This window comes from Meles meles, chromosome 4 (assembly GCF_922984935.1).
Source record: "Meles meles chromosome 4, mMelMel3.1 paternal haplotype, whole genome shotgun sequence".
NCBI lineage: Eukaryota > Metazoa > Chordata > Mammalia > Carnivora > Mustelidae > Meles > Meles meles.
In genome coordinates this window covers 52,974,051-53,117,346 of record NC_060069.1, presented here as the reverse complement: position 1 = coordinate 53,117,346, position 143,296 = coordinate 52,974,051, and the positions used below count along the sequence as shown (strand labels likewise).

At 44.9% G+C, this 143,296-nt stretch overlaps 4 protein-coding genes across 5 annotated transcripts; 2 read left to right on the top strand and 2 right to left on the bottom strand.

The window, feature by feature from the left end:
• Positions 1-67,261: 67,261 nt before the first annotated feature.
• CRYGS (crystallin gamma S) lies at positions 67,262-71,463 on the bottom strand. Its single transcript, XM_046001787.1, has 2 exons — positions 68,071-71,463; positions 67,262-67,623 (listed from the first exon to the last, which is right to left on the bottom strand). The coding sequence occupies exons 1-2, from the start codon at positions 68,389-68,391 to the stop codon at positions 67,351-67,353; spliced, it is 594 nt and encodes a 197-aa protein (XP_045857743.1). The 5' UTR covers positions 68,392-71,463; the 3' UTR covers positions 67,262-67,350.
• A 3,163-nt stretch (positions 71,464-74,626) lies between these two features.
• TBCCD1 (TBCC domain containing 1) lies at positions 74,627-95,262 on the bottom strand. 2 transcript variants are annotated; one of them, XM_046001784.1, is made up of 8 exons: positions 94,905-95,262; positions 89,440-89,818; positions 85,840-85,995; positions 82,065-82,431; positions 80,089-80,275; positions 79,450-79,947; positions 78,262-78,412; positions 74,627-76,024 (listed from the first exon to the last, which is right to left on the bottom strand). In XM_046001784.1, exons 2-7 carry the CDS (start codon positions 89,773-89,775, stop codon positions 78,283-78,285), a joined length of 1,674 nt encoding a protein of 557 aa, XP_045857740.1. In that variant the 5' UTR covers positions 89,776-89,818; positions 94,905-95,262; the 3' UTR covers positions 74,627-76,024; positions 78,262-78,282. The 2 variants fall into 2 exon arrangements, with proteins under 2 accessions (XP_045857740.1, XP_045857741.1); XM_046001785.1 differs by lacking the exon at positions 94,905-95,262 and adding an exon at positions 92,688-92,960.
• A 237-nt stretch (positions 95,263-95,499) lies between these two features.
• DNAJB11 (DnaJ heat shock protein family (Hsp40) member B11) lies at positions 95,500-114,361 on the top strand. The gene is made up of 10 exons (XM_046001786.1): positions 95,500-95,777; positions 98,408-98,564; positions 103,352-103,449; positions 105,167-105,299; positions 109,285-109,427; positions 110,207-110,289; positions 110,949-111,006; positions 112,167-112,278; positions 112,968-113,127; positions 113,899-114,361. Exons 1-10 carry the CDS (start codon positions 95,710-95,712, stop codon positions 113,961-113,963), a joined length of 1,077 nt encoding a protein of 358 aa, XP_045857742.1. The 5' UTR covers positions 95,500-95,709; the 3' UTR covers positions 113,964-114,361.
• A 17,024-nt stretch (positions 114,362-131,385) lies between these two features.
• Positions 131,386-139,259, top strand: AHSG (alpha 2-HS glycoprotein). Its single transcript, XM_046003400.1, has 7 exons — positions 131,386-131,695; positions 134,058-134,168; positions 134,550-134,634; positions 135,207-135,370; positions 136,642-136,743; positions 137,897-137,980; positions 138,563-139,259. Exons 1-7 carry the CDS (start codon positions 131,483-131,485, stop codon positions 138,875-138,877), a joined length of 1,074 nt encoding a protein of 357 aa, XP_045859356.1. The 5' UTR covers positions 131,386-131,482; the 3' UTR covers positions 138,878-139,259.
• The last annotated feature ends 4,037 nt before the right edge of the window (positions 139,260-143,296 follow it).

The following is a 143,296-nucleotide window of genomic DNA, read 5'->3' as shown; positions in this document are numbered from 1 at the left end:
CATTGACTACTTTCAAATGCCCTTGCTCCTAAATTGAGATTCTTGCAGTAAATCCCCTCTGCCCATGAGTGGGTCCCTGATTACCATGGCCCGCTTCTCGTTCGTTCAGGTTCCCTGTACTTTCCTGCACTCCCCGTCACTACTGTTTCCAAGTGAGATGCAAAGGCAGCCAGACACATGTAAATGTGGGCCTCAGGGTACATGGCTTTGTTCCAGCTGTGGTTCTCCATGTGTTCGCAGACACATGCTCTAGTTTATCATAAAAACCAATATACAAAATGTACAAATCCTCGGTAGTGTTCCAGGAAACCCCAAAATGTCCTCAGCTGAGCGGTTCTCAAAGTATGGTCCGCCGATCCCTTGGGTTCCTGGAGACCTGTCACTGGAGTCCACATGTTGAAGCCATGTTTATAATAATTTCTACTATGGGCACTATTTTTTTATGGGCACTATTAATAGAAACCACATACACAAAAGCTCTGGCCAGGCAAGCATTAAAGTCAACACTTGTGGTCAGAGTCAGATACTTAAAATCAGCTCAGTCCTGCTATGTAGTCATTAATGCCCAGTTCCACGTGTCTCCTTCCTGAAATCTAGTGTGGGCTCTCGCTCTCTCTCTCTCCATGCCTGCAGTGAATTCGGAATTAATTTTTCTCTTCCATGGTTGAGTTACACAGCATAGAGGATGAATTTGAACTTACTTTATAGTCACAGGTTACACCTCTTGGGGCAGAGTGTTACGTCCAGTGGAAATGGGAGTGACGGTGACAAGCTGTCTGGAGAAGTAACTCCAGCTATGTTGGGAATAATTTAACTCTTTGGTCACCCGAGATTTCGCAGGTATCACTGTAGTTTTCACAATTCCTGTGTTTGCCACTAAGGACCATTGCACTGACAGACACTTGGTCTAGGAATTCAGCTTCTCAAGTTCGGAATCGAATAAGTTTCTGATCGCATTCTCTTGCAGTTGTCTACAAGAAGATGGATCGCAGGGAAAGACTACTTCGCGAATGGGGTCAGCTTCTTTATTCACCTGGAGCAGTGCGGGGCCAGGCGAGTCAATTCCTCTCCCGAGGTTTCTCCGAGCCATTAGAAACAACCTACCTGTCTTTGCCTAAAACTTCTCCCTAGTCTCTGACGTGCCATCTCTCAGTGCCTCAGAGCCTCAACCTGGATGGGCACCTCCCTTGGATCCCGAGACCAAAATATGAGAGTGTAATTAACTGCGTCACTGCTCTCAACCACACACCTGCTAGCCTTCGTCTGCAGAACATGGATATTCTGACTTTCTCCAGCCGGTGGCGTTTTACTCTAGTCCGCGCCTCCACTGAGCCATCTTGGAACTCCACGCTCTGTCTGTCCCAGTGTCTGTATGCGGCAGGTTTTCACATGACGGCAAAGATTCCCACTGGTATGGGGACTGGTGGAGCGACGAGGGGAGCCATGTCCTGGGCAGCCCCGGCATCGGGGTCCAGGTGCTGCTGGGAGTCAGAAGTGCGACCACCCTAATACATAAGCAGAGCAAAAGCCCAGGGTGGTTTGGGTTACAGCCTTAGCCGCCCTGGCATTTGTACTTCCAAAAATAGAGAATTTGACTGAGTTAGGTGACTAACCTCCAAATGAAGGGCCTCTGAGGAGAAGTGATTCACACCAACCCTCTCCACAGCCTTTAGCCTTCCTTCTGTTCAGTCCACCCGTGGACGCATCGTGTGGGGTGAGGTCCTCAGGATGGTGCCCCTCGATTCACTTGGCAAGGATCACAGCAATGATGCCGACAGGAGCCTGTGCAAGTCCTTCTTGCCAAAGGGAACCAGTCAGCCAGCCGGGCGTGAAGGCCTTGGCAAATGAATCCCCTCCCCGGGTCCAGTGTAATTATTCTCAGGGAACATTTTTTATAAACCTTTGTGGCTAAAGTCATGGTGGGGCTAACTTTCCAAATAATGACTCCAGCTTTGAGGCAGTTTGTGGCTCGGGGAACTGATTTTCAGGATCTGTGACTGAGTGCTCTTTTGAGAGAAAACATAGACATTGGCTCTCAGTTTCATGATGCTTTTTGTAAGTGACTTGTCAACAGCATCCCCAATGCCATTTTAACTTTTCAAGGTGCCACACAGAATGATTACTAATTGTCCATAAACACGAGCTAATATTTTCCAAACCATGCCCTGTAGAAACTGCTTCTGGGAAATGTTCATCGATACGCAGCAAAAATAAGTAAATAAATCAAAACATTTAAATCCATGGTCAGAAAACTCGAGGAAGAATTTATGTTCCACAACGGCCTCCTCTTGGACACACAGTCTCCCAGCAGAATATATAAAGTCCCGGAAGCACCATCTTAAAGAAATTTATTTTAGTTAGCTAGGCTTTTCCCAGATTTATCTGAACACGTAATCATTTTTGATTTTTGCCTCCTGCTTCCCCAGATCCGAATTTTAGGATGTATTATTTTCTGTAAACTTTAGGGCCAGTGTATATTTTGGAAAAATGTGTAGGACTGAAATGCATTTGTGAGTGAGTATAGTGTATAGGCCTTGGTTCCAGTCAGCTCCTCAGGAAGCAAATTCTGACACAAGGACTTGGGTGTGGGAAGTATCCAGGGTGGGGTCCTCGGGATCAACACCCGTGGGGAGTTAAGACATAGTCATGGGCAGAGGGAGAGTTTGAACAGGGTCTGAGCCACCACAGAGACCTCAGGTTACCATGGAGGGAATCACTGAAGCTGGGACGGCCCCACCAAGTGGCCTCACCCTGAGGTGACCAGGCTGCCTCCATGGCAGGAGTGTGACCCTGGGTGGGGCAGTTCTCTTCAGCTGAGGGCAGTTCTTGGGGAAGGATGCAGCTGGAGTCTCCAGTTCTCAGGCCATCACCAGCAGGGAGGTGGAGTGCTTCAGTCCTAAAGAGGCATCTGGGGGAGGGCCACAGGTTCCACGACAGCCCATTCTGCACCACTTGCTTTGTGCCGTAAGTTCTGGAAACAGCTCCTCCAGAATTCTGGTTGGTCCCTTTATTTGGGGAGACATACAGGAGAAAGGAAATAGGAACAACAGCCCAATTGCAACTGATACTCATTGTCTCCTTTGACGACCATCCCAGAGTCCTCTCATCCATACCCAATAACTCTGTTGGTCTAGGTGGTTTGCATGATTTGGCAACTAAACCCCAGGAGGGGCTCACAGTCATGACTGGAGCACTCCTATTTATGACCAAAATTGGATGCTGAATATTTTCTTCCTGTCCCCAACGAGTAACAGTAAGCCTTGTAAGCCTCCTCATAATTACCCACCAGGATGGTGACGCCTTTCCTTCTCTCCAGCTCTCTCAGAATCACACAAGGAATCAACACTGGCCCCCTGACAGCTATAGCTAAAAGTGTAATGGGAACCTTGCTGGGTTCCCTGGTGGAACCATTTTCTCTCTAAACCTATAATGCTCAGAGTTATGGGGATGGGAAACACAAATTCCACAGGTGGTTTGCTAGGCATGATAGTGAGCAGAGCAATTCCTAATTCTGTCTTTTAGTTTCTGGAACGGTGTATCCTACCTACCGAGGAGACAGCACCATATTGTGGAAGTTATTTCACGCCTTTTGAATTTTGGGTCTCAGGACCCCCTTACACTCTTAGAAATTATTGAGGACCCCCAGAGAACTTTTGTTTATTTGGGTGATCACTATCAATATGGTTTTAGAAACTAAAACTGAGAACATTTTGAAATACTTCTCATTTGAAGATAATGGTGAGGAACACATTGCACATTGAGAAAATAACAGAAATATTTTTAAAAAAAGACTATTTCAGGATATCTTTTACACCAAAATGTATTTTGAGATTTCTCAGAGGATCCTTGGAAAAACAAAAAGATTTATTCCTTCACCTTATAAAAAGAAAGATGCTAGAAATAATTAGGGTTTTTTTAATATGTTGTTATTGTAGTTTCATGAGAAAAGTTATCAAATCAAAAGAGATAGTTGGATTTCAATTTGGATAGGTAAAACATTATTAATATAAAGACCTCAGAAATTATATGTCATGGAAGTTTCTAGATTGTCTCCTTACTTTTGGTAATAGGTCTTAACTTCAGAAGAAACATTGCTTAGACTCTGTCTGGTTTTCTTACATTTGTCAGAATCCTAGTGTTTCCTCAACCAATGTTGGACAACAACAATATGATGTTAGCGTTCATTTCCACTATTACTTAAAATGTTAACTCTGAAAAAAAAAAAGAAAAGAAAATGTTAACTCTGTCACAGTCTTCTTTAATTTGGATCGAGTATCTTTTATTGCACTAGTTTTCAATTTGGGAATGCACATGAGACTTACCTATATAGTTTTATAAAGATACAGATGTCTGGGACCTATGCCAGATTTATTGAATCTCTTTATATTCTTGATATATTCCTGTATATGTTTGGTATAGTCTTGGTATATTATGTCTCAAGAGTATTATGTTATTATGTCTCCAGGTTCTTCCTCTATAAAATTATGTTTACCCATTTATATAAATCAGATATTCTCTGAATTCTCTGAAACTAGGTTTTATTGTTATTCTTAGAGACAAGTTGTCTAGAATTTGCTTTGGAATGGCTTTATCATCTTGTTTTGCATGCTAAAGAAGCAGTCAAATTTCCTTATCAGTTATATTATTATTATTATAAACTCTCATTAGACCTTTACATTTGAAAGTTATCTGTAATGAATTAACCACAGCCATTTTCCCTGTGATCTAAGATACTTTTTATTTTTGCTGACATTTGCCTGAAGTCTCTGTTATCAGCTACAGGCCTGAGTGTGTATCTTCAACAAAGAAAGACGATTGCAGAGCTCCATGGAAAAGGACTATACCAGGTAATATAAAGTATTAACCCTTCAAAGAATAGACTCTTGGGTACAGGCCTCTGATGCATCACTTGGACAATTTTCAGGCCATACCAGTGGGTTGGGGCAGAATTTCCAGAATTCTTTCCTTTAAGAAGCATGCAGGCTCTAAACCCGATACCTAACTCAAGACCCAGTAAAATAGGAATTAATTACATAGGACTGAATGAACCTATGAGAAAAATGTGATGTGTTTATTTGTTTAGAATACTGTTGATCTTTTAATGTTCTATTTTTCAGATAGAAAAGCAACTATTTGTTTCCTTGCTAAATTTTCCGTAACTCATGAACAATGTAGTGCTTTTAAGTACTGAAATAAAACATTTTTTAAAATTATATCTGATTCTGATTAATGCCCCATGAAATCAGAAACTCTTACTAAGTCTCCATACCTTACATGGAAATATAGTTATTTGCACAGGTTTAGTAAAAATCTTTTTATTTCTTTAACCAAAATATAATTGGTCCTCAATTATGCAACTAAAGCCTTGCCTGGAATGTCATAGTTTAGAATAATGCTCATTTAATGGAACTTAGGAAGCCAATATTTATATAAACTTCCCAGAAAGATCAGTTTACTACTTAGTTCACAGGATCCCAACCTTACAGGAATGGAAGCTTGACTGAGGCCACAGGATCACCACAAGATGGTTGAATCATATGTGTTGGCATCTTCTACCTGACTATTGGCCAGAGACCATACTACTCAGGCCTCTCTCTCTCAGAAGCAGCCTGAGTCTCCTCATGATAGCTGATTTGCCTAGATCCAGTCATCAGAGAGAGAGAGAGAGAGAGATGCAGAGAGACAGAGAGAGAGAGAGAGACAGAATTGGAGGAGGGAGGAAGTTCCAAGGCCTTTAATACCCAGTCTCAAAGTCAAACTGTTAACTCTGCCCAATTCTATTTGTTAGAAATGAGTCACTAAGGCCAGCCCACATTCAAAGAGAGAAAAATGAAGCTCTGCTTCTTTTCTTTTATTTAAAGATTCATTTGTATATTTGAGAGAGAGAGAGAGAGCATGAGCATGACTGGGGGAGGGACAGCAGGTGAGGGAGAGAGAGAATCTTCAAGCAGATTTCCCACAAAGCATGGAGCCTAATGCCGGGCTCTATCCCAGGACCCTGAGATCATGACCTGAGCCAAAGTCAAGAGTTGACCACTTAACTGACTGAGCCACCCAGGTGCCCTGAAACTCTACCTCTTGAAGGAAAGAGTATCAAAGAACTTGTGGACACATGATTAAATCCACCCCAAGGGCAAACCAAGGTTTGGTGACTCACAAAGACCTGGCCTGTCCATCATTCATGGCCTATCCTCACCTCACCCTTGGGTAACTGTACAATTTAATGGTAAAATCATCTTGGAATGAATACTGATAAAACAAAGCAGGCCATATTTGTGTGCTATGATAGAAGTCGAGAAAGCTCCATGGAAGGGGTGATCTGGGATTTCATGAAGGAAATGACATTGGACATGCGTCTTGAAGAATGAGAGGACTTCCGTAGTCTCAGATTAGAAGCCAGGAGGAGGAACTGGTCAGGAAAGGCAGGAGCTAGTACCTGTTGGGTCCTGGGGAGCTGGAACAATACAATGTCACTAAAACCAATCAAAATAAAAGAATGAATGTTTAAAGAAGAGAATGGTGTGGGATTATGCATCAAGGTCATTGGGACTAGACACCAGGAAGACTTGTATATCAGGGTCAGGACATTAGAAATCCAGGAAGTTTCTGATGAGAGATCTCTTTCCAGCTTGCTCCAGTGGACCAACGTGCATTAGCAACATCAGCCTGGTGAAGACCCAGCCTGGGAAGACTTGTTCAGAGTGGGAAAGGGTAGTCATGGGAGGGCCATATGAGAGGCTGGTGAGATGATCAAGTGCCCTACCCTCCCCCCCCCCCCCCCCCAGTGCACATCAGAGTCACCACCTTAAAACTCACTGGTGCCCAGCCCTCCCTCCCCTCCCGGGGTTCTGATTTAATTGTTCTGAAGTGGGTTTAGATACCCTGGGTTTAGGCATTCTAAGGTGCAGCTGGGTTGAGAAGAATACTGTGATAGAGCAAAGGAAGTCTTCTCAGCTCCAGAAGGAATTTTGGCTACTTCCCCCTCTTGCCTCATTTCCTGAATTCCTCTTCTACCTCCTTGGGTCCTTGTCCCTCGGTCCTTTGTGTTTTTATTATTTTTTAAGTTCCCCCTGGAAGTACCTCTATTTTGCCAGACTATTCTATTCCCCAGTGTCTCAAGTTCTCAAACAGCCTATCTTTTCCCATGACCCTGCAAACTTCCGTTTCCTCAGAGCAGCTGCTGTCAAGTAGACTTTAGGAGGAAAGCAATTCTATTGGATGAATTCACACTAAGATGTGAATGATTGATGACCCCATTACCCACCTACAGGTATTTGATTTTTAAACACTTTCTAATCTTTTTTGTAATCTATTAAATGCTTTTTTATATTTTAAAAGTTTATTCATTTGAGAGAGAGAGAGTGCACACATATGAGCAGGGGGGAGGAGCAAAGGGAGAGGGAGAAGCAGTGACACAGGGCTCTATCCCAGGACCCCGAGATCCCAACTTGAGCTGAAACCTAGTGTCAGACACTTAACCAACTGAGCCACCACCCAGGTTTTTTTTATCTAATCTTTTTTTAAAAAATGATTTTATACTTACAGAAAAGTTACAAGAAAAAAATAAAAGACTCCTCTATACTCTTTTTTTGAAATACATTTGTTTTATTCTCTCTCTCTCTCTCCCTCCACACACAAGCATACACATACAAACACAAACACACATGTTTGTTTTTGTAAACCATTCAGCAGTAAGTTGTAAGCTTATCCCCAAATCTTCAGTGGATGCTTCCTAGGAATAAGGACATTCATCTACAGCCAAAACATGCCAAAATTAACCCATTTATATCGATACAATTGACCATCTAATGTACAGACTCAACTGAACTTTTGCCAATTATCCCAATAATCACTTGTATAGAAAGACAACAACATCAACAGCAGCATCTTTCTTTTTGGCTTTTTCTGCCTGGTCCAGATATGACACTTGATTCCCCACTGCGTTTAACTGTTTGACCTCCTTGAGCTTCATCAGTTGGGACCATCTGCCCAGTCTTCACTTGGCACTGCACGGTCTTCACATTTTTAAAGAGCACAGGCCATGGTTTTGCAGAAAGTTCTTCCATTGGGGCTTGTCTGATGCTTTCTCACAGTTAGATTCAGGTTACAGATGTCTGGCAGGAACACCACTGAGGGGACGCTATGTCCTTGGGGCATCCCATGAGGTGCTGTGCCATGTCCATGTGTCCCATGAATGGTGCCATTAACGTCTACCACTGTTGCTCTGATGGTTTCTCTGTTTCTACCACTGTTTCTCAGAGGTGGTTTCTCTGTAAAGTTAAAAAGCATTTTGTTAGAAACTAGTAAACATTTGGGGGGAAGATACTATGAGGCCATATAAATAGCCCGTTTCTCAATAAACTTGCTTCTATTTCTTTTAGCATCCATGGATGACCCTCGTCTGAATCTGATTACTCTGATGGTTGCCAAGAGAGGATTTTCTAATTTTGTCATTTCTTTATACCTATGAGTTGGCCTTCTGCTGTAAAGGAGAGCTCTTCTTTCTCCCCTGTTTATCTATTTATTTATTTCTATAAACGTGGACTCATAAATTCCTATTATATGCAATAGGTTGTAATATATTGATATCATTATTTATTTTGATGCCCCAATTGGCTCAGATTTGACCAACAAGAACCCTGTCAAGCTGGTTGGATTATTTTATTTTTAAAAGAGGTAGAATTTCCATTCAAATATGTCTCCAAATAGTACACATAAGGCAGGCATTAAGAGCAAATGAAGTGAAAAGTTTAGGCGGTGTGCCAAAGCGTGATGGTGGGCAGAGTATCCTTTACCAGATCAGTGCTCCCCAAACTGTTCCGGCTTCTCACGCCTTCTTCCTTCTTCTCTGTCCTAAAATGGAATTAAATGCTAGAACTTGGAGGGACTCAAAAGTTCTGTGGTTCCCAAACACTGACTTGTGCCAAGGGCACTGGGATCACTGGGGAGCTGGTTTACCAGAGTGCTCCCCCGTGAAGATTCTGATTCAAAGGGAAGACCCAGATGGGTGGGCACTTGGTGTGTTCACAAGCTCCCCAGGTGACTCCTGTACTCAGCCAATAACCCCTCCCACTATACACACACCCTCCTTTTATAGGTGAGGAACCAATGACCAGAGAGGGACATCAGCGGTCTTGAGGTCACGCTGTTAGTGCACCTAGTGTAGGAGGGAAATCAAGGTCAATGCCTGCTGTGGGCCTGCACAGAGCTGCCACCTTTGCACTCTTTGAAAACTCCCAAGTTTTTGTCCCATTACAACCCTCACAGCGGTAAGAAGGCTGTCCAGGTGGGCAGAGTGTGAGTTAGATGCTTGTAAACAGGGAGCTGCTTCTGTTCTATTGACTTAATAACTACCTGCAATGTAGTTTGTTTCTTTTAAGCTGATCCCCAGAGTTTGACTGTTGTTATTCAGAAATGATAATACATGATTCGTACAGTTGTTATGAGCATTCATTGTAAAGACGATCTATGGGAAAACCTGGCACTTTTGCTAGGGAATGAATTAACCAATTCCCCTGCCCCCAAACATGCATGCACGCATGCAGGCACACACACACACATCACTAATGTCATGGAAGGAAACCCCTTCTGTTACTACTTCTCTCTCCTTTAGCTCCCGTCCCTCCTGAGGGTAACAGCCACACGCCCTTGCCCCAAACAATGACTGAAAACTGTAAGGTAAACGGGTACCCCCACATTGCACACACGATGACCACTGGGACTGTTCTGAGCCATGGGCCACAAGAATTTGAGTATTCAACAAAATCAACCTTGAGACATACCTTGAAACCTGATAACCCAGAATTTCCACCTGACAACTCAGCCACCCACCTTCCCAATCTAGAAATCACCCAATGTTTTCAAGGCTTGTGACGCTACCATGAAGGAGCGGCCCATGTCTATGTTTCTGAATACGGATAACCGTCACCTAGTCTCCATGTGCTCAAGATCTCAAGCCCTCTGCGGTGTACTCTCTCATTAGCTAGGTCATTTCTTAAGCTTCAGCGCCCTTCCTCTACCCTACATCGGCTCTCCTCCTTCCTTCAGGAAATCTGTAGGGCAAGAGGGTACCGGGGGCCAGGGCCCCTGCCACAGCCAGCACAATTCCGTCCCCCTCCTTCCGCTGTTACCTGGCTGGCCATGGCCTTGGCCTCCAGGAGAGAAGAAGCTGGGAAGTGGTTTGGGCTGGGCTGCCTGGCTGTAGAGACACTGATTGGTGAGGCCGTATTGTCCCGGACTAGAAAGAGCTTCTGGAGCTCCCCACTGGGGATGGAAAAGGTGAGTCCTGTGTTTCTGAGTAACTGCAGCAAACTTTGTTAGCATCATCACTAATTAACCTTTGACCTCGTAATCCGTAAAGCAATCAGGGACTCAGCATGGAAGGGGCCTGTGGTTTTAAACTAAGTCCACAAGTCCTTTAAATCGCCTCCCTCCAAAGCAGCCTAATTCCTCTCTTGAGTGTGGCTTATACACTTTTAATCAAAGGGATGGAGCCGAAATGTCAGAATATGACCTCCCAGAGTGGGTCATAAAAGTCATTACTACACTTCTGTTTTGCTCTCTCCTTTGCATCATGTGTTCTGCAGGAAGCCAGCTGCCACGTCACGAGACCACCAAGCAGCCCTGTGGAGAAGCCCATCTAGCGAGGAACTGAGGCCTCCCCCACAGCTGTGTGAGCGCATCAGCTGGGAAGCAGATCCTTCCGTCTCCCGGCAAGACAAGATGGCCGCAGCTCCTGCCGCCCTCTGTGGTGAGGCCAGACCCTGAGCCAGAGCAGCCTAGCTCAACTGCCTCTGAATGCTTAACCTACCACCATGGCAAGATGGTAAAAATCTGGTGTTTAAGTCCCCAGGTTGTGTGATATTTTGTTACATCACGATAGATAACCAATGTAGGGGTCTTCATCTTTCCCAGAGCAACCGTGACGAAGGGTAATCCAGGCTCAGCTGCGACAGAACTGGCTTCCTCCAGCATAACCCAGGGCACAGCTTGACCACTCTGAGTGTTATTAGGAGCTGGTTTTGACTTCCTGTAAGTTCCTCCCCGTCAAGGCACACCCTTGGAAGCCAACGTGCATCCTCTCCTCTTCCGTGTGACTGCCTTTCAGACACCTGAAGCCAGTGACAATGCCCCGGGTCCTCATCTACTGGCTACAGGAATAAGAGGAGGGGCCCAGGAAAAGAGACACAGTCTGGAATTGGGTCATAGTTTTTCATGTACCGACCCAAGAGGGATTGGATACTGAGAGGCCTTGGGAAATAAGGGACACCAGTCCTGAACCACTAGGTAATATGGTAAGAGCAGTAGCACTAATAATAATGCTTAGCACTAACATAGCACTGAGGGTGCACCTGGTTTGTTCCATGTGTTTTATGTGTTTTAAGTCGTTTAAACCTCACAACTCCTCACTCTCGCTCCTTTCCACAGATGGGGGATCTGTGGTGGCTAGAGGATGCCCGAGGCCCCCCAGCTAGTAGAGGACCCCCGGAGGCTGCTCTCAGTGGCATTCTCCCAATCAGCTCAGGACCACCTTTCTTGCTGCCTCGGAGCTGCCTTGAAAGCTTGTATAGAAACAAAAATCACCATGTATTCAGCATCTGCTGTGTGTCAGCACCTGGGCTGAGGATTCTGCACACACTAGAGACATTAATGCTCACAGTCACAGAAAGATGCAAGTGGACGAGGGTATTTTTGTCTAATCCCAAGCCCACCATGTGATTTTTATAAGGACCCATGGTCCGAGGCTGCTGTTCATTTGTGATGGCAGCAAATCCACTCCAGGCTGTAAAAGCTGAGGTCCTAGGAGGCCTTCATCAGCAGAAAAGGAAAGCTGTCAGATCCTCAGAACCCTCAGGACACTCATTTATCATGGTGAGAAATATTGATATTAATAAACCCTTCCACCTGGTACAATTTCCTGTCATCGCCCCCCACCACCACTTTCTATTTGTAGAATAAAACTCTCAGCAAAAAGAACTTCACACTTCCTGCAGACCCGTTGGAGAAACACACATAAACACTCACGGGCAACCATTTCACACCTAACGAATGGGGGTTGAAGGTGTGTGATGCACGCAGGCAGGAGATTGGAGAGCTGCTTTCCCTTGGATTCCCTCTCCCGGGAGCCTGGCAGCAATGGGCAAGACGCAGCCCTCCCCCCACCTCCTGCTCCCAAGGTGTCTGTATGCACTGGGGCGAGGTCAGGTCTCTGGTCTCCCCACCCATCCGTCGTGGGGGAAAAGTCCCCTCCAAGGGGTGAGGCTTGCTTGGAGAAATCTGCCCTTTCTCAGATCTCAGGGAAGAGGCAAATCCAGATTTTGTGAGGCCTGAAGCCTGTACAATTGGAAGTCCTTCTTTAAGAAAAAGACCACATTATGATACAACGTGAGATTTGAAAATCACCATTTATGTAAAACAAGAAAAGAAATCACAACGAATCTCAAATCTTAAAAATGCTGACCAATACCATAAACATCACAAAGTCCACACAAATGATATACAATTTTAGTAATAGCCTAACCTATGACTAAAATATTTTTTCCCTAACTTTTTGGGGGGCCACATATCCTTTAGATCATTTCTATGAATTTAAAGAGAATTCTGCTACAGGAAGACAAGTCAGTCTTGTATCTAGTATGCTTGATTAAGATTTTTTTTTTCCTTACTGATTGTTTCAAAAAGATTCCTTCAGCATCACAACTCATTCCTGGAAATGCCACATAAACGTTTAGAATTGTTGTCAATTTGGGGAAACTTCCAACAAAATTTCTTTTCTATATGATTGCATGACTTCAGAGCATACCAAGTATTCCTTAGCAGTGACTAATCTTAAAAACTCTTTAAATTGGAAATCAATTAAATTGAAAATCAACGAGGACATGGATGACCTCATTGGAGAAGGGTGTCATGAGTTGTGTGCTATCCTCTTGGGTGTCAGTTTATCAGCAAGAGATGTAAATCTTTCTCCAATGTATTCATAGGATTCACTCCTCATCATTAACTGGATTATTAAACAATATAAGAGTCGATTCATTATTATTCTATTTGAAAATTATCTCTCCTACTGAATTACTGCTTTTGATATGATTAATTACAGTTCGTCCTTGAATCAGATAATTTCTATTTATTTAATTGCTTTTCTTCTTCTATTAACTTTTTTCCTAAAATACTTTGCTAAGGGCAAAAGACAATCTTAGCCTGAACCCCCTAGAATCTTGTTAAGTCTACTTTAACATACAAACATTCCTTTGGAAAATTCCTTTGTCTCTACACCCCAAGATACGTGTTGGCAATCATTCCCCAAGCATATAACCAAACAACATACATCTGAAGGGACTTATGACCAAGGTTTTATTAGACAGTAATAATGATGTTCTCCCAACAATAGCTAGCCTGGAAACCTTGCTTCCAAATTTCTTAGAGAGTGAGGCTATCCCTACCACTTCCCAACTTGAAAGTATATAACTGGCCACTCCTCATGACCCCAGCGTAGATTTTCTGCCCATGGGTCCTGTCCCCGTGCTTTGAATAAAGCCACCTTGTTGACCAAAGACGTCTCAAGAATTCTTTCTTGGCCATTGGCTTTGAACCCTAACGTCATTCCTACATCGTATACTGCCTTCTTTCTTTTAGTGAAATGTCCCAAAAAACGTCTTTCTAAAGTGAATTAAAATGGCATATTAAGCCTTAGGAACTTTTAAGTAAACACCTTGCTTCTTATTGTATTCAAGTTTCTCTTCTGTCTTCAAAAATAGTTTTTAGAGTCTCTTTTCAAGGTTGTTGTATCCGTGTTGCAAGGCTGAACAGATTTATAATAGCAGGTCAACCATTATCTACATAATTCCAAAGCTGGGTACTGTAGGCCGCATTCATACTAAAATGAACCCTCTGGTCCTGTACCGATATTCTTGGAAGCCATTCCGACACCAGATACCCAACAATACCTCAACTAACTACATGGAAGTGACAGGGATTTCAAACAACATAATTATATCCCAATAGATGAAATAACTAAATTAAATATGCCCACAACTCAACTTCCCTTGCCCATATACGCAAAACGTCCATGGGCGCCACATTACCTGGGATAAGGGGGAGTATGAGGGAGAAGAAAGTGCAGCAGAAAGAGATAATGAACTTAACCAACTACAATAAAAAAAATGTTTATTTTGAGGAAATGTTTAACCTGAAAGAAGTCTCAATGGCCAAATCTAGGATAACTAGAGCAATGAAATAAATAATGATAGCAATGGATTTAACCTGCAGAAGAAGTTACTGTCTATCAGTTCGTCATGATATAAATAAAATAACTGATGAAATAAAGAAATGGGGGAGAAGGTACAGCTTTGCCTCACAGAAGATGTCCAATTAATAATGGTATGAAAGAGAAGATGGAAATGGAAAATCACCATTTGGCAAATACCACAGTAATAACTGTTGCATGCAAGAATCGTCAATGGATGATAAATTAGTGGTGAAAGTATGATGATGAATAGAATATTTGCATAGTATCAAAATATCTCCTCATCACGTGCTTACTAATTACTAGGAGGTATGGGGGGAATCCAATTCTACAGAGGAGAAGCCTCACAGCCACCCTAACCCAATGGTCAAAGTTGACATCACCGGAAACAAAACACATCGATATCATGTAGCACCTGGTATCATGCCCAAGAGAACACGATATCAATATCAAGTCAGTGGACGCTTAAGGGATCCAATGGTTTGGGGCAACAGGGGATGTCTCTTGGAAATAAAGGACAAATTATTGTATCTCCCATCTCTCACCACCAAGAAAGAAGCCCTACCATGCTTGGTAGCCCTATTTGGGATCTGAAGTCCGTTTAGTGATATTGCTCTGGCCCATTTACCAGGTAACATGCAAAGGTGTCAGCTTTGAGTCACACAAGTCCCAGATGCAGTGCAAAAGAGGACCAATATTGCTTAGACTGAATGGCTGAACAGACCCTATTGCTATTAGAGTTATCCGTGGTGGGCAGAAACACCATGGGGAGCTATGGCATGTCCCAGCAGGAGATTCACGATGTAGGCTCCTAGGATCCTGGAGCAAGGCCATGCCATCTGCAGAGGACAGCTATATACCATTTGAAACATAGCTCCTGGCATGCTAGAGATCCTGATAGACATGGAGCATCTGACTACAAGTCACCACAAGTGACTCTGTGGCCAAAGCTTCCCAACACGAGCCGGCACCCAACCTAGCAAGCCATTGGTTCGACAGACCCAGCAGCAATCTGCGTGTAACAGAAATTGTTCATCTGGGATTGGGCATGAGCAAGGCCAGAGGGCAATGCAGGCTGCCCTGGTAGATGGCCCAGATGCCCCTGTCATCACGACTGCTGTACTGAGTTCACTCCCTTAGATAAAATGTATGGCCCCGAGGGGGATGCCTTCCAATAGCCAAGCTGAGGAAGCCTTGAAAAAAAGGCTGAGATTGGTTCAAGGATGTATTGGATTGGTTTGGAGATGCTAGCCAAAAGTGAACTGCTGTGGGGCGCCTGGGTGGCTCAGTGGGTTAAAGCCTCGGCCTTCGGCTCAGGTCGTGATCCCAGGGTCCTGGAATCGAGACCCGCATCAGGCTCTCTGCTCAGCAGGGAGCCTGCTTCCTCCTTTCTCTGCCTGCCTCCCTGCCTGCATGTGATCTCTGTCAAATAAATAAATAAAATCTTAAAAAAAAAAAAAAGTTGACCGCTGTGGGCCTACAGTCCCACTCTGGGCAGTCCTGAAAGACAAAGTTAAGTCCTGAAAGACAAGGGCAGAACACATGTCATTCACTTTGGGTGAAACAGGAATAAATAGGAATAAATACACAACTCAGGGCTGTGGGAAATGACTGGGCTGGTTGGCCAAGGGGCCTGAATAGAGAAAGATGACAAGACTGGGGCCTAGGAAGACCATGAGGGGGACCCGGGGTGAAGATCTTTGTCCTACGTGTTAATGCCCAGCAGAGAGCATCTACCCTGTTGGGACATTAAACCCCGTGAAGATCCAGTGCTATCCTCTAGGATGCCCTTAGCGCCCCCAAAGACCATTATAGGACATCTTCTACCCCCCAGCAACCAAGGGGTAGAAGTGAGAAAGGTCCTGCACACCTTCATTTTCTGTGTCCCACCTGGGCAATTAATGTCTCCTATTGCTGCCGCCTTAGCTCTGTAAGTCTAGAGTCCTGATTCCCAGAGGGAAACCTGTGTACCCAGGGACATAGGAAATGCCCCATTAAACTTCAAGCCTCAGTTGCTGCCTCATCACTGTGAGCTTCTTGTGCCAAAAGAAGGAGGTGAGAAAAGGAGTCTGCATACTAGCAGGGTAACTGACCTTGATCATCACGGCAAGGTAGGGCTGCTGGAACAGTCTGATTCCAGGTGCATAGCGGGGCTTTTCCTGGTTCTCTCCTGCCTCTTCTGGTGCTAACTTGCCAAGTGCAGCAGGCATGGCCAGAGAACAGCATACTGTCCAGAAACTCACACGTGATGGTGTGGGTCCTCCTAGCAAAGTCAGCAGCGAGGATATGAAATGGGTAATCATGACATTGAGACCGAACAGCACCCATACAGGTTACACACCATCCCTCTAATCTTCTTCTGGTAAGTGGCAAAGGGGACCAACCAGAATCCCAGCAGAGCTGCTCTCAGAGAGACTGAATGTCCCATTGAAGTCCAAGCAGTCACTAAGGTAGGTTCTCTGGTGCCTGACCCGGAAGCTTCCATTTGGGGTGAAGGTTCCCATTGCCTCAGTTGCATGAGTGTTGGCTGCTGACTGCTCAACCGAGCCCCACAGTAAAGGATGTGGTCTGGGGAGCAAGGTGGGGCTCCCCTGCCTCAGTCTCAGTCAATCCAGAAGGACTATACACGTAGAATTGGCTGTGGCCGCTGTTGGAACTGTGCCACACTTGAACCTGGCCTGTGCTCATCTCTGCTTCCTCTCTCCCTTGCAGGTGTCACTCGAGAGACGGTTCCCCTGCACACAGATGTCTGCCGCAGTCTGTCTCTCAGGGAACCTGACTCAAGACTCCTGGCTTTTCTACATTCTCATGACACGAGTAGGAGTGTCGGCCCGTACACCGAACAGTCCAAACTCCTCCAGATGAGCGGGGCTGGTGTGAAGCTTCACATGGATGTAGAGGGTGAGCAAGAAGTAAAATGTACGGTTTGCGGTCCCTGGGATGTGACGGCCGCTTGTTACCGCAAGAGAACTGAACCCATTCAGACGGATACAGAATCAACAGAGTAATTCTGCATTTAAAACTTTACAGGTTTTTGGACCCAGTTTAAGGGTGGCCCAGGCCAAACCTCAATTTATAAAGCAAATGTAGGTCTGAGCTTATAGGTGACAAACTAGAATCAAGCAAGAGAGAGAGGCATGGAGGCAAGGAGGCTGAGTGCCCACTCAGTGGAATTTTCTGGAGTCTCGCCTGGAGCTGCAGGACGGAATCCACTTAGACTTGCTTGCAGTGGTTGTTGGGTGAGTCTGGAACATGAGGCCGAATTGCTAGTCAGCAGGACATGGTCCGAGCTGGTTAGCCAGCTGTCCATGTGGTTTCAGGTCACTGCCAAGAGCTTTTTGTGGGGAGTCCAGAGACATCTGGACAAGTGGAAAGTGAGTCGATGCCCAGATCTGTGGGCGAAATAAAGACGAATACTTCATTGTTACGTTCCATGTCTTCGTCCAGTGGGAGGCAGGGATCTAACACAAAGGTCCGGACACTCGGCAGTACACTCATAGAAAAGAGAACTTGATAAAGTCCTTTCCAAAGAGGCATCAGCAATGATTCTCCTGATGAAACTTGACTAGTCACGTTTAGTGCCTCTTTCCCGGTAGGGGGTAGAGTTTCTTGAGCCTGTGAATGTGTCCTTGCCACCTTTGTTAATGCCCTGCAATAGAACACAGTGGCATCTGGCTGGAGAATGTTCTGATGCGGTAGTCACTGAGGGAGAAGCCGGAGTCTCACTCGTTAATATTTCATGAAGTCAGACCTTGGGAAGTTGTGTGTTGCGGATCTAATCAACCTACCAGCCAGCGGCAGTGCATCTGGCCTCTTGCATCCAGTTTCTGTGCAAATCTTGGCCACTTTATCGTTTTTAATCCCATTTTGATATTCCATTCCCTCTGGTGACTGCAGACAATGTGGGCATTGACAGCCTGAAGAATGCTGTAGGCTTTGTAATTTTAGAACCTGACCTGTCAAACATACGTCCCTATGGTTGGACAGGCTTCCAAATCTGGGGACGAAGTTTTATACAGTCTTTGGCTGATCACCACTGCCTCAGCCTTAGCGCACAGATATGCTGCTCCCCATTCCGAAGAGACCATAAATTACGAAAACATGCCCATATGGAGAGCATTCTTCCTATCTGGGTAACTCGAGCTTGAATTTTAATTACAGATAGCCCCCAGAGGAGGGAATAAAGTGCTTTCTCTTTTTTGACAGTCACCCTGTGCTCCCTCTTTGGTTGTGAGCCTTACTAATATGGAAGCTCCTGGTGTACTGTTTGGCTGAATAGGAACCCTGTGGACAAGCTGGTCAAGCCTCCTGCTTCCTAACATCCCTTCCTCGTTGCCACGGGCGGGGGGGGGTGGCGTGGGGTGGGGTGGGGTGGGTGTCATGGGTGACGTGAAGGAGGGGCGGGGGCACTGCTGTTTGTGCCAAGCAAAACGGGTACGAAGACCGTCTGCCCATCTCCAAAGATTGTGATCTGCATCGGACTCACCGTGCCACGGTGCTCCCTGAGGAGAGTGCCAGGCTCGTGACATTGGAAAGAAGCCGCAGTCTGAAAGTAGCCGGAGGCCAAGGCTGCTTGGCGATGAGCCAAAGCAAACACCATTTTATATCACATCAGGACACCAGAAATTTTAATTTTTCCATTGTCATAAACGGCCCAAAGGCACAGTGGGCATCTGGCTTTGAAGAACTAAGTGTTCCCAGCTCAGGTGAGGGCATCCAGCGTGCCCCACAGGAGGCCAGGAGCGGCAGCAACCCCCTGGGGAGGACAGAGTGCCTCTCTGGAGATTAATCCTCTTCCTTTTGCGTTCTGAAACCAATGACTGCTTGAAAAGACACTGCTAAGCCCTTCAGAACACAATACGCCTGCAAGATTAGCTTATCTCCATTTCACAGATGGAAGAAACTGGAGTCCAAGAGACGGGTGGATGGCACTGGCCAAGCCTGGTCTTGAGCCCAGATCCTTTTGCTCTAAAACCCTCGCACATCACCTCTGCTGTAGCCCTTCCCTTGTCTGCAAAACAGCCCCCCCCTCTTCTGTAGTACAAGCCCAAGCTAGAGACTCTTGCTGATCAACCTAAGCATGTAGGGAACATAGCAATGGAAAAGAGACCTACTTGATTCACGTGTGTATCCTCCATTCTCTCCCTCACTCTCCGTTCATTTGCTTAACGAATATTTGTGCTCGCTGGGGCAGCACATACACTTTAACAAATACTTACTGAACTGTTACTCTGACCTGGATACCCCACTAAGTGCTGAACAGGGGTTCCACTGAGGAAATCAGACACTTAACCAAGTAAATCCACCAATAAATACATAATTACAAGCTGCACGCAGGGCCTTTTTTTTCTTCGCAAAGTCCGTTCCCATCGGCAGCAGCAATGCTGGAGAAGGAATTTCAGACAGGTGGTTTGTGAACTGGAACGGAGAGACGCTCCAGCCCGGCACTGCTCACAAGAAATACATATGTATCATGCAAACCACAGACGCGGGCGCGGTTTCCAGTAGCTGTGTTAGGGCAGGTGAAAACAAATGCGTGAAACTGATAGTAATATATTTGACTCAGCCTGCTATGTCCAAAAGACCATTTCGGCAACATCTCGTTATTGACGAGATATTTTACATTTTTTTTGCAGACGTCATCAACATCCGAGTGTATTTAAGGCTTACAAGGAGATGTGGACTCAAACTAGTCTCATTGCAAATGCTCAGCACTGCGTGTTGGTTGTGGTTGTCGTGTTGCAAGTCAGTGTGGACACGGACAGAGCAATCTTATGTGTACACTGGTGGCTTCCAACCTTGGCTCTCATGGGAATCACTGAAGGATCATAATTCTCATTTGCTCAGCATGGGGATGGGTTAGGGTTCGGGAGAGGGATTGCCTGGCTGTTAGTATATTTGAAAGCTCCCTAGGTGATTTTGATGTGTAACACACTGTAACCAATAACACCTTGCACCCAAAGCCTTCAGATCATTCAAGGTGATAGGCCTGAAGCCCCTCACCCCCACTTGTTAACCCCTGCCCTCTCTCCTCTGCAAGCCAGCCCTGGCCCCAAGCTCTGGACCAGGCACCTGGGTCTGGAAAGCTGGGCTGGGGAGCCCCAGAAAAGTTATCATCACACCTGGCATGCGCGTCCTGGTTGTTGGTCTCTCTCTGACCTTCCGGCCCTGACTCTACCCTCACTGTTATTATCTCCTGTGCCTAAGGCTTCCTTAGTCCAGCAATCTGCCCCGTGTCTCTAGTCTTGGGCCTGCTTTGGTCTCTTTCCTGTCTCCCAACTCTCCTATTCCACTGCCTCCTCTGAGAGTACCTATTGGAGCTTCTACCCTTTCTCCTACTTGCTGGGACACATGCCGCCTCTTTGCCAGGTGGTGGGCCCGCCAGCCTGGTTGCTCTCCCGTCACTCCCCCAAACCTCTCCCAAGCAGCTGGGCCACCTTTCTTGCCTTCGCAGCTAACCCTTCCCTGCCCAATCCTTATTGGAGCATCTTAACTCAAGATCCTTTAACTTCCATCATCATGGCTCACTAATCTTTCTATCTAGGCACTTCAGCCTACCCAGGAAACAAGAACCTCTGCTTCTTTCTATTTTTATCCCTCTTGACTTACCTTTGTTTTTTTATCTTTTAATTTTTTTTTAGTCTTTAGTTGCTTTTCCTGCTCTAGGCCTGCCATCCCCAGAGGAGACCACAGAAAGTCCAATAAATAGTGGAAGAAGTATGTCGCCCACAGCCACAAGAGGTGTCTGCTCTGAGATGACTCACTGCCCATGACTGATCAGGGAGCCCAGAGAGAGCTTCAAAGCCAGAGGAGAAAAGTTCCCTGGGAGATTTCGGTTTCCAGCTCAGTGTTCTCTTGGAGCCTCTTGTGTAGGCCTTGCATGAGTTTTTTTGCCCCAAAGTCCTGAGGACAACATTGTTACAGCCAACTCTGCAGTCCTGTTATGAGGGTAGCACAACACTTGGCTGGAAAGTTAATGATTTTTTGCTATTTTGCATAGACTTACAGCTGGTGTCTCCAGAGTCAACCTTGTTAGATAAATAAAATTAAGGCTGTGAGGCTGTTATTGAAAGCCTACCACATTTCTCTTCCCACTAGGGATTTAGGCAAAGATGAAGAGAAGACAAGAATTTTTTAAATCCACGCACCACACATCCAGAAGCCAAGACTTGGGTGGTTTTTCTAAGTGTGAGGGAACAGGAATGACTTTCCCTACCTCTGGCAAATTCCTACTGCCCCAGGCCAACAGGTGGAATTTCTGGGGGAGGTAGCTACTCTAACCCTCTCCTTAAACTTGAACTCTCCTTGAATTGACTTGACCATGGCGGAAATGTCAAGTTTATCTTTGGATCATTTAGTCCTGTCCATAAACCTAAAACACTAGGATTGAACAGCATTAATTGGTGGGGTGAGCACTGCACAACAGTAACACAGGACTTGTGGGGTCCTACGTGGTTGGGTTGGTGGATGAATGGATGGATGGATGGATAGATGAAAACCTACTCTGTCAACCATGAAAATAATTTATTCTTCTGTCTTATGTGCAGTGAGATATAATATTTCGAAACCTTAACTGATACGCTGTTGTTCCTGATAATATATTTTTATTTCTTGGCTTTTCCACCATTAAAAAAAGTAAAGATCATAATTGTATCTTCTTCACCAGATTGTTATGAGAATTAAAGGAGAGCACTGGAGAAAGTTTAGCCAGGTATTAACTTACAGGTATTAGCGAGAGATCAATACACGCAGCTATTGTTACTGTTCTTCCCATTTTACAGTAGCAACTAGTTCAATATCGCACGGCTAGTAAGTATAAAACCTGGATATGCCCCGCCCTGTTGGGAAGCAGCTGCTGGCTTAGATTTCTCCAGAACCTCACTCATCCCCCTCAGAGGGAGAACATCACCACTGAGGCTTCTTGATACCTGTGTAGACCAGTCCTCTCCTCCTTCAAATGGTCATGCTCCTGCACTGCAAGGAAAAAAAGAGGTGTGTGTGTGTGTGTGTGTGTGTGTGTGTGTGTGTGTGTGCACATGTGCGTATGTTGAGGGGAGGGCTAGAGAAGAGGTCTGCTATCCCATTTGGAAAATTATAATATATGGGAGGACTCAGGTGTGTCTTCTCGAAAACTCTTCTAGGAATGGACACTCTCAGCTTTTATTTTGGAAGCCCAAGCCTCGTGATTCTGATGGTCCCTCAGATGGGAGGAAAATCAGAAGCAGGAAGGTGCCAAAGAGGAGCTAGCTGTTCAACCCTCCCTCTGCTCCTTCCCTGGGGCTCTTTATTTTATTTTATTTTTTTAAAAGATTTCATTTACTTATTTGACAGATAGAGATCACAAGTAGGCAGAGAGGCAGGCAGAGAGAGAGGAGGAAGCAGGCTCCTTGCTGAGCAGAGAGCCTGATGCAGGGCTCCATCCCAGGAACCTGAGATCATGGCCTGAGCCAAAGGCAGAGGCTTTAACCCACTGAGCCACCCAGGCACCCCACCCTGGGACTCTTTAAAATAAATATACCTGTGTGCTTGTTCTGTGCAAAAGGGGGGGGCTCCCTGGCTCCCTTCACCTTCATGCTGTCTCTAAAGGTCCTTGCTTGCCCTGAATGTCAAGGATGGTCCGAGGATCCTCTGAGTTGAAGGATAAGGACAGGAAAGAGCCTCTGAGAGGTGGTGGGATTTGAGTAGGATAAAAAATTGCCAAGTAAATCAGGCTTTGGGGCCAGAGGCACAGTCTGCCACTCCCTGTTGGTTTCTAAGCTTCACCCTAGGGCTCCCTCGAGGACCCAGAAGAGGTCAAGATGGAGAGCAGACATCTTGACCAGAGCCAGGCCCCCTCTGCCGGTGCTCAGTCTGCCTGCAGCTAGAGCTAGCAAAACTGAGCAGAGAGGTGACTTACAGAACAGGCGGCCTCCGTGCCTGCTCAGGATTCAAGACTGTTTTTCCAAGAGCACACAGTACCAACCCCGAGGGGACGTTGTTGAAAACAGAGCAGCCACTGCATTTTCTCTATGTTCCTGTAAGAACCTTCAACTTTTTCTCTCTCTTTTTTTTTTTTAAGATTTTTATTTATTTGAGAGAGAGTGGGAGAGAGAGCACAGAGGGAGAGGGCGAAGCAGGCTCCCTGTTGAACAAGGAGACAGACGTAGGGCTCGATCACCGGAGCCTGGAATCATGACCTGAACTGAAGGCAGCCGCTTAACCCACGCGTCCCAGGACCTTCAACCTTTAAACATAGCAACCAAAGCACTGGTTTTCCTTACATATCTCAGTGGCAGAGCAGCCAATGGAACAGACAGGTGGCAGAGAACCCACATGGCACTTAAAGGACATCAGTACATGGAAATTCAGCTTTGGAGAACAATTAAATAACTGTGGATAAGTTTCTGATTTCATGAGATGTTTCCCAGGACCCCTTTTGATAAAGAGTGATTCTGGATCACTTACCATATAAGTCTGATTTATAAAAAGCCTGTCTGTTCACAATGCAGAATGTGAAAGTGAAGTGGTTTGATTTGGTTAGCAAAGAAAGCATAATCTCTTGCTCACGGGAGGATGTCAAGAGTAATGTCCAGGTGACACAGGAGAGCACCTTTCTTGGAATTCTTAGCAGAGTCCATTTTCTAAGAGACTGTCCCAGTAACTCACGACTCTGACCAGTGCAGCCGGGGAGCTTGTGTGGCTTGTATGTAACACAATGAGGAAGGAACCACTGCGATTTTGTCACATCAGCACGGAAGATGAAGGAAGATGCCAGAAGCTGACCAGGACAATGGGGACAGTTTTGTGCTGAGACGCAGATGAGGCTTACACCTGGGAAGCAGTCATGATCTAGGAATCAGACAGGTGGCTAAGAACCAGGGGATCCAGAGAAGCCAAATGATAAAGCGAAGCTGTGGGGCTGAGGTCAGTGAACTAGGGGGTTCATGGGTTCTGAGGTTAGGCCAGGCACAGATCAGAAACTGGAGTTAAAGGAAAGCATACAGATTGGAAAGGTCATCAGCTCTACTCAAGGAACCCCAGAACTGGTAGGTGTGGGAAAGGTAAACCTGAACTCAGAGGTAAGAGACTGCTTGTCTGGAAGGTGGAGCCAGAAGTTGAGTTGGAAGCAGGGACTCACATGGAATGGTTTCTATCTGGAAGAAGTAGTGGCAAAACATCCAAAGGAGCAGGAAATTAAATCTTAACTCTCTCCTGCCTCCCTGTCTATTTATTTATTTTTTTTAAAAGATTTTATTTATTTGACAGAGAGAGAGATCACAAGTAGGCAGAGAGACTGGCAGAGAGAGAGAGAGAGAGAAGCAGGCTCCCTGCTGAGCAGAAAGCCCGATGTGGGACTCGATCCCAGGACCCCGAGATCATGACCTGTGCCGAAGGCAGCGACTTAACCCACTGAACCATCTAGGCGCCCCTTTCCCTGTTTATTTATAGCCCCAGCTCTTACTGAGTAAGGAACAGGCAAGTCTAGGTAGGGGGAGATAGAAAGGGGGTTACTCACCAGGCTCATAGAAATCTCAGATGTGGAGAAGTGTTATGGACAAGATATTAACCAGAGAACAGGGAGCATAACAAACCCACCTTGTTTGTTCTGAATATGGAGGGGATATTTCCATGATATTTACAAATCTACTTTATTTGTCTTAAATGTTACTGACAACATATTTACTAAGTTCCCTGGCCAGTTTTTTATAAGAAACTGATTACAAAAGCCTTCAATGACAACCCATTGGGGACTCCTCTCACTCTAGAGGGCTTTTTTCCCTTTCCTTTCACTTAACTCCTTTCACTTCACCCTTTCTGTCGGGGAGATTCGTCTCAGTGACACAAGAACCCTGCAACCCTGTGTCATTACTTTTCTGTAATCCTTGTAACCTGAGTGAGATATATAGCCAGCTTGTCAGGGATCCAATACAAGGGACCACATTGTCTTCCCAAAGCCAGGTCTTCTGCTTAACATTATTGGATTGAAGGAAGCTCTCCCAGGAGGGAAGGGGATCTCAGCATCTGACTTGCTTTTTTCCTTCCTGCGCTTGCAGATTTGGTAAGAGGTATCCCAGCTTGGAGAAGACCCAAGGTGCCTCCCAACAATGAGGAACAGCAAAGAGCGGTGGCCTCTTGTCGGTCCTGTGACTTTGGAGTTTTGAAAACAAGGGAAGCAGGAAGAGAGACAGGTCTGCATATTTAGGCATTTTAAACCCTGAGCTATTTCTCAGGACAGGCATCCTGAGTGGAATGCCTAATAGAGGGAAGATAATGAAAGAGGTCCCTTCAAAGAGGTACTAAGCATATTCGCTTCATGGAAATGGGTGAGACAGGGAGAGAAGGGAGCAGAGAGGCAAAGGCGGGAGCCAAGTGAAATCATCACAAATACTGTGTTCTCTGGTATACCGTAGCACCCTCCAGCAAGTCCATTTTCATCAGCAGCCAAAATAAAAACAGCAGGTATATAGATCAAATCTGAGACACCTTGGAACTTTAAGGAAAAGCCAAGGCATCAGAGAGCAGAATTTGGGTCGAAATTCATCTCAACAAACTAGGAAAAAATTGGAATTTAATCAAATAAATGGAAAGGCTGATGCTAGGTCCAAAACCACAGTCACACTTAATAAGAACAGATGAGGCATGGCTCAGTGGGTGCAAATTAGAAGTATGCATCTTTCCTACATGGCAGGAACACCACCGGGGCCGGCAAGCAGGTCTTTAGGAAGGACTTCCACAAAAGAAGCGGTAGCAGGATTCAACCCCGGAGCCATAAAGGAACACCAGAGGAGCTGGCCATACGGCCTGCAGGGAAGAGCTGTGGGCAGGGTGATGTGTGGAATTTGTAGTGTCCTCTGCGTGATGAAAATATAACACCACTTGTTCAAAGAGCAGGAAAGAAAAAAAAAAGTGGTTAAAGGTACTGCAATATAAAGCTTTTTCCTTTAAGATTACTTTTACGTATCAAACATAAAGCATAATTAGGGTGATAAATAACAGTATGTGAGTCACACCATAAGTTTATAATTTGCAAAAATAACATTTTGATGTCATTTTATATAATACAATAAACAATACTTCATTACTGCGATATATTGACAGATCAGGAGGTTCTTCTGCAAATGTATTTATACTCCCAGCGATTTCGTTTTCATTCAATGTCATTAAAGGCAATGAGATACTCTTTGCAAATGCAAGACTACAAGCTGACAACTGATCTTTTTAATTTTGAGAATAATCTTTCTGATGATGCAGCTGTTGCTGAGCTATTAAGAGAATTTTACAGGCTGTGGGAACATTGGGATACATTTCTGATGAATTATTTTGAAATCTACATGTTAGTACACCTAGAACTGATGATTCCCACGAAATGCTCTTTCTAAAGAAATTTAACTCTTCCTACAAACCAGTTTCCTGTAGTCTGAATTTAATTTTGAAGTCCTTTTATGCAGCGACATTTTAAGGTTTCCTCTGACATTTCCTGTAACTCGTGCAAGTCATACAAGAAGCTGAAAGTGGCCTCATGATTTTCTGTAATTCAGAACGTCTGTTTATGCATTCTCTCACTGTATCTGCCATTATAAGGAAACTTAATTTTATAACTCTTCCTTGTTGAAAATTGGTCCATCTAAAGCTTTATATGAAATTGGTGTTCTTTTCCATCCAAGGTGTCATCTTCAGATTGAATTTCTAACTCTAAAGCTGTGCCTATTTCCTTTGCAATGTTGTAGCAGTTCTCAAAACTGGAGTTGTCAAGCTCTTTGGAGAGTCCTAGTAACTCTGTGTATCAGAAAGTGTATCCAGAAAGTGTATCACTTTCTTGCGATGTGTGTGCTTTTATTTTGTAATAATTTACTGACAGTTTACTGTCTGAGTTTGGCAGCTCTAATCTGGGAGTTCAGGCCAGAGATGGAATATTTGTGCAGATGTTTTGGGGCCCGGTTCCGGGGCCAGACAGGCAAGTTGGCCTCCCACCAGCAGCGAGGCTGCTGCCCTTGCGCTGCGCCTAGTCTCCCCTCCCTCCCTGGCCCTGGCAGCTGCTGCCGCCTCTGCTTCTTCTGCTACTACTGGTACTGCCATCGCCACCAGTCTTGGCGCAGGTCTCTCCCCAGGCTGTCCAGCACGCACGCTGCCCACTGCCTCTGGGGGCAGCTGACCTGGGACCATGAACACCCCATTGCCCTCGTCCCGGGGTGTCTTCTCTGCTCATGCGCTCTGCTCTGCTCTCCCATCAGACTTCATTTGCAGAGTATGAGTTCCGAGAGAAAATGATTCAGAATTCACAGCAGTGACGGCAGGGCATTAAACTTAACACAGAACCCCTTGCGAGGTGGGTCCTGTGTAACTGCATGGGTCACAGGTCTGGCTTGCGGGAGAGGGTCTGGTAGGCGATGTGGATCCCAGGCTGGACTTTGGCAAGTCTGCGTACGCATATCCGATCGGTAGGGTGGTCCCCATACATCAGTTTGCTTGGGTTTTTCTCTGCTGATGCACAAAGAAGCTAGCGCCTCAGAAGGAGAGGGCAGGGGAGAAGGAGATGGATCCTTTCCTGGATCTGGCTCAGCCCCAGGGACAGGCACTTGACCCAGCCCCTGGCAAAGGAATGTTGCAGATAGAAGCCTAAGGAGCTGTTCTTCTCAGGGACCCTGAAATGTAGAGAACCCCACTGAGCTGTATGGGGCTCAGGCAACTGCATGGCAAAGGGCCGCCCCCTCCTCACCACTGTTCTGAATGGAAATGAGCCAGTTGCTAGACCACAAGCTCTCCAGGAAGACCCAGTCCTAACCCCTTGGCACTGCAGGTCTGGGGCACGGTACTGCAGATCCAGCAGTAGGTGGTATGGGGGGGCGGGTATCCTGACCTCAAGGGACTTCCCGCTTTGCACTGCTGGGGTCAGGCAGGAAGGCAAGGACACCTGCAGGAGCCTATGGAAATGGAGGATGATTTGGGATCTGGTGGGGAACGTGCCCTGCAAAGGAGCAAGAACCAGCACAACAGTGTTAGAATCACTCCTGGGATTCCATACCCATAGGCGGCTGAGACCTGGGGGGGATGCGTCACAGTTAGGCTTTGAGTTAGGCTTTGAGTATTTGAAGACCCATCCGATAAGAAAAGAAAGACCAGCTCTTGAAGAACAGCTTGCGGAAGTAGTGGGACGGTGTGGGTGTGAGCGAGAACCATTCCAAGGGTCACAGCAGTCCAGCATAGGTATGGGCTGCCTCGAAGCAGTTCCAGCAGAGACAGGTATGACTGTAGGTCAAAACCCTTTTGTGGATGATGCAAGAAGGGGATGGGGTTAGGGGAGGGAGGGGAGTGTTTTGCAAAGTGTGGCTGGAGGACCTGCTTGCATCAGATGCACTCTGCAGAGAGGGCGTGGAAATGCAGATTCGTGGTCCCCCCAGAATTTCTAATTCAGCAGGTCTGCATCTGCCTCTTTAAGACACGTTCCTCCCGCCCCTGCCCCCGCTCCACCAATCTTAATAGGCACTCAAGGTCAAGAACCGCTGCAGTAAAGACTTTGCAGCCCTGAACCCTGATGCCTACAGCCCAGCATTGTTCCCCCGCCCTTGCAAAAAGAACCAACCATGATTGCGCGGAGAATCCCCAAGGCTGCAGCCCACTCAGGTCCCATGTGCTTGAACATTACAGAGGAGGAAAATGAGCAGGAGAAGGAATGAGTCTCCTACTAATTCTTTTAGCATGAATTAAACCCGATTTTCACAAAAACACTTTCAAGATGTTTTTAAATCTCTCTTGGCAATCCAAACCATCCCAAGCACTAAAGGTAGGAACAGCTTTCCCCAGACCATTCAAAAACACTGCAAGGGAGATGCTCCATGCACCGGGGTTGGCCTGGGTCCGAGCTATGGCTGTCTTTTTAGCAAGGAATTGTGGAACAGCTGCATTGAACCACCAGACGCTGCCCCCACTCCACTTCAATAGGTATGTCCAGTCTGCATCAGCGCCCCCGCCATAGGTGGTATCATCCACAATTTGCCTAAGAGCACACTGAGGCTCAGACAGAGAATTGCTTAAAATCCCAGAGTCAGTAGTAAAACCAGGATTCAAGCCAAGGGGGACGGGTTCAAACCCAGGGCTGTTCCCAGCACACCATGCACGGAATGCCCCCACTTTCTCTCTGGCCCTGCAGAGCTTTGTGAAATGGTAGCCATTAGTCATACCTGCTCCCTCCCTCCCTGTCTCACAGATAGGAAGAGGGAAATCGCAGACCTTCCTGTGCCTTGTCAGTGAGAAGCTGTTAGCTGTGAGCACAAATGTAAATGTCTGTAAGGGTCAGGAGGACGATGTAAATAATAAATTAAGCAAGATTTTAAAAATTCACTGAAATCCAGTTGGCATATTCAACATGCAAAAATAGTTCTTATTCCATAGAGAACTATGTTCAAAGATTTTTCCCATGCCAAGGAAGAAAGCACTTTATCTCTAACTGTCGGCGTGTCTGTCTCTTGCCCCTGCAATTTTAAAGCCTTTGAAGGTAGGATGCATGTAGGATATTAATCTTATTGCACCCCCTCTCCCGGCCTCCTCCAGTGCCTGGCATCTGGAGGGTTACAGGAATGGTGACGAGATAGTCTTAACAAAAGAATCAACGTGAGACAGAATGATTTAGGCCAACTCTGAGGGAACACAGATATTAATGGAGGAAGAATGCTCCCATTTACCAAGGGGGATACCTCAGGCAAGTCCTTGGATCGGCTCCCCGTGTTCTATTAGCTCCGAGGCTATTAGGTCTAAGATCCTATTAATCTAACACACACAGAATTGGTTTACTTTTAAACCCTGGGTCGGTTTATCCAAAATGCCATGTGTTTTCTTCTTCAGATCTTAAAAGAAAGAAAATTTCTCCCCTGCGTGGGATGGTTTAAATGTGGTTTTATCTAAGGACAGGATGAGTTCTTAGTTTTTAATTAATTATCCTGCCTCCAATGACTTGGATAAATCCGTCTTTTTGCACTGCTCCTCCTTGGTAGAGACCCACTCGTTATTTTATTTCACCTTTACAGTAACCCTACAGGATGTTATTATTCCTATTTTACAGATACTGAAATTGAAGCTCAAAGAAGCTAAGTGCCCTTCCTTCCGATGCTCCCTCCTTCTTTAAATTGCATTAATTTTTGACAAGGTATAAAAGGTAGAAAAGAGTAAGGATAAGAATTTGTTATCTAAGCCCCTTATGTCAAACCATGACTGAAAATGTGTGCTGTGATTCTTGGCTTTGTCTCCCACCAAAGTTGAGCCCTCTGCATGTAGCCCACGGGGCAGTATGTCTTACATAGGAAGCCTTTCAGGACCCCCGTCAGTTTCCTTTTAGGTGCATTCTTGTAGACTCTCATAGCACTCTCATCTAGATAATACAACTATTTAACCAAAGTCTCTGTGGCCTGATAGATTTTAAGTCTCCTGAGAATGGGAGCCTTGTCTCTTTTGCTCATTGTATGTACCATGCCTTCAATATCTGTTAATTAGATGTCCTAGTGTCCCTGAATTTATATTCCTCAAGCTAAGGTGCATCTAGTGGTACAAATGCCAGATCCAAAGTATGTACATTTTCAATTTTAATAGATACTGGTAAAAATTGTTCTCTAAAAAACCTATGTAAATTTATATCCCTACCAACAATGTATGGGGAATGTTTGTCTATCCATACCTTACCAAAACATTTGGTCTTTGCCAACCTAATAGAAGATGGAATCTCCAAATATTTCATTTATATTTTTCTTACTTTAAATAAAATTGAGCATCTTTCAAATGTCCTTTAGGTTTTCTTTTATGAAAACTATCTGTACAGGACCTTTGCCCATTTTTCTATTGGATTCTAAGTCTTACCATTGTAGCGACTCTTTCTATAGTATGGAAGTTAACCTTGTTATGCATGTTGCAAACAGTTTTCCCAGTTAGGCTGTTCTCTTTATTTATGACATTTTTTTCAGTGCAGTTAAAAAAAAGTGTATAGGTGGACCATCAGAATTAAGTTTTCTAGATGTTAATTTCACGGTTAGAAGAACATTCTCCACTCTAATGTACAAAATTCTCACAGGGTTTCTCCTGTGCTTTTATGACACTTTCTCTCTTTTTAAGTCGTCTTTGACCCATCAGGAATTTATGTTGGAATAAGATATGGCAATACCTTATTTTATTTTATTCAGCAAAGTTCTTCATGTTTGGCTCTACCGGTTAGGGCTGAACTCCATCTATAGACAACCTTCTGATTGGAAGACTTTTTTGGGGCACTCCATTAGATGACTTCTTCCAGAATTCATTCATTTACTCATTCATTCATTTATTCAGTATTGTGCCCGTTATGTTCAAGGCACTTTATTAGGTGATAGAGACTCAAAGACCAAGATGCAGTTTTTTCCTTTGAGAACCCCATGGACTAGGAAGCACACAGTAAGCAAATAACCATTTAAACACATGCATACATGCACACACACACACACACATGTGCACAAGTTGGACATAGAGGCAGTGGTTGTTTTGAGAGCCTAGTTGGGAGAACACAGCTCAGAGATAGATGACCTGAGGGTAGTGAGCAATGTCTTAGCATCTTAGCTCTGTTCCTTCCAGTGCGTTCCAACATCTTGTTTCCTCCCCATCTCCTCCGCCCCAGCCCCTCCATTTGTCAATATAACAGGATATGTCTTTGAGTTGCTAAAAATCTTCCCACTCATAGCTTTTGGTCTGGGGAAATTATCTCCTTGAGGAGTAAATAGACAAGTTTTTGCAAGTGGCAAGGAGCTTTTTGGGAGAAAAGAATCAAAACTCAATTTCTTTTTTGAGGTTCAATGTTTTTAGAACTCATGTGATGAATTTCAGTTTTAAAAAGCTGATGGGCCACAGGTGTTCTTTTCTTTACCCTACCAAAATGTTGCCGAAATGATAGTAAAGGAATAAAAATGGATATAAGGACATACAGGGTAGAAGAGCAACAGCAGACATGACATTTAAATGAATTATTGGAGGATGGGTAGCAGATCACTGACTTAGCAGAAAGGAGTAAATTATAACTTAGGAGTCTGTCATAGAAAATTCTAGAACCCACAGTCTCCTGAAAGGTTCAGGATTTGGAAGCTCTGCTAAGGAGGAGGGTGGGACTCTGGTCTGAAAGCAAGAGTGATTCTTTGAAAGTCTGCAAAATCTGGCTCGTTGTTTGAAAATCCTAAAAAAAAGTGAATCAGTTGACAGGCTCTATCCATTTACTGTGGATCTTCATAGGGGCTTTTTAGTGCTTTGCTCTTGAAAGGAATAGATAGCTCAGGGTATGACATGTGAGGAATGCTTCTAACATGAGGGAGACGAAATGTTCAGAAAACAAAAGGAAACTGGAGGAAACAGACAATATAGGGCACAGAAGAAATGATATTACATCTCAAAATAAGAACACAAGAACTTTAGAAGTAAGAACTTTGACTGGAATAATTCAGGATGGTGGAACATTTGATGGTGAAAGTAGATTGTAGTAAAATAGGCCAATGCCAAACAAATTAATTATAAAGTCTAAGAAAAACCGAAGGCTATACAAGAATAAAAACTTCATCTAACTCGCTACCTGGCTCAACAATGAAAAATATTTGCATAGCCCAAATAATGAAATACAGAGTATCAGTTTTGCATTACAGTACAATTGTATAATACAATACAATACAAATATCCAGATTTGATTTGAGAGCTGGGCACTGGGGCTCAGCTGCGGTCAAAAGAAATCCTGAATTTGGGGGAAAATAATAAAAGTAATTTCTCCCCTATTCCCCCCTACAGGGGAGGAACCCAGCAGTTACCACCTTAGCCAAGTGATCAAGGCTGCTATCCCCAACATATCATGTGACTGGCTCCTCTAGGTTTAAAATTATTTCAAATTAAAAAGTGTTTTAAAAAGCATAGAGAAGAAAAGACAAAATCTGTGAAAAGACAACGGACAGAAATGCAAAGTGGTCAATAAATCTATGAACATATGCCTAGCATCCCCAAAAATCAGAGAAATGCAACATTTAAAATTATATCACTTTAGCCCCACCAGAATGGTAGAAAGTAGAAGAGAAGGAAAACAGCTACTACTTATGAGAAGGTCAGGGGTAAGTCCCCAATGCTGTCTTTCATTGTAAGTAGAGATGTGATAGTCATTCTTTCAGAGATCAACTTTGCTCTGTCGTCTAAAATAAGAAATCCATATTCTCTTACCCCCAACAGTCCCTCCCCTTGGAGTCTCTCTGATAGAAATAGAAGAATCCGTGGGGATATAACACTATATATTTGATGATAGTTTATCAAGGGGCCAACAAAACCACAGTTAAAATTCAAACAAAAGGGAAATAAAGAAAAATAACAATTTACCATGAACTCAGTTAACAAAAGAAGGAGTTAGATCTATGTGAGAAAACTTCGGGGAATTTTCTAGGGTACGTTTTTTCATATCTCCCCCCTCCTCAGTCTGTATCCTAGGGCCTGGTACACAAGCTGGCTGTCAAGGGTTCCCTGGAATGGGAAGGAGGGTTGATGCCAGAGAAGAGGCATGCAGAAGGGAGGAGGGGGGTGAGGGGGTGGTCAGCTAGCAAAAGACTGCGTTAAAAGAAAAAAATCTCCAGAATAAAAACATCACGCATGAAACAGTCTCATTTATGTTAGATGGCACATGTTTATGTGTATGCAAAATATCATCAACAAATGGTTCATGGGATTGTCTCAGAATGGTGGGATTTTAAGTAATTTTTAAAATTTTTTCTTACACTTTGGTATGTTGTTAGAATTATTTCAAAGAGCATGTGTTAAAAAAACAGCAATAAAACAGTAGTCAGGGGTTCCTGGGTGGCTCAGTGGGTTAAGCCTCTGTCTTCAGCTCAGGTCATGATCCCAGGGTCCTGGGATCGAGCCCCGCAACTGGCTCTCTGCTCAGCGGGGAGCCTGCTTCCTCCTCTCTCTCTGCCTGCCTCTCTGCCTACTTGTGATCTCTCTCTGTCAAATAAATAAATAAATAAATAAATAAATAAATAAATAAATAAAATCTTTAAAAAAAAATCTTGCCAAGGATCCATCATCCATGAAGCTACCTGATGATTTCTTTAAAACAGAATCAGCCATGTCCTGGAGCAATGTGGTCCTTTATTTTACTATGTGATGAAGGAGGCGGTTCTTCTTTTATATATTCTAACACTCCCTCATTCTTGTTCTGAGGAGGGTTCCTCAGCATTCTGAGAATTGTTAAGTAAGCACACGCGGGCCATTTCCGACCCTGAGATCATTCCATAGATCTGGTTACTATCTGCTCCATCAACTGGGAGTTCCCCAGTGTGGAAAGGAAGCCAGAGCTGAGGGGACGAAAGCCCCATCCTAAAACCACATGGATGGAGAGCACTCTCAGACCGCCACCCCCAGGAGCTGGACATAACTGGAATGGCCACCTTGTTACAGCCTTAGCGTCCAAGCAAACCCGGCCTCTCCCTTTGCCCTTCTAGGGAGGGCAGTGGCAAGGTCAGGGGCAGCGCCAGACTCCTCCGCGGAGGCTCCCTGGGTAGAGAGAGAACCACAATTGCTCTCCTCCTCTTAGTCCACAGCAGAGAAATGCACACCAGCCTGGCAGGCGGGCAAGCTTTCCGGAGGGTCGGAGCTGGCTGCTTTCAGGCCCCAGTGACCGTCACTGAAACCGGCAAATCTCCCACAACAGAAACCACCTGGAGGAGAGCCAGACAGAGGCCTTGCCATCAGTGTTCCAGGAGGCAGGAAAGTTAGAGAGAGCAGCCCAGCAGCAGGCCCGGGACTGGTGGTTCCCACGGGGTCCCCAGCTGTCCCCTAGCCCTCGGGCTCATTGTGCCACTCACTTAAAACAACAGGTGAGGGCGCCTGGGTGGCTCAGTGGTTTGGGCCGCTGCCTTCGGCTCGGGTCATGGTCTCGGGGTCCTGGGATCGAGTCCCGCATCGGGCTCTCTGCTCAGCGGGGAGCCTGCTTCCTCCTCTCTCTCTGCCTGCCTCTCTGCCTACTTGTGATCTCTCTCTGTCAAATAAATAGATAAAATCAAAAAAAAAAAAAAAAAAACAACAGGTGATCCAAGCAGGGAGCATCTTCGAATACAGAACCAACGAACCTTATACCGTTAAACCCTTCACGTGGGTGACAGGTATTTCTCCTGAGGAAGCTGAGTGCGGTGACCACATGGTCACAGTCCCTGGTGAGTGTGGGGGCTGGCCCAAGGCAGCAAACATGAGCAGCATTTCTGTGGCTGTCACTTCTGACACAGCACATGAGGGCAAAAAAACCCATCCCTTCTCTTTGGTCGCTACCGGAGCTCCTGCTCCATAGAAGTCTCTGGAACCCCTGCACTCTCCCCTAAAGCTTCATCCTTCCTGAGGAGGACAAGGAGGCTGTGGAAACTCTTTAAAACACCTTCCCCAGCTCTTCCGAGGATCTAGTCTTACAGACCGTTCCCAAGAAAAACAAGAGAGAATGGGAAATTCTTTACCTCTCTCTACTTCGGACTACGGATTATTTTTGTCGACATTTTTCCACCCTCCCCCCCCTCCTTTTTTTTTTGGCTCTTATATCTAAAAACAAACAAATAAAACCAGGCTGTTCTGTGAATTATATAGAATCTGAGCTAATTTGGTCCTCTCCTTCCTCCCATCCACCACAGGCTCTGGCCACAGCCCGTGAGCATTCGAAAATGACTTGTCACCCTCTCAGCTCCCATCTCGTTCTTAAAGGAAAATATTTATATTATGCCACAGAAAGGGTTTCCATGGCAGTGATGACTGCAACACTGTTGCCTTGGCAACCGCTTGAGTCCATCTTGAATGATCTGAAATCCCCTTTAGAGACAAATAAGGAAAATCTGTCAGGAAGGCTGTTCTGCCTGGGGAGCCCCCAGAAAGGGCTTTCTCAACCCCCCTCCCCAGTTCTCCCTCTGACGACTCCTCAGTCTCCACTGGCTCACCTCCTTTTAGACACTCTCTTAAGAACTTTCCATAGTTCCCGCTCTTCCAAAGGCCCCCTGCCCTTTCCCTAATCCAGCGTGGAGACACTGCCCCGAGCTCTGCAAAGGGTTAAGGACTGGCATGCAAAGCCATGCCAAAGATAACAGGAGGCAGAATAAACACACAGATCAGCCTTTTTATAGAGCTTGCTGCTTGCCCCTGGAGACAGGGTGCACGTTCTCCTCGGTCCGCCCAGAGCAGGTCTGACAGGAGAGTTGTACGGGAAAGAAAGACCAGTCTATCCTGAGGTGCAGCTCCCATCAGGACAGGTTGGCAAGTCACCTCTCTGGCCCTCAGCTTCCTCATCTGGGGGGAAAAAAAATAAAAGAGTTGAGTGGAGGGTCCTTCTGGTTCCTACATTCTAGACATTTTTATGAATCAAGAATGCACCATCTCCCAGCTACCAGAGACACCAGAGATTTCTCTTGGCATGGCTGCTAGGAACTGAGGACCCTGGGAAGAGAGAAATCCAGCAGTGAAATGGAGCATGCCTCCACTGCACGAGTCTGTGCATTTTAAAGCCACGAACGCAATGTGCACGTGGGCAAGTGTCATCAGTCCCATTATTAGCACAGCACGGCCTCCACCGTAGACCTCAACTTCAGGGCCACCCTAACTCCAAACTCAAAAAAAAAAAATGGAGAATGTACTCCAGCGAGCTGATTAAATGAGTAACTGAGCCCACCCTCTGGGAAGCCCAGGCTTTTTGCAGGGAGGAAATATCCTGAGGACAATTCATGCCCACCTCTGGGGTTTTCTTTGCCTCTTGTTATTGAAAAGCTAGAAATGCTGATCTGTTTTCTCTCATCCTTCCTCCTGCTTCAGATGGAGAAACAGGTTTTGGAGGAGAGGAAGACAGCAGTTTAAATCTTCTTTATCATATTTCTAGTGGACAAGGAAACCACTTTGCCAGTTGGGTATGGAGAGTAGGAGACAATGTGAGGAGTCATGGGGAAAAAAGAAAAAAAAGGGAGAAGCAAATGTTACCTCAGAAGGAAGCTGAAATGCCTCTTCGTCAAAGTTCTTCTCAGAACATAGAAAGTTCTAGCCAACTCCGATTCATTCAGATTTCTGACCTGAGAGGCAGAGAGAGGGTACAGGAGTTAAGGGGTCAGCTTTGGAGACAGAGAGCCAAGCACAAACTTGGCTCTGACACATACCACTCTTTTGACCATGGGCATGTTCCTTGAACTAAGCCTCAGTTTTCCCATCTGTTAAATGGGAGAAGCAATATCTACCTTATGGGGCTGTGTGACGTTTAGCTTGTCGTGTCAACTTGGCTGGCCTGTGGTATCCGTGTGTGTCATCGAACATGAATACAGGTGTTGCTGGGCAGGTAATCTGTAGATGTGGTTGACATCTAGGATCCGTTGCCTTTAAGGGAAGGAGGTTACTTGTCTAATCAGTTGAAGGCCTTAAGGGCAAAAACCAAGGTTTCCTGAAGAAGAAGAAAGTTTACCCTAAGACAGCAGTGAAAACTTCTGCCTGAGTTTCCAGCCTGCTTGTCCACCCTCTTTTGAACCTGCTAGCCCCCACCATTGCATGGGCCAATTCCTTAAAACAAATCTGCCTCTGTGTGTGTGTGTGTGTGTGTGTGTTCTGTTTCTCTGGAGAATCCTGACAAATGCGAGCTATTTGGGGACTGAGACAACACACACATCCCCGACATGTTTGCTAGCCCCCGGCCCCCAGATGCAGCTGGTATAAAGGGGAAACTGGTCTATACCCAATAACCCTCCTGACTGAGAGACCACATTTTGTCCCCGGATCCCCTCTTGCTGGCTGGTTAAGGCTGGTTGGACAAGGCAGGAATAGGCACTTGACCTACAGGCAACCAGTCATGGCCTGGCCTGATCTGATCCAAAAGGCTGAGCCAGGCCAATTAGCTTTCTTGTCTTAGGAGGCTCAATGGCAATTAAATAAAGAACTCAACAGCTGGGAGAGGAGGCGTCCAGTCCAAGGTGGAACAATGAAAAAGCTGCATAACGGGCAGTCATGAAATAGGCTGTCACGGTATATGACCGCATAATGACCCACGGTTCTGTGACTCTGTCCCCAGTCCTCACAACTGGGAAGATTTCACGCAAACACACAGTCCAAAGCTACACCCTAGGGAGCTGGGGTATAGCGGCCTGTTTCCAGGGGCCCTGTGTCCCCCAACCTACCAGCCTCCACCAGGCCCTACTATGCGCCATCTGGCCAGCCTCACGTGTATGCTCCCTGCCTGGCAAGAGTAGGGCTCGGTGCTTGCGACCTCTGAGCTGGAGGGAAGGTTCTTGGAGGACGGCTTCTCAGAAACCAGCGTTGCCTTGAATACAGAGCCACCTAGAGCTTGCAAATGACGGAGGCAAAACCTTAATATGATTCCTGGGCCTACATTCCCTTGAGGTTTCCGTGAATCTTCCACATAAATCCTCTGTATTTGAGATAGTGTCAATGGTTCTTCTTTTCACTAGCAACATCCCACGTACACCCCGGGGAATAATGGAAGCCCTCTGTCCGGCTCTCCCAGAGCCCGAGACTCTCAGAGGCTGCGTGCTAGGCCAGGGGCTGCCATTTAAGGGGGCTCCAGAGAACACTGGCTGGTGATGTCCTGTCACAGCCTCAGGGAGTAGCTGGGTTGGGTCCATGTCTGCCTGGAAAGATACAGGGGTGAGGGCTGTGGCAGGCTGGCACATGGGGCCCACAGTTTGGTGAATAGCACAGTCATTCCCGCCAGGAGGCACCTAGGGTTTCCTGGGGTCAGGGATAAGCCAAGCATGGACTGGTCTTCTGGATACCCGGGGAAGCCAAGATGGTGTCCTGCAGGACTGTGAGGAAGCTGATCCAGGCCAGCAACGAGAAGGGACCTGTGCCCTAGCACAGGAAAGGGGGTGTGCAGGACCCCAACCACACTGAGGACACCAACCACACTGAGTCTCCTCATCAACCAGTACGGCAGTATACAGTGTGCTCACTTCGGGTACGGCTGACTGTGACTATAACTTTGACTCACTAAATAGTCATGGATATCGGGACCTTGTTCCTAACTTGCCAACAGTGCAACATTGGTACTTCGTGGGTCCGTGCAGCCTTCAGAATCTCCCTTTGCCATGCTCATGTGTTCCTGGCAGCTCCGCTTTGGCAAGGGTTTTGCCCCACAAGTGTTTTGCCCCACTAGTGCTCCAGGGGATTGCAATTTGCTATCTCCCACTTCCAGGTGTGCTGGTTGGGAGCCACCAAATGCAGCGCCCCTGAGGTCTTTACCTCGCCTTCTAGATAGAGACACATGCAGGCCTGACCCACGGGCTGGGCCGAGGGGTGAGAGCGGATCTCTCATCCTGAACCCAAGGCAAATTTTGAAAGTAGGGAGCTCCTCAGTGTCAAGTTTTCAAGCAGGAGCTGGAGGAAGGAGCGTGGCAGTCTGAGAAGGGAGGGGCAAGGTTGTTTTCCTGGCCTTTTCCACGACTGGGTGGATATTAAGCCACCTGTTTTTAACCTGAATGTGTCTCTATCATTTGAAAACAAGCTGGGTTTTGGGGGAGCTTTTTTGTTTGTTTATTTTGAAAACAAGTTTTTATTATTTTTTTTTAAGATTTTATTTATTATTTGACAGAGAGAGAAGGGGATCACAAGTAGGCAGAGAGGCAGGCAGAGAGAGGGGGGAAGCAGGCTCCCCGCTGAGCAGAGAACCTGATGCGGGGCTCGATCCCAGGACCTTGAGATCATGACCTGAGCCGAAGGCAGAGGCTTTAACCCACTGAGCCACCCAGGTGCCCCTGAAAACAAGTTTTTAAAAATACGGATTATTTTCTGACTCTAAAGTAACTTTACTTTCAAGTTCCAGAATTTGGAGAAGACAGAAGGAAATAAAGACTGAGGTCCCTGCATAGTTCAAAGCATGTTGTAGGGTTGAGCTGTTGAGTGATTCCCCTCAGGTGGGTCCCAGAGCTGGAGAGGCAGAGCTGGGGGCTGGTAAGGGCTTAGATGAAACCTGCCCAGAGTTCCTTCACCTGGGCAGCCGGCAACAGACTCCGTGGTCTTCAACTAGCCCATGAGATCCCAGTAGCATCCTGCACGCACCAGTGTCTGCTCTGAGATCTGGAATAATGGTCGCTGTTCCTGAAGGCAGCACTGACCTGTTTTCTCTGGGAAAACTGCAGCACTGACCTGGCAGTCAGATTTGTCTCTGGATCCCTTCTAGCCCCGCCTTAAATCAAGCCCACACTTCCACGAAGCCATCTCCACCCTCGCCACAAGCAACTGTAGTAAGTTCCGTTCATGTATCTCAGGCAAGATGTCCCTAAAGTTTGTGGCTTGTTTTAAATCAGGACAGATGGTTGGGGTGCCTGGATGGCTCAGTTGTTAAGCATCTGCCTTCAGCTCAGGTCATGATCCCAGGGTCCTGGGATCGAGCCCTGCACCAGGCTCCCTGCTCTGCAGGGGGCCTGCTTTTCCCTCTCCCACTCCCTCTGCTGTGTTCCTTCTCTAGCTGTGTCTCTCTCTGTCAAATAAGTAAATAAAAATAATTTTTAAAGAATCAGGATAGCTGAGACACCCTTGGGTGGCTCAGTGGGTTAAGGGTCTGCCTTCGGCTCCGGTTGTGGTCCCTGGGTTCTGGGGTCAAGTCCTGTGTGGGGCTCTCTGCTCAGTGGAAGTCTGCTTCTCCCTCTGCCCTCCCCCTGCTTGAGCTCTCTCTCTCTTTCCTCCCCATAAATAAATAAAATTTAAAAATGAATACATAAATCAAGATAGCCCCAGTCTGTGTCTCTGAAGCCGGCCCCTCACACCCAAGTGTGTATCTGGAAGGTCAACTGCCTCTCTCCCAGTTCACACTTCCACCTGGTGTCTGTCCCCCACACTCAATGGGGAGGCCTTGCTGTCTCTCCCTACCAGCTCCGACAGCTCATTTCAAGCCCACGCTTGCACAGGGCTGTGTGTCTGTGATAAAACAAGGTTCTGAGACACTGCTTTTCAATAAGCTGCTCATGTAACACGTCCCCCCGGAGAACATCTTCCCTGCATGCCTGTGGCCCCTGAGTCAGTTTCCAACCACAGCGAACTCCCACAAGTCCTGCTTAAACCTCCAAATTAATTTCTTCTGATAATAAAGCTCTGCTAAGCATCTTTCGTGTAGCAGGTCCTACCAGGTGCAGTGGAGGACGGCAGCCGGTTAAGAAGGTCTACCACTGATGAGCCTCAGGCTTCTGGACTGTGAGAGCAAGAGATGGCAGGAGGCAGTCAGAGCAAGCTCTCATTTCACCCGGGAAAATGAGGCCTGTGCAGGCCTGTGCAGGCCTATGTCCTAGTTCTTCCGGCTTCCACAACAAGCATCAGAGCCTGAACCAGAGCCCCGTTCTTCTTTGGGCTCTTTGGCCAGGTCCTTGACATTGTATTCCAAGGGGCAAACTTCAGGTTTCCAGGCAGGTGACCTAAAGGAGTGACATGGCGGAGCAGGGACTGTGTTGGGGGGGGGGAGCGCAGCTGTGGGACTTCGGCTCCCCCGTGCTGTTATATAATAATCCCATGGACCCTCCAGTTCTGACATCCCAGGGTGGTTCATTCTGTGAGTCCCACACACTCGGACCCCCTGGCTTGGCTGAGCAGACAGACCTGCCGTGACTTGGGGGTGCGGATCCCGCTTAAATCCACCTGCCCAGGGCTCCCTGGACAGTATTCCCTCCTGCGGATGAACCTAGAGATGTGTGCCTGGGCCAGTCAGAGCACCCCATGCCCACTGACAGCGTCCCAGGGGTCCTCAGGGCAGAGCCTGGCCGACAGGCCTATCTGGGGTGTGCGGCCTCCAGACTCTAACATCTTGTTGCCTCTTCTTTCCCACTGACACGCCTTCCTCTGAGGAGACTCCCTCATACACTCCGCCTGGGAGGGGATGAGCCCATAGACGCAAAACATGTAATCCTCCAAGGGATGAGAAAAGGAGGGATCCTCGGGGAGTCAGCTCTGGGCCAGAGAGCTGGAGTGGTCCTGCCTCTCCCCTTTGAGTCCAGAGGTGAGAGAGGCTTTGGGGTCAAACCCGAGTTCCAGTCTTGACTCTGCCACTTAAAGGTGACTCAACTCCCTGAGGCTCCGTGCTTCTCATCAGAAAAATGAAAGGAGGAAAAATCCAGTTCACCAGCAGCGCGTTCGGAGAATAGAATCTGCTTACACCCTGGGAGCTCCTGGCATTTAAAGGGGGCTCGGGAACCCCTGCCCTTCCCCTCCCTCTGGCAGCTCACTCTGGCTCACCTTCTCCTGGGGCAAGGAGTGGCCGCCTAGGCCCTGCAGCTCAGGAATCATCAGGGTGGAGCAGGGTCCGGGGAGGCTGCCTTCCCTCCTTCGTGTTCTCAAAAAATTTGCAAAAGCAACATTTATACCAAAAGCGACTCTGGGAAAACAAAGGGAAAGGAACAAAGCAAATATAAATCCATGAAATGAAATGCAGATAGCAGCTCCTACCAGAGCCACTGATAACTCCCACTCCCCACCCCATGGTTTCCAGGGACTCGGAACAATGGGGTCTCCAGTTGAAAACTGAAGCCTGTGCCCCCCTCCTCCTAAGGGCCTCCTCTGCCCTGGGCTATTTTCTCAGAGGGGAGGGTGGGAGGTGCCAGATTTGCAGACCCAGAGAGCCCTTGACTTAGTCCTGTCAGCTTTGCAGTTCCTCTGTGGCTCTGGGCCCAACCCACAGCACACTGGCCTGCCTCCCCCACCCTGCCCCCAGGGGCCCAGAAACCGACAAAATCCACAGCCCACCATGGAGGGGTTGCACAAAGCCTGTCCCAACTTGGGACTGGTGGGGGGACTCCCACTCGAGTGGGTGCTGGAGCACAGCAGGGCCAGTAGGCTGACCCTGCTGCTTTTCTGCATCTGGGCCCTGGGGGGACACCGACTCCTTGCTGTGAACCACTGTGCTGCTCTCAGCCCAAAGGACACCCTGTATCGAGCACCCAGGACAGCCAGAAGCCCAGAAAGGGCAAGGCCACCAACGGTAGTCTAGAAGCCCTTGTGCTCAGGACCCACCAAGGAGCATTGACAGCAGAGGAGGGAGGGAACTCGGAACCGGTGCAAGATTAGATTCGGATGGTGAAAACAGCCAAGTGGGCAGCTCGTTAAAGCATCGTTGTGTCTGAGGGGGCGGAATTTTTCTGCATTGGAGGACAAAACTAATACTGTGGCCAGAACTTCCAGGGCAGCAGACTTTGATCAGAATTAGGAAAGCCTCTTAAGCAGAGCAACGCAGCAGCATGGTGGGCTGCCTGTGGAAGGCTCTCGGCAACGTGGACAAGAGTGTGCCTCTTAGAGGGCAGCCGCTGGGTCAGGTCCCATCAAGCAATAGCTGTGTGACCTTCGCAAGTTTCTGAACCTCTCTGTTTTCATTGGAAAATGAAGGCAGTAACGGTACCTACCTCCTGGGGCTATTGTTGGGGCTCGTGTCAGTTTGTCAAGGGCACAGAGCCTCTACCGTGTGCCTACACGGACGGAAGTGCTAGGTATTCACGAGGATTATGGTGGGAGCTGTCGAGACCTCATTGCTGGGAGCCGTTGAACCTGGGCTAGAAGACGAGCTCTGGTCCGTGGAGATGGAAACAGACCATGTTACAGAAAAGAGAGCCTGGGCTCAGGGGGCAGGTTTCATATCACATGGTGACCCCTGTGCCTTCAGGTAAACCACAAAATCTGCAGGTCTCAGTTTTCACATCTGTAAATGAGGCTAACATCTCTCCCTCCACACATGGTCACGAGGATTGAATCGTCACATGGACAGACCTCTTATGGTTTGTACTCTTTCTTGTATTTTTCAAGTCTCAAAAAATAAGAATGAGAGCTATTTAAAGGACTATCACCGATATACAGTCCTTGCTACAAAATGGGGGCAGAGGACGCAGGACCGAGACCCCCTTCCTCCCTGAAAGCCCCCTGACTCCCCAGACACCAGAGCCTTCAGCAGCCTTCTGGCTGGTCTTTTTGTCCTTTTACAATGAGTACCCTCTCTTTTCAGGCTGCCTTGTGTGACTCACCCGTCTTTGCAATTAACTGTGATGTTCTGCTGGAGGCTTCCGTTACAAATGACAAGAACAGCCGAGTTGGCCTCCGCAGGGTCTGGCGGGTGGGTTCGTCTCCCCTCATGATTTACTGCCACAGAGACAGAAGATGGGCCCCTGGGCATGTTGCCGCTGGCCTGCCTCTCCCCACTGCTTAGCTTTGTTCCTTGACCTGGGTCCCCTGGCACACTCTGTTCCAAGGGCCAGCCTGCCCAGTCACACATGCTCTCAGGCACCTGGCAGGCTGGTAGGAGGGAGGCTGGCAAAGAGAGAAATGCTATTTCTTCTCTTGGAGTTTGTCTCCCATTTAATTCAGAATGCTTTAATTGAACACCTACTCAGTGCCAGGCACTCTAGGGGATCAGATGTTAATTTGAAGCAGTTTTCTCTGCCTAGAAGCTTCTAATTCGCCAGGAGGTGAATAGCCCTGACCCTCTGATGACACGCAACAACCCCTATGGAAGGATAGAGAAGAAAGAGACTTTCCAGTTGCAGGTGCCCTACAGAGGCTAATATCAGTTGCCATTTGTTGAGCACCTACTGTGTGCAGGTACTTCCTTTACCTCATTTAATCTACATGAGTCTGCGAGGAATGGGATTATTATCATTTTACAGATGGAGAAAATGAGGTTCCGAAAGGTGCAATGACTTACCCAAGTCAAATAGCCAGTGAGAGGTAGAATCAGAGCTACTGTCTAAGTTCCTGACACATGTTTTTTCCTGAAGGCCAGGCTGCCTACTTCTTTAAAAAGGCTGGATTTGACCTGGGCCTGAAAGAAGGCTGATATTTCCTTCCTGGGGGGTCGGGCATTCCTTCTAGATGAGTACAGACTGCCTGCTTTGAGTCACAGCTCATGTCCTCCCTCCTCTTCCCACAAGAGGCTGGGGAAGCCTCATGGTAGGCTTGGCGAAGGGCCCTTCCTGTTCTTGTCTCCAGCCTCCACCTGCGATTCCACCCTGAATAAGTAACCCTACTGTCAATCCAAGTAGTCCTGTCTGTCCCCGGGAATCACCAAGCCAGACTGACATAACACCTGCTGGGAGCTCTTACTCGGTGACGCACTATTAATAACCCCTTCCACCTGTAACTAGCGGAGCACAAGTACATCCTTTATGTTCCTTTCAGGCACGTCTGTTCTTGCCCCTGTTATAGAGTTTTGGACAATCAGTGCTAGAAAGTAGGAACCAAGTTCAAGTACTCTTCCTACAGATCCTCTACTGAGGTTCAGAGACAGGTCGAGCTGGCCTAGGGGCTTCGAGAAAGGACAGCTGAGGGGTGCCTGGGTGGCTCAGTCGGTTAAGGGTCTGCCTTGGGTTCAGGTCATGATCCTGGGTTACTGGGATGGAGCCCTGGCCTGGGCTCCCTGCTCAGTGGGGAGTCTGGTTCTCTCTCTCCCTCTGCTGCTCCCCCTGCTTGTGCTGTTTTTTTCCTCTCTCAAATAAATCAATTTTAGAAAAATTTTTTAAAAATCTAAAGAAAAAAAAGATAAAAGAAAGGACAGCTGAAGAGCCACTGTCTTCATGATCCTCAACTACTGGGAGGGGCAGAATGAAGATGCACTGAGCATATCTCCAGCTGGGTTTTGTCCTGGATATTGTACCGTCACGTTTCATCCCGAATCACAGCCCTGATTAGGGGTCCTGCACCCCGTTTTCTAGATGAGAAATCTAATGACCTGAGGAATCTGGGGACCCACCCAGGGTTCTATGAGAAGAAGCCAAGGACGGGACACACAGCTGGCTGTCTCCCAGATCCCACCACAGAGCAGAAGGAGACAGGTGCTTCTCCCCCACCCCTTTTTGGGCTTACAAAACAGGATGAGGTATGGTGTCAACCAGGAGGTCTAGGACCTAGCGCTCCAGCTTAAAGGGGCCTAGCCTTGGACCTTCCCACGGGAGAGATCTGAGCTGCCCAAAGTAATGACCAGCCCTGGGCAGGCACGAAATGACACACAGAGGGCTGTGGAAAGTGTGCTTACATCTCTTGCTTTGTTCCTGGATGACTCATGCAGCCCACATAACAAAACTAATGTCTTCTCCAGCAGCAGTAAATTGTATTTCTTTCTTTAAACAATCACACCCAGCCTGCAAATGGCCCTGGCTGATTTTGGAGACATAGAGCCATCCTGCGGCCGCTTCCCTGGACAGACTGGCAGCTACAGTCAGGACCCCCAGAACAGGGGTGGGGGGACTCCCTGAGGCTGTCTCTAAGCCCTGCACTCCGCTTCTGCCAGAACTTCTGCTCTAGTCAGTGACATTCGGTCATACCCATGTCTCCTCTGAACGGATGTCACCTGTAAGAGCAGGTGCTCTGGAAGTCCCCCACCCCAGCTCCCCTCACACGGTGCGTCCCCCCCTCCCCACCGCCCCGGAGCGGCCCAATTTACTCACCTCTCAGGCTTCAGCTCCAGCCCCCTCCACCCGGCACCCTCCCCAGCCTTGTCTGCCTCCTTCTGTACCATTACTATGCATTGCCCATTCCTCACTTTGTGACCTCACGATGTCCACATGCAGGGCTCTTCCCATAAGAATAAATAACAGCATTTATGTGGTACTGACTGTGTGCCATCACTGTTCTAAGATACATATGTGCGTAGATTCATGAGTGTATATACTGTGTACATGCGTGTGTGTATAGACACACACACTCATTTAATCTTCACCGTGCTCTCAAATAGGCTGTGTTGTCACCAATTTCCAGACACAGAAACCGAGACAGAGCAAGGGTGCAGAGTGTGTTGGCCATCACTCAGCTAGGTAATTGGCAGAGGCAGAATCTGGGTCCCCTCGGTCAGACTCCAGGCTCCTCTTCCTACCCTGGAGCCCACAGCCTCCAGCATCAGTCAAGCCCAGTTGTACTTGCTGAGTTCCCACCTCACACCCCCTCCCCCCAATCTGTGGTCTGCCTGAGGACGGGGCTTCTGTCTTCTCCCCCCCGCCCCCACCCCCAGGGCCCTGTGCTGGGCTCCACCCTGCTGACAGCCCCTTCCCCTGGCCCCGTGCATCTTCCTGCCTCTTATTTCTTCAGCCCTGTCCCTCCTCTACTCTCCCCGGGGATTCGTCCCTGGCCTTGCTCTCTGTGCCAAGGATTTTGGTGCCGTCTCAGTCCGGGTCCTGCCTCTCCATTCGGGGCTCAGTGCTTCATCCTGTGGGGGCCAGTGGGTGCAGGGGAATACAATACAGACAAGCACACACCCCATACCTAGTTCAATTTTTCTTTGCCTTTCAAAAGTGCAATGTATATATGCATGCATTCAACAATGAATTTTGCACATCTCCCTCAAATCAGGCACTGGTCTAGGTTCATGGCAGTCATGTTCTGCTCAGGCAGACAGGTGGGACGCCAAGAGCAATGGGCCTGTGCTCGTGTGCCAAGGGACAGCAGGTACCGGGAAGAAGGGAGTAGGGGAGGGCAGAGAGAGGCAGAGATGGCCGGGTGTGGGAGGGCTCCTCTGCAGGTAGGAGACTGAAGCAGAGACCTCGTGAAGTGGGGGGTGATAGGCTGGCAGTTCGGTAACTGCCGAAGTTTCTGGCAGAGGGTCTGCTGGGCTACATGCCGTGACGGTTAGAGCATGAGCAGCACAGCGGATAAACGTGACAGTAGCCGCCATCCCATCGCTCCCCATGGGCCCTGAGGAAGATCAGAGGGTTGTCCTCATCAGGGCTGCTTTAACAAAATCCCACAGCCTGGATGTCTTACAAATCCCAGAAATATATTTGCAGTTCTGGGAGGCTGGAGGTCTGAGATCAGGGTGTTGGCATGGTTGGGGTCTCGGACTTCTTGTTGTCCTCACCTGGTGGAAGGGGGCAGGGAGCTCTGTGGGGCCTCTTTTATGAGAACATGAATCTCATTCGCCTAAGTAGCTTCCAAAAGTCCCACTGGCCCCTAGTACCCGCCTACTGGGCATTAGGATTTCAACATATGAATGTGGAGAGGGGGACACAAACATTCAGACCCTAACATGTCACCGAAGAAGTCATAATTAAATTCAGAATAGTCAAATTGCCTGAGTTCAATTCTGTGTCCTAGAAATTTGATTTATTGTCCAGCTACAGGGTATGATTTTCTGTGACAACCCTGAAGACTTCAGCATGAGGAAAAATCACTCCATTAAATGAGAAAGCAGAATTGTCTCTCTTCTGTGATTGCAGCGCCATAAAAAAAAAAAAAAAACAAGCCATATTTTTGAAAGCGTGAACATGAAAGCCCAAAATGATCATAATTATGATATTGGATGATTTTTTTCCTTTTTCTTTCAAAATTTCCTTTGTGTTGGTTACCAGCCTTTTAAAACTTTTTTTTAATCTTTATTTTTTTAAAAAATTTTATTTATTTGACAGAGTGAGAGAGCCCAAGCAGGCAGAGCAACAGAGGAAAAGGGAGAAGCAGGTTCCCCACTGAGCAGAGAGGCAGATGTGGGGCGCAATCCCAGGACCCTGAGATCATGACCTGAGCCAAAGGCAGACGCTTAAGTGACTGAGCCACCCAGGTGCCCCAAAACTTTTTTTTAAAATGCAAAATAAAGTCTGAACGCTTGGATTTGTTTCTAGAGACTGCCCCTCTGTCTTGGGCCACTGTTTCCTGTCTGCAGATGGCCCCAAAGAGGCTGCCAGGTCTCTTGACAGTCAGGCTCCCGTGGCGCTGTTTCTAGGAGACCACTTGAAGCAACCGTTCGCCAATATGCTTCCTTGGTGAGGAGCGGGGCCAGGCAGGCTGGCAGCCGAGCTGTTTCACCTCCTTACCTCAGAGTGCATGCTGCCCCGCCCACACGCGGCCCTAGCCTCCGCCCACACCATGCCACCTCGCTTGCCAACTTCCCTCTGCAGTCCCCTTCGCCCACTCACAACCGCAGGGCTCCTTCCAGGCCGCCCCCCTACAGGATGAGCGGTTTGTCAGCTAATATACATCAAGCTGCCACCTTCCAACAGCTCCAGAGAGCCCCATCTGTGGGGCTTGTCCGTGCCAGCTAGAAGGACCACCCACCACCCACTGCTGCCCCCCCCCGGGGGGGGGAGGGCTGGGCAGGGGGTCCCCTCTGAGCCCAGTGGGCTTGGTTCCAGGGAGCAAGAGGACTGAGCATCAGTCATGGCTAGACAAAGGGCCCCACAAGTCACCTAATAAGGACTTCTGTGCCACTGTTGGAGATGTTAGGGGTCAAGGTCCAGCTCCAGCCACCCTGGAGAGCATCTAGGGCTGCAGACTGCACAGCCCAGGATGTCAGGGCGGAGTGGGAACGAACTTCATTTTGTCCTTCACAATAATCCTCATGGCCGCAACCCTTTGCTTTGTGTGCTGACTGCTTCAGACTCCTCCTCCTGTGGAATGTTCTCAACAGCCTGGATGTAGGTACTGCTATCATGACCATGTTTGTAGGTTAGGAAATGGAAGGTTAGACAAGTGAAAAAATTTCTCCCAAACACAGAGCTAAGTAGTGAGACAGTGTCAAGTGTGGGCTCTAAATTCCAATAGTCTGGTTCAAATTCTGGCTCTGCCCTTCACCAAGTGTGTGACTTTGGGTGAATTATTAATCTCTCTGAACATCTGCTTGACGAGGATTAAAGGACACCATCCATGAAAATGCTTAGCACAGAATCTGTGCTCTCTAAATGCATGTTATTGTTTTTAGCTGGATCTGAACCCAGATCCCTCTTCTGGGTACTCAGAAATGGCTTTTTCAGTGTGCTGAGTTTATCTGCTTTGTCCCTTCACATGGGTCTCTGGGACTCTGGGCTCCAGGTACCAGGAATGCCCTCCAAAGCCCCGGCTTGAAGAAAGGAATAACCAAACACCCATACTGAGCACATCTCATTTTAAAGCCCACCAGCTCCCCAGGCTTCTGGATGCCTCACCTCCTCTCTTTTCTCAGAAACATGGTTGTCCCAGGCACAGGGATGAGGTGGGATGAGGGAAATGAGTGGAATATTTAAAAGAAATGAAATGGGACCACCCACCTAAGGACACACCCCAAAAGGGAGTCGGCTTGTTTCAGAGCCTCTTGAAACAGGTGGTCTTACATCCCGCCTTCCGCCCCATGCCACCCGATCCTCGCTCCGGCCAAATAGAGGTGGGAAGCATTTTTGCCAAGAAAATATAAAAGCACTTAGTGTATAGATAAAATAAAGTTTGAACACTCAATTGGCCCCTCTGCCTTTGAGGCTGGAATAATCTAGAAAATGCACGAGCACCTTCCCTGCTCCAATATTCAGGTAGGACCAGGTAGCAGCATTAGTCCCTGGGAACATTTCTAATGTCGTGAGCACATGGATTTACTCTGCCCAAGCATGGGACACCATCCAGTGAGGGCATTTGCTTTATTCAGTTGGTGCTACTACAGGTGACTTTCTGGACACTTCCCACACCAATGACCTTGGGAAAACGGAGGAATAGTCCCATGGGGATTCAGGTCTGTGGGAAGTGTCCGACGAACTGGGGATTTTCCAGTGTGGTTCAAACAGAAGGGTTAGAAGATGGCCATTTGTGCTTCATTCATCAAACTCCTCACAAGGACCTACATGTACCGGGTACTAAGTAGCCGGGGAGACTGAGATGTGAATAAGACCGAGTCCTGACTCATAAAGCACTCTGAGCCTGGAGGAGAGGAGCTATTTGTAAGGATAAAATACAATACCTTGTCGTGTGTGTGTGTGTGTGTGTGTGTGTGTGTGTGTGTGTGTCTGGTGTTTCTCTGCGGGTGTATGCATGTGATGTTAGTGAGGTTAGTAGTGTTAGTGAGTTCAGAATCCAGGCCACAAATAAACAGACTGAGGTGTGGGTGACATCCCCGTGGAAGGGACCTCCCATCATAGCTTTCTCCAGGCCACAGGCTTAGTGAATCCAGAGAAAAGTTAAGTTCACTTATCTGTCACTGAGCATTGCCATGCACACACACAGTTTTCCGGCCGTTGGGAGCTGGGACTGTAATTGGCAAACTCCCTCCCACAGGGGCAGCTCTTGGGACTGCAGAGGAAACTCTTCCCATTAATCTTCGACCCCAGAGCCCATGGGGCCTGGGCTTCCGGGAAAGCAGGCTCTGTGGGTGTACAGCTCATTCTGCAAGGACTTTCATTTTTCCGTTGCACTTCCCTCTGAGCAAGACTCACTGGCTTATGATTCATCCTGCCTCCCCTCACTCTCCGGGCCACTTCTGCCAGGTGGCCCTCCGATGGGAATCCTCCTTCTCTTTTGAGGTCAGGCATGTTTCTCTTCCTGCTCCTTCAGAAATAACTGGGTCTCCCTTGGCGGTGGCAGGCCACCGTGTGGGGCCACATGACCTCATTCTGCTTCCTGGGAAGGCTTATGTGGCCCGGGTTCCATGAAGTCCATCCTCATGCAGGAGTTCTCAGCTTGGAATTCTGGGCTCTTCCATTAGCCTTTGTCTGGCTCTCCATTCCATTCTCTCACTCGGCATGGCCTCCACCTGTTCCTTCCCACCCCACCGCGCCATGTTCCTGCAGGAGGACAGAGAATAGAGAAAAGCCGATTTGGGCTGCTGACACTGAGAACAGAAAGAACCCTGATTAATTCAGCACTAAACTTCCTGCAGGAATCTGGACTTGATTACCAAGGCGTGGCCCCCAGAACAGCCTTGTCCTGCTAGCCCTTCCTTCTCACCTCTGTCTGGTCGGGAGTCATTTGTGGACTTGACCTTCCTTCTGGCCGAGGCTCCTGTCTGGGGCCCAGGAGATAGAAACAGAAAAGCCTCTGGGCTAGGTTTACTCATGGCCGCTATGAACATCCCGTCCCAGGTCCAGTATGAAGCGGAGAAGGCGAGGCATGGAGAAGTGTGTATAATGGAGAGTGACTGAGGTACTGAAGCGGGAGTAGACGAGGCTGAGGAAGCCTAGAAGACACACAGGAAAAGCAAGGATGGAAGTACCATGGGAATAGGCACTCGGTAGGTATTTATTAAGTGAGTAAGAGAACAGAAGGAAAGAATATCCCTGAGTCACGTGGGAACATGGTATGGGTGGGAGCCTGCGGGTGGGAGGGGGAGGGCTTCAGGGCAGAGGAGGGACCTGAGTCGGAATACCACCGTGTATCGTGGGCTGTTTTCGTGCCTGTGTGCTACCTCTAGAAAGAAAATAAGGAGTATGAATGGGAAAGCAGGACATTTCAGGCCTAAAACAGGTTAAAAAATATAAGATCTGGTCAACAGTCTCTTGCTGATACCATGGGAGGAAATGAGTCACGTGGGGGATTAGCAGTCCCTGCTCCCCTCTTTCTGGGCATCCCCTGGGGGCTCCTCCGCTCCTGCTGGTAAATATGGCAAACTCGGAGCTTTTCCTGACATAGGAAAATAAGGTTCCCATAAATAGCACAGCCTACTTGCTTGAATACTGATGCAACAGGCTTTCATTCTGACAGCCAGCCCTTGACATTCTGTCAACCTCTTGGGAAGTCATTTCTGCCTGATCTCCACGAAGCTGATTTCACAGCCGCCTCTGGAAATGGTAGGCACCCTTAGAAAAGGAAAAGCCCTCCGTGTTTCATTTGAGCCAATTCTCCTTACAACAAACATTCTTCCAGTTCTAGAGATATTTCTGGATGTCACATTTCAATGCTCCTTACGAAAGGTGGGGAACAGAGGAAAGACAGAGGTTTAGTATTTTCTACCTCTGACAGAGAATTAGAATTTTACATAGAATATCTCATTTAAGTGCCATAACAACTTTAAGCGGAAGAGAGGAATACTCCATTTTCTAGAGATGGGGGCTCAGAGAGGCAGGGGAGTAGCAAGGACACCCCCCCGCCCCCAGGCCTGTCTCTAAAACACATTCTCTTTCCATCCTGCTCTCCTGCCTCCCTACATGGGTATCTGCAGCTTACAAAGCAACTCCTCCTCACAACCTTGAAATCCATGAATTATTTTTCATTCCCATTTACAGTGGTCTGAATGCTTGTGTTCCCCCAAACCATTCGTATGTTGAAGCTTAATCCTCAATGTGATGGCCCTTGAAAGGAGGGGCTTTGGAAAGTGACTTCAGTGAGGGCGGAGCCCTCCTGAAGGGGATTGGAGACCTTCTGTCCTAGGTTCCCAGTAGCGGGAAGATAATGAGTAGGTGGCCATCAGCAAACCAGAGGTGGGCTCTCCCCAGAAACTGGATCTTGGATTTGCCAACCTCCGGAACTGAGAAAAAAAGTGCTGTTCAAGGGGCGCCTGGGTGGCTCAGTGGGTTAAGCCTCTGCCTTCCACTCAGGTCATGATCTCAGGGTCCTGGGATCAAGCCCTGCCTCAGGCTCTCTGCTCAGCAGGGAGCCTACTTCCCCCTTTCTCTCTGCCTGCCTCTCTGCGTAATTGTGATCTCTCTCTCTCTCTCTGTCAAATAAATAAATAAAATCTTGAAAAAAAAAAAGTGCTGTTCAAGCCACCCCATCCATAATAATGTGTGAGCAGCCTGAGCGACTGAGACACCATTTAAGGGGGAAACTGAGGCTCAGAGATGGGCACAGGGAGGCAGCGTGTTGTAAGAGAGAAACCACCAGTCTGAGAGCAAAAGACCTGACTTTTACCCCTGGCTTTACAGCAATGACCTTTGTGACCTTGGGCATCCTTTCGGGCAGAGGGTTTTCTCATCTGTGAGGTGGGATTATGGACTAAATGGTCTCGCATCCCCGTCCCCAGCAGCAGCTCAAATAGTCTGTGATCCTGGGAAACGTCTAGGTGTTCCTGGTAATGAGATTAGACCTTTAGTTGCAAAGGGAAGCCAACAGAAACTTAGGTACACAACTGGCTCTGGTGAGATATTTGCATTTGTTCCTACGCTGAAGTTCACACTTTCAAGTTTCTACGGTTACAATGTCTTAATCATACTGACAGTGCTTCGAGAGGGCCATTAACATTCCCATCGGAAATGGAAATGCCAAATTGCTAATAGCACCCTGGGGTCTTTGGGTCTCCTGCTACCATCGCCTGAGATGATTTTTTCCCTATCATATTTAAGTTTATTAAAATATCAACCTTTTTTAGTTTAGAAACAGAGATCTATGCCAGTGTTTATACAGAGGGAAAAAACACTGCGTGCCCCAGAAATAAGACCACCCACACGTGCCCCCCCTCACAAGCTGGTGGAAACATCTGAGGAGGCCAACGGGCTGCCCACCCATGGGGACTTCCCCTCGGTAGGGGGCGCTGCCGGGTCTGAGCCCCGGAACTGGAGAGGGGAGCCAGGATGTCTTGCACAATAAGGTAGCAGGTAGAGCAGAAAGAGACCAGGCAGGCCAGGTTTGAATCTGGGCTCTGTCACTTGAGGCCCTGGGAGGGTGGACCTCTCCAAGCTTTCTTTTCCTGGCCCACAACTTCCCGGCATTTCTGGCTGAGGATTGTTTCAAGGATGGAATGAGCTCAAGGTGTGCAGAAAATGACTCTAGCTAGGTAGGTCCTTCTACTATTCGCGTGGAGTAAATGAGGAAACCGAGGCCCAGGAAGATGAAGGAACTTGCCAGAACATGAACTCGTGTCCGGTCCAGCCCCAGAGCCTGCATGGTGGACCAGTACATTCAGCTGCCTGTCCAAATGAAACAAGGTCCTCATTCATAGTTACGCAGTTACACTGACATGTCTCCCCATGGGGATGCTGTCTGTGTCCCCAGATTTTCACAGGGCATCTTCTGTCACTTCGGTAAGGAGTCCATATCTGGACTCCAGGCTTCCAGGTCCAGAGGCTAGCTTCTAGGCCCACAGTGAAGATGGGAGTTAGTAATTCACAGTGAGTATTGACCGCGAGGGTAACCAGAAGCCTTGAGGCGTCATGACCAACGGCGGTCACATTGTACTCGGAAACCAAGTCAGAATCAGAAGTTTTTCTGCAAAACCTGGGCTCAGAATGAGGGGCGTTTGAGAATTTCAGTGGCTGGCAGCTGCAGGATGGTGAGCCCATGTTCTCCAGGTGGGCCTCCGACCTGCTTCACCTGTGGGACAGTGAGATCTATAGGTCTTCCACAGCTTCCTCTTCTGGGGACAGCCTATGGACAGATGACCCCTTCTTGCTCAACATTTGTCCCTGGGACTTGACTTTTCTTGGATTCCATGGCTGACCAGTCCAGTCCTGTTAATTAACTCATTTCTTCACGTAAGAGTCTTTTTGCTTTCTATTAAGGTACAGTAAAACCTGGAAGATAGGGAGCCTGTTGGTCTCCCTGAGATGACTTTGAAGATCTCTGCTGATTCTTTTTTTTTATTTTTAAATTTTTATTTATTTATTTATTTAAAGGTTTTTTTAAAAAGTTTTGTTTTGTTTTTTAATTTATTTGACACAGAGAGAGAGAGCTCAAGTAGGCAGGCAGAGAGAGAGGGGGAAGCAGGCTCCCTGCTGAGTAGAGAGTCCAATGTGGGACTCGATCCCAGGACCCTGAGATCATGACTTGAGCTGAAGGCAGAGGCTTAACCCACTGAGCCACCCAGGCACCCAAAGATCTCTGCTGATTCTTAATAAGTTGTACTCATCACAGACCTATATCCCTGAAACAAATAATTCCTTTTATGTTAATAAAAAAATAAGCTGTGCTCAAATTTGTTTATTTTTTTTTGTTAAAGATTTTATTTATTTATTTGACAGACAGAGTTCACAAGTAGAGAGGCAGGCAGAGAGGGGGCAAAGCAGGCTTCCTGCTGAGCAGAGAGCCCAAAGTGGCACTTGATCCCAGGATGCTGGGATTATGACCCGAGCCAAAGGCAGAGGCTTCAACCCACTGAGCCACACAGGCACCCATATTTATCTATTTTTTTTAAAGATTTATCTATTTATTTGAGAAAAAGAGCATGTGAGTGGGGGAGTAGAGGGAGAGAGAGAGAGAGAGAGAGAGAGAGAGACTCCTCAAGCAGACTCCTTGCTGAGCAGAGAACCTGATGCGGGGCTCAATCTCAGGACCCTGAGACCATGACCTGAGCTGAAATTAAGAGCCAGATGCTTAATGGACTGAGCCACCCAGGCACCCCAGTCATGCTCAGATTTAAATCTTCAAGAGAAATCTTCCTCATAATTCCTAGCCCACCAGAACTAGGAACAGAACACAAAGCCCCCACACTTTGTAGGGGCATGGTAAATGCCCACATAATGACAAACACCAACTTTGGTGACATCTGGACAGGACACAGTCCGTGACCTCAGGCAATTTCACAGTCTAAAGAAGAAGCCAAACATGGGTAGAGAGCCATGACCCAGGATGCTTGAACTGAGACGGAGGCAAGAGGGTGGAGTGTTACAGGATCAAGGAAGAGCACATACTGCCATCCTGGGAGGGGAGGTGCCAGAGAAGACTTCCCGGAGGGGACATCTGTTATAAAGGACGAGGAAAAGACTCACAGGCAAAAAGGCAGGGAGGGTTGTTCCTGCCAGGCAACAGCATGGCACCTTTGAAGAATTCCCAGCAATTCACCAGGAGTGCAGAGTAGTATGAAGGGCAGGTGGACAGTTTTCGTGAGGGATCTGGGGGGAATAGAAAGAGATAAGACTTTGTCCCAATTAGAAAGAAGGTGCCCGTTTCTCCAGCTGCATTTGAGCACCTCGCCTTGGCCGGATGGCTCTGTGCACCCAGTGTGCAACTGTACACTGAGGCCATTGGCATGGTATTCTCTATCATCAGGGACATGTGTCATGGCTCTAGATGTTTGGATTTTGTTCAGAACATGCAGAATCTGAAAGATTAATGAGGGGGGTTTATTTTTTTTTAAGATTTTATGTATTTGAGAGAGAACGCTAGCACGAGTTGGGGGGAAGGGAAGAGGGACCAGCAGACTGCCTGCTGAGCGGAGGTTTGATCCCAGGACCCTGAGATCATGACCCAAGCTGAAGTCAGACACTTACCTGACTGAGTTAAGGCACCCCATCAGAAGGGTTTAAGTCAAGAAAGTGACATGACCACTAACTAACTAAATACACTAACTGTATTTTGGAGAGAACACTCTAGAAGCAGAGAGGCTGACCCATTACTGAGGAGTTGAAGAGAAGGCTAAGGGACCCAGGGCAGGGGGAGTCCAGGGAGGACTCAGGCAGAGGCACAAGGCAGGGAGGTGGAGCAGAAGGAAGGCTTTGACAAATGCTTGGAGATTAGACTGGTTACAAAATCCAATCGGACATGAGAGAAGAGAGGGCGCATGAGGACAAGATGGCAACTTGGTTCTCGGGCTCAGGGGACATAGATGTGAGACTCCTACAGAGGGAGAGAGGAGAAATTGAAGCCATCCAAATTGGGAGTGAAGAGGACTCAGAAAAAGATGTCGGGGAACCCTACATTTCTGAGACAGAAACAAGTGTGCCGGGAGCGGGCTGGAGGCGGAGGATATGCCGGCCCTCTGGTCCTTCTTGTCCCCCCTGAGTCTGAGGCAGAGGTATCTGTAGAGACCAGGACGTTGAGTGGGGGCTGTTCAGGGACTGAGAGAAAGAAACAGCTGTCATGGGGGTGGCTGTGTGAGGTTGTAGACTGGGGACACAGAGAAGAACTGCCAGGCACGGATTGTTTTCTCCTGGCCTGACAACTGCTGTCAGTCAGGGAACCAGATGGAATAATGAGGTAAGATTCTCCCAGCACAAAAGCTACCCTCTGGGAGCAAAGCAGGTGCTTTCTGATACAAGATTTATTCCCTGAACCACTAGAGGGCCACGGGGCCAATAGGGTTTGTTACCCGAGTGCAGGAAAAAGCTCCCAGATGCCCTCCCCAGTTAGAACCAGGAACCTGCCGTCCATAACCTTTGCAGGCCTGAGCAAGAGTATAAATGAAGGCACATATGCCAGATGTCCAAATATTTAGAAACTCTAAATGAAGCTAGACCCATAGCTGGCCTGCATTCCCAGCCAGGCTCTTGAACCGTCTTCCCAGTCGTCACCCTTGCATCCCAGAGGCTAAGGGAGCTGAGCTGAGCGCACCCGCAGCCTCCCCCTCCCCACCCCCCACAAGCCACCTGGGAGCCTGGGTGTGACTCAGACCGGCTGGCTCAGGCCAGACCAGGCCAGCTCTGAGTAGACCCTCTTGAACTCGGGACAGACAGTGACACAATCAAGGTCCCCAGGAAGCCTCGACAGGCACGTACCCCTCCCTCAGTGCCATTTTGCCAACTCAGGATTTCCAGGCAGTTCTAAGCACCTCCCAATACTATATCACCCGAGTGGATAGAAGGGAAAGAGCAGAGTTATCCTGTGGAAATTTCTCTGGCTAGATCCCCACCTTGCATAATTTGAAGCAATTATAAACAAAGCAGGCGTTCTGGAAACAACCCAGTCTCTTTCTGCTGGTAAATGGTAAAACAAAATGTGCTACATCCAGACAATAGAACACTACCCAGTAATGAGAATAAACTATGAATATCTGTAACGACGTGTAAAACACAAAAGAACCATAAAGCGGTCCAGAGCGTTGTGTTAAGTGAGAGAAGCCAGACATGCAGAAGGCTACGTATGTACCGCACCATTCCACCTAGAAGACATTCTGGAAAAGGCAAGCTGCAGGGAGAGGAGGCAGATCAGTGGTGGCCAGGCAGGGGCAGTGGGAGGGGATTAACTGCCAAGGGACAGAAGGGAACTGGGGGATAAAAATGCTCTATGGGTTGATTGTGTTGGCGGTTACCAACTGTATACATTTGCCAAAACTCACCAAACCAAACACTTTAAAAAGTGTATAGTTTATAAATTATGGTTTATAAATTATACCTGAATTGTATAGTTGTTATATAGTTTATAAATCATCCCTGAATAAAGTTTGTATATTTATACATTGTGTTGTATAGTTTGTATAGTTGTATAGTTGTTTAGTTATATAGTTTATAAATTATACCTGGATAAAGCTAATCCCCTAAATCGGTAAATAAGTAAATCATGGAGATCATCTTTCTCTGGTTTCGCAGGACAGAGGCTGTGATTTTCTCCCTCTTCCCTGGTCTGGGGGGTCCATTTCAACCCAAGTGACCCTCTCCTGTACTTGCCCTTCACTCAGTTGCCAAATCAGAGACAGACAGAGACAGAGATTTAAAGAGAAAACATTTTCGTATTTTGCTGTCTGTGAGATGTAGGATCCTCCTAAGATCAGGCCCCAGGCAAGGAGAAGGTCACCTTTCCAGAGCCTAAGAACAGCAGAACATCACAGACTGAGAACATCACCTTCTAAAAGGTGCCTCAACTTCCACCACCCAACAACTTCTCTCTCACTTAACACACAACTCTTTTTGAGTTTGTTGTTTATTTATTTTTGGTGCCAAGATCAAGAGTCACATGCTTTTCCCACTGAGTCAGCCAGGCATTCCCACACAACCCTCTAATAGTAAACCTTCTGTGAATGTTGAGTTTTTGTTGAAATTTTAAATGTGTTTTTTTTTTTTCAAGCGTTCTGTAGGTAGTCCTTTTTAAATGACTATTTTCCCCATCATTTACTCGTTTTGCAAATTTGCAATTTTTCATGGGTTGGATTTGCTTATAAGGGAGTATACCTGACAGATAGGCCATCGCACCTCCATTTTGTTTGACAGATTTGCCATGAGGGTGTTTTCACTGTGGGGGGGCCCAACTGAAAATCAGAAAAATGGAGAGTAGAAAGGTAGAAAATAATACAAAACAACTGATAAATATGGTGCATTTCTTTCTTTCTTTCTTTCTTTTTTAAAGATTTTATTTATTTATTTGACAGACGGAGATCCCAAGTAGGCAGAGAGGCGGGCAGAGAGAGAGAGGGAAGTAGGCTTCCCACTGAGCAGAGAGCCCGATGTGGGGCTCGATCCCAGGACCCTGAGATTATGACCTGAGCCGAAGGCAGAGGCTTCACCCACTGAGTCACCTGGCGCCCCAGCATGGTGCATTTCTGTTTGTCTCTCTGATGTGGGCTTACAGATGCTCACACATTCCTCCCAGTCTTATATTTCACTAAATATCACAAAATCCTAGGAGCCACTTCCTTTGAAAGTATGGCTTATATATATGATATATATGATAAAAATGAGGGCAATGGCTTTTTAAAAATCATCATGCCATAGGTATGACTTTCAGTATGAACCCCTGTTAGACCAAAGGGCTGTTCTTGACTCTGGGGGTCTAGGAAATCTATAATCACCCCCTGAAGTCACGTAACCTTTCAGTGACTCAGTTTACTCCTCTGTCAAATGGGAATGACAAGAACGCTCTTCCTTTTCTCGCACTTCCTTTTCTCACCTCTCGTGGTGAGGGGCAGAGGCAGATGGGAAACACCTTCATAAACTATGCAACAATGCGAGCCCATGGGAGCTGTGAGTCACAGGCAGCCGGGCAAGAAAATGTGACTCCCTCGCAATGGCAAGGGCCCCTGGCCTTTACAGGAGGCCCCGAAAGCTTGTTTGTGCTGGGGATGTTTTTCTTTCTGGTTTATAACCAACGCACAGGCAGCCCCCTTTCCCTTCCTCCTGCTTACAGGAGCACCATCTAGAGGTTCCAGGCTTTCTGTGCTGAGTCCCAGATCCTGGAGCACGGGGCTGGTCAGGGTCCCCCAGCTTAGCATGCGCTGGGCTCCAACCCCAGTGCGCACTGAGAAACCGTGGGGGTCAGCACTCTAGCCTGGCCTGCCATTGTCTGTTCCCACGGATCAGTGAACAGGCTAATGGGGCCTGTTCAGGGAGGTGGGGCGCAAACAATGGGAACAAATGGCTGTGCTCCTAAGAGGCAAAGTGCTGGCAGGATTTCCCCCAGAGCTAATCAATTCCAGAACCACTCACCCAGGCAGCTGAGCCTCTTTGGTCGCTGACTCAAAACGGCCACAGTGGTGCTGGGGAAATGAGAAACCATCGCACCAAAGGGAAAGGAAATGAGATCGTTTAGCAGAGATAAGGGAGGACCAAGGGGACAGCCCAAGCCCTGGCAGGATTGGAGTGAGGGAGGCTAAGTTCCCCTTTCTGTGCAAGGACCCGCTCCCCTCGGCTGCACGGAGCAGAGTGCTCGCCAGCAGCTCCTACCATTGCCTCCCTCTGCTCTCCCCATTTCTGGCCTCCACCTGCTCGACCGCACAGTTACAGGGGGCAGGCACCTAAGTCATTGATCATTAAGGCAGGGAGGGGCTGGAGACACCACCGGCGCAAGGGGTTCCCAAACTTTCCTCCACCAACTCTTCTTAAGCCCCTTCTTCAGGGATCCCATCCTTGGGAGATGTTAAAATGCTGCTTTTATTGAACACCTGCTCCTTTGCGTTGTTCACCGGGCTAAGAATTCTTCCTTATTATCCATCCAATGCCAACAAAACCACGGGGAGGGAGGTGTAATTGTACCTCTGTTTATTTATATGAGAAGGTTCAGCCTAGGAGAGGTGTGTTTGCCCGAAACGCTACGACTAGAAAACAGGAGAGCCCGAATTGAAACTAGGTACGTGTGGTACCCCACAGGACAACAGTATTTCAGTATTTAATAAACAGTATTTAAGAAGAAAGAGCTCGTGCCCCCTACCATTGTACTCCTAGCTATATACTCAAGAAAAAGGACATATATGTCTGCATGCCAGCTTGGATATAAATGTTTATGGCAATAGTCAAATGGTAGAAACAACTCAAATGTCCATCAAGTGGTGAATGGGTAAACCAGATGTAAAGCATCCATATGGCGGAATTAGGATTTGGCCACAAAAAGGAACGAATCACTGATACTACACCATGGAGCATTCTGGGGAGCATTCTGCTAAATTAGAGAAGCCAGGGGTGCCTGGGAGGCTCAGGCAGTTAAGCCTCTGCCTTCGGCTCAGGTCATGATCCCAGGGTCCTGAGATCGCGTCCATGTCAGTTTCCCTGCTCAGCGCCAAGTCTGCTTCTCCCTCTGCCTTTCACCTGATCTTGCTCTCTCTCTCAAATAAATAAATAAAATCCTTAAAAAAAAAAAAGAAAGAAAGAACCCAGCCACAAATGACCGTAGAATATATGGTTTTGTCTACATGAAAATGTCTACAATAAGTATGTATATGTAAATACTGACATAGAAGTAATCATATGTGAATATATGTAATAAGGGAATTATTATATAATAAGTAAATACATAGATGCAGAAAGTGGATTCGTGATTGCTCAGGACCAGGGGGAAACAGGGAGATAAGGTGGTCATCCCTAAAGGGTATAGGGCTTCTTTCTGAGGTAATGGAAATGTTCTCTAATGGGCTGTGGTGATGGTTGCTCAGGTCTCTGAATATTCTGAAATCCAGTGAGTCCTACACTTTCAACAGTGCCTTGTAGGGCATGTGGATTATAACTCAATAGAGCTACTCAAGACAACTGGCCCATGCCATGACTAGCATAGCATGAATCCTTCAGACTCTCATGTGTCCTACGGTGGTTCTGATTCGTGCAGACAGAGAAACAGAAGCCATGTGGATTCATGGAAAGAGCAAGAGCTTTGGAGCCAGTGACCTTGGACAACGCGTTTAGCCCGTCTCGGCTCTGGTTCCCTGTCTGTAACCTGGGGTTAGTAAGCCCCATCTTACCAAGTTGTTGGGGTATACAGGAAAGCCCCAAACCTTTCCTCCAGTTCTAACATTGCCCGATTTTGATGCAGGAGGCTTGAGTGAAGAGGGAGAGGTGGGCAGTGTCTGTCTGTGGACAGAGAGGTTTATCTTGCTTTGAAGTCGCACACACCCACCAGGGATCCTTCTCTCCTGTGCGGACCATAGGCTGGTTAGCCGGAGGGCTAGATGGGGGATTTGGGGATTTGCTGTCCCCTGTCATGTCCCCAAATAAGAGGGAAGTTAGAAAGCAGTGGTATTTGTGGGAGATCTAGGGACTACTCTTGCTGCCTTTGGAAGCCGGGGGGCAGTGAGGCAAATGAGAGAGTGAAGAGGAGGCCAGACTCCATAGAAACGTTGCTCTATTTCAAGACAGTGGGATGGGTTGGATGGTTCCGATGTATGCCCTCCAGCTCTGAAACATCTGCCAAAAATGCAGAAATGCTTTTCTGAAAACAACTGGAGGATAGAAAGAGGAATAAAAAAAAAATCTAGACAAGTAAAAAACAAAGCAAAAACCCCAAACAATTTGGTAACAGAGGTACTTAAATACTAAGGAAATGGTATTAACAGGCCAACCATAATGGTAAAGTACAAGTTCTGGATTTAGGAATTTGCCCACTCACTAAAATTTACTGTTAATTCCAAAATCACTCCTCATGGTACTTTGGAGGACATTCAATGACATGAGCCGGGCAGTAAAAAATTTGAGTCACTTCGGGCTTATGTTCTCAGCTGAAGCCAAACGAAGCCTTCTGGTTTCAGCTCTCCTCCTGTCAACAAGTGTTTTTGTTTGGTTTAGGTTTTTTGTTTTTTTGTTTTTTTTTAATTTATTTGACAGAGAGAAATCACAACTAGGCAGAGAGGCAGGCAGAGAGAGAGGAGGCAGCAGGCTCCCTGCAGAGCAGAGAGCCCGATGTGGGGCTCAATCCCAAGACCCTGGGATCATGACCTGAGCTGAAGGCAGAGGCTTTAACCCACTGAGCCACCCAGGTGCCCCAATGTTTGGTTTAGTTTTATTGCCGTCTACACAGTGCTGTGTTTTCTGACTTGTCTCCTTCTTGGTTGGTGATTTTGCAGGTGTAGCCTTGACATGCCATCTGGTCTTCTGGAGCAACCTTCCCTCAGAAAGCTGCCACGTGCCCCACGGAAAGAAGCTGTTTGTTAATCTTCATTCAGGCCTGGATGCTAAGGCATCAACGATCTACATCAAATAAGGCGTCTTTGAACTGAAATACACATTAAAAAAGGTTAAGTAATGATCTGCTGACAAAAACGCTGTGATCAGAAGTTCCCGGGTGCCTAACCCTGTATTTTCTCCAGAAAGTTCTCTCTGCTGCCCAGGGCTCAAGTCTTTATAGACCACAACTACTGTGAGCACGATCAGTGGCCACACACACTCTTGTGTTTTTAATGCATGTTCTCTCTGCGCTACAGCTAAGGAAGTTGAGGTTACCCATATTAATGGACTTAGAGCTCCCTTGTGGAAGTGGGGGGATTTGAATCCATTTCTCTCTCACTCTCCAGGGGGGAAAGGAACTCTCTAGCCCGGGAGCCAGGATGCCAGTTCTTAGAAAAGGCTGCCCAGGCCTGTATCAGGGCTGGTGGGAGGGCCTCCGGAGAGCTGAGCGTAAGTCAAGGACAGGGCCTATCTGAGAAAGGAAGGGGGAAGACCTGGACATGATCCTCCAGATGTAGTCTGGTCAGTGGGGAAAGGATCCATCTGCAACCAGCACAGAAGAGAGGCACCAGAATGAGGAGTGTGGGTACCAACCACACACAGAGAGAAGCAGTGGCGGGGACAGGAATTGTTCAGCCTAGAAGTGAGAGTGTGGGGACCTGCAGGAGGGCTCTTGAAATACCTTGAGGGCTCTCTTGGGATTGAGAACTGGAAGGAAAGCAGGTTCAGAGTTACAAGGAGCAGGTTGAGACTCAGTGTAAGCACTGTTTTCTGATCCTCAGAGCTCTCCAGAAAGCCAAGATTGGGAACTGGTGGTCCCTAGGCTCAATCTGGCTGCAGACACACTGTGTTGGTTCACAGAATTTCTGAAAAATTGGATTTCAGTGCCCTGCTGTGGGATGTGGGTCTCCAGTTTCCAGAGCCTGTGCCGCTCCCTATCACTCATGTGCAGCTTGACTTGCCCTTCAAGTATCGGGTTGACTGATTCAGCAAATAAAAATACAGGATGCGCAGTTAAATTTGAGTTTCAGACAAATGACAAATCCGTTTTCATGTAAATATGTCCCATGCAATACTTGGGATATACTTATGCTGTGTCTATAGTTAGTTATGTCCCAGTACTTGTGATTTACTAATACTGTCCCACATTCAATCTGGCAGCCCTACCCTGGAGGCCTGAACTAGGAGCCCCAGATGCTGCATTTTGAGGAAGCATGTTCTATATTTGGGAAATATTCAAAGACTTGTCTCAGAGGAATGCTAGAGAATGAAACAGGGCTAAAATGGTCTAAATGGCCTTATTTTCTTGAGATCTCCCATTTCAGAGAGATAAAACAATAACAGCTAGAGGGAGATAATAATTCTAAATAACAACCCCGGGTGCTATTCTGATGTGCGTGACAGGTGGGACGCTGGCTTGTGCTGGAACAGCAGAATGTTCTACCAGAACTGGGATTGATTGATAGATAAGGACATAAAGGGGTTTTGACCTCAAATATCAATTGCAAGTAAAATGCTTGTTAAGGGCAAGTTGATTGACGTGCCTCTAGCCGGGGAGAATTGTGGCCATCCCTTTCTGGATCGGGGTATGAACCCAGAGGCATGTAACATCCCCAAATGATGATTCTAGTTAATCTATTAAAAGCCATCTTCCACTTCTCCGAGACGGGGGTAAGTTATCCTGACACTTGTTTTCCTATCCGGCTGCCAGCACTGGGTTTCTGGTTGTTTTGAACAGACAGTGACCCACTTCCCAGGGCCTGGAACATGGCAACAGTTGATAGGAGAGCAGAGGCTGGCCCTACTGCACGGTTACCACGGCCTCAGTTTCTTCTGCCGAAAGGGCGGTGTAAGATCTCTGAGGTCAGTTCCAGAAATTGTGCTGCTGAAAGTGTCAGGAGTCTTCAGTCATCAGCTAGCCTTTCTGCACCCTCTTTCTGACCTCCAAGGAATTAGGATGTTTATGTTCAGTGGGACTTGAGTGAGCCTTTGGTTTAATGCCCCCATTTTGGAGATAAAGCAAGTGCTCTTCATGGTAAGTTGATGAGGCCCAGAGCTCTTTGTGGCTCAGTGGGTGGCCTCCCATTCTTTGTCTATGGTTCATCTTGTCTCCCTCCCTTAGTTTTACTCAGATCTCTCAAGGTCCCTCACTCAAAACCAACAAAAAGACAAAAGGCAGGGGAAGTTAACAAAATGAATAAAAATATTGGAGGGAGAGAAGGCACGACACACTAGTGTATGGACAGATGCACACAAAGGGAATATCCTTAGCAGTTCTAATTTGTCCTCCGGAAAAACTCCTAGGAGACCTGGGCTCCACCCTCTCTCTTAAGGACAGATGCATCCAGAACATTCCCAGATTGACTCAGATGCTAAGTATTCCTAATGACACTGGGTTTCCTTCACCATTCTCCTCTTCTTCAAGATTAAACAGAGAAAAATCTCAGGCATTACTCAAAGTGAGTAAAACTCAGTAAAACTCCATTTCAACTGTTATAAAGTTGGGACAAATTATTTGATATGTGCTTTTTACAGAAAGACTGAGCTTAAAGTTGAGAAGTCACTGATCCGGCAACTTCTGAATCTTAAACAAAGGCCTTCAGGTGACTTACGGCTCCACCGTTTTCCTAAACTATGGCTCTGTTTTCACTGTCCACTCTTTTTTTTTTTTTAAATATTTTATTTATTTATTTGACAGAGAGAGCACAGCATGGGGAGCAGCAGAGAGAGTGGAAGAAGCAGGCTTCCTGCTGAGCAGGGAGCCCGCTGTGGGGCTCCATCCCAGGACCTGGGATAATGACCTGAGCCAAAGGCAGATGTCTAACAACTGAGCCACCCAGGCGCCCCTCACTGTCCATTCTTGATAGGTATTCTGTCTCCTCCATGAGAATTTCTGGGGCCCCTGCACTTTCCACCTCTTTAATTTCTCAGAGTCTCGTACTTCCATTATGTACACAGACCCCCAGCCAGCGGGTGTTGAATGAATGAGTTGGAAATGAAGGGAAAAGAACAGGGGCTATGGAAACAAATATCCTGGACCAAACCCTCATTCCTCCAATCACCAGCTGGTGAACTTGGGCAAGTTTTTAGTTTCTCTAAGCCTCTGTTTTCTTATTTGTAAAATGCAAAGAAACCACCTCTCCTACAGGGTTGTTGTAAAGAGAAAATAGGATAATGAAGGCACTCAGTAGGCAGTAGCTATAATTATTGTACCTGTTGAATCTATACCAGGCTCAAGGGATGCGAACCACCACAGGGCAGTGTGATTTTCTCACCTTTCAATGCGGTGCCATTCTGTTGGGCACAAAGTTATAGACTGGCCATCCGAAGGATGGGCGGCTTTGTGTAACTGCCCACAGTGGTGGGCACTGTTTTACTGGTCCCTAAGACTGTTTAAGGACAGGCATTATAGTCAACAGTGGAATGCATGCCAATTGCTTTATTTATGATGCCTATTTGGGTGACATGGCTGGCCAGCACGTGGCCCCCCGGGAGAAGCTTGCGGCCCCCTCCACGTCATTACTCCATAATGCGGCGGAAAGACTGCACCGCTGGGGAAGCTGCACCCCAATCGATGGGCTTCCGGTACTCCTTCTTGTCCAGGAGGTATTGCCTGCCGCGGTAGTTGGGTAGCTCGTAGAAAATCCAGACGCCATCCAGCACCTTACTGGAGTGCACCTCTCGCATATGAAATTGCTCCATGATGGAAGGGCAATCTTCAGTGGTTTCATACATCTGACCATTAAAATCTCCTTTCTCGAAGATCTGAATCTTATACTGGCCTCCACTAGACTGGAAAAACACAGGAGGAAATAAACTACATGATTATGGAAATCACCAACACGTCAAGAACTCCGAGAACAGCATGGTTTGGAGCCCACCATCTTGAAAGCCAGAGGGTCTGATCTCCCATCCCCTCTGCATACTGACTGAAACAGCTGACCTTCGGTGAGAAAAACTTGATGCCTTGAAGTATTTAGGAGGTAGAGAGAGTGTTCTGGAAATAATTCGTGTACTCAGTCTTGTGATGAACTGACCCTAGGTTTTATGCAAGCCTCAGCAGCCAACAGAAGAAAACATGCCATTAAAGGGTAGGAAAATGTTAAGAAAATGCTTCCACATGAATGTTAAGAAAGAAAAAAAAAAGGAAGGGGGGTAGCAGGGGCGAGAGACGGGGAAAGAGCTGCAGCAGGCGAGCAGGCGAGCGAGCAGGCAGGGTGGCGCCGGCCCAAGGCTCACCAGGTGAACAGCTCGGCAGGAGCTGAGGCGGTCGTTGAGGCCCATCCAGTGCTGGTACTCGGGGTACTCGCCCCGAGGCAGGATGTACATGTAGCCCGCGAAGTTGGGCCTTTCGTACACGGCCCAGGTGCCTCCCTCCACTCGAATGGAGTTGCAGCGACTCAGGTACATGTGGAAATCGGCACAGTCGCAGTCACAGTCATAGTGGCGGCCTTGAAAGTGCTTGTCCTCATAGAAAGTGATCTGAAGTGCGAGGCGAATAAAGAGAGGAACTGGGGAGTTGGGCGGCTTTAGTCGTAAAAAACTAAAGATCAAGAACATAGTCCCCACTTTGGAAATTCTTTTCTCTTCGATGTTGAGGAGGAAATACGGAGTTCTACCTCACCTCCCAATACCTACCTTCTGGCAGACGACTTTAGCTGTCAACAACAGGAAGGAGAATTTTCTGAAGTCTTAAAACGAAGCAAAATAAGAGAGTGCCCTAAGATAAGCCAGACCCAAGTTCATGGCTTCCTCCTTTTTGTTCCCCTAACTCACAGTACTCATCACATAAGAAAATAAATTATCCACTTACATATCTCTCTCCCATCAGATTCTTACTAGACTTTTTCCAGAGGCAAGGACCAAGCCTTGTTTAAGCTATGGACCCCTGCACCCAGCACTGGACAAACCCTCAATCAATGTTGCATGAAGATGAGAGAGTTCCAAATGCAGACATTCACTCTAGGTGATATGAAGATATACAGAGAAAAGTAAAACAGACCTTAGCTTTAGGGAGCTTATCTCAGATGGATGTAGAGCATATGCATGACAATATTTTATGCTCTGTGTTATTTATTGCCAACAGAGTAGTTACAAGGCAACAAAATGGCAAGTCAAGAATGTTCTTTGCCTCAAACTCTTTCCCAAGTTTCCCCCACAACCTGTGGGATAAGCCTGAGACCTCTGATGGCACGGCAGTGTGCAGCTCTGAGAACTGGGAAATTATAAACCTGGGCTCTTGAGCTGCATCTCTACAGTAAGACTCACAAGCTCAGGCAAGCTGCCTGTCTGGGCTCCTGCTTCCCACTTGTCAGATGAAGGACTACAGTAGATTGAAGGTCTGGGTGTAAAAATAAAACGTTCCTGTTTGCAGCAGGAAACAGAGTTCCTAGGCACTACTGGGGCTTCTTAACACAGCTTCTGAAAACCACCAGGCCAAATGGAACGTAGAGTTTGCCCCTTCTTGTTCTACAGTTCCACAATCCAAGATAAATGCTAGTTTGCCATGGACACGGAAAGAACAGGTGTCATTGAGTCAAGCAGTTAATTCCCTGGCGTTATGCTGCCACCTTGTGGCTAATTGGCATTATCGGTTTAGAAGACGAAAACCAGGTCAAGCATTTCATAGGAAAGGAGTACAGCCAGGTAGTCTTGAGAGGATCTTTGAGGTGAAGATTGAAGGATAAGGAGGGGGTTTCCAGGGGAAAAGAAAAAAGGATTGCCCGTGCAAGGAATAAAAGAACATGGCCCACCATAGGGACAAGCAGTTCAAGCCTGGCGCATATAGAGTATGTGGTGAAGTATCCGGAAATAACGGATGCCATGCTAGAATCCCTTTGGTTGGTGTGCGTGGAAGCAGGCGGTTGCTGTGAGTGTGGTGAGAAGTGGTTCGGGCCAGCCAAATGGCAACTGCTAGCTGATGACACGGAGGGAACAAACAGTCAAATGGAAACGGGGATTTGGTGACTGATGAGATGTAAGGAAAGATGGAGAGTCAGAAACCAGGAATGACTTTCAAAGGGCCATAAAACCTCAGTGTTTTCTACCCCAGGAGAGACCTTCTAGATCATAGCCTACTGACGGGTATTGCCTGCCACCTTCATCTACCCTTCCTCTCTCCCCTCTTGTTTTCTGTTCCTTATGAGCTTCCCGACCCCTTCTCACCCCTAAATCATCGACTCCATTTCCTTTCTTCCCCTCCCAAATTTCTTTCACCTCCATTTCTCATTTCAGCATAGCAGACTGAGAGATACATGGCGTCCCAGTCTACAGATGAAAACAAAATTGCAGCACCCACTAGTCACTAGCTCTGTGACCTTGGAGAGGCCACTGAACCACTCTCCAAAACTCAGGCTCTTCATTTGTAAACCTGGATAACAATATGCACTCCAGAGAGCTGTTCTGAGGAGGGATAATACCAATAAAGCACTTAGTTTAATCGGGTTCATAATTGCCAATAGACTTTTGCTACTGTGGCTACAGATGAAGAAGTTAAATGACTAGCCCAAGGTCAATAGCTAGTTACAAGTTCGTTACAGATGAGTGGACTGCTGTGCGAAAGTCCTGGTCAGTGACTTATGATTCATTTTATCTTCTCTCCTTTTGCTGTCTTCCCCCCACCCTGCACAGCTAGCTCTGTTTCACAAACACCATTTACTCTCCTAGTAATGGGACGAGATTGATTCTGAGTCTGGGAAGCTTTCCCCAAAGCCTGTGGAAAGATGTTTAGGAAAACTAAGGTAACTTCACTAAGAATTAATAGATTCTAAACTCCTTAATTTAACTTTAATTTACTTTTGGTTTTTGGTCAATTAGTCACCAAAAAAAGAAGCTTTGCAAGGGATATGCTATAGGCAATAAAGTTAGTATCTTTTTTACTTGAATGTTTCCCACACTTAGTGCCCTATGCACATTTGCCTGGCTGACATTTGAATCTGAGAAGTGGAAATATACACAATGTTCTATAAGGTCACCTTGCTGGCAACCCTTTCAGCGACTAGCCAACCATCCCAAGGTTGAAACAAAGTACTGTGTTGCCATGGAGACTGAGCTCCATGAATCAAGCTCTCCTTTCAGTGGGAGACCTTCCAAATTTCAGAGCCCAGAGAGTGTTGTACTTCTCAATTTCCATTTGCAGAAGGACCAAGAAATCTACTCTATAGTGAGCTGAGATTCTTGGACAAAAAAATCTGTAGAGAAAGCTAAGAAATAGTGCTGGAGATTGCCTAGAAATTATTACAAAATTCCTCTTATTTTCATTTAGGTTTTGAAAAAAATAGCCCATTAATCCAATATAGCAGAAAGAAAAATGTTGAGTATTCCAGCCCATTAATTCAATATAGCAGAAAGAAAAATGTTGAGTATTCAGGTAACAAAACCAAATTTAATAAAATGCACTGTTTTTGTCAAACCCATAACTCTGATTAGATTGCTAGGAAGATAGAGGAAAAGGGAGAAGCAATAGAGAAAGAGATTAACTTGCTCTTTTGGTCTAGCAAGCAAGTTAGCTAACCACCGTGAACAACACAGCTGTAAGAAATAAGAAAGCACATTATTACTGCTCTGGAAATCTTTGAAAGCAGGGGTATTTTCATCTAAGAGGGTTTTCTTTTTTAAGATTTTATTATTTGAGAGAAAGAAAAAGAGAAAGAGAGATCACATAAGCAGGGGTGGGGGGCGGGCAGAGGAAGAGGGACAGGGAGACTTCCCACTAAGGAGGGAGCCCAGCATGGGGCTTGATCCCAGGACCCCAGAGTCATGACTGGAGCCAAAGGCAGACACTTAACTGGTTGAGCCAGCCAGGCATCCCAAAGAGGATTCTGAAACAGTCTTTCCTCAAGACACACGGATACTCATCTAAGGATTTATAATTCCTTTCAGTGGGATTTTCATGGCATACTTTCAAGAACCTCAGAGCACTATAGACACTGTCTCATTTTTCTCCTGAAATCTTTTAGATGATGAGTATCATTATTGGTTTTATTTTCCAAGTGGAAAAAAAAAATCAGGCACTACCAATTCTGGAAGAAGTTAACAGGTGCCTCCTGACATGATGTGATGGGAAATACTTGATATTGCCTATGTAACTTTCTGGCCAAAGATGGTTAGTCTGACTCTAAACCTGAGGAAACAATCAGACAAATGCAGATTTCAGGACTTTCTGCAAGACACCTGGTCTGGCCTTTGAAAAATGTTAATGTCTCAAACAACAACAACAAAAAGGTAGGGTGACTGTTCCATATAAAAGAGGCTAAAGGAAAAAAATGGTTAAAGGAACATGGCAACCAAGGGTAATGCATGATCCTTGACTGGATCCTGTATCAGGGTGAAAGCCAGCCATGAAGCACATTTGGGGAAGCAATTGGGGGAAATGTGAATATGGTCTGAATATTAGGTATTGTATTTATTGTAAATTTGGGGGACAAGATAATGACAATATGTTTATTGGAGATACATGCCTAAATACGGCAGAAGAATTGTCTATTTACTGCCAGATGGTTTAGTACAAAGAGAGAGACAGAGACCCAATATATAGCAAAATGCTAACAACTGAAGAATATAAGTGAGGGATATGGAAGTATTTATTCAACGTTTCTTTCTTATTCTTTTAAGATTTAATGGGTCTGAAACTTTTCAAAGTAAAGAACTGGCGGGGGGGGGGGCGGTGGCGGTGAGGAAATCAGGCATAGATCTCTTCATTCCTAAAGCCCGTGTAAGAGATCAATTTCCAGTCCAACAATTGTGAATCAAATATCTGAGAGGCAATTTTCCTAATGTAAGTAAGCACTTTATTTCAGGAAATTGGTAAGAGTAGCTGCTTGAATGAAGTGTATATGTAGGATTTAATTCACTTGATTGATTTTTTTAGAACATTACTGGTTGAGGCTAACTTTTACAGAGCAATTTTTTTAAAGATTTTAAGTAATCTCTACACCCAACATGGGCCTCATTCAAACTTAAAACTCTGAGATCAAGAGCTACATGCTCTACTGACTAAACCAACCAGACACCCCTTACAGAGCAGTTTTTAACTAAATACTAAAAGTTTTCTACTCCACATATTATTAGCATGTCCTATTTCTGGGGAAATTGGTTGCTGGAAGGCATAAATCATGATGATATTTAACTGCACAGTATTGAACATCGCCCCCCACCCCCAACACAAAGATAAACCCTTAATAAATTGTTGGGGAATTCTGTTAGAGTAAAAAATATAATGAGCATTTCTTCATCTTCTCTCCCCCAATCCCAGCTTCAAAACCACTGTCATACTCACCTCCAGGCAAAGAAGCAAAAGCTTTTCTCCACATTCCTTTCAACGTATCTTTAGGTACATTGGAAAAGAGGAAATATTCCGAAAGAAAGGAAACACTGGAAAAGAAAGGTACAAAGAAAAAGAAAGTGGTAGGCTGCAGAGTGTGACCGCTTACTTACCTTGGTTCCAGACTTAGACATTTTGGTGCATAGACTGGTTTCCCCAGTGCTGGAATCCGGAATAGCTACAGAGAGTTAGAGGCACAGAGACATTTATACTGGGCTGGTTTCAAATCAAACATTTGCTTAGTCATGAGAATAGGATCCAAAAATTGAGTCAGTCATTTAGCGGCTATTGATGGTTTCTAGAAAAACAATTGGGATTATGAAATAAAGGAAAGCTTCAGTACCCCTTCTAATGCTTACCAAGCCTTGCTGTATTGTAGACTTTGCTGAGTCAAGGCACCAAAACCCAGCCAAAGTTTTCAAAGTTAAAAACAAAAAAGTCCCCCTTACCTGGGCAATTTGGTTTTCTAGCAAGCCACCACCTTGAAATCCCCAGTGTCTTCTTTTTTCTTCAACAGAGCTTGCAGGAGAGTCAAAAGGCCACCCTCTTAATTCTGAACGGAAGTAACATGTTCCAAAGCAACAAAATGTAATGACTACTAAACACAATGCATGATCTTATGTTTGGAAAATGTCACTGCAAAGGACATTTCTGGGAGGATTAGCAAAAATTTTAATCCAGACTGTATATGGTGCCATTATGAGATTTCCTGAATTTAGTCAATTTAGTAATTTGTACTACAACTACATAAGAGAATGTCTTTATTTTTTAGGAAATACATGCTAATGTCTTTAGGAGTAAAGGTTTAAGATGTCTTCAACCTACTCACAAATTGCTGAGCAAAAATACTACTACTATCCAGAGTGGTAAAGTGAATGTATGGCATGTTAGTAAGTGGTAAAGCTACGAGGCACATGTGGGGATTCAGATTCTTGCAACTGTTCTTTAAGTTTGAAGAATTTTCAGGACACACACACAAATTCTGATCCACAAGAAAGGGCTCTACAGAATGTAGCCTGAAGGACAGAAAGCTACTGTGGGAATCATGGTCCTGCCAAGGTTGAGCTAAGCTCAGCTTGTCGCCTGGTTGGTGGCATTTTTCTGCCATGATATTCAATGGGAACCTGTTCAGAGGACGTTTCTTGGCACCTATTACATCTGACTTTCGGAATGAGATTACATTTTATGTAAATTAAAAAAAACAAGTCAATCCTTCTCTATTTTCATTTTCCTGGTCAAGTACACTCTTCTTAAAAGTCCATCTTCCTCATGTTTTCACGAATAAAGCCATCCAACAAATGGGATTCTCCCAAGATAAATTATGGTCAATTCAAAAAATGGTAAAATGTGCCTTAAGAGGAAGATTATTGAGAAACAATGTTATATGCTTATCTTCCTGAATTTGGTATAGGAAAGAAAGTATCGAAGTGATACCATTAATTTCGTTAAGTAATAGCAATTTCCAAAACACACTTCTGTTACTCCAGTGTTTCTTTATTGAATTCTCTCTTGAATTTCATCTTAAAATAAAAACTGAAAATCTCAATTAGAATTAACACACATTCTGAGAATTTTTCACTTTAGATCAAGCCTTTTTTTGATATAATTACTACTTCAATGACCACTGAGCATACAAAACAATGTTTATCAGTGGATTCATTTAATAATTTAATAATTATTTAATAACTTAAAAATTCCTTTTCCTTTATCTTAAAGAATACAGCTTCCCCAATCAAATGTAAACTTTATTTTGCTATAACATCACAAAGTGACATTGGTAACCGAGAGGGAGAAAACATGACCCCCAAATGTGCTACTTTAGTATGTGAATTACTTTGAGCTAAAGGTGATGAAGACCCTGCAAATTCAAGAAAAACTTCCCTTAACTACCTAAAATAATTCAGATAGGGGGCCTGGCCCAGAAGGAAAGCTATTACCACAGGGAAGTTTTAATCTGAATGAGCCATCTGTATGACAAGGCAAACATCTAACTGCCACGCATCTGCTCTTCTTAACATACTGTGAATTGCTCTCCTCCCCTCTGAAGCCCCGGGCCTATATTCCCTTACTTAGGTCAGGGTGGCATACAAGCCAACTGCCTGACTTGTTCCTGGGACTCATATTCTTATGAGGCGCCCATAGATATCTAATTAAAATTGTTTGCCTCCTGTTAATCTGTCTTATGTCAATTTAATTAATAGACTAAAGCCTAAAGAACCCAAGATAGAGGAAAATTCTTTCCTCCCCCCATAAAACCTTTTCTAAAATTAAATCTCTTTTTATCAAAAGGAGAAAATTACTTTTTAGAGTTTGCTTATTGAAAATGTGAAGCAGAAAATGAAAAATAAAAAATTTACACAATTTCATTGCTTCAAACTTTTAAGGACTAAAATATCTTTGTATAAAACTATTTCTGCTATATTTATACAACAACAAACTATACTTTCATTCCAATTATTTTTAAAAGGAGTAGCAATTTCCTTTTAAATAGTTTCAAAGAACTATAAAATTCTTATTTAACTATAGAAAGGATGAGACCCTTTCATCATATAAATTAAAATGTGACATTTACTTGCAAATCTACAATCAGTTACTTCAATATTAACATACAACAAAACTGCCTTCATCAACTTCATTTTGGCAACACAAAGATGAGCTTTCTGATGTTCTATAAACAATACGTTTATAGGATAGTCAGAAGTTCATCTAAAATTCGACCAAAGCAGTAATATATCAGTATGGCATGGAAATCAAGGAACAGTCTTAAATAGGAAGGAAAAAACTGCAATGTCTCATAAGCAGCAAGAGCATCTTCCCAATTTAGTTTCGAGACATGTACCATTTTCCATTCACCCTCCTGTTTCCAGGGCCCTGAAAATAACAAGAGAAAAATATTAGTAACTTAATTTTCTATTGCCTTTATGCAAATAGTAAGAAAAAACTTATATTTACAAAATCATGTACATAAAGGTCAGGTGAGAGTTTAAAGTGCTAAATGCATAAGGTTTAAGATTAATTATATTCTTTCTTTCTGAAGGTCACTTTAGTTCATAATAGAAGAAAAGATATGAAAAAGTGGCAGGCTATTCAAGACTGGCCTCAATTAAAATTTCACCTTCTTATAGTTTTCATTTCCTTTGGATTTTAATCCTCATCATATTCCTGATTCTTAATCTCAGCATTTACTGAGTAAGTATCATGAACTTTTTTTGTGTGTAAAAAGTAATACACAATTTAAAATGCAAACAATCTATAAACAAGAATAAGTTTTTACAGTTTTGGAAAACAGTTCAGCATTTCCTCAAAAAGTTAAACCTATAAACTTGCAATTCTATTCCTAGGTATGTACCTAGAGAATTGAAAACATATGTCTATACAAAAACTTGTACGCTGAAGTATATAACAACATTATTCACAATAAAAGTGAAAACAACTGAAAAGGGGAAACAACTCAAACCTCAGATCAACTGACGAACAGATAAAGTGTGATATATCCATACAATGGAATACTGCCCAGCCATAAAAAGGAAGGACGCACTGACACATGCTACAACATAGATGACCCTATGACCATGATGTTAAGCGAAAGAAGCCAGGCACAAAGGCCACATGTCCAAAGATTCCATTTATAGGAAATGTCCAGAGTTGACAAATCAGGAGACAAAAAGTAGATTAGTGGTTGCCAGGGACTAGAGAAAAGAGAAGATACTGGGGGTTGAGAAATGAAGAGTGACTGTCCATGCGTATGGGCGTTGTTTTTAGGGTGATGAAAATATTCTGAATTTGTTAGTGGTGAAGGTTGTATGAACTTGTCACTGTATTAATAAAAGCCACTGAATTTCATGGTATGTAAATGCTGTATCAATAAAAATTAAGAATAAGTTTTCGATCACCCTAGACATCTAGTCTCCTTCCTCAAAGACAAACACTTTCAATGATTTGTCCTTTTAGAAGTTTTTAGGCATATAATTAGCAGACAGCCATGTGTGATAACCCCTTTTTTTTCCAAACAGACAAGGCAGTATTTTACGACTCCTCTTCTGCCTTCACCCCTCCAAACCCCCAGCTTAGAGATTTACTATCAGCACCTACAGATAGACCTCATTCTTTTTAAAGATGCATTCTTTAACATAGATGAACCAATGCATTAGGTACCAGCCGTCTATTGGAAAGCACTTGGGTTGTTTCTAGTCTACAGCTATTTCAAACAATGCTGCAATGAACATATTTTTTAAACAGATCTTTACATACATGGGTGTATCTATAAGATAAATTCTAAGAAGTGAAATTGCTAAGTCAAAGAATGTGTGTATTTACAATTTTTATTTTGTCAAACTATCCTCCAAAGATGTTGCACAAATGTACACTTTTTCCAGTAGTAAACAAAATACCTTACCAGTGTTATATACCAGCTTTTGATCCTTGCCAATCTGATAGAAGAAAAATAGTATCTTACATTAATTGTAAGTAAAGATATCTTTGTGTTTGTATTTGTCTGTGAACTATTCAAAATCCTTTGTTTTCCTACTGTTAGTCTTTAAAAAGGCTTCAAAATAGAAAAGTAAACTAATTTCTGTATTAAAAAAGAGAATATTTTTTATTTGGATTAAAGGACTTCTAATGAATTTGTCTGTATCCATGCTCTCTTCTATTGGATCTGTGATCTTCTAGAGTTCAGTATTCAAACCTTCATTTGGATTAATTCTGGTAATTTATTAATGTTATGTGTAATTAACAAATATCAGTTAATTGATCTGTGTGTGGGTGATGGGAAAGATGAGAGATGTGTTAGAAAGGGGAAATACAACTGAAAGCTATGTATGGGGAAAATAGTATTTTTGGACAGTACAACCTGTACTAGGTAAGAAGCAAAGAAGACAAAACTTGGCCGTTAATACTTGCCCATTATTCCATAGGGTCCACCTATGGAATAGTTTGGTTGGTCTTCACTATAAGATGTGGTAAAAATGGGTATGTAAAAGTCTGTATATGCTAGTAGGCCTGGCAGAGAAAAAGAAGCAGTGGCCAGTAACAACATATTCTGTAGCATGCTTGTAAGATTTTCCCAAGATAATTTGTTGTAAGTGGTCTATATTATAAATGCCCACCAGTGTTTCCACATAGGAGTCTTATCCTGCTGCTTGTTTGGAGCCGGCAGCAGGGGGCACAAGACTGTCCAGCTGTTGGCGATGTCCCGTGTTAATCAACCACTCATAAAACTTATTCTCCACAAGTACCTGGAACTGCTTCCTTTGATCCCTAAAAGTGCCATCAAGAGCAAAAAGAATGTAAGAACACTAATTCATGTTCATTTTACTCCAGGTGATTATAAAGTACTTTAATGGGATAGACATTAAAATTATTTCTAGTTCTCCATTTATTCCCCCCAGATAACTGCTCTGTTCAGTTCTTGACATTGTAACACCGCCACCCCTCCCACCCCGAAGGAAAAAAAGATTGGTCAGATGCACCATAAAAATATTCTGTCCAGTCCTCAGCTCCTATCCAAACACTGCTAATTCTTCCAGGTCCAACACAAATTCTACTTCCTCTATAAATCATCCCTGACCACCCACACTGATGTTTTCTGAACCTCTATTAACTGTATAGCATGTCTCTGGGTTCTAGAGTTCAAAGACCAGTACCCTTGAGATAAAATATTGTGGTGAATGTAATAAACCACAACCATCTATCATAAGCATGTAATCTAGAAATAAGATACTTTAGCACCCCAAGTTTAGGAAGGATATAATTTCAGAATAAAAAACAACATTTTAAGCGGACTAAATTTAGCTTTGTTTTACAACACTGTACTTATTTTTCACATTTTACCATGGATTAGGGAAAACTTGGACAAGAACTAGCATTAGTCCATGGAGTAGCATTAGGAATCCGCCCTCGGAGAGTCTGTCTGTGGTATGGAGGAGTCAGGAAATCTGTATTTTGAACAAGCTTCTTGGAAGACCGACGCACAACCGAAGTTGAGAACCAATGATACAGTTTAGAGAATTAAAAACTAAAACCAATTCATGTAAGTACTAGATCATGTGGCATGTTCTATATATGATCTTTCATACACATAAGTTATCTATCAACTAAAGCTTCTGAAAAGAAGGGAGTCTAATTCTTAAATATCTACGCTCCCACCCCCCAACCAAACAGCCTGGAATACTGACCTTAACAAAAGACACATAACATCTTTTTTATTACTTTAGTACAGCTGTACACATGTACAGATTAATTTGTTTTCTCATGGAGTTTTACATAAGACAAATTCTTCTCTAGAAAACACTCACTTTGTCAAACGAGCCTCCTTCACAGTTTTCTGCCAGATTTGTATCTTCTGTTCTCTTTGACCCAGTGCTTTCTGATATGCAGACGGAAGACCCCCAGGTATCTCTGTTGTGTCCCCTTCCATTTCAAAGGGGATAATAAATACATAGAATTCACAAGGTGGTAAGAGTCGGAAGACACTTGTGTCGCAGTTCTCTCTGCACACAATCATTGGATTATCCCAACAGTTAGGCACCGTAGCGAGGCCAGTCCTGGCCATGTGTTCCTCCAGCATTGGATAATGGGTATGAAAAGGGGCAAAAGTTACTGCCTGGTTTCCAGAGAGAATAAGGGGGCGTGTAGGTGTCAGAATGTGAAAGATGCAGCCCGTTGTAGAAGAGATGGACAAACGATGGCAAACAGCAATGACTTTAATGTTGTCACAGCTGTGGAGGTGAAGAGCAGTCTGTATAGGGCCCAAGACAAAGGTGCTATTCCTGCATTTCTCAATGGTCACAGATCTGAAAAATGCAAAAATGAGGTAAATTCCTCTGAATGAGAGTAAGATGAAAAGAACAGCTGACTACAAAATTATTCTCTGATGGCAAAAAAGGATCAATCCCAGTTCAAAGAAAAGACCAAAATATCAGAACCGTGCTTACCGTAAAGGAGAGAGCAGATATATAAAAGATTCGTTGCAACGATGAATTTTCACATGTGCCCCCACCAGAGTATCTGAGCTCTTGGCCAAGGTCTGCTTGTAAACCTGGCTCATTACCACCATGCGGTGCATCCGAGGGGCCACGTGTGTATTACAAGCAATCTTAGCTCTTTTGGTCGTCCCTTCAACTATTTAAGAAAAATAGAAATAAATGAAGTAAGTTTCAATCAAAGAAAAACAACCAACCATATGAGATTACATATGCCTGTGTGTTTAAGTGTCTAAAAACAGATACAAGTAAGCTTTGGAAAAATGTTCGATCTGGACATTGGGTAAAGAGGTATTGGCTATACTGTTCCCTGTGTTTTTCTGTATGTTTGCAATATTTCATAATTTTCTGTGATAAAAATTGTTTAAAACTTTTAGTCCATTAAGATTGCGTATAGAGCTAAGGTTTTTTTTCATGTGTATCTTTCAAGTAATGTGCCTAAGGTCATGTGGCTAGAGCTGGTCCAACTCAACAACTCAAGTATCTTCTCCAAGTTGCCTTAATTTATCATACCAATTCATAAATAATCTCTTTAAATCACCACAATACTAATTTCAACCCCCTCCTAAGCTACTTACCACATCATTCCATGAATTCTATTTGGATTCAGGCCTTTGATCCCTACATCATTAGTAACTGAGAGCACATACTCCTTCATACACAGTGCCTTGCACAAACTGACACTCAAAAACTCTGTACAGAGGTTGCCCTCCTTATACAGTCCCACCGTTATGTGATTAGCTTCTCAGACAGTACCTCTCTGAAAGCCAGCAGGACACCCCATAAAGAATACTAGTCAAATATAAAGAGGTCACATAAGTATGCTATTACTTTAAAAAAAAAAACAATTTTAATGCTTCCTTTTATTAAATAAGTAATACATGGCTTTTATAAATAATTTTTAAATACTAGTGGTAAAAGAAGATACAAATTATTTGTGATCTTATTATCTAACATTTTGGTATAATCCTAAAAGGTTAGATATCCTCTTCTTACTATTAAGGACTACTGTAACAACATTTAAAAACTTGCCTGAGCCTATATTCTTTTATCACCATCAAGAATTATGTAGTATCCTATATATTTATGGGACCCTTAGATATCTGGAATTCTGTGACCTCATACTAAAGCAATAGGTTGGTTGGATATAGAATTCTTGGATCACAATCTTTTTGCTTTAGAGTCTGTAGACATTGTTCAATCATTTTGTTTTTTAGCATTATAAAAATTTGACATAAAACTGATTTTTTTTAATTACATGGAACCTATTTTTTTCTTTATCCCTGAAATTCAGAGATTGTGGAACTATAGTTCATGTTTTTTTCCTTTTTTCATTAATTTTGCCTGACATTTGTCTCAGTGGAGGCATCTACTCCTCTTTAAGTCATACAGCCCCTGAACCTATCCTGTTAGCCATTGCTGGACTGTCAGGAATAGGTATCTGATGCAACCAAGGCCAGATTTTCTCTACTTTAACTTGACATTTCCAATTTAGAAAAGTCTCATCTGTTTGTGTCTGTGTACCTTAAAAGGACCCCATTTTTACAACAACTCTCTGAGGTTTTAACTGTGGAATGGTCAAATTCAGCTGTGGTGTGGAGAAAACAGGAAGGCCCTCAGCAAATGAGCACATAAGAAGGCAAGGGAGAAAGGATCAGAATAGAGAAAAGCAGAGCAAAGAGACAAATGACTGAAGCTGGAGTTCCATTAACTGTGACCAGAATGACCCGGACTCTGAAATCAACTCTCTCAGACTACTGTTCCCTCGACAAAAAAAAAGTCATAGACAAAAGGGAGCAGTTCCCTTTTTCTCTCTTATAGTAGCAATATTTTGTAGGTCTATAGAAGATGTATGATTATTAACACACCAGAGAATATTAGGTTCCTTGTCATTCAATTTAATATATATTAAAACACTAAAAAAATACCTTGGTGAGCCCAAGCCAATTTCTTTCCAGACTTAAGGCAGGCAGATGTACCAAATGGATTCCCAGTCAAACAGGCTCTCAACCAGGCTTCCAGCTTGTAGAAAGAAAAGGTCTTAGAGATCCGTGAGAAGCCGCTTTCTGCATGCAGTGGTTGCCACAGAGCAAGTTCGTGAAGTGGGTATATCTTCCTGGCTCTACTCACTGTACCTTCAATAAGAAAGCTGAGGGCCACAACAGCTTCGCGAGAGACTAGACTATTATGGGTCGAATGAAATGATGCAGTGAGTTGTTCTGGATCTAAAAGTAGCTCAAGGAGATCTGACAGATGATCACAGACAAATGCTTGGTGACTGTAATCATTCCAGTTCTAAAAAATATCAAAATAAAGCACTCTTAACAGAACAGATTTTATAAGACCTGAAAATTGTATATTTTAGTTATTTTGTATTTCTACTTTGCCTCATCTCCTAAAAAAGCATTTAAGGCAACAATATAAAACTTATAATGATTTTTTTATATTATGTGATAGGCATAAACAGAATCTCTCCCTTCCCTAGCTAGTTCAAAAGTAATATTATAGCTAAACCTTAGTTTGTGCCAACCACAAAGTGTTGTACAAACTTCAACATATTTAATAATCCTAGCAACCATCCTGCAATAGATGCCGTTACCATGCCCATTTTACAAATGAGGAAGTGGAGATACAGAAAGGTTAAGAAACCTGCCCAAGGTCACATGGCTAGTAAATAAGCTACAGATCTAACATAAAAATAGCCACCTTGGACATTCATTCCATGAAACACGGGCTTTCTTTATTTACCTTCTCTTATTACAGGAGGAGTTTCAAATTCCACTGGATGAAACAATGCAACTACCCTTACAGTAGCTAGATTTAAGAGAAGTTACCACTTTTGGACCCTTACAGTAGCTAGATTTAAGAGAAGTTACCACTTTTGGAATAAGCTTTGAGTTGGCAGATGTCTCAGTGACTTGGCTCATTCATTTGACATGTATTTCTTGAATATCTCTTATGTGGTATGAGCAGTGTTAGGTGATAAATTATTCAAACTGAATAGGACATAGTTCTTGTCCTCAAGAACTCAGAGCCTATGTAGTGAAAAGACAATACAAGCAACTATTATACAATGAGATAAGAATTACAGCAGACATCTGTAAAGACATGCTATGAGCCTGAGAAGAATAAGGAACCCCTCTTGGGGAAAAAAAAATCATCACAGAGTGCTATTTGGACAGATTCTTAATTAATGCTGGTAGTTATGCCAACAGAAAAGGAAAAAAGGCATTCTAGGCCTAGAGAATAACATATGCAAAGATCCTCAGCAGTAACATTACCTGCTGTGTTCAGAAAACTGGTAGTAGGGACCAATCATGAAAGGCCTATCTAAAACACTAAAGCATCTGGGCTTTATCTTGTGTGCCAGGGACTTTAAAACTGTTTTCTAAATAGCTAATCCCATTTTTCTTCTTAATACACTCTCACTGGGACACCACAGAACATGTCAAAGCAGAGAAGCCACTCTTGACCTCTCTTACTGCATCCCCCTCACCCACAGCAGGCTCTGAGGTGGCTCCGTGGAGCAACAGATGAAAACAACAGTGACAATGATAATTACTGATGGGAGTTTTGACAAAAACCAACAGAATCCTTTTGCATTAGAAGTCCTGTGTAGTAGGTGGAGGGTAGACTAAGAGCAGGGTAACCAGGTAGGACCTAATGATAGAAATCAAGGCCTCCCCCAAATGTCAGTATGACCTATATAAGAGGAAGAAAAGAGACAGAACTTATTTTTAAAGACTTTATTTTTAAAGTAAACTCTACACCCAACGTGGGGCTTGAACTCACAACCCTGAGCTCAAGAGTTGCACACACCCCTTCCACTGAGTCAGCCACACAAAGAGGGACAGATTTTTAAATCAGAGTTATTTTGAGGCAGAATAAGAAAGACTTGACAGAAAACTAGGTATGGGTGCTAAGAGAATGAGCATTGGTAGCTGGTGGTAACTTTCTCTGGCTTTAGGAATATAAGTCAATTCAAGTAAAGGGAGATTTTACTGTAGGGACACACAGTCATCTCCCAAACTGAAGTATAGGTAGGTCTCATCAGAAGTGCAACTGGAAGGCCATCTTGAGCCTCTAGGTTCTCTCTCGCCAGCATCTCTACACGTCTGTTCCATTCTTGTCTTTTTCTCTGACTACCTCAGAGTTTCTAATCCCTCATAACTCTAGGTCACCCAGGAATATGGTGGCTATTCTGGTACCAATGCTACCTGCACTCCCAGCTCAAGCACCAGCACAAACTGGTAATTTCTTCAGTTTCTGGGGGCACTGATTGGGCCGGGTCATCCATTCAAAGCAGACCAATTTCAAATACATACCTATGAATGTGTCCGTATCTGGTCTAAATCAGTTGTTCGGAGAGATCATGCTATAGCACAAACTAAGAGTCACCATTTGCTGATGCTTACTGTGCAACAAGTCTCACGCTAATGTATTCTAGATTCCCACAACCACTCAGAAATAGGCATTACCATTCCCATTTACAAAAGAGAAGCCAAGGCCTAGGAAAGCTAACCAACTTGCCTAAAATCATGTGATATTGAATGTAAGAGCCAATTTGAATGCAGACTACCTTAGTTCAAAACCCCATCTCTACATGGTGCCCATTCATATGGAAAGACAGACAATGACTGGCCTCGCTAATACACCTGGACTTGAACAGTCTGAATTTCAAGTATAGATAGAACACCTACATGAGGAGGAAAATCTAGGATGAAGACAAACTCAGGAGTCATTGAGACATGTGAAGTCATGAGAAGAGAAGAATTATGTTTAAAGAATATGTCTAGCGAGAAGATAAAATTGCCCCAGGCAGAATCCTGGGGGAACAGTGACCTGTAGGGGCCAGTGGGGAGCTCATGAAGAAGAGTGAGAAGGAAAAATGAGAAGCACAACCAGAAGGACTCTTATCATGTAACATACAGGTGGATAGGTTTAGTTGAAAAAGGAGACTATAAAAGTACCAAATATCAGAAAAGTTTTTGTTGTTGCTGTTTGCCTCAGAACATTTTTAAAGAACTTGTGCATGGCAGTCATACTGAGATCTATGTTTTGCTTAAGGTTTTTTAGAATACTTTGACATAAACAGGTAAAAACATTTCAGTTTTCTTTAGAAAAAGAGAAAAGAAATGACACAATTTCTAAAACTCAGTGAGGCAGTTAAGTTTAACTTCTAGGTTGTCACATCATATGACATATGTCATCATATGACACAAGCATGCTGAGCTTAAGTATATGAAAGCACATCACTTAAACATATAAGAAGGAATTTTTGTAGAAATTTTTTCGATAGTGCTCGCTTCGGCAGCACATATACTAGAAATTTTTTCGATAGATTTCAACAGACTTTGTAAATACTACATCTTCTCATTTATCCTAACTTAGTCAAATTAGTAGATTCAAATTCATTAACATTTGCAAAAATGAGAATGCTAATGAGAGTACAGTGAATAATCTGTCCCCAAATCATGTGATTTTTGTGTCACTGAAGGAATGAATGGAAAGTACTTCTCTACTTAGATGAAGATTGCAAATATTTATTTTGTTTTATAATAGGCAAAAGAAAGGGAAAAGCCAAACAAAATACACCAACAAAGGACTGGCTTACATAAGTAATCCCAACATGATTTTTAATGAAGGCAAATCATCTCCTTCATAAATTGTCCCTTTCGAAGAAGACCAAGATTTAAACAGTACCTTATTATGGCAACTGGATTTTTCAGTCAAGTCAGGAGACTGAGATCTGTTTCTGGGACTAGGCCACTCTTCTCCAATCAAAGATGTCCTCAGGGAGACCTTGTTTAACTGCTGTATGTATAAGAAGAGCAGAAACTGTAGGGTGTTCACTGAAAGCTGGCCAAAAAGAAAAGAGATGATGAATACATGTCCTAAACCATATCAGTTCCTAGTCTACAACTAACCAAATACAGCGAAACAAATTCACAACAGTTTGCAAATCCTAAAAAGAAAAATGTAGAAAGTGGTTGGCATCTCATATGTATGCTTCTGATACCCAGATATAGGAGTTTCAAAATCAAATTAAACTAGAGTCACTTACCTTCTCGGAAAGCTATGCAGCCTCTATGGCCATAGACATTCTTTCCCCAGAATCGATGAAGAGGAGAGGATGAAGTACATATTTTTTTAAAAGTATAGTATTTCAGAAGTTTAAAATTGCAGTAAAAAAAAAAAGACAAACTTTAGTCATCTGAATAAATAAATGGAAGAAAGGAAGAAAGAAATTTCGCCAAAATATGCAGTTTAGTCTAACCTAAGGCTCACAGACTTTTCAAAAAAGTTTAGGATATTAATGCAAGACCTGAAATTGTACGTAATCTTTGAAATTATGAATTACGAATTATGTAATTGCATTTTGTGGGAGAGAAGGATCAGGTTTGCATCTTTTGCATCAAGTTTTTTTTTTTTTTTTTAAAGATTTTATTTATTTGACAGAGAGAGAGATCACAAGTAGGCAGAGAGGCTGGCAGAGAGAGAGGGGGAAGCAGGCTCCCTGCTGAGCAGAGAGCCTAATGTGGGACTCGATCCCAGGACCCTGAGATCATGACCTGAGCTGAAAGCAGAGGCTTAACCCACTGAGCCACCCAGGTGCCCCTTGCATCAAGTTCTTAAGAGTATTTGACTTAAAAAAATACTATTGGGGGGTGCCTGGGTGGCTCAGTGGATTAAGCCGCTGCCTTCGGCTCAGGTCATGATCTCAGGGTCCTGAGATCGAGCCCCGCGTCGGGCTCTCTGCTCCACAGGGAGCCTGCTTCCTCCTCTCTCTCTGCCTGCCTCTCTGCCTACTTGTGATCTCTCTCTGTTAAATAAAATAAAATCTTTAAAAAAAAAAAAAAAAAAAAAAAAAAAATACTATTGGTCTGAGAGGCGTTTATAAGTGATTTCTTATTTGAAGAAAGGTATTGAAGCTCAGGATTTGAAGCTCATGGTTACCCTCATATATCCATTCCCATACACATACAGGAGACACAAAAATGTAATACATCTGATACTATGCTCTATTCACTCTGCTTCCCAACCTGGCTAAAACCGGCTATAACTAAGGAATTGAAAAATACGGATTCTCAGGACCACCTAGACCTGTTTGATCAACTGTCAATCAGAACCCCATAAATCTACATATTTTTTAGTATATGTGCTGCCGAAGCGAGCACAATCTACATATTTTTTAAAATGCTACTTTCTTAAGTAAATTTTTTGAGATAATTGTAGATTCACATGCAGTTGTAAGAACTAATAGAGAAATCCCATGTACACCGTATCCAGTTTCCCATCTTGCAAAGCTATAATACAGTATCACAATCAGGGTGTTGACATGGATGCAGCCAAGTTACAGAACATTTCCATCTACACAAGGATCTCTCATGTTGAGCTTTTATAGCCACACCTACTTCCTACTTCCCTCCCACCCTCACTCCTTCCTTAATCCCTGACAATCACTTACCTGTTCTCTAGCTCTATAATTTTGTCATTTCAAGAGTACTATATAAATGGAATTATACAGTATGTAACCTTCTGGAATTGGCTTTTTTTCACTCAGCAAAAGTCCTTGATTTTATACCTACTTCCATTTAACAAATATGTTATATCATCATTATTCATATATCTTCCTCTTCATGAGACTTTATGATTCTCATCTTTTTCACTTTTACATTCCTAGTACACAGCATAGAATCTAGCACATAATAAGCACTCAAAAAATCTGTGGAACTTCTTGAAGGTTTGATTAATCTCTGAATCCAGCATCTAGTACTGTACCTCACACATAGTAGGCAGTCAACATTTAATTAATGAATAACTATAATGTCCTTCCTCTCGTGGCAAACTTTTCAATTTCCAAACCTTATTTAGATACTACCCCCATGTGGCAGAGAGTGGCTAGATACTAACTAAATACCCTTTTTTCTTCCTGGGCCCATTTTTAGATGGCATTTCTCAGCCTCCCTTGAAGTTAGACATGGTATAACTGGGTTACAGTCAATGGGATGTGGGCGGATCGACAAACGCCACGTTCAAGTCTCCCAAAAATGCTCCACGAAGAAATGGAAGCGAAGGACTCTGAAGCCCTAGTGGGCACGGCTGGGGCAAACTGTATTATAATTATTATAATTATGCAATTATTCACTTCCACATTCTTCTAGGAGGCTTATATAGCCTGATCCATGGCCATGGGATTTCCCTACCTCCTGTGAAGTAGTTTAGCTGCCCATCTTCCTGATTTTAGACACAGACATATAACAAAGCTTTAGCCAATGGAATGAAACTAGTTATAGTTTATGTCCCATCAGAGAAAAAGTTTTAAGAGGAATCATGAGTTTTCTCCTGCTCTGCTGCTCTTCTCTTCTGTCACAGAATAGGCATTAACTATACAGAATATGTTTCTTCAGCCTGGGTTCCCAAATGAGTAGACACACAAAGTCGAGCCATAACCATTTGCCCTAACTAAAGTGCAGGCTGCGTGTAAAATAAGCAAGAAACAAACCTTTGTTACTGTAGGCCATTAGAATGTCATTTTTGTTTGTTTTTAACTGCAGCAAAGCTAATAACCTTGTGGCTCCAGATGATAAAAGATGACTAGATCCCTGAGTCATTGCTTGGACAACAGCAGCCTAGAGACTCATCCAACCAGATGCCCCGTATTACACGGCTGCATGAATGAGAAAAAACTGTTACTGTGCTAAGCCACTGAAATGGCAGGATTGCCTGTTACTGTAATGAGCCTACTCTGATTAATATACTTTCTCTGTGAAGTCTTTCCCCATCGCCAGAACTAACCTTTCTCTTCCCTATCCTATTTCTGTACTCTATGCACACTCTGACTATTACACACTCCACACTATCAAATAGCACTTTTTTTACACACCAGCTTCTTCTTCCTACTAGTCTAAGAGTTCGATGAGGGCAGAGATGCTGTTCCAGTCATCTTTGAATCCCAGCACATAGGAGATGCTCACTGAAAATTAGTCAGGTTCTCTAACTGTAACATATCAATGATTCATAGCCACTCACTCACCTTAAAATATTTTTAAAGTCAGTGAAAGTATTTCCCTCAATTACAGGGTTTTTGTAACATTAGTGCTTTGGAAGTAGGTGAGTAGTGATTGCTAAGGGCTAATTCATTAAATACTGCCCAACTGAAACAGTTAAAAAAAAAATGGCACTTTGGGATCACAATAGCCATTAACCTAAAACCACACACTGCATAGCTAGTACAAAAATTAAAGATAGTTTATTTCTCAAAATAATTAAACACACATACACATACATATAAATCCATACCTTACTTCTTTGCTTTTCAATTTCATCCTCAGACATACAGTTGGACAGAATCTCAGACCATTCCAGGCGCTCTTCTGGTGTCTTTACTGCAAGACTATCAAATATTTCAAAGTAAAGCCAGGCCAGATCCTTAGCCAACTGCAGCTTCCCACATGCAATGTGCCTCCATGTGGACCAGTATAGGCGTGGGTAAGCTCCTTCTGTGGCCCGGGTTCGCACATAGGTGGATATCTTCCTGAGATAGTGAAGACTGAATTTGGATGGAGGGGGAACCTGCAAGGCACCCACTATAAAGGGTTCTGCTTTCACCCAGAGGTGAACTCCGGACTGATCCATATTATCTCGAAGGACATCTGTGTGATAAGGCTTCTTGGCATACCTAGGAAACAAAAGTTTTTCACACACCGATCTGAAACAAAACTCATTTATACATTTTCTTTTTGTTGTTGTTGTTTTTTCCATTTACACATTTTCTTCAAGATGATCCCCTTCCTTCACTGTTTAAAGATGTATTTGTCAATTTAAAAAGAAGATCCGGGGCATCTGGGTGGCTCAGAGTGTTAAGCCTTTGCTTTCAGCTCAGGTCATGATCTCAAGGTCCTGGGACCGATGGAGCCCTGCATTGGGCTCTCCAGTCAGCAGGGAGCCTGTTCCCTCCTCTCTCTTTGCTTGCCTGCTTGTGATCGATCTCTCTCTCTCTTTCTCTCTGTGTCAAATAAATAAATAAAATCTTTACCAAAAAAAAGAAGAAGAAGAAGATCCAGTTTATCAACCAAGTGCAGAATAAATTTTTGGTCAGATGTTACTACAACCGATTTGAATAAGAAAACTTCTATGCTATAATGAAATTATCTTACTTGAATGGCTGGAAGTGGGTGTTTTAGGGAGAGTGTAAAAATGCATGAAGTAGGAGTTGGAATCCTGCTCAGGAAAGGAAGAAAAGAAGAAATGGGAGAGTCATCTCTTCACAGGAAATCTTTGCCTACTCTGAGGGGCAATGCTAGTCAAAATAAGGGGAATAAAATTTCAGAGTCAAATCACTTACACATAGAAGATGGTGGGTTAAAGATGCGGACCGGTTAGCTGACATATAGTTCAATATGAAGCACTAACATGATGTGGCAGACGAATGCTCCCACAAACACCGGCTGCAGAAAGAGATATCTTTATTCTCTGTAACAGTGAAGCTGCTCTGGCATATTCTTTGTGCTTAGTTCAGGTGCAGTGTTTTCAGGTTTTGTTTGTTGTTTCTTTGTTATAACAACAATACATAATTTTTATGGAATACTTACGATAATTATATCTAAAAACAAAAGGGGGGAAATCATCCACTGTTCCGCCATCAAAGGGAAACTAGTTAATATTCTGTTGTACTTCCTTTCCATCTCTTTTTCTACACAAATTGGATGTTAGTTCTTGAATTTTCAAACTCATGATAATAGCATATATACAATTCTGTTATTTTAAAAGCTTCACAGCACTCTATATAAAGGTACCCTAGTTTATTCATCTCTTCTCCTATTTTTGGACACTAAGTAGGTTTAAAACAAGATAGGCAAGATACTAATCATTGTTTAAGTGGGGTAATGAGCACATGGTGGCATTCTACTTCCACATATGTTAAAATTTTCCACTGTAGAAAATTTAAATGTAGGTGAAGGGTGATGGGGATTAAGAAGTATAAAATTCCAGTTATAAAACAATTAAGTCACAACAAAGAAAAGTTCAGTATAGCGAATATAGCCAATAATACTGTAGTAACTTTGTATGGTAACAGATGGCAACTACACTTACTGTGTGTGTTGTTTTGTTTGGTTTAAGTAGGCTCCACACCCAGTGTGAAGCCTAAGACAGAGCCTGAACTCACAACTGATATCAAGACCTGAACTGAGACCGAGTCCAAGGTTTAACCAACTGCTCCACCCAGGTGCCCCAGTGGTATTTTGTAATGTATATAATTGTCAAATTACTATGTTATACAACTGAAACTAATATAATGTATATCAACTATACTTCAATTTAAATAAAACAAAATTTAAATGCTTCACAATTATAAATAATGCTATAATTACCATCTTTCTGCAAATTTTCTGCCCTATGATTATTTCCAAGAAAATTTTCAGATATGCATTGGTTAAATGAAGTAAGTTACATTTCTAAAGTTCTTGACATATTTCCATTGCTTTCCAAGATGACTATCAAACTGCACCATCACTTGGCCAAGGTACCATCAAGTACCACTTGACCACTGAGCATTCCTCAGCATTACGTAACATCGCTTAAAAAACCTTCTTTATATGACTGATGGAAAATGTTTTATTGCTATTATTATACTTTCCATTTCATTCCAAGAACGTCATGCTTCTTTGGGGAATTACCTGGTCAAAAAATAACTGACATCAACTGGATGCTTACTATGTTCAAGGTAGCACGCTAAATACTTTCCCTTCTTCACCTCCTTTTGCCCTCTCAACCACCTAGAGATATGATTGTCCCCACTTCCAGATAAGCACACTGGGGCTTGAAGAAGTTAAGGGACTAACCCAAAGTCACATACTTAGGTTGGCACCACCCTGGATTAGAACTCGTCTGTCTGACTTGAGAACCTTGTTACTTACAAACGTATTTTAGGAACGCAGTTTTGGGGAAATCTCCAGAAAATGGGAATGGATCCACAAGAGGATTACCAGAACGAGTGGCTTTGGAAGTGAGGCCACATAGGGCCAGGTAAAAGAACGTGAGAGCATGAAACGCAAAAGAAGGGTGTGAGAGGGTAAACGGTAACTGTCTCCGCACAAGGGAATAGCTTAGCGCTGCTCTGAGGAAAAGAGATAAAAGTTACGTGAGGAAGATCTTAGTTTGCCCCCAAATTAAAAGAGGCTGCGAGATCCTGAACTCCTGTTCCTGAAGTGCGCAGCCCAAAGCCAGATCCTGGGGAATGAATTCTGAAACTCGAGAGGGCTAAATTCCTAAACATGGGCTCTTTCCCTCTCAAAAGCAGCCCCTGGGAGCGCTGGGGTGGGGTTTTTCAGGAGGTGAGATGGGCGTCAGACCCACAGCCGTCCTCCCGGGGCTTCGCCGCCACCTCCGACGCTGTCCTGGTCCGGGCCGCGCGAGCTGCCCGGCTGGACTCTGGGAACCGGGAAGCCCCAGCCGGCAAACTCCGTAGCGAACCCGAGACCTGACTATCCAAAGGGTAGCCTCCCCGGCCCGCCCTCCGTCCCAGGTGCCGGCCCGCGCGCGGTTACCTGCGAAAGCAGGGCCGCTCCACGGCACCCTCCGCGCGCCGCCGCGCCCCGCTCGCCCGGCCCGCCCCTCGCCAGCGGTCTCCCCTACTGCGCAAGCGCCAGGCCAAGCACCACCGAGAACTGGAGGCTGACGTTGCTAGAGCGGCCTCCCGCTTCTCCTGGGGGCTGAGAACTAGCTCCGCTGAGGCCAAGAGTCCTTGGTGCTGGGACCTGGAGCCGGACCCGGCCGCTTCTGGTACCGCGCCTTTCAGTCCAAAGAAGTAGTAAGTTTTCTATTGCTCTGCGCATCTATGGTCAGCCAATAGCTGCTGGTAAGGTCGGCACGCTTTGATCAGTAATGTAATGACAATGATAAGTTTACATTTATAGTGTTCACCGCGGGCCGGCCCTGTGTAAAGCACCTTTATTTGTATTATCTCAGTCTTCCCAAGAGCCCTTTAACTTGAGTACGTTTGTTTTACCGACAGCTAAACTAGGGCGTAGAGAGGTGGAAGTAACACACCCCTAAGGTCACAAGAGAGCAGCCAGGATAGAAACCCCGGCGGTCTGAAGCGGGAGCTCCCCCCCCCCCACCCCGGGCATTATCAGCTCCTTAACAAAAGAGCCCGCAGGCTAGCTTTCTTAGCTCTCCTGCCACATTACAGCTAGGTCATGAAACCTTTCTGGATTCCACCCTGCAGAAGACACCACTCCTTTCTCGAAGCCTCCACTTAATGAATTTTAGCCATTTCCTGGTTTCTTAGTTCGTTTATGGCTTGTATAGGTGTGGGAGGTGCAAAGGTAAATATGACCATAAAATGCAATTTAGTTCCTCTTTTATGTGGCCTCTCTCCTCCAGTAGGCATATTCCTGAAAGCAATAGCCTTGTCGTCCCCCTTACCTCTGTATGAGCCAAGGGTAGATAAGGGCTTTGGATTCAAACAGATCTGGGTGAGAATTCAAGCTGCACCACTAAATAGTTCAGTGACCTTGAACAGATTCTGTCCCCTCTCTATGCCTTTGTTTTTTGCAACAGGAATTATTATTGAGCACAACTGTGGGTCTGGCACAGTGCTAGCCACTGGGGTCACAGCAGTGAACAAAACAGATAAGATTCTTGTTTTCTTGGAACGCATATTTTAATAGGGGGAATAGATAATACATATTAAGGAAAAATTGGACAGTTTCATAATTTAATAAATGCTATAAGTTTGGAGGGAGAGGAGGGGACCAAAGCCAAGTTTGATCTGAGGACTAAAGTATAAGCCAGCATAGGAAGATCACAGCTGAAACAACTTTTACTCTGTGGCAGGCTCCGTTCTAAGATGTGCCCTATTCAGGTGTGAACAGTTTAGATTATGCTCTCTTGAAACTGGCATACAGTTGTGTGAGTGTGGGCGGTAGGGCTGGAAACAATAGGATGGTGTAAGAATAAGGGGCTCAGCAGGGGCCATTTTTCATTGGTCAGGGAAGTCTTCTCTGAAGTAGTGGCATTTCAACCGATCTGAGTGTAAAAAGGAGTCACTCATGTTAGAAACTAAGGGAAGAGTGCTTCAGGCAGAGAGAACAGCTAGAACAAAGGCCTTAGGAACGAGTTTGGTGTATTCAAAAAAGAAAAAACTAGTCTTGCTGGAACATGGTAAGGAGTATACTAGGTGAGGGCACAGATCACAGTGGGCTTAATTTTTTTCCCCCAGCTTTATTAAGACACAGAGTTTTATAAGCCTGCATAAAGAGTTGGGGTGTTAAGTGCAATGAAAAGCCATTCGAAGGTTTTGAGCAGGGGAATGACATGATCTGACATGCTTGCAAAAAATCACGGGGCTGGGGATCAGGAGTTAATAAGAGATAGTAAAATATTAAGAACGGAAGCAGGGGATCACTTAGGATGTCTTGCTAGGATCATGTGACTTGGCGCAGAGATGTAGTGGAGATGAACAGTAGTGGACAGATTCAGGATATAGTTTAAAGGCAAAGATTTGGATAGGGAATACAGGGGCGGAATCAAGGGAGACACCTAGAATTTTGTCATGAACAAGGAGGTGGGGAGAATCAAAGAGTTCTTCTAAGTGTGATAATAGTTATTCATTGCGGGCTTAGTGTGCCAGACGCTGTGCTAGACAGTTTACAGCTTTCCTCCCATTAAAATTTCACAACACTGCCAGTAAAATGTTTCGCCTCAGGTTTGTAAATAAAGCTTAGGCTAGAGTGGGGGCAAGGGAAGGGGGATGTTCTCACCGTTAAGTGATGGAAGCTGAATCCGAATCCAAACCTGTCTGCGTCCACGGCCTCTTCTCAGTGAAACCGAGGTAATTTTCTTCCGGGCTTGTTCCAAGAGGGTAAAATAACATATCAAGCAACGCGTTCGTCCTCACGGTTGTCTTAGAGTAATTGTCTCCGCCCATTTCTTCTGTGTCCCTCCGCTCCCGCATCCAGCGTAAAGTTCAATATGAATGAAATTCCCAGACTTGTAACAAGATAAATCGTCCCTCCCGTAATAGGTCGGTACTGGAAGCGGGGCCTTGTGATTGGTGGAAATTCCGAGGTGGAGGGCGGGGGGAATTCATGTACCTCGGGTGCCCTGTCTTGGTCCCGGTTCCCCCCTACCGCCTTTTTACGTAATTTTCTACGACTCGCGGCTACCCAGGCTGAGCGGATCCCTGCGGCGGCGCGACTCTCTGACGTTTCCTCCTCTAATTGGCCCAGAGCTGCGGCTGCAATTCGGAGGCCTAACTGGCCGCCCGCGCCGCCTCGGAGGTGAAGTGTACTGCGCCGATTGGCTGCGAGGCGCCGGCCGCGTGTGATGTCCCGAGCAGCGATTGGCTCTCGCCTGCTGGGGGCTTCTCTCACGGGGACTCGGGACTCCCGGGAAGTGGACTGGCAGAGGAGGGGGCGAGCTAGCTGTCGCTGCGGACCGAGGAGGAGATCCCGGTGGGAGGCGGCCTCTCAGCGCCGGGTGGGCTGGTGAGCCGACGCGGCGGCGGCGGAGGCTGTAAGGAGCGCGTGGGCTAGGGACCGGCACAGAGGCCGGCACCGAGAAACCATGGCCCCGCAGAACCTGGGCACCTTCTGCCTGTTGCTGCTCTACCTCCTCGGGGCCGTGATCGCCGGGTGAGGAACAGGCATCCGCGGGCACGGGGCCCGTGAGTCTGTCAGTCTTGGCTGGGGATGAGGGAGCATTGCCAGACTGAGGGAGTGGAGAGGGGCGTTGCTGAGGTGAGGCGGTGGGGGCAGAAGAATGGGTGCTGTGGGCCCCGCTCGCGGGGGGTGGAGAGGAGAGCAATGGGTGGCACGAGTGAGAGGGGCTTAGGTCCAGAGGCCCCTGGAGCTAGATTTGCCCCAAAGAGTGGGATTTGGATGCACAGCCAGACACACCGTGGGGGTGGGGTTGCTGCTGAGCTGTAGAAGAGGGCCCTACAATGTATATAGCCTGCTGCCAGCCACTGAGGGGGCTGACATTAAAGTGGGTGGGTTATGATGCGAGGCTGAGTGAGGAAGTAGGAACAGACGGAGAAACCATTCTGGGACTGAAGGATATTGGATTGAGGGAGCAAGGCAGACTCTTTGGAGAGTTCTTGTACTTTCCGGTTTCTTGAGATAATTCAGCCTAAGCTGTCATCATGCTTCACTGTCTCTCTCTGTGGTATCTTCTTGAGAAGCTTTATGATCTTAGGACGGGGAAGAGCATTTCACCAACAGGTAGTGAGCCATTCAAGACCACACATACCCAACCCACTTATGAATTCTGTGCCTCTTAAGGAACCACTTAAAGTCTTACCTGTAGCATGAAGATAATAAGGTGCCCCCTGTATGAAGGGAGTAGGGCCACCTGAACTCTTAAGGATCCTTCCAGCCCTTTAGATCCATGGTATTAAAGCCTGGTGACCACAGGATACGATATGCTAGGCTCATGTTTTAGAATGTGGGAAATCTTAGCTTCTAACAATTCCTAAGTTTCTCTAACTGGAGGAGATGCTGGTTAGCAAAACTTTAAACTTTGAAGTGCTTGTTATTTCTTAAAAGTTTTTTTTCCCCTGTACATATATGCTTACATTTACTGTCATTTTTTTCTTGTAAAGCATTTTAAATTGCTAAAAAAATTAGTTTCTTCTAGGTAATGCTCTTTTGTTTTTCTTAGTATGTTTTTGTTAGTACTTCACTTAAAGCAACACATATCCTAAGATCTTTAAACAAAATGTCAGTATGAATTTGCTAATTCTGTAGCTTTAAATGCCAACCTTTTTTTGAAGGGGGGGCGGAGAAGAAGTGTTTTGGGAGCTATAATATTGATGCTGAACTATGCCAGCCATCTTCTCCCTGATTTTTCTGGGCTGTTACTTAGCCATTTTTATATTACGCATATTCTAAGTAAGCCTCATTCTTTAAAAAGCTCTTTTGTTATTAATTTTAGTGAACCTTTTTATTTAGTGCTTGTTTCAAGAGATCTCTGGGGCGTTTGCAGATTTTTGGGTGGAGTATAAAGCATCTAATTAATTTTCATGGAATCCCTTGGGGGGGGGTGATAATTTTTCAGACTTATACCTGAAATGATTAAATGACTTTCCAAAAATGGGACTAAGAGTTTATGAAATAATTTGTTCAATGTTCTGTCTTATATCTCCTAGCACCCCAGTGCATTTTATCCCCATTGCGTTTTAAAATCACCATCACTACTACATTAGCATGTCCATTGTGAACAACTTTCCCATCCTCTGTGTTGAGAAATGCATTTTCAGCATAAATTTTGATGGCTAAAGTGACTCTGGCAAAAGGAGTAGGTTTCTGTGATCATGCTTAATTATTCATTTCATTCAACGATTATTTTTATGGCATCTTCTATGGGCTGTAGTCCCTGCTCTGAAAATTTATTATAGTCTGTTCCATCCATTGGCCCTTCTTGCAAAGACTCCTTTTATAATTAATTTGGTTCCAGCATAGTCCCTTGCCAGGAGGTCAGTGAATCTGTACTTTATTTCCCAGCTCATGCCATATGTATATTTGTAGCTGCTGAGACTTTAGGCTCCTGCATATGGGCTTCAGCAGTTGTCTGTAATTAAGACTTGACCAAGACAAACCAGTATAACCACTAGCAATGACTGCAAGATTGAGATTTTCTTGCACTTTTAGAAAAATAACACCACAATTCATACATCCAAATGGATGTTATTCTTTCTTCAGGGTTCTTACTGGATTTTGGCTTAACCTCTATGGTAACCTCTCGAGTTAATTTCAGTCACTTCATGTTTAACATTCCAAACAAAGCTACTATTAGAACATTTATGTGATGGAATCTTTTTGAATAAAGAAAATCATCTTTTGGTTTTTATTTGACCTTTGGAAACAGCCAGAAGTCATGTAAGTCACTAATAGAGGGAAGGGAAGAGGAGAATGTTAATTTGATTATGTGGTTTTTGGTTGAAAATAACTTGTGACCATAAGTAAAATAGTTTTCTTGCCTGAAGATAGTTCTAAGAGATGTGTACCACAGATGTTTTGAATAATTCTAGCCAAGTTCAGAAAGTGCATAGCCTCTCACGGTGACTATTTCAATATATAAGACTCATCACAAATTCTGATGTGTTCTTTTTTTAGTCCTGCTTTTTTGTGTGTCACATGTATACCTTCATTTTCATACCTCTTTGCTCATATACAAACCTAAATGTAAAGGGAAAAATTTGGCTTTTAAAAATGTAATGTATAACTCTTTAATGAAGTACCCTCTCCCCCTCCCTATTCCCCAGGCGAGATTTCTATAAGATCTTAGGGGTACCTCGAAGTGCCTCTATAAAAGACATTAAAAAGGCCTACAGGAAACTAGCCCTACAGCTTCATCCTGACCGGAACCCTGATGATCCTCGAGCTCAGGAGAAATTCCAGGATCTAGGTGCTGCTTATGAGGTGAGTCAGGAAAAAGGATGAAGTATGAATAAAACCTACGGATAGAGAAAAGTCAGCATAACACAGAGTAACACTCCTTTCTTTCAGGTCACTTCTTTTTAAAAAAAGACGATAGATAAAAATAAAAGTAGTGCTTACTGCTATATTGTATATTAAGATTAGTATATGCTATTTCCTATTTTTTTTTAATACTAGTTTTTGTTTGATTAAGGAGATTCAGGTGAAAAAGATGAAAAAAAGATTGGTAGGCTAATGAGTAGACTGATTCAATTCAATTCAATTCAGTTCAATCATTCAATCAGTTTGGGAACTAGAGCCAGAAATAGAAACAAAATTTAGATGAGGTTTGTAGATCCACATGCGTACATGGAGCAGATGCATGACATGCAGGGCAGTTAAACGGTAAAACGTGACAGTGAATATTCTGCCTCCATGTTCAGAATCAACAGGGATTGTTGAGGACTGTGACAAACTGAAGCCTTCTTGCCCATTTTCAAGGGGACAGCTGTTACTCAAACCCAGCCAGTTTTTGCCCTGTACAAATGGAAACAGTGTTGCCAGATCATGTAATATTTTAAGAGATGTGGAAATCCAGATTTTTGTGTAATTCTTTTGATTGGAAGATGCTGGTAACTGATTCAATTTAAAAAATTTCTTTTTTGTGCAGATCAAACAAAACAGCTACAGTTTATAATTTGCAGCCTCTAATCATCTCATTTAATCTGCACTAGGATACCATAAAATATAACAGAGCTGGGCATATTCTTATTCCCATTTTTTATTCCATTGTTAATTACACCAAGGAATATTTTTTGAATGCTTAATAAATTACTTATTATGTGGAAAACTGTTGTACACAGATTCTTTCAACACTATGGTGAAAAAATTTTACAAATTTAAGTTCTAAGAATCTTTCATCTACTAGGAGGAAGCTATTTTTCATATGTTGCAATTCAGTTTTCCTCTAGAAATAGAGTAAGAGATCTGGATGGGGGAGGGGTTTCTGCCTTATTGAGATATAATTGACAAATAAAATGATAACATGTTTAATTTGTACATCATGATGATTTGATATATGTGTACATTGTGAAAGGACTCTTCCCATGTAACTAACTAACACATCCAGCACCTCACTTATTTGTTTCTTTTTATGGTGAGAACATTTAAGCTCTGCTTTCTTAGCAGATTTCAGTTTTTACATAACAGTGTTATCACTGTAGTGAGAACACTCCCATTTTTTTAAAAGGGCACAGGAAAAAATAATTTAACTCTGAAAGTTATGGAGCTAAAACTTTTGAATTCAAGTTAAATCCCTGGATAGTGAGAAGGCTGGAACAAAATCTGAAAAATATTTTTGTAGTGGGAAAAACCCCAAAGGTAAGCGATCCCAAAGCCTAAAATTAAAGAATCCACTGAACTAAAACAGTGATTTATACCCAGGAGAAAAAAGCTAATGGGCCCCCCCTTTCTTCTATTGACACCTTCAGGGCACCTATAGGACTGGAATTCCTAACCTAGGTCCCACAAATAAATTTGAGAGCATTGGTGGACTCTCTTAAATTATATGTAACATTTTGGTTCTTATTGATAATATGGATTCTATATTTTGTACTATTTTCCCATAAATATTTCCTTTTTTTGCTAGGAACCCAATAGTCCAAAATATTTTTTAGGGAAGCTGTTGCTAAGAATTTGTTATGTTCTTTAAAGAGGCTACCATGTTGGGGCATCTGGGTGGCTTAGTTGGTTGAGCATCCGGCTCTTGATTTCAGCTCAGGTCATGATTTCAGGGTCATGGGATCGAGACTTGCATCAGGCTTCGTGCTGAGTGTGGAGCCTGCTTGGGATTCTCTCTCTCCCTCACCCTCTGCCTTTCACCCACCACTCCCATGTTCATTCATTCTCTCTGTGTGTCTCTTAAAAAAACAAAAACCTTAGAGTCTACCATGTTCTTAAGCAGCAACCTAAGCAGGCTATATATAAATCATTTATGAGACTGCAGTTTATCTGACTCTAAGAACCTTTCTAGTCACTAGTTCAAATTTTCTTTTTTCTTTGTATCACTCATTTTGTTGCCTTTGGTCCTTAGATAAATTAGTGTTCACAAATCAAAATCCCAGTTAAATTGAAGAGTCTTCTGTGAATACAAATCTGTCTTCTCTACTAAACTGGGATTACTGCTGGCATCTTAATTAGTTGAGACTCTGGGTTGATTGGCCAATCATCTAAGAACCTTTATTTTCTTGGGCGCCTGGGTGGCTCAGTGGGTTAAAACCTCTGCCTTCGGCTCAGGTCATGATCCCAGAGTCCTGGGATCGAGCCCCACATCAGGCTCTCTGCTCTGTAGGGAGCCTGCTTCCCCCTCTCTCTCTGCCTGCCTCTCTGCCTAGTTGTGATTCCTCTCTGTCAAATAAATAAAATATTTAAAAAAAAAAAAAGAACCTTTATTTTCTTTTGAAAATAAAATAGTTTCCAAGACCATGGAATAAAATCACTTTCTTTGGACAGAAAAAAACTGAGAGGAAGTGAATTCTAATAGATAACTTTAAGGATAGTTTTGGGTGGGGGGGCACTTACTCCAGAAGTCTCTGCTGTCCATAAAAAGACTGACTTTAAAATAGTCTTTTGGGGTTTGTTTTTTTGTGTGTGTGGCTTTTTTTTTTTTTTTTAAGATTTTATTTATTTGTCAGAAAGAGAGCATAAGCAGGGGGAATAGCAGAGGCAAAGGGAGAATTAGGCTCCCTGCTGAGCAAGGATGCTGATGTGGGACTCAGTCCCAGGACCCTGGGATCATGAGCCGAAGATAGGTGCTTAGCTGACTGAGCCACCCAGATGTCCCTGTTTGGGGGTTTTGAAGTGGTATTTCTTATAGACCCAAATGTGGGGTTCATTTCTTTGTCGAGATAAGGTGGGCTCCCTGATCAGCGGAGAGCCTGCTTCTCCCTCTCCCTGCAGCTCCTGCCTACTTGTGCTCTCTCTCTGTCAAGTAAATAAATAAAATCTTAAAAAAGAAAAGAAAAAAAGAGAATGCTCTCTCTCAGGATGCCTGGGTGGCTCAGTCGGTTAAGCATTGCCTCCGGCTAAGGGCATGATCCTAGGGTCCTGGGATTGAGTCCCACATCGGGCTCCTTGCTTGGCGAGGAGCCTGCTTCTCCCTCTGCCTGCCACACCCCCTGCTTGTGCTCTCTCGTTTTCTCTCTCTCTCTCTGACAAATAAATAAAATCTTAAAAAAAAAACCAAAAAACCGGGGCGCCTGGGTGGCTCAGTGGGTTAAGCCTCTGCCTTTGGCTCAGGTCATGGTCCCAGAGTTCTGGGATCGAGCCCCGCATCGGGCTCTCTGCTCGGCAGGGAGCCTGCTTCCCCCTCTCTCTCTGTCTGCCTCTCTGCCTACTTGTGATCTTTCTCCCTCTGTCAAATAAATAGGTAAAATGCTTAAAAAAAAAAAAAATTAAAAAAAAAAAAAAAAAAAAGAAGTCAAGAGAAGAAAGCTACTGGCACATGCTTTAAATCAACCAGCAGTTTTCAGTAGCTCTATATTTAAAAAAAAAAACACAAAAAAAACAAAAAACCGACAATGTTCTCTCTCATACACTCAATTTCTTGTAACATGTAAGATAAATTTAGAAAAAGAAAATTTTTGCAGGGGCTTCTTACACATCACTCGGCCTATAGCCAAAAGTGTGTCCTGTTTATATATGCCAGGCAGGTCTTCCGTTTCTTTTGCTGAGTCAACAAGCCCCATCTACTTCCAGCCTCTCCTTCCCTGAGCCAGTGCAAGTATGGGTTTGAAATAACTTTCCCCGTCAATCTGCTGTCTAAATATTTAGATTCAAAATAACAAAGAAGGTATAAAATTATTTAGTTGTCAAAATTATATGTGTGGGTATACTTCAGATTTCTCTACATAGATGGGAAGCTTTTATTTTTTTTGGCAAGTTGAAAGCAGAGTTTAAAGAGTATGGAAGCTTACTTTGTTTTTAATACTCTTCAGTATTATAAATGGAATGGGCCCAATCTTTTCAAGCTGTGAAATAATCCTTGAGCAGTCTTCATAGAGCAGTGGTTTCTTTGTTTGTTTGTTTTACTCTCTGTAATTCAGACTCAGAGGTTTACAAACTTAAACATATATATGGCAGACAGGATTCTTCTACAAAAGGAATTCTACATAACTCCCAAATGGAAAAGGGATAATGAAAATATAGTAGTATAGACCTTTCTGAAGGGCCTATCATTTGATTCCCTTGACCTGTCGGTCTTCTAGTGTGTATGGGGTGGGGGTGGGGAGGCACATATATGGTGTGGACATGTAGGCCTGGACAGATTTTAAGGCTGTCCCATTTTGCTGCTGCTGTCACTAATGACAATCTGTCATAGTCCTATCCTAAACTATGGTTCAGAGATCTACTGTGTCATAGAGGTGAACAGCACAACCACAAGAATCAAACTGCATGGGAAATAAACCTGAGGAATTCATCTCACCTCTTTTCTGTTGTTGCCCTGCCCTTCACCCCCACATTGCTAATCTCAGATATGATTTTTATGTGACTAGGCCAATTTTGGTAACGACATGAATTGAGCACTGTGAAGTTCCAAAATGAGCAGTGCATCAAAGAATTTAGTCTGCTGAAGAAAATATATACTTGCCTTAATACCATACCGAATGAAAACTGCATTCTACAAAAATCATAGAGACAGTATCAGTCTAAAAATATAGCATAAATATGAATGTACCTTAATCGCATATAATGAACTCATGATCTTTTCCTCCACTGGCTTTTGGCCCCAGGTTCTGTCAGATAGTGAGAAACGGAAACAATATGATACTTACGGTGAAGAGGGATTAAAAGATGGTCATCAGAGCTCCCATGGAGACATTTTTTCACAGTAAGTAATTTGCCCATCTGCAAAGTTAGTATCTGAGAGTGGATCATTGGATGATTATTAAAGATTTATCCTTCCTCCATTGTTCAGAAGCTTTTGATGAAGAATGAAATTCAACTGATTCTTGACCAAAAGATCAGTCATCCTCTTCCCTGTGGGAATGCACTCTTCTATTTTCATAAAGCTCCAAAAAAGGTGGCCCTGAAAGTGCTGTCCATCCAGCTTACTGTGTCAGTCACATTGACCCTGATGATGTTGGGGGCCCTGTATGTTGGAAACCACTATGTGTTGTCTCTTCTCTTAGAATCTGCAAACTGTTAATGCACAAAGTTTTTCTCATAAGCAGAAAGAGTGAGGGAAATTCCTACTCCCATACCCAGAACTGGCTCTTTCATTCTGTCAACTAGAGAGGGGTATCTATGGTAATCAGAATTGGTGGAAGGAATTAGGGTAGAGGCTCTTTATCTCCTTTTGCACATCACTTTCTGGGAGTGCTAAATGGCTGGAATAATCCACGCCTTTCTCTCACTCTCTTTGAACCCCTCTTTATTGAATTTCTATATGCCCTGATAATGCCATGTAAGATCTTAATCTGGGGTTTCAAATCAAATTATAAACAAAAAAAAAGTTTGAGTGTGCATTCCTATGGGGAGAGGGTTTATTGCTTTCTTCTTAAAAGGGTTTTGTGAACCCTTTCCCAAAGAAAATTAAGAATCACTCTTGCATACAGTAGTTTCTCCCATTTAGTATTTGGGGGTAACTGTAGATTTTTCAGGACTTGTGAAGGTGTGTGAGTGGTATGATTAGGAAATCCTTCTCTTCCCCAGGATTGATTTGGTTGTGTTAGCCTACTAGGAAAGTGTCCTGTTCCCCTTGGCTATTAGAAGTGATACCAGAAAGAGAAAGCTCCCATCTGCAGCAACCACCTCCTCTCCCCAGACCCTGCAAATCCTCCCTGTCTGTTTTTGTTTAAGATTCAGGGAATCTATTCAGCAAGATTAGTTGGTGGGTGGGAGGGAGTTACCTAGCTGTCATCTACTTGCTAATATCTGAGGCTTCTTAACATCAAAAATTAATGTTAAGATTAGAACACCTGTACATTTGAAGGTCATTGTTTGTATTAATTCAAAGTGATGTTTTTGTTACTTAGAAAAATTGATTTAGGTTTTGTAGAGAACATAACTTCCTTTTTCTTAAGGTCCAGCATTCTACTAAGGCTGATGCTTTTTTAGCTTATTTAATTATGTACCCAAGAGTTTTATATAGAACAGTAGCTTCTTTAACTAGAGCTAGTTTCTAAATATACAAAGTGAACGCTAAAAATGTTCAAAATTACCATTAGAGTCAGCATCATCTGAGTTTATAAATACTATGCCCTTTTTCAGTAAGTCCATTATATCCTGATATTCCTCCATATTAAGACAAATTATTATTTTAGTGATTAACCCAACTTTGAATTCATTGGCATACTGTATTTATGCACTATGCTATATGTCTGGACAATATTTATTAAAAGGAACATTTTTTTGTGGCAGGGGCAATATAGTTGATATTGTATAAATTAAAAATTGTGTATGATGTATGACTCCAATGTATTAAAAATGTTTGGTTTTATACAATATGTGGGTAGGAGACAATATTGTATCCATGTGAAGAAAAGTAAATAATTGCAGATACGAGCTCTGCTTTCTTTTCCTGATGATTTTACACTTATCCACAGCTTCTTTGGAGATTTTGGTTTCATGTTTGGAGGAACCCCTCGTCAGCAAGACCGAAATATTCCAAGAGGCAGTGATATCATTGTAGATCTAGAAGTCACTTTGGAAGAAGTATATGCAGGAAATTTTGTGGAAGTAAGTTCAAACAATACAGCTATTCATACTAACTCCCAGAACTTGTTCTTTTGACCAAAAGCAAGGAATTTCTGAGTACCTTCTCTGTCTTCTGGGAGTCGGGGGAGTGACCAGATGTACCGAGTTGAGTTAATCATAATCGTTGGTTCATGGTGCACAGCTCTTGGTTCATGAACTCATCGCCCAGCCCAAGAACTAACTACAAGAAGACCACCACTCATATCTGCCCTGTGCTACCTCTGCTTCCATCCCTCCGCCTCCCTTCAGAGCTAGCTTCCCTCCTGAGTTTGGTCTTTATCGTTCCCTTGTTACTCTTGTCTGTTTGTTGTATTACCTGTGTATGAATACCTGAATAATATGTCGTTGTGTTTTCATTGTTTTTGACCTTGTAAAAATGGTATCACACCATACTTTACCTCCTGGGACTGGCTTCTTTCACTGTTCTGTTACCAAGGTGGGTACCTGTTGCTGTCACTGTAATTCTGCTGAACATAATCTTATTGTGAATTTTATTGTATCAGTGAGCATGTAGGTTATTTCCAGGGTGTTTTTTTTTTTTTTCCACCTCCTCACAGTGCTGTTTTGAACTTGTACCTACATCTAAGTACATGTGAGCAAGAATCTCTCTTGGGTGTCTATATGGAAGCATGAAATTGCTGGGGAATCTGAACTAGTGTGATGTGTACAAGATGCTTCTGTCTTGTTTTCTCCATTGGTGACTACCAGCACTTCCACCAGCAGTTCAGGAGATCCTGTAGGTCTTCTGCCCCTCTAAAACGGAATTATTAGACTTTTCAGTTTTTGCCCATCAAGTGGGCGGAAGTGTTATGTCATTGTGGTCTTGATTTGTATTTTCTTAGTTCATAATTAGGATAAACATCTTCATATGTTAAGTGGCCATATTTGTTTCCTCTCGTGAAATGTCTGTTCATATTTCGCCCATATTTTTTTTTGCCCTTATTGATTTCTAAGAATAGTTTATTCTTACTATTAACCTTTGTTGGCTGGAGGTAGCCAATCAGTTTGTAACTTGTGTTTCCATTATATTGAAGATTTATTTAAAATGAACAGAAGTAATTAATTTTAACGTGACCAAATTTATCAGTCTTTACTTTTATGGTTAGTTTTTGTATTTTGTTTAAGAAATTCTTTCTGGGGGACGCCTGAGTGACTCAGTGGGTTAAGCCGCTGCCTTTGGCTCAGGTCATGATCCTAGGTCCTGCGATTGAGTCCCGCATCCGGCTCCTTGCTTGGCGGGGAGCCTGCTTCTCTCTCTGCCTCTGCCTGCCACTCTGCCTGCTTGTGTTCTCTCTCTCTCTCTCTGACAAATAAATAAATAAAATCTTAAAAAAAAAAAAAAAGAAAGAAATTCTTTCTGGGGGATGCCTGGGTGGCTTAGTTGGTTAAGCGACTGCCTGCCTTTGGTTCAGGTCATGATCCTGGAGTCCTAGGATCAAGTCCCGAATCAGGCACCCTGCTTGACCGGGAGTCTGCTTCTCCCTCTGGCCCTCTCCCCTCACATGCTCTCTCTCTCTCACCCGCTCATTCTTTCTCTCTCAAATAAATAAATAAAATCTTTAAAAAAAAAAAAAAGAAAAAGAAAGAAATTCTTTTCTGCCCTGAAATCAGAAAACGGGTCACTTATATTTTCTACTAAAACTTTGGAATCTTTTCATTTGAGGTTATTCATCTCTTTTTAGTTCTGGAAATTTTATCTCTGTTATTTTTTCAAATACATAATCCTCTTTGTTGGCATTTCTCCTTCTATCTGCTCTTAACTTTCTTTTAAATATAAAAACAAACAAAAAACTCATTCTAGTTCTTTAGCCTTCTCTGCTTCCTTCTAGGAGAGTGCCTTATTTTGGACTTCTGCCTCACTATAGTCTTCAACTATGTTTATCCTAATAATATCCCATTGGCTGTTTTTTTATTTCAGTTCACGTTTTTATACGTAACAGCTGTACTGGATCCTTACATTATCGCTAATGTCTTTCCTTATCTCCTTAAATGTTACCATGCTTATTTTAAATTCTTGGCCTGTCTTCTCTAATACATTTGCTTAAAATATATGTTTCATCCAGTTTGTTGTCTTTTCTGCAGGTGGGGGTATATAGTTGGACTCCTCAAGTGTCTAGATTTTTTTTTTGGCCTTTGAGCTTGCATTTCCCCCATGGGTATCAGCAAGTCTCTTTCCCTGGTAGAGCATCTTGGGGCAAACCTTTTCGTAGTGGTTTTAACTGTGTTTTATTTGTCTATGTTCTTGAAGGTTTTTTTGGTTTTTTGGTTTTGTTTGGTGTCTGGGGTCTGTTGTTTTGGAAGAGGGGGCCAAACAGTGCTTGTCCCAAAGCAGTTCAAGAGAGAGATGAGAGCAGAACTTCAACTACTTTTCTCTAGCATCTCCGCAGTGGCCCCTACTAGCTGCTGCCCCAAGCTGTAGCCACCACACTGTACACATGCCAGTTCCAAACAGCCTTCCATCTCTGGAATTTTCTAACCAATTGTGTGTTATAATTGTTTCCTGAAATCCATGTTTTCTTTTAGTTTTTAGAGGATTTTGGAGGAGATAACCAGTAGCCCATGCTTACGTACCAGCTTGACAGGAAGCATTCTCATTAGTTGTGCTTTTGCTCCGAGTAGTTGAAAGAAGACTGGATAGTTACAGAGGGTGCACAGGCTTCCAGTACAGTGCTTCAGTCTGAAAGCAGGGGGAGGGGCACTGAGTATTCGGGACATCTCTCCTTCAAAAGCAAGATAGGTTGTTGAGGTGGGAGAAGGTGGTGAGCCTAATGAGCTCCCTTGTTCCCTTCAGACATGTTGTCTGCAGTCATTACTAATACCTTGTGTACATCACTCTTTGCAGTTAGCGCATCCCTAACAAAAATCCAGTTGTTGTAAAGGATGTCTGTGACCTTGCCATTTAAATGACCCATGGAAAATTCTTTTTCAAGGAAAAATGACCTTGAAGAAAGCATAGTAATTAAAAGCACAGACTTCGGAGCTAGACTGCCTGATTTCAAATACCGGCTCTGCCATATATTAGTTACGTGACCTTGGTCATGTTCCTGAACCTTTCAGTGCCTTCATTACTTCCCTTATAAAACGGAGACCGTATTAGTATCTACTTCATGAGGTTGATGCAAGGATCAAACGAGTTCACGTATGTAAAAGTGATCAGAACATTGTTTGGCATGGAGTAAGTGTCATAGAGTGTCTGCTCTAATTACTGTTGTCATTTATTCCATTGACCTAGGCTTTCATGTATTTGTGGGCTGTAAGGGGCTTTCCTCCCAAGTGTCTTTGTCATCCTGCTGTGTGAACATGCGCTGTGTGATTAGTGTCTGACTGATGAAACAGGCAAAACCCGGAATATAGTTCTTCATGTGTCTGGGTTCCCACGTACCTTGAGGGAGCAGTGTGTCTGGTTGCAGGCAGCGACAAAGAGATGATCATTGTGTCCCTCAAATGTTCAGTATCTGACGTGAGATAGTAGTGGGCAACCGTCCTAAATGGAGTTGCCTGAAACAAGGAAGTGTTTTCATTAGATTTATCATAGCTAATGGTATGGTGGCAGCTAATACCAGCTTTTCAAGTCCATGGTTGTTCTCCAGGGGTTGTGCTTTGCACAGCTCAGATTTCTTAAAAGATAGCAATTCTGTGAACGGCTTCAACTCAGTGGTGTTTAGTTGTGCCTTAGAAATGCCAATATCATCCACCTCATTTTTCGGTTCTCTTCTTTCTTAATCCCCTCTCTCTCCTCCAGTTTCAGACGTGGAATTGTTTAAGTATCCGTTTGCTTCATTCCTGCATGGGTTGGGGGCTGATTTGTAACTCCACAAAGGCTTCTGTCAGCATTAGGTCTCCCTGGGGGATGGCTTGCCAGAGAAGGGAACATTCCAGCCCCAGCATCTGTGCAGCCCTGATCAGCTGAGGAAACCAGAGGCTCTTTTATAGGGAAAGAAGCTGATGTTGTTTATGTACTTCTTAGGTAGTTCGAAACAAACCTGTGGCAAGGCAGGCTCCGGGCAAACGAAAATGCAACTGCCGGCAAGAGATGCGCACTACCCAGCTGGGCCCAGGGCGTTTCCAGATGACCCAGGAGGTGGTCTGTGATGAGTGCCCTAATGTCAAGTAAGTAAGCACGTCAAGTATGGTCAAGTGAGCACCTTCTCTGTTCCACCGAGAGACACTCATCCTCTCACTTGTCTCATAAAATGCTCGTGGTCCATACCGAGACTTTTTCCCCCTATCTCCCGACACCCTCCTTTCTCTCTCTTTCTCACGTTCCACCAGCGGATAGAGCAATGACATGTACCTTTTTATTTTTCCCAAAAGTATGTCTCCTATATCTCCTTCTGTGTTTCTGAACTAATAAGCTGTGCTCTTTATCTCTGAATATACTTAGCAAATGTTAGTTACATTTTTCCTACTTGGAATAGTAGAGCAGTCATATATATCCAGCTAACACTGCAGATGAGAGAAGTACTGTTTGCTGATTATGTCATAAATATAACTATTTAATTGACTGTATATTATATATATATCAAAACTAGATCAGTTCTTTGTGGGATCAGGAAAAATATCAGATAGGATAAACTTTGCTTCTGATTCCTGTCCTTCCAGATGGAAATTTATGTAAGAGTGAGTAGTTTTCTCTATTATTGATCACTCAGCTTAAAGTAATCAGTCTACTGCAGGCTTCTTTGGAGGCAACAGCCACAAGATTGTATAATAAATAGTAGTTTTGCCCTGACTTTTGGCATGTAGGAGATATAAATAGATCTCAGATGACTGTGTCAACTAGAGACATGGAATAGTCTTTCAAGAAACAACTCTTATAGAACAGAAAAAATTAATTATGTGGAGTTTGGTTTGTATTTTCATTTTTTTCTTTTTAAATTCTATTTCAGACTAGTGAATGAAGAACGAACACTAGAGGTAGAAATAGAACCTGGGGTGAGAGATGGCATGGAGTACCCCTTTATTGGAGAAGGTGAAACGCTGATATTGATGTTTTACTGTCATAATTCTGTGTTCTCTGTGTGCTTGTGAATACCAGCCACCCCCACCTCAATCATACCTAATGACCACGTAGTAAATACATGTATCATTTCCAACACTCTCCAGTCAGTTTTAGGGCGCAAAAAGCCTTTCATGGCCTTCCTCGATGTTCACCTTAAACCATAGCACTACAGATTATCTTCAGAATACCATGGCCAAAAGTTAACTACCTAGTAACTTTTTATCTAGTAGTCTAAGTTATATCAAAATTTAGGGTGTTCAGACCCTAATGGATTAATTTTAACTCAGCAGTGAAAGAAGATATGTAGCTCTGGTTGGCATTAATCAAAGGCTCTCAGACCTCCCCTTTGATGTTTCTGAAAGAAAAGAAGCTTTAAGACTTTAGGTTCAAAAACAGCAATGAATCTTTCTTTGTTTAGGAAACAGGTGAAGTTATTTATTCTGTGCCTGAGATACGGGTGATCTTCACTAATAATCCGAAACTTGATATAACCAGTTAAAGATATTGCTCTCAATAGACTTGATAGACCACACCTAAGGTAGTGGCTTTAAAAAATTCTCCTAAACTGCAGATAGATTTGTAGCATGCATAATGTGCGACTTAAATGTGCCATCATCTCTTTGAACTAGGTGAGCCTCACGTGGATGGAGAGCCAGGGGACCTGCGGTTCCGAATCAAAGTTGTCAAGTAAGTGATCGGATCTTGGAGACCTTCTCTTTAGCCCCTGCTTTTCAGATGAGTTGAATTAGGATAGAGACAAATGGATAGCCACCGGGACACCTGGTCACCGGGACCAGAGAATAGAGTTTATTCTCTGTCCATGCCCTTCATACCCTAAACGATCATTTGTAACTCTACGACAATACTGAAAATTTGGGGTTGTGGCTGAGGATTGAGCTGTTAACATATTTACTCAGGACCTACAAAACCAAAAGATGTTGGAAGGAAAAACTGATAAGACAAGTAAGGAGTTGTAAAAGAGAGGCAAACACAAATAGGACTCAAGGAGACCTGAGATTTCGACTGAGGAAGCATGGCACCATACAAGGATGGAAGACTTGAGATAGAAAGTACCTTCTATTACATAATCTGCAGCTCTCTTTAGCATGCAGTGCTGCTTATATAAGAATTTTGCCCGGGACTCAAGCTTTCTGGCTTTTTTTCTTTCTCTCCTGTTACCACCTTGAGAAGCAGTGATACCTCTGCTTCTAAGGACTCATTGAAACAAGTTTCCCACGTAAATATGGAGAAATGGGCCCTCACTGCCTAGGACTTTCCCCAGCTTCCTTACCTACTTTATCTTTCTCACATCTTCACAGAGAAACTTGAACATGTGCTATTCCCTGAATAAATATGGTACCAATAAATAAATAAATAAATAATAAAAAATAAAAATAAATGTGGTACCTCTTAGGTCCTGGTCTTTGCCAGAATTCCCTCGTACCCCAACTCCCCCACGCCCCTCCCCCATTTCCACCATATCTGTGTCTCTAGAGCTGACCTGGCCTTGAGCCCAGCTCTGGAGACCTTCCCAAACCCATTCCTGATGGCCATCGCCCAGTCCTCGCTGCCAGAAGTTGTCTTTCTCTTTTCTATAATCTAATTACTCCTACTTTTACTTATGTGCTCTGCCTTCCCCTGATTTATAAGCTCCTAAAGCTTAGGATTTAATAAATCTTACAGAACTTTGTAGTTTCAACTAATACTATACACAAAGGAATATCTAATAAATGTTTATTGTTTGAAAGAATGGTATTCATCCTTTCCACAAGATTTTTCTAAAACATTTTTGAACGCTTTCCAAAGAAAGATGGAAAATTTTGATTTTTACCTTGTTCTGTTTTTAGACACCCAATATTCGAAAGGAGAGGAGACGATTTATACACAAATGTGACAATCTCACTAGTGGAGTCTCTGGTGGGCTTTGATATGGATATTACTCACTTGGATGGCCACAAGGTAAACACACCAATTTTCCTGCTTCCTGTCCTTTTAAAACCTTCATGTGGGTGGTTTGGGGATTACATGTTTGATTTCTCTTTTTATTTTGAAAATGTATTTCTTTGGCTTGCAGTGTCCTAGTGATGTTTCCCTTGTCCCTTCATCTTTGATGCTGTGCTGAACTGTGATAGGAGCTCTGGACACCAGTGCTCACTAGAAGCCATGTGTTGTATTTCAAGAGTCCTAATCCAGTCACATACTCTTTTGCTTTCTTTCTTTCTTTTTTTTTTTTTTAAATATTTTATTTATTTATTTGACAGACGGAGATCACACGTAGGCAGAGAGGCAGGCAGAGTGAGAAGGGGGAAGCAGGCTCGCCGCTGAGCAGAGAGACCGATGCGGGGCTCGATCCCAGGACCCTGGGAATATGACCTGAGCCGAAGGCAGAGGCTTTAACCCATTGAGTCACCCAGGCGCCCCATCTTTTTTTTTTTTTTTTTAATTAAGATTGTATTTATTTATTTGAGAGAGAGGCATAGATTGTGAGAGAGAGCATGAGTGGGGAGGAGAGAGAGAAGCAGGCCTCCTGCTGAGCAGGGAGTCCGATGTGGGACCCGATCCCAGGACCCTGAGATCATGACCTGAGTCAAAGGCAGACGCTCGACAAACTGAGCCACTCAGGTGCCCCCTACCCTTTTGCTTTCTAGGTACATATTTCCCGGGATAAGATCACCAGACCAGGAGCCAAGCTATGGAAGAAAGGAGAAGGGCTCCCCAACTTTGACAACAACAACATCAAGGGCTCTTTGATAATCACTTTTGATGTGGATTTTCCAAAAGAACAGTTAACAGAGGAAGCAAGAGAAGGTGAGCAGTCTAATGAGAGAGAGAACATATGTGCGCGTGTGTATATGTCTATGGTATGTGACTATGAGAACAGTGGTTAAAGAGGATGGGTAACAAAAACAAAACCCTCCAGGACATCAGACAGCAAGCACAGGACCAGAAAATGAACTTGACTTCCTGTAAAGGAGATATTCAGAATTCTTCTGTCACTACTTTACAAAGAGCTGTATGAGCTGGGCTTTGAAACCGAGGATGTGTGAGTGTGAATGCATGTGAATTGGAATCATATAAAACAAACTAGCTGGACCAAACCATAAAGGGAAGTATCAGGTAGACATTAGCAGGGCTAGAGGCTCAGAGGGGTGGCATCAGCAAGGGCTGCTTGAGGCAAGGGGCCTGTTGGTGCATCCTAATTAGGAAGAGGAAGGTGAATGGTGAAAGAGGTCAAAACTGAAAAGAGGACAAGGAAGAAGGGACGGAAGATAACTGAAGAGCTTTACTTCCTTTTTGATGGCCTCTTCTCATTTCTCATTTGATAGGGTTTTGTGGGATATGTGTGTGGTCTGTGTGCCTGAGAGACAGAAAGAGACAAGGGGCAGTCTTGGACATACATGTGCCTGTGGGGGGTTGAGGGGATCCACATGCAATAGACTTGAACATGGGTAGTTATTTGTTTAATTCAGATCCACAGTTGTCGTACAGCCTTTTATGAGCCTTCCCATGAAACCTGCTCTTTAAACTCTACAGAAATCACCTTTTATTGATGGAATCACTTGTTCCCTCTTTTTTCAGGTATCAAACAGCTACTGAACCAAGGATCAGTGCAGAAGGTATACAATGGACTGCAAGGGTATTAAGAGTGAATAAAATTGGACTTTGTTTAAAATAAGTGAATCAGCGATATTTATTATCTACAGGGGGGTTTTTTGTGTGTGTTTTTGTTCTTATTTTCAATATGCAAGTTTGGCTTAATTTTTTTTTCCTAATGATCGTCATGAGATGAATAAGAGGGCTTAAGAATTTGTCCATTTGTGTTCAGAAAAGGCTGGCCAGTAAAAGGTTTAATAATACCTCTCCCTTTGGGGATTTAATGTCTGGTGCTGCTGCCTGAGTTTCAAGAATTAAAGCCGCAAGAGGACTCCAAGAGCAAAGAAACACAATATAAAGGGGTGGGATTAATTGTTAGCTATTTCATTCAAAATGACAACTGGAGAAGTCTGTTTTTAAATACATTTTGTTGCTATTTTCTTCTTGACTCGTTTCTTGTTGGTTTAGCTACCTTGTTGTCCTTCCATCTCCATCTGGTCACTTTCCCTTGATCTGCCCAGTGTCCCCCGGCTTCCTGTGGCTAGTTGGGTTGTCCTTGTGGACACACAAGTCTGCAAAAGGGTGGTAATGATCCAGTCCCCATGCCCAAGTAAACACACACGGTATCTTCTAGAAAGAAACTTGAAGGAACTGAGTAGATTAGAGATGGGATACTGAGTCAAGATTACACAAAGATCTAATTGTCCCTGAGAAATTACATTTCCTCTCATTTAATCCAGGAATAATCTAATAGAAATACTTTACTGTTCAGAAAGCACTTTTCATATACACAATCTCAGTTGACCTCATGATTAAAAAGCCTTTGGTTTGTGTTAGGAACTAGCAGTACCACTGGTTCTAGAAAATGAATGTGGGGTAGACCTGCAGAATCCTTTTGGCTCCCTGAGTGGCCCCTGATTCAGAAGGCATGTGGCTTGAGTCTGTCTGACTTTTGAACCTCCTTCACCCTTCTACAGGCCCATCACACTATTCTTTGTATACTTCGGGCTTCTCACCTTAGCTAGTGAGCGGTGCAATAGTATGGAACAATTTCTGTTGCTGGGTGTGTGCAGCTGCCTTCCTGCCATCTGTGGAGTTCCAGCAGCATTCCCATCTCTGTCTGTTCAGGTAGCCAATGCTACTATTTGCCTTTTTATTGCATTTTGCCCTGATTTACAAAAATGAGTGGAATGGGGGGAAAAGGAAAATACCAATTTAGAACAGTTAAGAGGAAAAGCTGTGGCACACTTTTAACCTCAGTCAGATACTATTTGGACTTAAGGACAACTGCGTGTTCGCCTACGAAGGAAAGAAAAAAATTAAAAGGCTTATTTGAAATGCTGGAAATTATTTTGTACATACATATTTAGTGGACTTGTATATTTGATGTTCACTATGTACTGAGTTACCTACTTGAATTTCTTAGACATAATTTCCTGTCCATTTCTTAGTCCAAGAGAACTGTTGATCATTACCTGCCCTTGCTTGTCCCTCTCTTTCTAAGATTTTTCCAAGAGTCAGTCACATCCTAAGAGCTATTATTACTTGTCTTGGCTAGAACGATCCCATAGAGATAGTGTTTTTGCTATAATAAGAATGTTAAGGGTCTTTGTCACTCCAGTTAATCCATGGTCCAGACAGCCATGATTTGAGAAGTTAAAAAAATACTCTTTCATCATTTGACAGCTTCAGTTCACTTTAAGCTTTATCTGAAGCACATAGTAACATGGAAAGATTTGTATCAAAATTCCATAGATTCTTCTCATTATAAACCATTGGGGCAGAATAGTGGTGGTGGGAAATGATGGGAAGATCTTAAAACCAGGATCCAGAGCCCAAGCTTTTTGCACTATGGTGTACAACTGTTTTCCCAGAACTTCGTGCCATCCACAATTGGAGTGCTGGTCCTTGGGACAGCTAGCTCCCTACCAAGTAGACTAAAGATAAACATCTATCTGGGAACATTGCAGAGAGGGTTCTTGGGCATGGAAGATTGTAGCCACCATATGTATGTTCTTTTCAACCAGAAGCTTCTACATATTACAGAGTTGTCAAGTGAGGAACCGTGAAAATTTGCCCTCTTTCTGAGTAAAATATATTTGTTGAGTGCTTACTATAAGCCAGGTTCTGTTCAAGTACTTGATATGGATGAGCTCATTTATATGGAAATGAAGCTGTTACCCTCCGTGTGAGGCTGAGGAAATTGTTTCATGTCACAGCCTACAGGTGGTGGGACCAGCATTTGAACCCAAGCAGTCTGCTCCAGTATGCAGAGAATTTGATCAAAGGGAATACAAACCCAAACTGTCACAGAATACCACACTGTGAGTTTTTCATTTCTTCGGTGGCCTTTGAAGCACAAACCTTCCGGTGATTCTGAGGTTTCAAGCTTATCGCCATGGCTCACTTTCAAGAGGAACTGGCCAAGCTGAGAAGTAGCTATGGGCTAGTAGCCATGAGTGTGTTGTCCCTGAAATTTTGGTGGTAGTATATGAATCCAGAATGACCATGGAATTTCAGATGATCTGGCCAAACTCTGGGTAATTCCTAGAGTACACAGATATCTTTTCTTTAACTCTCACTATAGAACCTGAGAGCCCCCTCAGTGATCTGGACATAGGTCCAGGAAGAAGACACCCTGACGGATATGCCCCACGGTTGCCCGGAAAGCAGTCTGTGAATCTGCAGGGTTCTCAGCAGTTAGCTCAAATGAAACCGTGCCTAGCCCCACATCTGAGGTTCTTTTTTTTTTTTTTTAAGATTTTATTTATTAATTTGAGACAGATAGAAAACACAAGCAGGTGGAGTGGCAGAGGGAGAGAAGCAGACACCCTGCTGATCTGGAAACCTGAGGTGGGGCTCAATCCCAAGACCCCGGGATCATGACCTGAGCTGAAGGCAGATGCTTAACTGAACAAGACACCCAGGCACCCCTAAGTCTGCAGTTCTGAGTCCAAGTGTTGGATGTGTGGTGAGACTGTCTGGATTCAAATCCTGGCTCTGCCAATTAACAGCTCCGTGACCCTGGATAAATATCTTAACCTCTCTGAGCTTCCGTCTCCTCCCCTATATCATATTCTGACCATTAAACAACATGATGTATTTGAAACTTACCACAGTACCTGATGTATAGCAAGCACTCTTTATTTTTTGAGAGAGAGAGAGAGGGTAAGGGAGAGAGGGTAAGGGAGAGAGGGGAGAGGGAGAGAGAATTTTAAGCAGCCTCCATGATTAGATTGGAGCCCAATGTGGGGCTTGATCTTGAGACCCTGAGATCATGACCTCAGCTGAAATCAATCACTTAACTGACTGAGCCACCCAGGGGCCCCACAAATACTCTTTAAATATTAGTCATTGCTATGGACTGAGTGTGTCCCCCTCCAAAACTTCATTGGTTGAAGAGCTAATCCCTAGTATGATGGTATCAGAGGTATATTTAGAGGGCCCCAGGGAGGTCCTCAGGTCATGAAGGTGGAGATCTCATGAGTGGGATTAGTGTCCAGATAAGAAGAGACCTGAGAGAGAGAGAGAGAGAGAGAGATGATCCCTCCACCATGTGAGGACACAGCGGGAAGACAGGCATCTGCAAATCAGGAACCGAGCCCTCACCAGCCACGGGACCTCCAGCACCTTGATCTTGGTCTTCCCAACCTCTGAAACTGTGAGAAATAAATGTTTGTTGTTTAAAGTGTCAGTCATGGTAATTTGTTGTAACAGCTTGAGGTAAGAGTTATTGCTGTTCTATAATAAATGTGACTCAACTATTTTTGAAGCAATTTGCATTTCTGGTAAAGTATCGTCTTTTTGAAACACTAACAGGTTGTCTATCCGCACTGCCAAACACTATAAAACACACCTTGACCTGCACGTGTGCGGATTTCTGACTTTGTGACAACCCCCCACCAGACACACACATACACACACACACTTGCTTTGGAAAACAGGTGCATCTGCTGAAGGGTTTCTGCAGAGAACCAATGGAAACTGGCACTACATTCTTAGTCCGCTCCAGGCACAGAAAGAGGAATGTACTAGGAGAGACATAGGCTAAGTAGTGAAAGGTTGAAAAAGGAAGGAACCCCAGAGCCTTACAAGAAATAAAAGCAGCTGTCTCCAGAGCCCACCTGCGACATGTACACATCAGGAGGTCTCAGATTTCGTGGGCCTTTGCTCCCATAGCTGTGACAGGAAGACTCACAGTGCATGGTGTGACTCCCATCAGCACACAGTGTGGGGGCGCTGGTGGGACCAACTCCTCCCTATTTGCCTGGGACTTGTTTCAGGTTTGGGAGCCGTAAGTCCCCCATCCCAGAAACCCCTTAGTCTCAGGCAAACCAGGAGGGTCTGTCACTGAACGGGCAGCTTGCCCAGAGACCCGTGGAGTTCATGTCATTTATGTCGTGGGCCAGCGCAGAGAGACAGCCGATGGGACCGGAGGGGTTAGAGCCTGGCTGAGTCCTGAGAATGCTCGCTGGAGGAGGATGCCATGGACACGTGCACGGAGGCCCAGAGAAGCAGGGCCCAGGGCAGCTAGGACAGGGTGAGTGTGCCCTGGCAGGCCAGTGCCCAAGTGCCACTCCCAGGCCTGTTCAAAGATTGACATGCCTTGAAAACAACATTCCACTTTGGACGATTATACAGGGGACAGGGAGAACGTGACTTTCTTTGGAAAAAGTTACACATTCACCTGGTTTAGTATGTTGAAGAAAAAGGCATTATTGCATATACTGACTATATGATTAAATTGTGAACTTAATTGTCTTTCATTTCCTAGTTTTCCGTTTATTTTAATGAAAAACTTTATCCATTTATGCCATGGACCTCTTACATGGTGCTAGGCTTAAAGTTCTCTGAAAACATCTTTGAAATTATTTTTTCTGATTGTATGTTGGTGCAGTTCTCCCACTTTGACTTGTTTTGTTCTCTTGTTTGCCTGTTCTTAGTTGCGTATGGTTATTTGTTTTTTGAGTCTTGAGCCAGGCATCTGCTTAAGACACGCATTAAGGGTTATAATTTTACATAATAAAATACATTAGCCGCTTCTGTGAACAGTGGTATTGTGCTTAGAACAGCAAGCACCTGGTGGCTGGCTGGTCTCAGAGGCCGCATGACAGCCGGAGCTTGGGGACAGAGGTTACAAAAACCCTCCTGAGAGGAAAGCCGAGCACCTGCAAGGTTTCCTTATTTCCAATGGAGGGCGCTGTCTACCGTGGAGGGGATAGGGCCGTGGAACAACGGAGGTACGGAGCCCCGCCCGGAATTTTGGACAGACTGGCTGCCAGATTTCCAGTGTGTTCTCCCGTCGGTCATTTTAGCTCACCCGTCCCGCCCCGGATGACCCAGGCAGGGGATCTGTGTGCTCTCGTCAAGACTGAGACAAGCCCACTGGTGTCTGGTGGAGAGAAGGAGTGCGCAAAATTACATCTAAGGGGAGAGAGAGCTGGAAGACTCCACAGACTTCATTTGGTATAAAACCAAGAAGGACCGATTGCAGACTGTGTCCAAAGGAAACAGGAGAGGAAAACAATACTGATTCATTACACAGTTATTAAGCAGCCGCTATATGCATGACGACCTTTGGAGGCCTTGAAGTGCAGGGACGGCTGGGGGCCCGTGCCTGGAGGAGGAGCCCGGCCAGCCCAGTATGGGGGTGCAGGCTCTTTCCCTTCGCAACCTGCCCACTGACCCCTCAGCTCAGACGCTCTGCCAACACAGAGCTTGGGGGCAGCGTTGTGCGCCAGTCCATGAGGCCATGGGCACACAGGGAGGCACCTTGGACCATCCTTGGGCGAGTGTTTGCTGAAGAAGGTTCTGGTTCTGGGGAGGACCGTTCCTAATGACATGCTGAGTCTGCTCCTGGACCGTGGCCTTGGTCACCTACTCTCTCCTTCACTCGCCTTCTTTGAAAATGGTACTGCGTGCCCCTCCTTTGCGTGGCTCAGAGCTAGACCCTGCCACTGCCTGTCAGGGCACAAAGCTCCTCCCTGGGGGTTAAGGCTGTTTTCTGCACCCCAGTGGGCAACTGGGTCCCAGGGTGTTGGTGACACCGTTGGTGGGACAGAGTGGAGGCGGGACGGAGGTTCTCAGGCACGGTGGGGTTAGCTACTCAGCTGTAGGGTTCAAGGTGGCCTGACTGGGATGAGAGGGAAGGCAGCTGACATGTCCTGAAGTGGCACTCACATCGCATTTAATGTGCTACGGAGGAAAGAGCAGTCAGGCATAGCAAAGGAACCGGAGTGCTGATGGAGGTCAGAGCTATGCCCCCCACCGGCACAAAGCCCACCCTGTCTCAGGTTCTCCAGTCAGTAACTCCCCTGGCTCCTGTCTTTGCGCTCGTGGACAGAAGACATATGAATAACAAACTGACTTTCGACCTACATTTTATTACATCAGAAAGTAAATCAACCTTGAACTGTTAGTCTTGGATTTTATACAAAGAGATAATGCTGCCACCCCCTCTCTGTTGGTTTAAACTGTCCTGAGTAACCATTTCCTATTCCTTTTCCAATGTGATACTCCCACATGTCTTTCGTTAAATGTCCTATTTTCTGTTCACTTCTCAAAACATACTGTTAGTGATTTGGAGTGAGTAGACATTGTTTTCTAACAGTGATCCAATGACACAGGCTGTGTGAGAGCAATGCTCTTCTGCAGGGCACCTCCGCCTGCCCCCAGGCTCCTCTGTACGCCACCCCCAACCCCGCCGCCCAGTACCTCCGCCTGCCCCCAGGCCCTGCTGGCCCCTCATCTGGGCACCCTGACTGCTAGGCACTACCCTCTTCTGCCTGAGCTCTGTTTCTGGAGCATCCGGGCCCCCAGTGAGTTCTGGGCAGACAGTGCAGGGAGCTCTCTTTGCTCTTCTGTGTTACAGGCTGTCAACAGGCATCAAAACAGAAATGCTTGAACTTCCTGAGGTCTTCTGAGGACAGCCCCTCTTCAGTTCCTCCTCATAATAGGGCTCAGATAATGAGTTCAAAGCAGGGCCAGTGACAGACAATATTTTGTTTTTCCCTTTGACCAGGGAGGAGGCTTCAGTACCAGGCAGGCCTTTCAGTCCTGGCTCTGTTCCAGGGAGGTGGGCTGCCCCCGGAAGGCCCCTTCTGCTGATGGTGTCCTGGTGTCTGGCTCACCAGTCTTCAGACGTGCGGCAACACAGCCCGGGACGAGGCTGAGGCTCTGAGGCCACACAGAACCTAATAGCTATCTATGGAACTTGGTCCCATTGAATTTAAGAGAGGAAGCTCCGGGGCGCCTGGGTGGCTCAGTGGTTAAGCCTCTGCCTTCAGCTCGGGTCATGGTCTCAGGGTCCTGGGATCGAGCCCCACATTGGGCTCTCTGCTCGGCAGGGAGCCTGCTTCTCCCTCTCTCTCTGCCTGCCTCTCTGCCTACTTGTGATCTCTCTGTCAAATAAATAAAAATAAATTCTAAAAAAAAAAAAAGTCTCTTTAAAAGAAAGGAAGCTCCAACTTTTAGAAACCATGACATGTTTATGTTGGAAAAGAAAAAAAGATCAATCAGTCAATCATTCAATAAAAGAAAAATCAAACATGTTGATCCAGTGGCACTTTAGTCCATGTGCAAATCATCCTGGAATACAGCAAAATGTATATTGGCATGTCATTCATGATCTGTGTGTGAACAGAAATAAAATCTGAAATGACAATTTTAGCACAATAAGGTTGAGGAAGAGACAGATGTTTAAAAGAAAACGATGTTGTCCCTTATCCGTGTCGCCAGCTGCATAAATGCCAACAACTGCATTGTTTCCTGGACCACTCCAGACTTCTGGCTGGGGCAACCTAGTGCTATGGAAGGAAAGGGGCCATGGCCATGAGCAGTAGTGGGAAGAGGGCAAGACCTGCGCCCTGGCCCGAATCCCACCTCCACCGTTAGCCTGCTGGGCAAATGTCTGCCCAGAATTTGCATTATAAAAGAGAGAGGACAAGACCAACAATGGGGATTCCAGATTGAATTTTCTCCCCGGGTGTGTGTTTGATCTATTATTTTCCTTGTTTCAGTATTTTTATTTTTTTTCAATAGCCATACTTTTCAATTAAGAATTTCTTTTTTTTCTTCAATTAAGAATTTCTATTCAATTATTTGTTATATCTGCCTCTCCCCATCCCTGCCCCTCCCTTGTTTCTGGTTCTTATGAATAACGTGGCTAGATTTCATTTACTAGTTGGGCAGCCATCTAGCAGAATGGCATTTGGAGGAAAGATCTTGGGGAAAGGGCTGGTCCCTGAAATGCCATCTAAGCATGGCACTGCCCCTCAGGGACAGGCAGTTAGGTTTACAAGGGGTCCTACCATTCTCTAAACACAGTCCTTCCCTCTCTACCTCCCGACTTGGTCGATATACGTCTTCCAATCAGACAACCATACTCTCATTTCTACCTGTCAGAAACCTGTCCATCCTTCAGGGTCAGACTCAAAATGTGTCCTCATCCGTGACTTGTTCTTTCTTCTCCCCTGCCCACCCTCAGCTGGGAACGAGTCTCCCCTTCTCCTGTGAATGCTGATAGCCCTGGGTTCCCCTTCCATCCCACTTATCGTTCACAGGACTGGCTATGTGATTTCATGGCTCGACATGAAATGAAGGCACAGGTCCCCTTGTTCAAAACTTACTAAAACTTTTCAGGATGGCTACAGCAGAGCATTATACCAAGGGCAGGGCCCTTTGAAGTGTGAGTCACACATCACCGTACAAGATACTCGCCCCGCTAGCCGGCTGGATGACGACTGGGACACCCCAAGGGAACTTGTGAGGTCCAGGAGACAAATGTGATCACTTAAATGCCTATTCAAATCCCCTCCTAGGGAGCTTCCTGAGCTGCCAGCCTTCCTGAACCCAGTTAGGCATCGCAGCACCCACATGCCTGGTCTTAGCTAAGGGTGCTGCTGTTCCCTGAGCCCCCTGGCCACGCTGCCCTATGCCCACTGTCCCCTGTCTTTAGGTCCTGCCACACTAATGTCCCGGGTTGGCCACTAGCACCAGGAATGGAGAAGAATCCATTGGTTATTTTCCACAATACCGCTACATCTCCCTTTCTCTTTCTGTTGCCTCTGTTGCCAGAAGTTGCCAACACATGATTCTCCCTGCCAGCATGCTGGTGCAAAAACGCGGTCGCACTCTCCTACCTGTTCTATTTCCTTTTTTTTTTTTTTTTTTAGGATTTTTTTCAAAGATTTTACTTATTTATTTGGCAGAAAGATAGAGAGAGAGCTCAAGTAGGCAGAGCGGCAGGCAGAAGGAGAGGGAGAAGCAGACTCTCTGCTGAGCAGGGAGCCCAATGCGAGGCCCGATCCTAGGACCCTGGGATCATAACCTGAGCCGAAGGCGGCTGCTTAAGCGACTGAGCCACCCAAGCACCCTGTTTTTGTTTTTGTTTTTTTAAAGATTTTTAAAACATTTGTTAAGATTCATTTGAGAGAGTGAGAGCACAAGGAAAGGAGGGTCAGAGGTAGAGGGAGACGCAGACTCTCCACTGAGCAGGGAGCCCCACGCGGCCTCGATCCTAGAACCGAAGGCAGACACTTACCTGACAGCCACCCGGGGGCCCCCCACTTGTTCTTTTTACTCTAAGTGGTAATATAGATACTCAGCGGATGCACGAGTGTGAAGTGTACTATCTCATTTAATGCTCTTAATCCTTTGAAGTATGTGCTGCTATTATTATGCCTTTTATAGATGAGTAAACCAACTCAGAGAGGTTAAGCAATTTGCCCAAGATGATAACGTTAAGGTGTGCTTACTCTTACCCACTGGGCTGTGTTGCCTGTCTATAGGCTAATTGAAGGCAAAGACCATATCTTGGTCTCTCTTCCCCATGGTACCACTTTTTTGCATTCGGTCCTCGTGTGCTATTGGGGTTATTAAGAGTTCCCATTTATTGATAGTTCACCATGGACTACCCTAGGCTGAGAATCTGAGAATGTTCTCATTAAATCCTTAGCACACCTCTACTAGCCGGGTTTCACTGCCCGTGTTTCACAGATGAAGAAGCTAAGGCTTAGCAAGATGAAATCTCCCATAAGATCACGTAGTTAGTAAATCCTGGCACCGGGGTCGGTCCTGACTCTAATGGCAGGGCTCCTGATCAAGCTGAGCTGCTCCCACGTCTTCTCCTTCCCGCATCCCTGTCCTCTCCCACCCCCAATCTGGCCCCCTCCATCTTATTGAGCCTTACCTTCCTGCTAGTCTCCATCCTCACACTGCCTCAGCCTCCATTAGAATAGGAGTCCTGGAGGCTCAACTGTTACTTAACCCGCCAAATGCTTCAGCTGCCTGTTGCGCAATCCCAGCACAGAAAGGGAAAGTTGCCCCCATTATCTGCCCTGGCCGTATGATTGGCACCTTCTCTATTTCAAGTCGTGGCTTCCTAATGTCCTAACAGGAACACCAGAAGCAATGATGTTCTGTATCACCACATGACTTCTAGAGATTGGAGAGCAAGCAGTGAAGACATGTCACCAGCTGCGAGCTTTGTCAGATTCACGATGAATGGAAACTTGTTCCCCTCTTAGAGGTCTTCCACTAACCTCACACATTTTCCTCTCTCAACTTTCAAGAAGTCTGATCAAGGCGATCTGTGGAGAAGAATGGCCTCTCTGTTTCTTGGTCTCATGGTAACTCTTTCTGAGAGTCCAGATAAGTCCCTGGAATCCAGGAGAAATTCTCCAGTCCTATGAGTGGCAAGTGGCCTCTCTCCTTGCCTACTAATTGCTGAATTGTCTTTCACCTGTGCACACAGGTGCATTCCCCAAGTCCGCCCCCCTCCCCAGAGCTCTGTGAAGTTCATTGGACTCCCAATCACAGGATCATTCACCCTGTTTTTAACCACTGGTGCCAGACTTGCCTATTCAATTAGATGATGAGGTGGTCTCAAAACGAAGTCACCTGAGAAGGACGTGCAGAAAGAGATGATGGAGGTCAGAGAAGTGTAGCGGGATAAAACATGGATGCCTCTAAATCCCTAAAGCCCACCATATGGACCAGAGAGTTGACCTAATCCATGCAGATCCTGAGGGGAGAATCTGGGCCCACTGGTGAGGTTACAAGTAGACAGGTGTTGACTCAATATGAAGGAAAGTTTTCCTGAGAACTGGAGCAATTCTGCAATAGAACGGACTACCGGCGGGGTGGAGAGATTCCTGTGTCTAAACGTCCTCAGACAGAGGATGGTGGGTGCCTCTGAGCTGAGCGGGAAGCTGCCCTAGCGCCTCTCGGTCACGGTCATGGGGGCCCAATCTGCGCTGGGCAGGAGGCAGGTGCCAGGGATACGAGATTAGAAATGACATAGACACTGCTGTTCTGTGAGAACTCTTCCATCTCAGGGATTGTGTTCCTCGGGATTTAATGCAGGCTGAGGGCAGGAGCAGCTTACACTTCTCTTGTGTGTTCATCACAACCAACATCGTGCTGTAGAGCCAGACCCACTGGTGACCATCTGAAGACAAGGGCTGTGTCTCTCATCTGTGCCTCCTGAGCACCTCGTTCAATGTAAATGTCCGAGAAATCCCTTTGAAGTTGATGAATGTGTTTCCAGAGAATACTGAATCCCAGGCAATAAATGGATCTACAGAATCTAAAATATTCACTCACTGTCGAAGGGACCTGTTCCAAACCCAATAATCTACATGATAGATAAAGAAATGCCTCGATTTTCTAAGGTGGGATGAGTTACTTGACTTCAGTGGCCTCACTATAACCACCGGACCCTCCAATGGTAAAGCACCTCTTCTGAGCATCTCTATGTCCAAGAGCCCCACAAAGCCCATCACAGGGCCCATTAGAAGATGACCATTTCACCTCTCATCTTCCTTCTCATCTGAAAGTACCACTCATCTTGTTTTGAAGATATCAAAAGCTGATGACAGAAACCAGAAGAACAGATGGATACAATTTTCCCATTCCCCTGGAAAACATTTAACCAGAAATAATGTAATAACTTACCTTCTATTTACCTTCTAAATCTGAAGTCAAGATAATTTCAACACCAGCTGAGTCATCACTTCAGTCAATAGGTCAAAGTCTCTTCCGCAAAATTGATTTCCAGATATTTTCCACTGACTGAAATTATGGGAATAAGCTAATTTTTTAATTCTTTTCCTTGTTAACCAAACTCAGTACATTTTTCTATTTTTTTCCCCACCTTTCTTCAACTATGGCACACAGCCGTGTCTTCTACTATTAAGAATAAGGATTTGCTCACTTATAGGCAATGCAGAGCAGTCAACTTTCTCAGCTCTCTTTGGACTATTTATTCTTTTCATTTGGGGTTAATAGAGAAAAAAATGATTGGGCTAACTCCAGGCTTCATCGCTGTGTGATGTGGTCAAGTTGCAGAACCTCTCTGAGCCCCTGTTTCTTCCTGTAAAGGAGGAAAGATGAGAGCTCCCAGGGAGTTATGATGATTAAAGCACAATGCTTTCCACAGAGTAAGGAGTTGCTAACATTAGCAAGGATGATGACATTTTCTTGAGGAGGAGCTATTCCACCCTCAGAAAGCCCAATCTCCCTATCCTTTCTTTAACCCTACAGTGGTAAACCCTGTGTTTTGTTCAGGATGTTTGCATGGGTGTCCAGGCCACGGTGAATAGTAAGAATAGTAGGAATTCTTCCTCCAAACTGGCACTGGGACTAAAGTGTGACGCAGGAGAGGCCTAGAGCGTAAGATTTAAGGAGATGCAAACCTGAGGATGAACACCTCCTTAAATTGTACCCCTCACCCTCTCCCTTGCCCCACCCTAGTCCAGGCCCTACTGTTCCCCCCACTGATTCACTCAAATGCAGTTTCTTTTCGGGGTTTAGATCTGCAAAGCCTGGTCATGGTTATGAGTGCAGGACTGGGGGAGAGCTTGTAAAACCCCCTCTCCACCCAAAGAAAGGGAATAATTAATCACCGCTGGTCACTGTGATTTAATAATTTTTGCCATGCTGTACTCGGGCTCACATCTCCCAATTTTGGTGTGTTGGCACCGACTACAAAGGGCTTTTCCAAAATATCTCCCAGGGCAACTGGTGCTAAGTTACCTTCATAAAAAACCTGATGGGTCCTTGGGCAGGGGTAATTTGCATTCCATTGACCGACGTTTTACATTGCAGAAATAAATTCCAGTCTGTCTCCCCAAGACAAATGTTACGATAATTTTGTATAATAATTTATACTTCTTGGCTGATCAGACGTTGCTGGGCCACATGAATCCAGGTGAGCTCCTTTAGGGCAGATGGTGTCTTCTTGTCACTGCGTCCAGGCACCTGGCATTACAGGTAGTGGGTGTTCAATAAACATTTGTTCAATGCCCATATAAATGAAGAAACACCAGAGGCTTATCAGAAATTAATGCTTGGCCTCTCAGGGCCTAGGCCCTTTTTGTACCAAAAAAGGCAGAGCCAGAAATTCATCCCAGCGATTAAAGCACCAACCACTATGACTTCCTCCCTGTGAAAACCAATCGTCCCTCTGGCTTCTGCTGACGTCTACTTACCATGTTCTGTTTTGTCAGAGGCTGGGTTTCCAGCTTTCACCTCCATTCTCAAAGTTTGACTTGGTATTTATTGCAGCTCCTTCTAGCTCTACCCTACCCCCTAGCTTTACCTGTGTCTGCCTGAAGGTCCCCCAACGCAAACGCCCCAGCAACTCTGACCCCAGCTTGCCATGATTCCTCTTGTCTTCGCTTCTGATTGGTAATTATAAACACAGAGTCAGCCTCGGAAGAGTTCAAATGCATCGCTGCCCTAGGGGAGAGCCCTACTTCCGACTTCAGAGAACCTGGTACCATCCTCAGCCGCCATCTTGAAAACCCCGCCGCCAGCCGCACGGGGGCTCCAGCCAGCAAGCTCTGCCCAGCGCCCTGCTGCCATGTCCTGCAGGTTGTTGACCCTCTTCTGGCCCTCAGGCCCTTGGGTCTGGTCTCCTCAACCAGCTCGAACAAACCTCTGATATCCTCAATACACTCAGATACAGTGTCAATAGAAAGATCACTGTTTTAGTGCCGTGATGTGGGTCTCACAGATAAATGCACAGAAAGATAATTAAAATAATGAGGACAACGAGCAGAAAATGGAGTAAATGCCTATCTCCTGCTGACATGCAAAGAAGTTGGAGCCAGGTGGATGAAACCAGCCCAAGATCAATCATAAGTGCATGCATTCAGCTTGTGAAAATCTTCCCACATTTGAATTGGTGCCATCAGGCACAGCGAGTACCTGCAGCTTCCCTTGGACACCCTTTGCTACAAGTGCCTTGGAAAACACACCAAAATATCATCTCTGTTCTTTTTCATTGTCAGTAACTAAATGGCAACATTTTTATCTAAGGAAGCTGAAAAAAAAATTAAGGGAACATTTTATTCAGCTTGACTCCACAGGCATTTCAGTTCCTAAGTATTAGACATGTGGAATAGTTGACATACAACCAAAGATACTCATAAAATACATTTAAAAAGAGTTCTGATTATTTTCCCACATCTGATTCCCACAAAAGTCAGCATGGAAACAACAGAGGCAAAGAGGCAATACCCAATGTCACTTAAACCAGCTGAATGGTGGAGACATAAATCAGCACAGCTTTTCCAATCACAGGTAGTGATCTGGCCAGAAAAATTGACAGCTTTAAAAATGTCCAAATTATTTGTATCGATTATTCCACTAGTAAGAATCCACCTTGCAAAAAGAACTAGCTAACCAAAGATTCCTAAACACAAAAGTTCATTGCAGCTCATACATGATAATGATCAGCTGATAACAAACTAAATGCTCAGCAATAAGCACGTGGTTACATACATTATGACCCACATGAGGGAATCATAGGCAGTCATCATGCTTTCTAAGTCTGTTTAATGACGTGGGAATATATTCCAGTTACAGTGTTAAGTGAAAAAAAAGAAGACAAAGTTGTATGTGCCATATGATCTAAATTATATATAAAATAATTCTTTGCCTAGAAAAAAAAAGACAAGATGGGAATAAAAGACTATAAGATAGACCAGTGACACGGTTAAAAAAGAAGGAAAGAAAAAGACACCTGGATACTGTTGACCTCTAGATGATGACATTGTGGATGGGGGCTGTTTATATCTGATAGGGCGACAGGGAGCTACCTATTACTCTTTACTACAGGCTTTGTTTTTCTAGCATCAGAGAAGCAAAACAATAACTCGCACTTTAGAAATTGTCACCCATGGAAGATCTAAGAACAAAGATACCCAAAGAAAAAATGATCAGAAAGAATGATCGAAGGGAACTTTTTCTCCCCTCTCCCTACCCTCAGGTTGGGGGTGACTGTGGAACCACCCCAGACCAGAGTGGGAGTCCCAAGGCAGAGGAGACCTGAACCTCGCTTCAGAGGTGGAGGGCAGAGGAGGGGTATATGGGTAGCGTGGGGAGACGTCACATCACGGGGAGAGGTCTCCTGTGTGGCAGGATCGCAGGGGAGCAGGGGGAGGGTGGGCATGACTGCAGTGTCAGGGCGGATGGGCTTGAGTGCAGCTTTGTGAAGCTCCCATGCGTGGCGTGGGCACGAAACTAAATTTTCCCAAGGTTAAAGAAGGGGGTGGTACTTAGCTGACAAAAGGCCTTTTTCTTAGAAAGGGCCCCAGGGCTGAGATAACGCGACTCCTGATCAGAGGATGCAGGACGGATGTCTTGCTGTGGACAAGATGGGGGCAAGAAGGACAATAGCTTGCGCCGGGGGGGGGGGGGGGGGGGGGTGTCAGGTGGATGTACCTGGGCACCAGTGCCAATGGTTACCTGGCGGAAGGGGACGGGGCAGACCCCAATCCCACAGGCAAAGGCAGATGGCTCTCTCTGCCCTACTAAATACATTAAAGTGCTATTTGTGTAAGTCTCTCCCTCACCACTCAGGCTTTCTTCTAACCCCAGGGGAGCAGAAGAAGCATAAGGGGCCAACCTAGATGGGCCTGGATGGCAACCAAGCATCTTGGAGATAAGGTTACCTGTAAGTGATTAGGTTACATTTCACAAAAGAGGGCTCAGACTCAGACAGTCAAGCATGTATAGAAAATAACATTGTGTTTTATACACCTGAGTTTAGGGCCTATGAAGTATGTACTCCCTGCATGTTTTCATGACTTTCAAATTAAAGATAATTTAAATGAAAAGTATTGCATCCACACAAATTTGCATATAGTGGATGGAAAGTCACCCTCAGTCCTGAGGATCAACTTGCTAGATGACCAGCTCCCGAAGAGCTAGGACCTCACTCTCAGAGAGATCCTGCAGCCCCAACCACATATGGTCCATATGACCATAGGAGCACCTGGAAGTAAATATGAAAACAGTCTTTCATCTACCTCCTTGGCCCCATCGTACTCACCCCTTGCTTACCTTTTAGCTCCCAGCAAATAGGTAAGATTACGCTTCCTTGCAGAAAGCTTCCCTCTTTTTTTTCAAGATGAAACATTATTCTCAATATCAGAGAACAGAACAAATCCATCCATGCTCAATGGTGACCTCTAAATATTTGAAGAACATGTGGGTCTTCACATTAGGGCTTCTTTGCTCCAGGCTAAACCAAGCCAGGTCCTTCCTTGATTTTTTCCCAAGCTTCTCACTCTCCTGCCCACCCTCCTGTAGGCCTGACTTGGGATTGTCAAGGGCCACTTACAAGCCGTGCCTGAACCAACACTCTGGCTCTGTGCTCTGGCCCTAAAAACTCACTTTAATTCCACTATGGCTGTGGAGGGCATTGCAGAGTGATCTGGGTTCTTAGGGGCCTCCAGAGCATCTCAGCCTGCAGTGAAGGATTTGAACCCAGAGCTTTGCCAAGGGAGTGGCTGTTGGACCAGGGCCCTCTCTGCTGCACTGGTGGGAGGCACTGATCACACCCAGCCACCCAGGAGACCCAGGTCAGTGCCCCTCTGTGCAGGGGCCTAGCCGTGTGGTCTGAGGGAGCAGAGCAGCCCACCCAGCCCTGCTGCGGGAAACTCCTCCTCTCACCCCTGTTCCACACTTCAGGCAGAATCTCTCCCTTCCTTCCTTCTTTTCTCCAAGGCTCTTACCCAAGATTTAAGCATCTCCCAGAGCTCTTCCTGCTTGCTCTAGACCATCTGTATCTTTGCTACATCTGTGGGCCTTGTTTTCCCTCCAGGAGAAGATCATTCTGACATTAGAGGGTATTATCAAATTGCTATCTATCCCCACTTTCCCCATGGCATGCTCTGCTCCCAGAAGGGGGCGCTCCCTCAGGGCTGGCTGTGCCCCTCCTCGCCTTGGTGCACACCTCATCCCCTCCATGTTCCAAGACTTTGGAGCGTCTGCACAACCCCTCCCCTTCCGCCTGCCCCAGCAGCATTGACTTTGGCAGATCTCTGGGGGACCAGTGATGTCCTAACATATTTGCTTTTCCAGAGCTGATGTTTGCAGGGGTTTACTTGGAACCAGAACAGAAATCATCCCACGTCCTTATGCAACTCCTCCAGCAGGCTCCGACAGATAAATAAAGCCATCAGTGCTCCCCCGGCCTACTTTTTGGAGCAGAGCACCTAGGTTGGTTCCTGGAGCTTCCAGCCATCTGGCCAGCTGTTAGGGCCTCTCCAGAGCAGCCATGAGGATCCTCACCCTGCTCCTTTGCCTTGCTCAGCTCTGGGGCTGCCGCTCTGTCCCCGTTGAGACAGCTCTGGCTTACAGAGAACCCAACTGTGATGACCCGGAAACAGAGCAAGCAGCCCTGGCGGCTGTGGACTATATCAACAGCCACGTGCTTCGAGGCTATAAGCACACCTTGAACCAGATTGACAAAGTCAGAGTGTGGCCTCGGGTAAGTGACCATGTTTGGAGCTCTGCTGGGTGCCTCCAAGGTCCCATCTCCCAGCACGAGGAGCCCGCAGAGGGGCAAACTCTCTGGTTTCCTCCCAGGAGTGAGGGAGGGGGCAAGGGGGTGGGGGAACAGAGAGGAGGCCTTCTGGGCTGCAGTCATGGGTCTCAGGAGTGAGGTGAGGAGTGTGAGACAGGGTGAGGAGATGTGTGAGACAAGAAAAGGCTTCGAATGATATTTTGAACATCACAGGTAGAAAGCACGTCTTGATAGAAAAATCGTATGCATAAGATACAGGATTCTAGCTGACAGGAACTCACTTCTCTTTCTTTGCTTCTGTTTCTCTGGATGAAGACTGAGAGGGAACGGAACTAACATTTGACACTCAACTGCTCCGTGCCAGGCCCCTCCACACACACCATCTCCTGGACCCCTCCCATCCCCCAGTCCTGTCCTTGTCTGACATGAGAGGAAACTGAGCCTCTGACATACTAGGGCGTTTTGTTGTTGTTCTAGATCTATAATTTGGAGGCATCGGGCTGGGATTTGATTCTAGATCCATGTTTCTTCCTCTACACAAGTTACCTCCCAAAGAAAGAGACCCTCATCCCAGAAAGAAATGTCAGCCTGAATGGGGTTTACCTCTCCACACACTACACAAGTAACCACTGCAGTCTGAAGCCAGTGATGATAAAGATTAAGCTGGAAAATATGCATTAGACATCAGTTGAGAGATTTGGAGCAGTGAGGAAAAGGTGTATGTCTTCTTCCTATTTTGAGATTCAATTTCATATCCCATGAGGGCTAATTCTTTCAGCAACCATTGATTACAAGCTTTCCATGGGTAAGAACTGTGGCAGGTGCCATGAGAAATATTAAGCTGAACCATATGAAATTACTATTTTTGTGTGTTCAAAGCAGTCAAATATTGCCATTTTAATGGCGAACCTAATACAAAAGAGAGAGAGAGACATAGCACCCACAAGAAATTTACAATCCAGAGGGGAGAATCAGGTAGACATCAGGATGTCTAGACTAACACCTGATCTCACAATGGGACAAAATATTTGAAATCAGGATGGATTTTAGAAGTGCTGTAACCATACTGTAGGGCAGGGGGATTTGGAGGAAACACCTATTAATTCTGTGGGGCAGGGGCACACAACGTGCTTATTCGAGGGAAAGTCATGAACGGACATTGCCATTTTCACTCATGACAGAGCTTGAAAGGTACATTTCTTGAGAATCCCGGGAGTACCTGGCTCCTAGTCACTGCAACTGTGAGTGTTTTCAGGGTTTAACTTGGGCAGTTCTGTGCAGACATCATAAAACACAGCTTCCTCCCAGAGAGGAGGTTCAGGTACTAGTGATGCAGGTAGAACCTAAATGAAAGGGGGAAAAAAGGGCATACTTGTACCTTCTGCATTTTCCAGGCTTTGGAGAAAGGAGACAGAAACAGATGAACTGGCAAAAACAACTACAAGGATTTACCAAACTCCCCTAACTCCTTACCAAATAGTGACTTCAGTTTCAGCTCCATGTCCGAGGGAGGCTCGCTCTGCCCCCTCCTTCCCAGCAGGGGGCAGTAGAGAGCAGCAACTTTGCATTCAGGCATCCACAAGCCCAAGGACAACTTGTCCCATAGGATGGAAAAGAAAACGGGGAAGGAGGGAAAGTAGATGATGAGAAGGAAGGCAGAAAGAAGTAGAAGGAGGAGGAAGAAGAAGAGACACTAAGATATTATCCTATGGCACCCTACTTTGCCACTTGATTGAAAAAAAAATCCAAAGCTGATTTTTGCAAAGCACTGCTTGAAGGGTGAAATTTTAAAAAATTAAGTGAGTATCAACACTCATTTTTAGCTCCCAAATAAAGCTCAGAGTGATGACCTGCCCAAGACCATGGCCCTTTCTTCCTTGCAAACAACCATTGAAAAGCTTGCCCAGGGGCGCCTGGGTGGCTCAGTGGATTAAGCCGCTGCCTTCGGCTCAGGTCATGATCTCACGGTCCTGGGATCGAGCCCCGCATCGGGCTCTCTGCTCTGCAGGGAGACTGCTTCCTCCTCTCACTCTGCCTGCCTCTCTGCCTACTTGTGATCTCTCTCTCTGTCAAATAAATAAATAAAATCTTAAAAAAAAAGAAAAGAAAAGAAAAGCTTGCCCAGCCAACAGGAGAAGACGAGAAAAGCCCTGGCCATCGCCCTGTCCACGGGCCAGGGCAGAGCTGGGGGAGGTGCCCGCTTACAGGAATGACTTTCCCCTCACCTCTCCAACAGGGCTAACTCAAGCCCAAGGGTTCACACTTTGGCCCACTCTGCGGGATCCGAGGAATAGGCTGCTCACTGCTTCATTCTGTGTCTCCACAGCGGCCAATGGGAGAGGTGTTTGAGCTTGAAATAGACACGCTGGAAACCACCTGCCACGTCCTGGACCCCACCCCCCTGGCCAACTGCACCGTGAGGCAGATGATGCAGCACGTGAGTGCCCCTCCTTGGGTGACCGCAGGTAGTGCCGAGCGGGTTCCCTGCTGGTTCAGCAAAGCACAGGCCCATTTCACCCAGCTTGCCAGGCTCCGTTCATGGCTAGTTGGTGTGCAGTGGCTAAAATTGCCATTGGATGCTGCCTTCCCTGGGGCGGATTTTTACAACAGTTCAACTTTCTTATAGCCCTTTCTGAAACCAGAGAGCATCACGTTTCAATGTCACTCGGTCAAGGAGATTTCATGAGGCTCATTTCTGACAGTATGCTTGGGGGACCACCCCACCCCCCACCCCCGGAGAAATGGAAGGCCAGTCCTCCCTGTCCACCCCACCCCCCCCCCCCCCGCCCAAACCCTCACTGTGGGTTTATTTCTCCAGGCCGTGGAAGGGGACTGTGATTTACGGGTGCTGAAACAGGACGGCCAGTTTTCCGTGTTGTTTGCAAAATGCGATTCCAGTCCAGGTAGAGATGATTATTATGATTCTTACTTTTACCTTTCAGAGAGAGTGAGGAAGGGACCTGAATTGTTTTTCAGTGTAAGCGGTTTTAGCCGCTTTGTTGGTAAGGAAAAGAAAGACCCAATTTCCTGGGACCTGCAACTGTAAAACGGTTTATTTTTGTTTTTTTTTTTTTAAGATTTTATTTATTTACTTATTTATTTGTCAGAGAGAGACCACAAGTAGAAAGAGAGGCAGGCAGAGAGAGAGAGAGAGAGAGAGGGAAGCAGGCTCGCCGCCGAGCAGAGAGCCCGATGCGGGACTCGATCCCAGGACCCTGAGATCATGACCCGAGCCGAAGGCAGCGGCTTAACCCACTGAGCCACCCAGGCGCCCGTAAAACGGTTTTTTTAAGGAGCTTTTTAAGGAGGTGAAATTCCCCCTGATGAGAGGGGGTCCTGCAGAAATGTCGGCAGGACAGGAGCAGAGAAAGCAGCTGAAGCCATCTGGGGCATGTCCTAGGCCTTTCAAAATAAGCAGAGCCAGGGTGAAGGCCGCGGAGAATTACAGCCCTCCTCGTTTCTTCCCGGTGCGCAGACTCCGCGGAGGACGTGCTCAAGATTTGCCCAAACTGCCCCCTGCTGGCCCCGCTTAACGACACCAAGGTAGTGCACGCCGTGGACGTTGCGCTGACTGCCTTCAACGCTCAGAGTAATGGCTCCTATTTTCAGCTTGTGGAAATCTCCCGGGCTCAATTTGTGGTAAGACTGAGACCCCTGGACAGACCTTTGGGCAGTTTGGTGGCCCTGCAGGAATGTAGGTGGTCGAACAGCTGTGGGGGACAAAGCAGGTGCAGGGGCAGCGACAGGAAGTCAGGGCGGGTGGTGGGAGAAAAAGGAAAGATAGGGTCCTTAGGGGTATGAGCGGTATGAGGACACCGAGTGTCCCAAGGATCCGGAGAGAGCCCTCAGCACCTCACCCATGCCGAGTCACCCGAACATAGAACAGCCAGCCGCTGCCTGTCCCGGGGTCCTCAGCTCTAGGTACCACCGGAGCTCGCTGTGCCGCACGTGCGAGTTTGGCATTATCCAGAAGCCCGTGCTGTGAACTCACGGGTTTGCACGAGGTTGTCCCGCATCACCACTGACCGTGAGCACTCTCAAAATTGGTGATTACGAAGGCGTGAGCCTGCTTACAAAGATGGGCATGTGGTGGCAGGATCCGAAAGTTCCTTTTGAATCACTGGGGAAAAAATTGCAACATTGATTGCAACAGAATTCTGGTATTTACGAGAACGGGTCTCCTGGATACCAGCCGTGGCATGCATGGAAATGCATTCCAGGTGTAGGTGATGATTCTGATGAACCAGAATACGTGATTCTCAGAAACCCCCCACCCAGACGACGCCAAGTAACAGATATTTTATTGTTGTAAGCATCCGGATACTACAAGAAAGGAAAGCACAAGTTTCTTCTCTACTTTTCTTTAGATTTTTTGTTTGATCCCGCTGTCTGTGATAGGATAGGTGGGAGAGGTGTTAGTCTCCCCACTTGCCCACTGCCATCTTGGAGTAACCTGAACCTTAGGATTCAAACTGCAGCCCCAAGAGGGAAGGCCATGAATCACTAGATTGTACACCTGAAACTAATATTACACTGTATGTTAAATAGCTGAAAAAAATTTTTTTAATTTTTTAAAAAGTGGAAAGTTCAGGGGAGGGAGGGCCCTGGGTTCCCACTCAGGTCAGTTAAGGTGGGTGCTCTCGAAACTCGTCTCTGCCCTGAATGATGGGCAGTGATACCTTTACCTCCTTCCCTTCTGTATACAAGCACTTCAGAACACAGAGCCCCAATGACTGACCTGTGGCTGCCACTGGCGCCATGTTTCCTGGCCACTCGGTGTGTTCTAAGAGAATGGGGCTCCCCAGAGTGAGCAACCCCAGTGCCTTTGCTCCTCCCCTCCAGCCTCTCCTTCCCTGCCTTTCCAGATGAAGTCATGTTGCATCATGAGCATTTTCCTTTATCCTCCTCAGCCTCCTGCACAGTCTACATATGTGGAGTTTGCCGTGGCTGCCACGAACTGTGCTGCTAAAGACGTCACGGATCCAGCCAAGTGCAACCTGCTGGCAGAGAAGGTGAGTAGGCCAGGCCGTGGGGACGGCAAAACTGGCCATAGAACAGAGCGTCCTTACAGCAAATTAGTGTCCTGGGGCTTCAGAGGAGAGAGAACAGTGAAAAATACCACTCCCTGTGGGGCTGGGTTATGCCAGACCTTCCTCCGTGGTGTCACCTCCCCACTTAAGAGCTGTCACCAAGTCATCTCCCCACTGGAGGCCCTTGGAGTTTGGAGAAAGACAGAGGCTATTTCCTAATTAGGCCAAGTCATACACGGTTGCCAGGAGTGTGTTGTAGATTTTCTAGACACGCTTCTAAGATGAAATCTTTGAAATCCTTGATACCATAATGTCCACTTCTAGGAATCTAGCCTAAAGAGATAATCAGAGATGTTTGACAGAAATATATCTAATGAGATGATTTATCATGGATTCAAAATGACCCAAAAGAGAGGTTATTGAACTAAAATATGGTACATCAACAAATAGAAAATCATACAGATCCTAAAAATTATGTTTTGAAAGAATAACGAGTGATATAAGAAAATGTTATCATATTATAGTGAGTGAAAAACACAGGGTATGAAATGGTATAGTCACAATGATCCCAATTTTTAAATAATTTGTAATATGTTTAAAAATTAAAAAATACATGTTAACAAGTTGTCATGGGTCACCACAATTTCTGGGATGAGTGACAATCTTTTTTAATTAATTAATTTATTTTTTCAATCCTGTCTCTTTTTTTAAAGATTTATTTATCTATTTTTAGAGAGAGGGAGAGAGCATGAACAGGAAGGGCAGGGGGGAAGGAAAGGGAGAGGATCTCAAGCAGACTCTGCACTCAGCTTGGAGCCTGATGAGGGGCTCGATCCCATGACTCTGAGATCACAACCTGAGCCAAAACCAGGAGTCGGCCACTTACCCAACTGTGCTACCCAGACACCCCTTATGGGTGATCTCTTACAGTCTCAGAGCATACCTGTAATTTCTGCCTTCTATTTAGAATTACATATTGTATGTCTTCTATAAGCAGAAACTAGAAACTTTTGGAGAAAAATTTTTTAAGGAAATAAGAATTGAAGTTTTCCCCTTGGACGAGGAGTATCAGTGAAACGGGGGGAAAATGCACTCTTTGAACCAGTTCAGATGACTCTTCTCTTTCTGTGGGCAGCAATATGGGTTCTGTAAGGCGACACTCACCGAGAAGGTTGATGGGGAAGATGTGGCCGTGACCTGCACCGTGTTCCAAACCCAGGTGAGAGCATGGTGGTTATACTTGCCCTCATCCTCAGAACACAGTAATCCTTTAACATGGACACAGCATTTGTAATGACAGGGCATTTGTGCCCTGTCCTTCTGAGCCCCATAGCCTAAATAGCTCTGGGTATATGGGATCATCAACAAATGAAAGGTTACTTCCTCCATGCCTTCCCTTCCTGGGAACTAGTGGCTGCCGGACGGAACCAATGCTCATGTGAGGTTGACAAGTCCCTCTTTCTATGCACGGGGCCGGGGATGGGATTCTGAGTTGCACAGGTGGCCAGATCTGCCCAGCAGCCCCCTGTGGCTATAGTAGAAGCTGTAAGGTGGGGTGCTTTTGTTTGTGGGATATATGTATAAATCCACCGATCCCAAGACAGTTGGTGAGAAAGGGGCTACCACAGGTCAGTCCTGCCTCTGATGACAATCCTTTGCACCCAGGTAGTTCTTTCTTGCCAGATTTCTTGATAGTAGAAATTGTTACTGGGAGAGAATCGGGTGGGATTCCACCTACAAGCATGAGTGGCCTTGCTGGTGAGGAGAAAGGTAGCTAACCTGGACGTGATCCTCTCTCCAGGCTTTGCCCCCGCAGCCCCAACCAGGCGATGCAGTGGCAGACCCAGCGGTGCCTGCACCTTCCCCTGCCAACCTGCTGGGAGACCCCATGGTGGTGGGACCCGTGGTGGTGGCACTTCCTGAGGCACCCCTGCCAGGGCACCGGGCACACTACGACCTGCGGCATGCCTTCGCCGGTGTGGCCTCCGTGGAGTCTGCCTCAGGAGAAGCATTCCATGTGGGGAAAGCACCCAAGGTGGTGCAGCCCAGCATTGCTGTTGCTGCTGGTCCGTTGGTCCGTCCTTGCCCAGGGAGAATCAGATACTTCAAGATCTAGATGTAGGTCAGAGATGAGAAGGTTTGGCTCAGGAACAGATAGCCGCCATTTTGTCCAAGTCTGGGTATGGGGGGGGGGGGTGTTTGCTATCAAAACAGGTGCTACACAGGTCCAGATTGATATCTAGTTTTCAGTCCCAACTTTTCGTTCTTCAGGGGATAGAAGCAGAGAGGCAATGTTAGGTCTCCCGGAAGGTACAAGGTTGGCAACTTGATGGTCATTGTTTTGATGCTAAGTCACCGCCACTGTGCTCTCTGCCTTCTTGGACCCCACAAAAACACCTGGAATGGGACTTTGAAAGGTGCTCTTGCCAACATCATATATTCTGGTTAATAAAAATGACTGAAGGACCTTCCTTAATAAAGAAGGTTCTAAGCTGAAATGTGGTTATGATTGTTGCTTCTTCCCTCCAAGCTCACATGTGATCTACCTTCAAAATAACCATATCACAAATATCCCTAAGCAAAATCTAAGTGAAAATAGAAATAAAGTGGAACAAAAATCAGCTTGTATTGTTATGCACAGGAAAAAATGAGACCAGGATCTTCTCACAAGCCATGGAATGAGCCCACTTCTTTATGAGAAAATCATTCTTTTCATTTCATGAGAGTCAGAAAATATTGCTAAAGGAGGACACAGTGCCTGAACTTTGTACAAACCAACCATTGGTTTTCCCCAACAACCAGGTAAAGGGGCATGGGGCTTGGTAATTAACACAGGAGCCTCACTTTAATGATATCTCTTCATTACTTCTGTTTAAAATAACTGTTGATTGTACTGTATACACTTCCTCTCACGATAGAGGATTGGTCTTTCCAGTCAATCCATTTTAACACCTCACAGCTCTGGTTTTCTACTATGAATAGAGGAGGGAAACTCGGACAGATAAATCCAGTGGACATTTGTATGTACTATCCAAGTGCTCAGATAGCATGAAGGAATAAACAGTTCCTAGTAGAGAATGATGTCCAGACAATTTCACTCCCTTGCCACCTAGCATTAAGTTGTTCTGAGTAACCTAAAGGATAGGCCCTTTCAGACAGAATTTTAAAGAGGTGGGACTAACAACCAGTTGAGTGGGTTCCCTTGAACCAAGGAGACCAGATCAAGTGTTGATCCCTTATTACTGTGGCCTAGAGATTTTGCCAATATTCCAGTAACCAGGAGGAATGGCCAGGAAGGTAGGAAAACCACTAGGCATCTCAGAAGCCAGGGAAGACGAGGAAGGCATGGTCGGGTGGCCTAAATGCTGCAGAAGGAGCAAAGAGAATGAGGGCAAATCCGCAGGCTAGTTGACTGGTTTGGAGGTCATGGCAGGTGCAGTTTCACTGGGAGCATGAGTGTAAAAGCTACTCGCAGGGGTTAACTGGTGGTGGGTAATGAGGAAATGGAGGGGCTCGTGCGCTCTCTTCTTTCAAGCAGTTTGATGGTGAGGAGTGGGAGAGATAGGATGTAATCCAAAAGGAAAACTGGGTCCAGGGAAGATTTCCTTCTCCAGAAAGAGGATTTTTAAGCATATTTAGGGCAAAAGATGGGAAGAGACGGAAGAAGAAAGAGGAGATGATGGGGCAGGATGCTGGGAGAGCTCATTTAGTTGAAAGCTGGGAAGGGGAGGGTTTGAGCACCTCTTGTCCTTCCTTAAGGAAGCTCCAAAGAGGATCCTGAAAAGGCAACTTTCACCTAGTACTGAAAGAGACCCTTTCCACCTTTGCTACATACATACAGGTGTTTCCATGAACACATGGAATATCAGTCTGAGTGTTTTCGAGGGCAGGTGGTAGATTCCCAACCCAACATAAGTAAAAGGGGAATGTTACTGCTTTGTGTACCGGGAAGTCAAATGGATGAGTCCTACCTAAGGCACAGCTGGATCCAGGAGTTCAAAAGATATCGTCTCACACCCATCTCCATCTCTCAGCAAGGCCTGCCTTCACTCTTAGCCAGGATGGCCACTGGTAGCCTCACACCTATATCAACATAGTGCCTAAGCCTGAAGAAGGAGAGAAGAGCCAATCCAGAAGAGCGAAAGGGTGAGCTATTCCAGGGGACCAGCAGGCACAAAGCCTAGAGAGAGGAGGTAGATTGATGAGGCCAAGGATGAGAAAGGAAGCTGGGCCAAAGCAGGTAAGAGGAGAAGAAGGAGGGTTCTAGAAGATGAGGTTGAAGCAGTACGTGGGGCCGGGTCGTGAACAGTTTTGCTGTCCCCAGAAATAATTGGGGTGTTATTCTCAGTGAAATGGGAAACCACTAAAGGTTGTAAGCAGGTCAGTGACATAATCTGATTTATGTTAAAAGATCAGCCTCTGTGGATCTCAACCTGGGAATGAGTGAAGTAGGGCTGAGCAGTATCACCTTTCCCCCAGAGGGACACTGGAAAGTCAGCAGAGGCGCTAACGTGGGGGGCTACTGGACAAAGGCCAAGGATGCCACACACTCTGAAATGGACAGGTCAGCCCCATAAGGAAGCCCCAACAATTAATAATGATTAGCTAATGCCCCAAATATCAATAGCATTCATCTGTTGTTTGTTTTAGGGAAAATGGGTGAAAGCTGGGATAGGAAGAAGACTAGAGCTTTCTAGGGGAGAGAGAAGTGTGTACCTCAGGGTAAGGTGGTGGGCAGGAGACGTGGTAAAGCCAGGATATAATTTTCAGGTGGAAATCCTAGGAGCTCCTGATGGGTTTGACATAGGGGTGAAAAAGAGGGAAGTGAAAGGTAACTCCTGGATTTATGGCTTTGCAGATTGGGTAGATAGTCTTGCCATTCACAGAGGAAGAGGGCCTTGGTTCATTTCATTTGAGTTACCTCACCCTCCCTCCTCTCTGTCTTCAAATTTGTGTGCTTGATTTTTCTTTTCTTTTCTTTTTCTTAAAGATTGATTTATTTATTTTAGAGAGAGTGCGTGGGCACAAGCAGGGGAGGGGTAGAAAGAGAGGGAGAGAGAGCATCTCAAGCAGACTCCTCACTGAACGCAGAACCTGATGTGGGACTCCATTCCAGAACACTGAAATCATGACCTGAGGTGAAATCAAGAGTTGGCTGCTTAACTGACTGAGCTCCCCAGGCACCCCTGCAGTTGATTTTTCCATCAGCCTTACCCATGCCTTGATCTCATGCCTCTTAAGGAAACAGTGAATCTGACAGACCTGAGTGACCTGGACCAAGCTGCTTCACCTCTCACTTCTCACTGCCCTCATTCTACAGCCAGGTGCAGGGAGCAGTCTGGCAGGGCGGCAGCAGGGATTCGATGAGATGCTAGAAGTATAGGCTTGGAACCTTCTGGACACATGCTACATTCTCCAGTAAGTGTCCTCCCTCTCTGCTTCCTGTCCTCTGACTTTGGTGGCTTCAGAGGATTGTATTCTTGACCTTCTTTTGAATGTGTACTTTATCCTTAGCAGGTCTCATGATTTAAACTCTCAGTCTTGCAGAAATAACATCCAACTTTACACCTCCAGTTTGGGCCTCTTTCTTGAATTCCAACATCGCATTTCCAAATGTCTCCAGGATTTCCTCACTTGAATTTACATAGAACAATCTCCTGTGTGATGTATTTTATCTAAGAGAGGCATACCTGAAGACAGCATTATTCAAAATGTGCATATTCTAGAAAAATGTCTTCATAAGAATAAACATAAATTAGAGAGGATGAGTTGTGGAGCTGTTAGGTCTCCTGCTCTTATAACACGTTTTTTTTTTTTTTTTAATTAATGCTGCTCTGTATTTTCTCAGCATATTCTTTAAAATTTTGCAGAATGCTTTCTCCTAAATTAATAGCATTGCATGTGTCTCACTTACTTGCCTTCTTAGTGACTTTTCAATCACATCTAACTCATGTTCCAAGGTTGTTGAATTGCAGGTGTAATTTTTAGTACTTGTACACCACCACAAATTAACAATGCTTGGTGACTCTTAGGATGATTCTAGTATTTGCAACTGTGATAACACTGAACATTAGAATAATTGAATAGCAGGGTCATAAAAATCAATCATCAGAATTTTGCTACTCATGCAAAAAAGTATGGTTCTCATGATATTGACAAAGGGTGCTGGGTATTTCTCTTCCACAGGACAATCATGTGACAATGTCATAAGTAAGGCTTACAAAGTACTCACTTGAAAAATACTCAATCTTTGGCTATTTTTTTTTAATCTTTAAAAAAAATTTTTTGAGATAGAGTGTGTACATGTGTGAGCTGGGATGGGAGGGTAGAGAGGTGGCCAGAGGAAAAGGGAGAGACAGAATTTTAAGCAGGCTCCATGACAGCGCAGAGCCTGATGCGAGGCTCGATCTCATGACCCTGAGATCATCCCCTGAGCTGAAATCCAGAGTCAGACAGTTAACAGACCGAGCCACACAGGTGTCCCAATCTCTGGCTAATTTTTAACATTTGAAGAATTCAAGTTGCTTCTGATTTT

Coding starts and splice junctions, on each gene's coding strand:
- CRYGS (XM_046001787.1), bottom strand. CDS start 68,391: ATGTTCTTGATCTTTAGTTTTTTACGACTAAAGCCGCCCAACTCCCCA. Junction 67,624..68,070: donor CCTGCCGAGCTGTTCACCTG/GTGAGCCTTGGG, acceptor GTGTTTTTCCAG/TCTAGTGGAGGCCAGTATAA.
- DNAJB11 (XM_046001786.1), top strand. CDS start 95,710: ATGGCCCCGCAGAACCTGGGCACCTTCTGCCTGTTGCTGCTCTACCTC. Junction 98,565..103,351: donor ATCTAGGTGCTGCTTATGAG/GTGAGTCAGGAA, acceptor TTTTGGCCCCAG/GTTCTGTCAGATAGTGAGAA. Junction 111,007..112,166: donor TTCCGAATCAAAGTTGTCAA/GTAAGTGATCGG, acceptor TTCTGTTTTTAG/ACACCCAATATTCGAAAGGA.
- TBCCD1 (XM_046001784.1), bottom strand. CDS start 89,775: ATGGATCAGTCCGGAGTTCACCTCTGGGTGAAAGCAGAACCCTTTATA. Junction 80,276..82,064: donor ATTGGCTTGGGCTCACCAAG/GTATTTTTTTAG, acceptor TTTCTTAAATAG/TTGAAGGGACGACCAAAAGA. Junction 79,948..80,088: donor TATCTGCTCTCTCCTTTACG/GTAAGCACGGTT, acceptor TGCATTTTTCAG/ATCTGTGACCATTGAGAAAT.
- AHSG (XM_046003400.1), top strand. CDS start 131,483: ATGAGGATCCTCACCCTGCTCCTTTGCCTTGCTCAGCTCTGGGGCTGC. Junction 135,371..136,641: donor TCTCCCGGGCTCAATTTGTG/GTAAGACTGAGA, acceptor TATCCTCCTCAG/CCTCCTGCACAGTCTACATA. Junction 136,744..137,896: donor GCAACCTGCTGGCAGAGAAG/GTGAGTAGGCCA, acceptor TTCTGTGGGCAG/CAATATGGGTTCTGTAAGGC.